Below are 144,179 nucleotides of genomic sequence, written 5' to 3'. Positions count from 1 at the left end.
TGGATAGGGGTCCGATTTGTAAATGGGGGACTTTTGAGAAATGGGAGTCGCCACTTAATTTAGGTCTAGTAACCATAAATAACTCCAAATGGATATGGATCGATCCACGGATCAAAGATATGGGTAAGGGGTCAGATTACGGGTTTTGGAAGGTGTTAGGCACCGAACCCGCCCGATCAAGATGATCGGTCTCTACTACGATCCAAAATCATCCTATGGCCAACATACAAAGACTACTGTCAAGGTCACAGTCTGATCATCATCATCAATTTATGTTGGATTTGCCAAACAAATCCTATGGCTAAAATAGTCCCAATTATTACATGATCATTCTTTGAATTCCATAAAATATGGAAGTGTTTGAAAAAGCCCTAATTAGTTCCATGACATAAAATCAATTAAGAAATTCCACCTGCAAGTATTTCCCAAGCTGTCCAAAATAGAAACTCATGAGAATATTCTAAATGGAAAAATTACAAATAGAAACCTGCTAAATTGGGACTTATAATATTTCCAAATTAGGAATGTGAAATTTCCTAAATTAGAATTCAAGAGATATATGCTGAATTCCCAAATTAGAAATTTCAAAAGATACATTTTCCAAAATAAAAGATTTTCGAAAAAGATCAAATTTTCGAATTAAAAATTTTCAAATCTGTGAACATGAACTTTTGAATAGAAAAATATAAAATCTTCTAAATTAGGAAATTGTTAGAATGTGAAATTTCTAACATAGAAACTTAGAAATATGTGTTTTCCTAAAATAGAAGATCATGCAATTCTCAGATTAGAACATTCCGAATATTGATTTTTCAAAATAAAATCATGAATAAAAATTTCTGAATTAGAAAATTATGAGGTAATGACGAATCACCAAATTAGAAAGTAACACGATAACAATGAAAGAGTCCATATCATTGTACTTGCCAAATTGGAGATTAATCAATACCAATGCATACAAAATCTCAAAATTTGAGAAAAATTCACATTTAACCAATTCTCAAAATAATAGATGAGCTTGAATATCATCACAAATCATGTAAATCCAATTCGAGCATAGCGATCATGATATATAAAAAAAAACATCCCCTAATCCTACTAACATGCAAAAATAAATGTAAAGAAACTCCTAATCCTATCAATATACAAAAATGAATAAAACACTTAGAAACTTACATAAAATAAACTAAAGGATAAAAACGTTATCCAAGCCCTATCGACATGCAAAAAGAAAATAAAAAATATATATAAAAAAAAACACTATATAAATATTTTCCCACCTATTGATATGCAAAAACAAAGGAAAATATGAAGAACACCTAATCATTCTTTTAATCCTAAAACATACCGAAAACAAATAAAATAAAAATGGAAAACTATAGAAAAAGATATAAAACACCTATCAACATGCAAAACAGATTATAAAAAAAAAACGTAAAAACTCCCTTTTAAGCTCATCGATATGCCACAATATACAAATACGAAAAAAAATCATCTTGACTCTACCCATACACTAAAAAGCATGCCATGAAAAATGAGAAGAAAGCTCGAATGCAAATAAAAACGAACCCAAGATAAACTCACCTATAGGAAAAATAAAAAAAATGACGAGAGTCAATTCCTTCAGATATGCGAGGACTTGCGTGCACTGTGGCAGTGGAGATGTGAGTGCTGGAGAGAGGAGTTGTTGCGGCTTTCTACGGAAAGAAAAGGTGCTGGAAAATAAGACTCGGAGCTGTCGCTGTAAGAGCTGCTGGGGCTGGGCTGTTGAATGCTGTTGCAGCAGTGAATTTAGGATGATTGGTTGATGTAGAAAACGTGACAAAGAGGACTGGGACGTTGTGCTACTAATCCAAGAGTGAGTTGGGCAGAGACATGGACTGAGAATAATGTGGGATGGCTGCAACAAGGTTGGAGGCTGGTAAATGTTACTATCTTGGATGGGTCACGTTGGCTGCAATGGAATGAGGGAGATAGAGTGGGCAACAAGATGCCTTTCGTCTCTCTTATCTTTCTCCCTCTTCTTTTGTTGCTGTCCAAAATAGAGAGAGGAGAAATAGGAGAGAAAAATTGCAGAAAGACGTTGGAGAGAGGGTTGGTTGAAGGGAGTTGAAGATTGAGAAAGGGCTGGGAGATGCAAAGGTTGTTAGAGTAATGAGTTGAAGAGGGCAGCAGGGACGTGAGTGACAGATTTAATAAGGAAGAATAAGTGAAAAAAAGCCACGTTTTTTAAGAGAGGAAGCCCCTTCTCACGTTTGAGTAACAAGGGTTGGCTGTTTTGCAGAACGTGAGGGGTGAGGGTTGGGGCATTAATGGAGTGGGCAGTGTTACAAGTAAGTGGAGAGGATGAAGTGCAGTGCAGCAAAGAGAGAGGCTGTGAGGAGAAGACGTGGAGACTTCACAAGGAGGAGAGGGATCAACCTGTAGAGGAGAGAGCCATTGGAGAAGAAGATCGAGCAAGGAGAGAGACGTGCACAGAGCCAAAGGACGTTCGAGAGCCGGAAGAAGAAGGAGACGTCCTTTTTTATATAAAAAAACTTTCTAAATTTTTTTCTTCTTTTACACGTCTTTCCCTTTTTTTTTTTTATTATTTCCTTTTGGAGAATGATGGTGAGATGATTCTACGCTACTCGCACACGATGGTGGTCTCTTGTTGTCGAGTTACGGTTGGTCGATTTAATTTTCATTTTATCGATTGGTTAATTTTTGTTTTAAGTTTTTATTTGTTGATTAATTTTTTAATTTTAAGTTTTATTAATTGATTAGTTTTTATTTTGAGTTTGGCTAAAAAATTTAATTTGATTTTTACTTGGCCATTTGATTTATGTTTTATTTGGTTGATCGATTGAATTTGACATTTTTTTTATTGGTTGATTAATTAACTGAAATTTTTTTATTGGTCGATCGATTTTTAAAACTTTTTTTATTGTATTTAATTTGTTGATTACGTTTTAATTTTAATTTGATCGGTTGTTTGATTTTAATTTTAATTGTTTAATTATTTAATTTTAATTGTTTAATTATTTAATTTTGAATTTGATTTTAATTGTTTAATTTTTAATTTGATTTTAAGTTTTAATCGTTTAATTGTTTAATTTGATTTTAATTTTTATTAAATTGGATTTTAAATTTGATTTTGATTTTTATTACATTTTTCTAAGGATCAAGATCTCTAAGTTGAGTTTGGAGGTCGATGGGCATTTCGATCATTTTTATGACTTTTCCTAAATTTATCTGTTTTCGTCAGTTTGGGTCCCGTTAGACTCAAAATCATGTTCTTAGTGCAATGGAGGTACTTTCGAAGTCTTTCGGGGGTCCGAAATTTATGAGGGGTATTTTCGTCATTTCATCAATTTTTACAAATTTTTGTAGATTTTTACGAATTTTAACGTGAAGTTTCTTTCAGTCCCGACGTGATTATTTCTATGTTTCAAAGTCGTATTTTCCTAACGTGGCGAGGACTCTAGATTATCGAACTGTGTAGCGAACCTAAGCGTGCGTGCTTGCTAAATTGGGTGTAACGTGCGGCGATCCTAAGCGTGTGTAAATTTCTATGTCGAGTCGTAACGAGTAGGGGAGATGAAAAGATTGGAAACAGAAGGAATCAAGGACAATACTCACAAGCTTTCGAGTTCTTCGCTATCATCATTAGGAATTCACGGTAATCAGGTGACGAATTGTCGAATTAGGTAGATGCAAAAATGGGGTGTCTACAGATGCCCCTCTTTGGCAGAGGGTGGGAGCAAACTAGATGGCCAATCTATTGTGATAGATAGTACGACATCCGAATGCCAAAGCTAGTGACAGCTCATTTTGTAGTCTGATTCGGCAATTTTTCAATGCGTCTAGATCCTTAAGGGTAACCTCTCCTTGGACTAAAAATGTCAGATCCTTGAATTTTGGAAATTCTCCTTGACTGATGCAAGTGCATGTGTGTGCAATAGTGTAGTGATGATTTTAAAAAAATGCATCTCCATTCAACGCATTCATGATGAGAGGATAACAAACTTATTGATGGAAAACTGGGTAATAAAATCTGAACAAAACCTGAGGAAATTATGAATTAAAAATTGAGTAAAATATGAGCATATACTGAGCATAACTGAGCATAAGGTCTGAGCATAATTTGAGCATAATCTGAGCAAAAGTTGAATGTCTTACTCTACCTACCCTGGGTGAAAGAGTAACAGACTTATTTTTTGAGAGTTTTACTCTACCTACTCGGGGTGAAAGTGTAACAGACTTATTTTTTGAGAGTTTTACTCTACCTACTCGGGGTGAAAGAGTAATAAACTTTTTTTTTTCTAGGAGTTCTACTCTACCTACTCGGGGTGAGAGAGTAATGAACTATTTTTTTGAGAGTTCTACTCTACCTACTCAGGGTGAAAGAGTAATGAACCTTTTGTCTAAGAGTCCTACTCTACCTACTCGGGGTGGAAGAGTAATGAACTGTTGTCTGGGAGTTCTACTCTACCTACTCGGGGTGGAAGAGTAATGAACGATTTTCTGGGAGTTCTATTCTACCTACTCGGGGTGAAAGAGTAATGAACTATTTATCTGGGAGTCCTACTCTACTTATTCAGGGTGGAAGAGTAATGAACATTTTTCTGAGAAGTTTTACTCTACCTACTCGCGGTGAAAGAGTAATGAATTGTTGTCTGAGAGTCCTACTCTACCTTCTCGGGGTGAAAGAGTAATGAACTATTTTTTTGAGAGTTCTACTCTACCTACTCAGGGTGAAAGAGTAATGAACCTTTTGTCTAAGAGTCCTACTCTACCTACTCGGGGTGGAAGAGTAATGAACTGTTGTCTGGGAGTTCTACTCTACCTACTCGGGGTGGAAGAGTAATGAACGATTTTCTGGGAGTTCTATTCTACCTACTCGGGGTGAAAGAGTAATGAACTATTTATCTGGGAGTCCTACTCTACTTATTCAGGGTGGAAGAGTAATGAACATTTTTCTGAGAAGTTCTACTCTACCTACTCGCGGTGAAAGAGTAATGAATTGTTGTCTGAGAGTCCTACTCTACCTTCTCGGGGTGAAAGAGTAATGAACTATTTTCTAAGAGTTCTACTCTACCTACTCGGGGTAGAAGAGTAATGAATGATTTTCTGAGAGTTCTACTCTACCTACTCAGGGTGAAAGAGTAATGAACTGTTTGTCTGAGAGTTCTACTCTACCTACTCAGGGTGGAAGAGTAATAAACGATTGTCTAGGAGTCCTGCTCTACCTACTTGGGGTGGAAGAGTAATGAACGATTTTCTAAGAGTTCTACTCTACCTACTCGGGGTGGAAGAGTAATGAAGTGCTTATCTGGGCAAAGCAATTAGGAGATTAAGAATACTTTTTGAAAAAGTTGGATTTTATGAAGGTTCGGTCAACATTTTAATTTTCTTTGAACCTCGGGGATTTTCAAAAATTGCTATCTAGAGGGTAACTTTCAATTCAAAGTCAACGTTATCCTTCGGAATCGAAATTGATCAGGCTTTAGAATAGAATGCCCTTATTTTGATGGGGAGTGTGGCATTGGGGATAATCGAACAGGTTTGAAAAAAATGCCCCTTGTGTAAATGGGGAATTGTATTCTTTAGAAAAGGAAAATGCCCCTGTTACGAAAGTTTGAAATCTTTAATTACCACAAGTGCAATAAAGGTTTAACATTTAATTTTGACTTTTTATATTGAAGATTTTGAGTGAGGCTCGAAGAAATTGGAACAAAATATTTCTTTTTGAAATTCATCACAGAATCTGTTCTCTCTCCCCATCGGTTCACTTAGGGATGTGAAACTCTTCAGATCAATCGTAGACGAGACACTTGTATCCATTAAGTTTACATTTGGTTCAAACTGGGTATTGATTGTACGATGATTAATTATTCGCCTAAAAGTCGATGTAGTTGTCCTTCTAGACTTTCAAGATTTTATCTCGGATAATTTTTTAGATTCTCAACTTAAGTGAGACTTTCCCTTGATTGCTCTGATTTTTGCCTAGATCGCCTTTTTAGGTTTTCAATTTAGCGAGCGTGCTATAGCTTTTGCCTAGATCGTTTTTTTAGGTTTTCAATCTAGCGAGCTTATCTTTTTTCTTCTGTTTCTTTTCTTTTTGCTCTAATTGTTGCCTAGGTCATCTTTTCAGATTTTCAACCTTGCGAGCTTGCCTTGATTTTTGTCTAAGTCACTCTTTCGGGTTTTCAACTTAGCAGGCTTTATTTTCCCTTTTATTCCTTTTTGAACTTCTGGAGTTACTGTCTGATCACGCTTTATTTCTTTCCTTGACTTTTTCGCACGGTACTTAGGAGGAATTTCATAGGTAAGCTTAGGACTGGGCATAAAAGAAAGGAATTTTGAGGCTCAAAACCCAAATGCCCCTTATATGACATTTCTTTTAAATTTTTGTTATTTTTCTTTGAATTTTCTTCCCCATTTTGACAATATTCTTTTTTGATTTTTTTTTCTTTTTGGATTTTTTTCTTTATGGGGGAATCTATATATATTTTTTATTTTGATGTGGTCGGGCCTGAAGTAACTTTTCAGGTTGCCTACGTACCCCAATTATTTTTGGGAGACCAAAACGTAGTTCGAAGACATTCCCTCTCCTAGGTTAAGTGATCGGGTTGAGAAAGAAAAATGTAATATTTTTTTTTGAAATGCTACAAAAGGGCTAAAAAAGGAAATATTGTGTTGGGTAACATAAAAATTAGTTCGGCCAAAGATGGCCTCCTTAGATATAGTACCGATCGATCTGGCCAAGATTGATTGATTTAAACATTTTGGTGTCATGATGATCTTTGAAGTCTGACAGCTTTTTCAAATAGTCTTGTCTTGGTGACGGGATGACCTTCCTTGTTGGATTTGCAATTTTTTTAAAAGGCTCAATCTTCAAGTTGCATGTCCCGCATTTTCGCTTTCGTATTAAATTCACTTTTAACGATAGGTATTTTATTCACACTTTAAGAAACAAACTTTCCATTTCAAACTTCCTTTCGTGCCACATAACATAAAATCCTGAAGTAGTCCGTATAGAAAATTGAGTCCAAGTTTGACATATTGAAGGTGTTAACTATGATTTCTCTTGTCAATCTCAATGTGTTTAACACATTTGTGATAGAAGTTTCAAGATTCTTATTAGTTGCCTTAATAGTGCTCCACTTTGGATTCCTTTCCATTTTTGAGAAATTTAGCAATGATGTGACTCGTCCTCTGATTATGTGATTCCCCTCTAGTTCATAGGACAGGTACCCATTTCTTGTTGGTTAACACCCAAGCTTACCCAACATATCCTCATAGGACCACGTGAACAAGTTTTTTGAGTTTTCTGAATAAATTCATCATCTTCTCGTGTTCCTCTGGGGATAAGTCAGTTTCGATCTGAATTTTTTTGAGAATTTTTTTTTTTGAGGTCAATGACCTTTGCTTCCTCGATTAGAGGTTGACCTTGACATTTGTCTTCTTGTTCAAATAATTCGATTGATTCGGGAGGGGATTCCTTGTTAGAGGATTCTCTCCTAAAGCAAGATTATTAGTTAACTCGTTAATACGCTCGAGGTATTCAGAAATTCCTTTTATTCAATTAAATTCAGATGGGACGACAGAACCATTGCAGATTTAACAAACTGACTTGACTCAGCAGAAATAAAAAGGCTAGACTTGATCTAACAAGAATAAGACATTGCGAAATAAATAATGAAAAAAACAAGACCCAAACTAAATCACATGACTCATGAAAAATTAAAGATAAGTACCCACAATGGGTTTGATTACAGACTGAGAACTCAGGACATCGCTTTCAACCGGTATAACTGAAACATGGTAATCTTCAAGGAACAACTGGGCAATGTTGAGAGACTCTGTGGTAATTTGCCAGTCTTGAGCTTCTTCTTCAGATTTTTTGTCCTTTTCTGACATTTTCTTATTCAGACTTGATTCTTCTTTATTGACCATGGTCGTATCGAGTTCAGATATTTTGAAAGTTCTTTCTTCTCGAGTCACATCTTCACGTTCATTGCGATAGAGGGAGAAGTGTTCATATTCTTGGTCCAATAAGTAAGGATTTTTATCTTTTAAGAAACTAGATTCTTCCAAGTCCGTTTGAGTAATAAGAGTAGAGATGTCACGATGAGGTGGGGATAACCAATAGATTTCATCTGAAATTAGATTGAACGGTTCACAGCTAGTGGTGAGAACTTCCTTGGGGACTATCATTCCAATAAAAGGTAGGCTGGGTGGTTTAGGATTGACTGGGTGGATGAGGAGAACTGGGTCAAATGGGAGATGGGTATTGGATACCATGTTCAAGGTCTAGGGAGGTTGGTACGTAGGTAAAAGATTGGTGGTAACATTCGGTTGCGCATGGGTAGGGATGGTAACTTTTTTGGCATCGATAAGGTCTTGAACAGTATGACGAAGGACAACACAATGGTCAGTAAGGTGACCAGGATTTTGGTGAAACTCACAAAATGAGTTGGGATTGTGAGAAACGGGGAGTGGACTCGGTAGAGGTCGAGGTTGGAAAGGTGTAATGAGCCTTTTATTTAATAGTTTCTGAAAAACAACGCTCAAAGACATCCCAAGATTAGTAAATTTCCTGCGCGGCCGAGGTTGATTAGAATTAGCCTGGTTAATAGGTGAGATAGTAGAATGGATGGGTGTAGCAGATGTATTGGCTACATAGGCATGATTAGTACTAGGTTTGGAATTGGGGAATGGCTTTTTGAGCTTATTGTCTAAAGGGTTGGAAAGGACCCCAGAAGCGAAGGCATCCTCTATTTGGCTACTGGCTTGTAACAAGGACTCGAATGTGGGGAGGTACTAGGCGATCAAGTGCTGAGCATACCCTTATGTGAGGTTTTTCAGTATGATTGTTACTTATTCCTTTTCTGATGGTCTGTCCCACATTTGTGCAGCTTTGACCCTCCAACGACCAATGAAATCAGTGAACGTTTCCCCATTCTTTTGTTTGGTTGATTCCAAATCCCTTCGAGAGGTTTTTATCTCGGTACTGTACTTATATTGGTGCCAGAATGACTTTGACATACTTTCCCATGTCCCTATTACAGACGGATCCTTAGACATCAACCATCGTAGTGCTGATCCCGATAGAGTATGTTGGAATAATAATGTCATATATTCATCACTTAAACCCAGAGTGCGCATATTGGTGACGTATACCTTGAGATGCGTTTTTGCACAACCCACTCCACTGAATTTTTTCATTTCTAGCATTACGAACTTTTCAGGCAGATGGATTCTAGGAATTTGATTTAGGGTCTCGATGCCTGCTGTGATTTCATCAATCCCTTTGATGTTTTTCAAAGCCGTTTCCAACTGAGTCATTCTATTAGCTAGCATTGGATTTTCGTTAAAGTGTTCTTCATTCCCATCAAGCTCATAGACATCTTCTAGATTTCTAACTGTGTTTCCTTCCGGTCCTTTGTCCCTTTGATCATCATGGGAATTTCTTGTTGACTCGGAGATCTGTTCTAACACTTCTACCTTGCTCTTGATGTTGTTTATGTCCATTGCAAAGACGGTCAAGATCTTACTAATTTCTGCGAGTTCAGATTCAGAAGCCATTTCTGATGGTTCACTTGGTGCTAATGTTCGTCCCAAATGACCTGACTCTCGACTCCAACTAGGTGGTGGATGTTTAAGCTTAGGAGCAATGATATCCTGAAACCCCATTAATAGTGGATTATTTGTTGAAGACCCGAGGGTAGGTTTTAACAATTAGAATTAAAGATCCCTCTTGATAGCGTTTATTAAATTAATCCCTTAGATTCAAAGTCTCTAACCGATGAAACATTCCGAGCAAGGGATTACATGAAGATGATTTACTGATTGCTTAAGAATCTTAGAAAATTTTTGAATCATAATTAAGGATTGCACGACTTTCAAAAAATGAGATCCAGATTGTTCCAGTCGATACATCCCTTAATATGACTTTTTATTAATCTCGATCTTGTTGATTGTCAAATATTCAATCCATTGAATTAAATTGGCCAATAAAAAGTGATTGGGACTATGTACCCATTAGAGTTTGGGCCGGTTCGACCCAATGGATCTAAATATTCTACTTGAATCGTTTCATGTACTATTTTTAAGTCAATTAGTCCAACCGGTCCACGTCTTGATCCATAAGATCCGTTTACCAATTGGGCTAACTGGTCGGTATGTCTCATCAATTACATTTATTGGGTTGGTCCGGTATTGCGGGTTCAATTTGAGCGGTGTGGACCGGTCCACCCTCTTACGTTTTGGTTAAATTAAGTAAAGCAACCTGGGAGCACTATTGATTGATTCGAGTCGTGGCCTAATGGGACCGCACTTAAGTTCAAGATTCTAAGCTCACTATATGATTGAGGCTAGGTTAGGACAAAGCTTAGGTCACTTTAGCCCGAAACACCGATATACTATCCCAGTTTTACTTGGTCAAGCAGTACGTAATGCTCTAGTTTGATATACTCGAAGGTACTGTACTGAAGTTGTAGTGTTCACTGTCATCCCCTGTGTCCTGAAGGACCAGGTTAACTTGAATCCGGCTACGGGGGTTTATAAGGACATGTCATGATGCAAATATGTATATGCATGCTCGTGAGTGTGTGTAAAGGGACAAAGTGCGCCTGGGGCGTTTTCGTGAATACAATAATTGATTACATCCAATCACAACCCAATGAAAAAAAGGACAAAATCTAACCTAATCTGAGAATCTCATTGAGTCAATTGGGTTGACTCGAGCCAAAGGTCAACCTAAGAATAGTCTTGGATCGGGTCAAGTTTGACCCTAAAATCCCCAGTGGAGTCGCCATTGAAATTGCCTCGACCCTTCTTCACTAAATAGTGGATAAGGGTCCGATTTGTAAATGGGGGACTTTTGAGAAATGGGAGTCGCCACTTAATTTAGGTCTAGGAACCATAAATAACTCCAAATGGATATGGATCGGTCCACGGATCAAAGATATGGGTAAGGGGTCAGATTACGGGTTTCGGAAGATGTTAGGCACCGAACCCGCTCAATCAAGATGATCGGTCTCTACTACGATCCAAAATCATCCTATGGTCAATATACAAAGACTACTGTCAAGGTCACAGTCCGATCATCATCATCAATTTATGTTGGATTTGCCAAACAAATCCTATGACTAAAATTGTCCCAATTATTACATGATAATTATTTGAATTTCATAAAATATGAAAGGGTTTGAAAAAGCCCTAATTAGCTCCATGACCTGAAATCAATTAAGAAATTTCACCTGCATGTATTTCCCAAGCTGTCCAAAATAGAAACTCATTAGAATATTCTAAATGGGAAGATTACAAATAGAAACCTGTCAAATTGGGACTTATAATATTTCCAAATTAGGAACGTGAAATTTCCTAAATTAGAATTCAAGAGATATATGCTGAATTCCCAAATTAGAAATTTCAAAAGATACATTTTCCAAAATAAAAGATTTTTGAAAAAGATCAAATTTTCGAATTAAAAATTTCCAAATCTGTGAACATGAACTTTTGAATAGAAAAATATAAAATCTTCTAAATTAAGAAATTGTTAGAACGTGAAATTTCTAAAATAGAAACTTAGAAATATGTGTTTTCTTAAAATAGAAGATCATGCAATTATCAGATTAGAACATTCCGAATATCGATTTTTCAAAATAAAATCATGAATAAAAATTTCTGAATTGGAAAATTATGAAGTAATGACGAATCACCAAATTAGAAAGTAACACGATAATAATGAAAGATTCCATATCATCGTACTTACCAAATTGGAGATTAACCAATACCAATGCATACAAAATCTCAAAATTTGAGAAAAATTCACATTTAACCAATTCTCAAAATAATAGATGAGCTTGAATATCATCACAAATCATGTAAATCCAATTCGAGCATAGCGATCATGATATATAAAAAAAAACATCCCCTAATCCTACTAACATGCAAAAATAAATGTAAAGAAACTCCTAATCCTATCAATATACAAAAATGAATAAAACACCTAGAAACTTACATAAAATAAACTAAAGGATAAAAACGTTCTCCTAGCCCTATCGGCATGCAAAAAGAAAATAAAAAATATATATAAAAAAAAACACAATATAAATATTTTCCCACCTTATTGATATGCAAAAACAAAGGAAAACATGAAGAACACCTAACCATTCTTTTAATCCTAAAATATACCGAAAATAAATAAAATAAAAATGGAAAAATTATAGAAAAAGATATAAAACACCTATCAACATGCAAAACAGATTATAAAAAAAAATGTAAAGACTCCCTTCTAAGCTCATCGATATGTCACAATATTCAAATATGAAAAAAATCATCTTGACTCTACCCATACACTAAAAAACATGCCATGAAAAATGAGAAGAAAACGCAAACGCAAATAAAAATGAACCCAAGATAAACTCACTTATAGGAAAAAAAAAATGATGAGAGTCGATTCCTTCAGATATGCGAGGACTTGCGTGCATTGTGGCAGTGGAGATGTGAGTGCTGGAGAGAGGAGTTGTTGCGGCTTTCTATGGAGAGAAAAGGTGCTGGAAAATAAGACTCGGAGCTGTCGCTGTAAGAACTGCTGGGGCTGGGCTGTTGAAGGTAGTTGCAGCAGTGAATTTAGGATGATTGGTTGATGTAGAAAACGTGACAGAGAGGGCTCGGACGTTGTGTTACTGATCCAAGAGTGAGTTGGGCAGAGACGTGGGCTGAGAATAATGTGGGATGGCTGCAGCAAGGTTGGAGGCTGGTAGAGGTTACTGTCTTGGATGGGTCATGTTGGCTGCAATGGAATGGGGGAGATAGAGTGGGCAGCAAGATGTCTTTCTTCTCTCTTCTCTTTCTCCCTCTTCTTTTGTTGCTGTCCAAAACTGAGATAGGAGAAATAGGAGAGAAAAATTGCAGAAAGACGTTGGGGAGAGGGCTGGTTGAAGGGAGGTGAAGATTTAGAAAGGGTTGGGAGATGCAAAGGTTGTTAGAATAATGAATTGAAGAGGGCAACAGGGACGTGAGTGGTAGATTTAATAAGGAAGAAGAAGTGGAAAAAAACCATGTTTTTTAAGAGAGGAAGCCCCTTCTCATGTTTGAGTAACAAGGGTTGGCTATTTTGCAGAACGTGAGGGGTGAGGGTTGGGGCATTAATGGAGTGGGCAGTGTTACAAGTAAGTGGAGAGGATGAAGTGCAGTGGAGAGGATGGAGTGCAGCAAAGAGAGAGGCTGTGAGGAGAAAACGTGGAGACTTCACAAGGAGGAGAGGGATCAATCTGTAGAGGAGAGAGCTATTGGAGAAGAAGATGTAGCAAGGAGAGAGACGTGCACAGAGCCAAAGGACGTTCGAGAGCCGGAAGAAGAAGGAGATGTCATTCTTTATATAAAAAAACTTTCTAATTTTTTTACTTTTACACGTCTTTCCCTTTTTTTTATTATTATTTCTTTTTGGAGAATGATGGTGAGATGATTCTACGCTTCTCGCACCACGATGGTGGTCTCTTGTTGTCGAGTTACGGTTGGTCGATTTAATTTTCATTTTATCGATTGGTTAATTTTTGTTTTAAGATTTTGTTTGTTGATTAATTTTTTAATTTTAAGTTTTATTATTGATTAGTTTTTATTTTGTGTTTGGCTAAAAAATCTAATTTGATTTTTAATTGGCCATTTGATTTATGTTTTATTTGGTTGATTGATTGAATTTGACATTTTTTTTTATTGGTTGATTAATTAACTGAAATTTTTTTATTGGTTGATAGATTTTTAAAACTTTTTTTTATTGTATTTAATTTGTTGATTACGTTTTAATTTTAATTTGATCGGTTGTTTGATTTTAATTTTAATTGTTTAATTATTTAATTATTTAATTTTAATTATTTAATTTTGAATTTGATTTTAAGTTTTAATTGTTTAATTGTTTAATTTGATTTTAATTTTTATTAAATTAGATTTTTATTACATTTTTCTAAGGATCGAGATCTCTAAGTTGAGTTTGGAGGTCGAGGGGTATTTCGATCATTTTTATGATTTTTCCTAAATTTGTCTGTTTTCGTTAGTTTGGGTTCCGTTACACTTGAAATCATGTTCTGAGTGCAATGGAGGTACTTTCGAAGTCTTTCGGGGGTCCAAAATTTATGAGGGGTATTTTCGTCATTTAATCAATTTTTGTAGATTTTTACGAATTTTAGCGTGAAGTTTCTTTCAGTCCCGACGTGATTATTTTTATGTTTCAAAGTCGTATTTTCCTAGCGTAGCGAGGTCTCTAGATTATTGTGTAGCCAACCTAAGCGTGCGTGCTTGCTAAATTGGGTGTAACGTGCGGCGATTATAAGCGTGCGTAAATTTCTATGTCGAGTCGTAACGAGTAGGGGAGATGAAAAAATTGGAAACAGAAGGAATCAGGGACAGTACTCACAAGCCTTCGAGTTCTTCACGATCATCATTAGGAATTCACAATAATCAGATGACGAATTGTCGAATTAGGTAGATGCAAAAATTGGGTGTCTACAGTAGGGATTCTCAATTTCTATTGGTAAACTGTAGATTGTGAAAATTCCATTTAGGATTTTAATGAAAATTTGTAATGTGTTTCAAAAAATAAAATTCTTTTCATTATTTCAAATTCACGTAAAGACCTTCATATTTGATATGTTTAATTGTATTTTATAAAAAATTATACGTAGGTAAGACATTTTACCAGGTTATTTTCGCTAGTTGGGTTATGTGTATTGCTTGGATCCCGTTTTGATTTAAATTTTATAAAATTTTAATTTAAATGATTAAAATGAATTTCAAAGTTTGAAAAATGATTTAATATTCAATGAATTCATATTGAGTGAATGAATATCGAAAAATGAATGGTGTGTTTGAAAAAGTAAAAAGTACAAAAATCGAAAAAAAGAAAAATGGGATGAAATAGTAAAATGTAAGAATCACATCCGAGGGGTGATGTTTGCATTTTACATTGTAATGTTATGTGTGGGTTGATGAACGGATATCTAGGGTTAATTTACTTTTTGTTGTTACGAGGTGACATGCATGTTTATTTACTTTTTTGTACTGTTATTTATTTTAGGTTGCATGGTAGGAAACTGGATATTCATTATCAACTCTGTAATATTAGTTTCTTATTTGTTTTCAAAGAACATTTCTTATTTATTTTAAAAGAAATATATATATATATATATATATATATCAAACTATTTTGTGAATACCTGAAGGGATAGTCTGTCATATCATCCGAAATGATATATTATCTCGGGATGTACGGTAGGGATAACCAAACTTATATGTTGTATGGGGTACGTATGAGAGTGGAGTCACAATCGAAATTTGGATTTATTCCTTTCTATTTTTTTCAATGAACTTGTATTACAAAGGTTGTAAAACCCCGAGTTTTTGATTCGTATCTCGAGAAAAATAAAATAATGAAATTTTGACAAAATCTTGAAAGTGGGACTTCAAAGTAAAACTTTAAGATATTTTTGATCATTTTTAATGGAATATGACCTCACCATTGGATTCAAAATGATCCAAAAACATACTTTACCCTGTAAGCACGCTCAAATGCGAGTCCGAATAGAAAAGTTACAAAATCCTCAATTATTGAGTCGGATCAGGCTAAAATTGTGACTTTTTGTTAGAGTAAGTATTATTAAGATTCGATCATATCATTAAGTTCGTAACAAAAAATTATTAAACATGGACTATTTATTTGTCATTTTTGGATCACGAAAAGTCGAATTATCGTTAAAAACGAAAATGACGTCAATTTTAGGGGTCACCTCAAGTCAAAAATATAAATTTTTGTTAGAGATAAAATTTATAGAAATTGACTATACCATTAGACCCGGAACGAAAAATTAGATAAAATAGAGTATTCATTTGTCAGTTTTGGAGTCCGGATGGTCAAGTTATTGTCGAATGAAACAATAAATAAAATACCAATTTCGTCCCAAAATTTATATAAATAAATTAAAATTTTTTTTATTTATATTCATCGTTTTCCCCAACCAAACCCATGACTTTTAAACAAAATATTTTTATTTTTTACTGATCTTCAACCTCAGATTCACGACAAACGGCTCGCCGTCTAAAACCGACGTAGAAGGGAGAAACATCCACAACCTCATTCTCTACAAAAACTACCCAAATTCCTTCCATTTTTTCATATTTTTCATTCCGTATCGTCAAAAATCAGCCGTATTCGTACGGGGATTTCGAAACTTTGACCTTGGATTTTATCCGTTTCGGGATCAAACCGTTCTCCGCCGCAGAAGGGAGAAAAGTTGACGGCGTCGAGATCTTCGAAACTATCGAGTCAAACTAAAAAATTATCCACCTCGAAGTTCTAACTACCTCGATTTTTATGCCGATCGCCTCGATTTTCGTGCACGTGTTTCAATCCTTTTGCATAGAGATTGTAAGGAACTCTTAATTTCTATTAGTAATCGTAGATTGTGAAAATTGCAATTAGAATTTTATTAAAAATTTATGATGTGTTTCCAAAAATTTAGAGTTTAATTGGTTATTTCAAATTCACGCCAGAACTTGTATATTTGATATGTTTTATTATTTTTTATAACAAATTATACGTGGGTAGGATATTTCACCGGGTTATTTCTGTCAGTTGGGTCCTATGTACTGCTCGGACCCCGTTTTGATCTAAATTTTGTATTTTTTTCAATGTTATTAATAAAAATAAATTTCATAGTTGAAATAATGATTTAATATTCAATGAACTCAAATTGAGTTGATGAATATCAGGAAGTAGATATTTTGTTTGAAAGATTGAAAAAGATAAAAATAGAAAAAAAAGGTATGAAACGGTAAAATGTTAAAGTCACATCCGAGGGGTGATGTCTGCATTTTACATGTTGTATTGTATGTAGGTTGGTGAACGGATATCTAGGATAATGTTACGGTTGCATGTTTATTTACTTTCTGTTAACACGAGACGTTGTTTACTTTTCCGTTCAGTTATTTATTTTAGGCCGGGTGGCCATAGTTGCATGGTAGGAAACTGGATATCCATTTTCAACTTTGTATTGTTAATTTCTCTTTTATTTTCAAATGAAAATTATATATATATGTAGTTATTTTGTGAGTTGTTAAAGAGTGTGAATGCCTAAAGGGATAGTGCAACATATCATTCGGAGTGGTATACTATCTCGTGATGTACGGTAGGGACCACCAAGCTCATACGTAGTATGAGACGCGTATAAGAGTGGAGTCACAACTGGAATCCAGGTTATTCCTTTCTATCTTTACTAGTGAACTTGCAATGTAAAGGTGGTCGTATACGAATGGTTTGTATATTTGGGAATCACATGCACGCCTGATAGGCATAGATGAAGATGATTAGTCAGTGATCACTAACAATCTATAGTAGTTAAACGTTTTGACACATCGAAAAGAGACTCATTACTTACGGTTAAGTTAAACGACCAGCCTAAGCCAGATAAATGGTCAACTAAGTGTGGTAAGTGCAGCGACTGCCCACAAAATCAGGAACTAAAAGTCAGAGAAGAATTGTAACATCATGTCCCGACTGGGAGTGATTCAATCGTGAATCCCAACTCTTTAATTCCAATACTCCACCATAGCGTATTTTGTATTTGTTGCTTTACTTTTATATATAAAATGAAATGCATGTTTAATGTTTCTATTTGGTCAATTAGATTTGTATATAAAGAAAATGCTATAGTGAGTACTGTTGATTGATGTAATGTCAATTTTAAAATGTTTAGTTGCTCATCCCTGACTATATGTACCAGTTAATCGTAGTTTATTCTGTAAAATTTTGCATATGTTAAAATGATTTAGTATGCTTATTCGTTCATACTAGAAGAGGTTATTGGCAGAAATTGTTTATTTCTTTATTGGGTAACCATTGTTACTCACCCGTTCCTTCTTATTTTTTTTAGTTTCAGAGCCTACAGTTGGCGAGACGGGCATAGAACTAGCGAGTGGGGACCATCTGGTGGGTTAGATAGACGATCAGAGTCTATTACCTGGTGAGTACTAGGGTCATTACCCTTAGTGGTGTCGATTTGTCTAAGAGTAATATAGATTTTGGTTTTGAGCGTTATGAATTTTGTTAGAGTGAGGAATTTCTGTATAATCGTGTATATAAACATCTTCTTCCGCATTCTAATTTCGGTACGTTATTAGATGTATATAGGCTTCCGCTAGTATTCTATTTTGTATATATATATGCATGATTGTATGTTGTTTATCAGGTGCAGATTGATCACCTTGGAATGCTAACATAAACAGAGGAGACCATGTCGAAATTTTGAGATGCCACCTAGTGCCTCGAGATTTGACATGGGGCCTTGTGTTAGCGTTTGGCGGGGCGCCACAAGGTGGTCATACACGAATGATGATGTATAATGGGAATCACATGTATGCCTAATAGGCATAGACGAAGATGATTAGTCAGTGATCACTAACAATCTACAATAGTTGAATGTTTTGACACATAAAAAAGAGACCCATTTCTTACGGTTATGTTAAATGGCCAACCTGAGTCGGATAAATGGTCCTGTAAGTGTTGTAAACAACGACCAGCCACAAAATCAAAAACTAATATTTTATTATAGAACATCATGTCTCGACTATAAGCGATCCAATCGTAGAATCCCAACTCTCTAATTTCATTACTTCACCATTGTGTATTATGTAGTTGTTGCCTTATTTTGATATATAGAATGAAATGCTAAAATATTTAGTTGCTCATCCCTAGCTATATGTACCAGTTAATCGTAGCTTATTCTGTAAAACTTTACATATGTTATAATGATTTAATATATTATTCGTTCATGTTAAGAGAGGTTATTGGCATAAATTAATTGCTTCCCTACTAGGTAAATATTGTTACTCATCATTTTCTTCTCCATTTTTTAAGTTTCAGGTCCAGAGCTTGGCGAGATAGGTGTAGAGCACGAGTGAGGTTTATCTGGTAGGTCAGATAGACGACCATAGTCCTTTTCATGATGAACATTGGGCTATACCCTAACGGCGTTAGTTCATTCAGGTAGTATATAGATTTTAGGTTGAGTGTTAGGACTTTTGTTAGAGTGAGGAGTTTCTGTATAAATCTGTATATTAATTTCTTTTTCCGCACTTTATTCTATCATACGCTATTAGATATAGTTTTTCGTTATTATTCTATTTTGTATATATATATATATATATATATATATATATGTATATGTATATTGTTTATTAGGTGAAGTAGGTATTTAGTGCCTTGGAATGCTAACATAAATAGAGGAAACCATGTCGAAATTTCGAGGCGCCATTTAGTACCTCGAGATTTGTCATGGGCTTTGTGTTAGTGTTTCGGGGGCGCCACAAAAACACTAAGCTAATAAAACCTTTCACCAAGATTGGTTTATTCTAAAAAATCTTAGAGTTACAGGCTAACCAAATGCTTCAGATTACTAACCAAGGCATCCAATTCACCAAAACTAAGAATTGATCCTTTTTAGTTGAATACGAAGAGCAAATCATCTTCTGATATAGGTGCATCATTCCTTACTCAAGGAGTGACACTATGAAAATTTTTTTCAAGTTCTCTTTGCACACACATAATTAAAGAACAAGTGAGAAGTCATTTCTTCGACTAATTCACAGCATGTACAACGTGATGCAATAATAAGGTCTCTTCTCCTTCAAATTGAATCTATAGGGTAAGATTAATGGAGGAATTGCCAAGCAAACATTTAATTTTTGTAGGGATCACAATATTCCAAAAGGCCTTCCAATTTTTACTTAGATTGCTTTTAAATCGGAAGAAATTTCAAGCTTGTTTAGAGGAGAAAACACCCATAGTTGGGTCTGACCAGATTAATATGTTTACTAAACTGCAAGGAAGATCCATGCTTAAGATTTTTTGGACTGCATCCTCAACAAAGATCACATATCTGATTTTTCTTTTATCCCATGTTCCAAAACTCCACACATTGGCCATCTTTAGAGTAAGACCTTATTTAAGAAATAGGTTAAACAAAGGACCCTCCCCACTCTAATTATCCAAGAAAAATCGAGTGCTTAGACCATCTTTTACCAACGTCTTAAAATTTAAAATTATATGCTTCAAATGGTTCTTTAAGCTTTCCCAAATCTTGCATTTTCCTAAAGATGAGCTAGCTAGCCACTAATTCCCCTCTTTTGCATATTTTGATTTGAAAAATTCCACCTAAAGACCAGTCCTTGTGATAACTCTGAAACTCATCTTAGACCTTCTGATTTTATGAACATCCACAAGAGGCTTTAGACCTAAATCCCTCTTTTTTTTATTTGCAAATTTTATTCAAATCCACATGTTAGAAAGAACCTCCAGATCTGAAATATAAATCAACAAGAACACAAATAATCTCACAAGATACAAGATATATGTGGTTTAGTCAAAGTATTAACATACGTCCACAAGTGAAAACGACGGTTCACTATGATAACCAAAGATGAATAGGGTTACAACTTCTCTGCCTCTTGTATATCTCTTTAATCTTTTTAGGATATCATCTTTTACCCTTTATATACTTAGGGTTAAAAAAAGGTAAATGGGTTGGATCCAAGTCCAAACCAAATGGGTCAAATATTTTGGCCGAGGGCTTTGCCCTCGAACGAATTCATGACAATTCTTCATATATCAAGAATAGAAGACATAACCCAACAAATCTCTACCTTGGCTGCAATTCCAAATGAAAAATTACTTCCGTCGTACCTCACTAGGGTTTCAAGAACTACAAACACCTATCAAGTTCAGACTGCCACTAAACTTAATACTTGGGATGACCTTAGTCATGAAATATGTTGGATTCTTTACTGTATCAATCTTTTTCACTACAATAGCACCTGAGCAATCACATTTCAGATGAGGTGCAATCTAACATCAATATGCTTGGTCCTCTCGTGATACATCTGATTTTTTGTTAGATGTATGGCACTCTGACTGTCACAAAATACTATAGTAACATCTTGTTCCAAACCCAAATTAGTAACAAAACCCTACAACTGAATTGCCTCATTCACTGCCTTTGTAATTGTCATATACTCAACCTTTGTGGTAAACTTTTTCCCTATCGCATTTGGGCACCACAATCTATAACCTTTCACTCCAGTCTGATATCCAAGAAATATGCATTTATTTGCCCTTGGTTTAAGCTTACCATTATTTACATGAGCATATGCTGGACACCCAAATATCCTCAAGCCATAATATATGGTAGGAGACCCTGACCACACGTCCTTTGGAGTTTTGAACTCAATAGCACTATTAGGAGACCTGTTCACTAAATAATAGGTTGTCTTAATAGTTTTAACCCAAAAATACTATGACAAACCAGAATTGGATTGCATACACCATGTCCTTTCCAATAGAATTTTGTTTATTTGTTTTGCAATCCCATTTTGTTGTGGTGTCTTCCGTATAGTGTGATGCCGCACAATACCCTCATTTTTATAGAACTCATTGAACTCATTAAAGCAAAATTCTAAACCATTATCAATCCCCAATTTCTTAATCTATTTTCCAGTTTATTTTTCTATCAGTGTTTTTCTTTGCTTGAATTTGACAAAAACTTCATTTTTACTCTTCAAAATAAATATCCAAACTTTCCTCGAAAAATCATCGATGAATGTCAACATGTATCTACCTCCACCATGTGATACAATCGGAGATGAATCCTATAAATCAGAAGAAATGTAATCCACAGTACCATTGGTTCTATGAATTCTCGCACTGAACTTTACTCTACATTGTTTCCCTAAAACACAATGCTCATAGAAGTCCAATTTTTCAATTTTCTCCCTGTCAAGCAAACCTTGTTTGCTTAAGACTGTCATCCATCTCTCGCTCATATGCCGGAGGTGCATATGTCAGAATTTAGGGGTGTCTAAATCTGTTGCTGATACTGACGTCGTACATGTAATTGTCTATCCTTACAATGCGTACAACTCATTCTTCTTCAACCCTTTCATTATCACAAGAGTACCCTTAGAGACCTGAATAACTCCACTTCTTACCTTGTAACAACAACCATTTGAGTCCAGCATACCCAAGGAAAATATATTTTTCTTCAATTCTAGAACATGCTTAACATCTGATAATGTCCTCACAATACCATCAAACATCTTCACCCAAACTATGCTTATCCCAACTACCATACAATCAACATTGTTTCCCATAAAAACTTCAATCCCATCAATAGGTAGATAGGTTGTGAACCAGTCCTTATTGGGACATATATGATGGGTGTACGCTAAATCAAGAATCCACTTCTCATCGGATAGATTAGTAGAAATTGAGAATACATCACCGTTATCACTATTTCCATCTACCATTGTTGCATTACCAACATCATGGTCATTATGATTATGTTTTCCCTTCCCTTTACACTTTAGAGTAACTCTTTTAAAATGTCCTTCTTGATGACAATTGAAACATTTTAACTTTTTAGTCTTCGATTTTGATATAAATCGTCTTCTTCCATTATGATTCCCTTTATGATTTGATCCCCTCCTAACAAACAAACATTCACTTGTGCTTTCTATAATTTCATCAACCTTCTTATTTAATTTCTTAGAATTTAAAGTAGATTTAATTTCCTCAATCAAAATAGTAATTTTATCACACATTAAGGTGGCAATGAAATTCTCATACGAGGGTGATAGAGAACAAACCAAAAGTATGGCTTGATCTTCTTTATCAATTTTAACACCAACATTATTTAAATCTAAAAAAATACTATTATATTTATCAATATGATCAAGAATAGAAGTACCTTCTCGCATCCGTAGGGTGTAAAACTATTTTTTTAGATACCATCGATTTGTGAGAGATTTTGTCATGTATTGAGTTTCCAACTTTTTTCCATAATAGATTTACCGTGTCTGAATCACCGACCTCTCGCATGACCTCATTTCCCAAAGACAATAGAATCATATTGTGTGGCTTCTCCATGATATCTTCTTTCTGTTATGGTTTTAATGATTTAGGAAAATTATTGCTTCCCAACAACTCCTTTGATAAACCTTCTTGAATAAGCAAAGTTTTCATCCGAACCCGTTATAAATTAAAATCGTTCATTCCATCGAATTTTTCGATAACATACTTTACAGCCATAGCTTTGATACCAATTTGTTTGAAAGAACCCTCATATCTAAAGTATAAATCAACAATAATACAAATAATCTCTCATGACACAAGATATACATGGTTTGGTCAAAGCATCGACCTACGTCCACGAACGAAAATGACAATTTCATTATGATGACCAAAGAAGAACATGGATACAATTTCTCTACCTCTCGTATATCTCTCTAAACTTTTTAGGGTATCATTTCTTACCTTTATATACTTAGGGTTAAAGAGGGTAAATGGGTCGGATACAAATCCAAATCAAATGGGTTTAATATTTTGGATGGGGACTTTGCCCCTAGACCCCCAGTGATGGTGAGGAAACCCCACACATTATCAATTAAACGGGTCATACAGGTCATTAGCGAATCCTCAAAAGATCCAGGTTGACTTCATGATAATTCTTCATATATCAATAATAAAAGACATAACCCAACAAATCTCCACATTGGCTTCACTTCCAAAAACAAAAAAAAAAAAAAAAAAAAGCCACTTCCGCCACGCCCATTAGTGCTTCAATTTGGTTTGGATTTGGATTCGACCTGTTTACCTATTTGTAACCTTTGACTAGATTAAAGAAAACTTCATAAAACCCTACCCTTTTTAGAACAACAAAGAGGAAAAGCCATTCGAGCCTATTGTAGGCCTTTTTCATGTCAATCTTTAACGTGATATAATTTCCTTTGATTTTTCTGTTAAGATCATCTAGGTTCATTAGAACTTAAAACCCAATGGCACCCTTAGTCTCGATTGATGATCTTGAATAAATAATTTTTTATTATTGTATTGACTTTTACATGATTGCATCTAATCTATTCAATTCTTTTCCTCTTACTCTATCTAGGGAGATGATTCTTATTAAAAAAACATCAATCCATACTTTTGTTTATAGTTTTATAAAAATTAGGTTATGAGTTGAAAATAATTAAGGATCATCTATTCACTTGAAAGAATTTGAAAGACAATGATTTTCATCGATGATCTTCGTAGGGAGACTATTGTTGTTACCAAAAATAAGATTTTGCCATCCTCATCACAAAAAGTAAGATTGACTCATCTTGAAATGGCCCATAAACTTTCACTTATATAATTAGTCCAACCAATCAAATTTGCATTTCCAATAATATTTACATTATTAGAATACCTCGACACAAACAAGTATGATCTCAAGAATCTTTAGCCTTTTTTGAACCAATTTTAGCAAAATTTGGATATAAAACATAAAAAAGAATATCTCAAGTACAAGTAAACTAATCTCTAAATTAACATAAGATAATAGATATAAGAATTTATCTTGGAGACTTTTATATTTTTTCTAACCATACACAATTTATCTAGTAATCCTTACAATCCAAAAGATTGATTATAATCACAATCAATTATGCTAATGCGAGAGAGATATTTCAAAATTCTCAAAATAAAATAAAATAATCCTTCGACGGTTATGCATTATGAAGAACGAGGATTCTTAATTCACATAAAAAAAATGGATGTTTACCAATCTTGTTTGCTGTCAAGGATGGATAACCATTAATTTACAATAACATTATTGCTATATCTCTAGAGACTCAATATAAATTAATGAAATTCAACAACAAACTTTTTCCCAAATACAACTTATAGTAGTGTATTTCAGTTGTACAAATAATTGTATTCATTTGATCTTTTAAAAGAACTTGGGAGCAATTTTGATGGGCATTCCACAAGAAGGGAAGGGGAGGGGATCAACTGTTATTGGTTCATCTGGATAAACTAGGGACCATTCATACCTTGTTACCATGAAATGCAAGAAAATGAGGATGTTTAACTTAGCTAGTTGGTACCCCGCACATACCCTTGGTCCTCCTCCAAAAGGAAGATAAACATATGGTGGCATGGGTTCCTCGAATCGAATTGGATTAAAAGTCATAGGGTCAGAAAAATATTGTGTGTTGTAATGGCTTCCATATGTTGTCCATAGCACCTAAATAGAAACCACACAAAAAAAAAAAAGAAAAAAAAAAAAGAAAAGAAAAGAAAAAGAAAAGAGAATGGTTAGACCATAGTGCATTAGAAAATATTTTTGTAATAAAGTTGGACTTGTTCGAGGAAAATTGTTGATTTTTAACGAATTGAGAGATCTGTTGGATTTTGTAAACCCTTATAAAATACAAAATTTTGGAATTTCTCCTTTCAAGATGAGATGTTGGGAAAGAAAATATAATTTCATTATTAACTCTTTAGGCACACCTTAATATCAAATATTTTGTAAAAAGAACAATGATACCATTAGTAAAATCATAGAATTTTAAAATATTATAAATATAATCATTCCAACCAAATTGAACTACGATCTGTGCACGATTTTTCCAATTTGACAAGTTTTTTGTCTAATTATTGGTTTACATCTTAAAACATTGATCTGGATAATTGAAATGGTGCTCACAATTTAATGGGTAGTGAACCTATACAATGCATGCATGAGCAAATCATATGTACATAAATGAGCGCTTGTGTGTATATATATTGGATAAGGATCAGATGACTCATGGAAAAATAACATAATCCTACGTTAAAACACAAAATCCAAAAGTCGAGTTTTATTATAAAGGTATGTATTATCAGGATATATATGTACATCCCAACCACTAGATTTCATGCTTTAACTATCATGTGTTATATCTACATGTTGGGTTAGGATTCTTAACTCATAAATGGACTCATATGTTCACACACAATCTCGATTGTGTAAATATGGAATCCCACTGTTGGAATTTATCTTAGAGGACATGATGTATTCTCAAGCTACATATTCTTTTTCCTGCGTATTAGATTCTATATTTACACAGTCGGGATAATGTATAAACATATGAGTTCCTTCTCCACAAGTCTAGATTTCCCCAATGTTTCATGGGAATGTTTGTGTGTTTCACAACTTTGGTTTTTTGAAAGTTTTAATGATGATACATTTATTATGTAATATTTTAGTGCTCAAATATGAGTATTTTAGTTATGGTGCAATAAGTTGTCTCAGAGTTGTGGACTAGGGGCGTTTTCCCCTTGTAAATTTTTCTTCCTTTTTTACAATTTTGCCTGTTTATATATGGGTTGGGATCCGTTGACTCCTAAGAATGACTCATGAAAAAAACACATGATCATAATCCTTTAAACACAAAATCAAATGGTTGAGATTTATGAGTATCTTGATAACACAAATCTTGGAGACTTATCCCAAGGATAAATCTCAACCATTGGATTTAGCATTTGAAGGGTTGGGATCATGTATATTTTCATGAGTCATTCTTATGAGTCAAGGGATCCTGACCCCATATATATGTATGGGAAAAGGTTGCATGGACCGAAGGACCAAATAGAGCTTGGACCACGTCAATAAGAAAATGCCACGTGGCCTCCATTAATTTTGAAACTAACCCTAATTAATTTATACTTTTGTTAACAACTCGTGAGAAACAAGAAATCCTAATCAATCTATGATTCTCAACAACCTCTAGCTCTTCGTGCATAACACATTGAAGGAAATTATCTCAAGAGATTTGTGGAGATCAAAGAAAATGTAATTAATCTATAATCCTCTCTCTCTCTCTCTCTCTTCTCTTCTGTGACAAACATATTGAATAAAATTATCTCAAGAGATTTGTGAAAAACACATTGAATAAAGAAATAGTAGATCATTGAATTCCAGCTTCAACAATTATTACCCTTGTAGGTTGCAAGTCACCAATTTTTAATGATTTTGTATTGTAATATTCTTGTTCTTGCATTACTATCTAAATGAATAATTGCAATCTGATGAGATTCCCTAACAATTTAATAAGGAGAACACAAGCCTCAAATTAATTTTGAAAATTCCTTTAGTGAAATTGGTTTGCTTGTTTTTTAAAGAAATTGGGTCTTCAAGTTCATTCCAAAGAGTTACAGAGATTCCTTGTTGTTTTTCCAGACTAGGGTTTAGAAAACTTCTTTGATCTTGAAGGAAAATCCTAGAATTAAAGTGGAGAGTGCGGAGGAATAAATTCTTTGACCTATCAATAATGACACGTGTCATTAAGGAACAATAGAATTCACTAAGAACATTCTTCCGACCATAGGTAAGTAATTGCTCGGTAGTTCACTGAGAATGAAGGGCTCTAATCCCTAGGAGTTCGGGATTTGGGCAAATGAATTAGAAGGGACTCTTGGTAAGAGGATCCCACACTATTCTTATATCAAAATAGGAGATAAGATTGGAAACATGCAAAATAGAAATTCTTATTTTATAAATAGAGGAGGATCCCCACATCTAACGTACGTAATTTTTCTACAATTGAAATTCTGTTGCAATTTCATTAGGATAAACTTAGGCATCAGAGGTTTTGTGGAATAAGGAACATGGATGATCTCGAGGAGTGTAGGTTATCTGATCAAAAGAAAGAAGATCTCGAGGTAATCACAAAACTTACCTCTACAATTGACACCGTTCGTGGGAACCGACAAAAAATATGAGGTACACATGACAAACACAATGAACAATAGTCAAAGGGTTGAAACAGAAGCTGAAGTAAAGGGGGCAACAGAAGTTGTAGGAGTCACAACAATGGGTGGTGCGACAACATGAGCAGTCGTGGAGGGTAACAAGAACCCCATTGAGGATGTCCAAACCTTGTTGGTAAAAGTGTGGACAAAATTGCAACAAAGTATAGAGTGACAATCAGAAGAGATTAGAGCCCTTATGATAGAGAACAAACAACTGCGATAATAGAGAGTAGAGGGATCAAATAACAAAGGGGCAATGATGATGATCTTGGGTGCCAAACTGTAATCATGACCTCGAGGTTTGATCAGAAGGGAATCAAGTTAACCAAGGGCATAATGTACCACCCAACCCACTGACATTGGGGGAAGTGGAGGACTTATTGAGACAAAGGGGGACAAGTAAGACATCTCGTTCGCTCGGTGGTCAGGGATTTGAGAATGTTGCCATTCACAGAGGCGATCTAGAGTTCTGAGCCATTGAGGAAGTTCCACATGCCCAAGTTCAATTCTTTCCATAGAACTGAGGACCTTGTAGAGAACCTCACGTACTACAATAACCTGATGATTCTTTATCAGGAGAAGGACATGCTCACGTGCAAGATGTTCCCATTCACTTTGAGGTCAAGAGCTATCACCTAATTCCAAGAACTACCACAAGGGGAAATTGAAAACTTTTAGTAATTGGAGGATTTCTTCGTGGCTCAATATATTCACAATATACGTAAGAAGGTCAAGGTCAATGTGTTTTTTTACTTAAGGTAGGAAGAGAAGGAGAACATCCATACTTTCACGGCCTGATTCCACACTCAATTGTTTTTGGTCGAGAACCCTGATGATGACATGGTTATCTAGGCTTATGTCAATGCGATCGTACTAGGAACAAGGTTGCATAAGAAGCTTATCACCAACTCGCCAAAAAGGTTGGAGGATCTGTACATTCTGACCGAAAAGTACATCATTTTGAAAGAAACACTGAAGAGTAGGGCTCGGAAGGCAAGTCCAACGATGCATACTATTACTCCGGCCAAAATAGAACTAGAAAGTAAAGGGAAAGAGAAAGAAAAGGGGGGGGGGAGGGACAGGAAGAAAATAAGGGATCTTACAGGTCAAAGTTCATGAAACTCAAGAAGGGTCCTAACACTTTTGACGGAGAAACCCTAAGAAATATTGAAGTATATAAAGAATGACCCGAGTTTCGTACCACCATCCTTGAATTATCAAGGAAGGTCAAGAAAGCTATATTATGAGTACCATTAGGTGGAAAATCATTCGATCGATGATTGCTAGATATTACAACATGTCATTCAGAACATGATAGACCAAGGAAAGCTCAGACTATATGTAGTGGTGGCAACAGAGGAGTCTAGGAGACGAGATCTTCCACCTCCACCTATAAGGGGATTGCCAGCACAGGAGGATAAAGGTCAACACAATCATCGAAGAATTTTGATCTGATAAGGTAGTCGAAATCTCACATCACACTAAGGTTAAGAAGACACAACACGAAATGGAGGTTTACCAAGTTATAAAGAGGGAAACCATAGCTCGAGTACTTGATTAAATTTGGGAAAGCAAAACAATAATATTTACTCAAGAGACCTTGAAAAGGGTAACCAATCCACACAACGATGCCTTGGTCATTACATTGGTAGTAGGGACATTTGATTTAAAGAGGATCCTTGTCAACTTTGGAAGTACGATAAATATCCTATTTCTCTCGATAGCCAAGTGGATGAGAGTGGTTGGAGGATTAGAATAGGCGAAAGTTAGTGTGTACGGGTTCAACGAAAACTCGATAATACTAGATAGGGAAATCACCGTACCCATAGCGGTAGGGCTAGAAGTGGTAATAACCAAGTTCATGGTAGTAGATGCCATTTTAGCTTATAACACCATACTGGGTAGGAGATGGATACATTCGATGAAGGTTGTGCCTTCAAATTATCATCATGTCGCATGCTTCTCAACCAGTGAGGATCTTATGGAGATCAATGGAGACCAAGTGGTAACTCAAAACTATTTCTCCAATGCAATAAAGGAGGATAGGAAAAATGAATACCGAAATCGAATTGAAGATGTGAAACCCGACCCACCCAAGGGTGATGATCAATAGTTATTACAAAAGGAACCATTAATAAAATGAGTGTCAGCAGTAGAATAAGTGGAAGAGGTCGACTTAGGAGAAGAAAGTATACATCAGACCTTTGTAGGGTCAAGTACAGAAAAGGAAGAAAAAGAAGATGGTGGATTTCTTGAGAAGAAATAAGAATGTCTTCGCATGATCATTGGGAGAAATGCCTAGTATACATCCGTAAATCATGAGTCATCACTTGCACGTAGACCATGGATTTTGACCCGTGCAATAGAAGCCTTAGAGGTTAGTACCAAAGCTGAGGTAATCGATTAATGGGAAGGTGGCAAAGTTATTGGAGGCTCGATTCATTCGAAAAATGCAATATCCAACCTGGTTCACAAACATTGTGGTAGTACCAAAGAAGGATGGTTAGGTGAGGGTTTGTATCGACTTCATTAATCTCAACAAGACGTGCCCAAAATATGAATTACTTCTTCCAAGGATAAATTAGTAGGTGGATGTCATAGTTGGTAATGAAAAACTTTCTTTCATGGATGGGTATTCAAGATACAACCAGATTCAGCTAGCTCTCGAGGATCAAGAGAAAATTACTTTTATCATAGAGTAAGGGCTCTTCTGTTGCAAGGTTATGCCATTCGATTTGAAGAATGTAAGGGTCACGTGTTAGAAAATGATCACCAAGATGTTGAAGATAAGCTCTTGGACATTATGGAAGTATACATAGATGATATGCTCGTAAAAATTAAGTTGTTAGAGGACCATATGGATCATCTAGGGGAGATGTTTACTTGATTAAGGGAGTATGGGATGCGTCCCAATTCGAAGAAGTGCATGTTTGGGGTTTCGTTAGGAAAATTCCTTGGATGCATGGTGACGAAAAGAGGAATAGAAGTGAATCTAGATCAAATAAGGGCAATGTCTGAGATGCCTTCTCCTACCAATTTGAAGCAAGTATAAAATTTAGTAGGTCCAGTGGTTATGCTCAATAGATTTATTTGAAGGTCTTCAAACAAGTGTCTACCCCTCTTTATGTTATTCAAAAAAGGGATGGGGTTCAAATGGAGGGAAGAATGTGAGAAGGCTTTTTTAGATTTGAAGGTCTACCCCAATAACGACAAGCTCGGCCTTGTTCAGAGTAGAGGTTAAAAGAGAGATGCTGGTCTACTTTATAAGTAAAAAGTTGGGAGAATCTGAAGTTAAGTACAGTTTAATTGAGAAGATTGGACTCGTATTGGTGTATGCAGCTCAGAAGTTGAGGCCGTACTTCCAAGCTCACAATGTCAAGGTTATCACAGACTATCCACTCAAGGAATTCATGTGCGGATCAGAGAAGTCTAAAAGAATTTCCATATGGGCGATTGCATTGGGGGAATTCAATCGAGGAACGCTCAACAAGGATAGATGGTGGCAGATTTCCTAGTTGATTTCCCAATAGAAGACCCGTACTAGGAAGAAGAAGAAGAGGTATAACCATTAGAAGAAAATTTACCTGACCCCATGAGTTCGAAAACATAATAGGTTTGGGATCAAGCGCAAGGATGGTTTTGGTTACCCTAAGCAATGATAGGTTAGAAAAGGTGGTGAAATTGGGGTTCCGAGCCTCTAACAATGAAACATAATATAAAGCCATGCTTGGAGGGCTAAAGATGGCTCGTGATCTAAAGATCCAAGAACTTTAAGTTTATACAGACTCCCAGTTAGTGGTTGAGCATTGTAGAAGGGAATATCAGGCGAAGGACGGGAGAATGGCCAAGTACGTGCGGCTCGTCTAGGAGCAAATGACATAATTCAAAAGGGTAAAGATAATAAGGATATCTAGAGATGACAACTGACATGTAGATTCATTGGCATATGTGACATCAATACTCAGGGATACGAAAGCCTGAACTATCCTGGTCAAATTTGAAGGTAAATTGAATACGGAGCTTGAAAAGGTGAAGGATTGCATGCCGATAGATGAGAGGCTTAGTTAGAAGGACGAAATAATGAATTATTTAAGATCAGGGGTACTACCAAAAGACAAAAAAGAGACATTGAAACTAAAGAGGAAAGCGAGTCAGTATCTCATGGTGAATGGAGTACTCTACCGAATGTCTTACGGGGACCTACACTTGAGATGTCTAGACTCAGAAGATGCACGATTGGTTTTGGGAGATATACATGAAGGGGTTTGTGAAAACCATTCTGGAAGAAGTTCCTTGACCCATAAATAATAACCCAAGGGTACTATTGGCCATACATGCAAGATGATGTGAATAAATATATTTAGAAGTGCGACAAGTGCCAAAAACATGCTCAGATGATTTATCAGCCAATGGAGGAACTCCATCCAATCGTCAGTTCCTGGCCATTTGCTATATAGGGGTTGGACATAATGAGACCATTCCCTTGAACTATCGAAAAAAGGGAGTTCTTGCTCATCGGGACAACTTACTTTACCAAATGGATAGAGGCCATACTATTGGCTCGAATTAGAGAATAAGATGTGGTCAAGTTCTTATGGGAACAAATCATAATAAGTTTTGAAATACCCTATGTCATGGTACCTAATAATTGGAATCAATTCAAAGAGAATCATGCCATGGCTTATTATTAGGAATACGAAATTCAAGGTTGAACTCCAAACCAAGATATCCACTGGGGAACGAGCAAGTTGAGGCATCGAACAAGATAATACTAGGTAACTTGAAGAAGAAGCTGGATGAGCAGAAATGAAGGTGGGTGGATGCATAATGTGTTATGAGCCTATCAAACCACTGCATGAAGGGGTATGTGTATATCTCTGTTTGCTTTGACGTATGGGATAAAAATGATATTTCCAACAAAGGTACAAGTACCAACAGGCTGAACAAGGATAGCTAGGGATATTGTCAACGAAGAATTCATAGCTTAAAACCTGATTGGATGGATGAAACAAGGGAAATGATGTTGGAAAGGCTTAGACGATATCATTAGGAGTTGAAAGATCTTATGATTGGAAGATGCACACAAGGATATTTAAGCCAAGAGACTTGGTTCTGGAGAAGGTCTTCCAGAACACACAAGCACCTAACGGTGGAAAGCTCAGAAAAAAACTGTGGTGGCCCTTACATTATGGACAAACTCGAGAAGGTAGGAGAGAAGACAATGGTTGGGGATTCAATCGAATCACCGTGGAATGATTTTAATTTAAGAAGGTACTATCAATAAGGATTAGTAATTTAGTAGTAGGGATTTCTTTAATTTTCAAATGGAATTTACTTTCTAGTGTAGTAGAGTTTATTTGACCCTTGATTTATTTTAATTACTTTATAAAAATGTTTATTTTCAGAGCGATTCGATTATGTATAAAAATGTAGCATTTGAATGAGTATTTTAGTGAAATGATAAGGTCGTTTCAATGAGAACTGAGGTTTACTCTATGAAATGAGTGAAACAAAAATTTATCTAAGGTAAAATGATCAGTACAATGGGTACCAAGTTTTACTTTATGAGGTGAGTGAAGTAAAAATTTATCTATGCCAATAGGATCGGTTCGATGGAAAACGAACTTCATTCTATAAGGAGAGTGAAGTAAAAATTTATCTAAGACAATAGGGTCGATTTGATGAAAATCGAGCTTTACTCTATTTGGTGAGTAAAGAAAACATTTATCTAAGGCATATGATCAGTTTGATGGGAACAGCGCTTCACTCTATGAGGTGAGTGAAGTAAAAATTTATCTAAGGCAATAGGGTCTGTTTGATGAGAATCGAGTTCCAATCTATGAGGTGAGTGAAGTAAAAATTTATCTAAGGCAATAGGGTCGGTTCGATGGGAACCAAGTTTCACTTTATGAAGTGAGTGAAACAAAAATTTATCTAGGACAATAAGGTTGGCTCGAAGGGAACCAAGCTTCACTCTATGTGGTGAGTGAAACAAACATTTATCTAAGGCAAAAGGGTCGGTTTAATGGGAATCGAGTTTTACTCTATGAGGCGAGTGAAGCAAAAGTTTATCTAAGGCAAAATGGTCGATTCAATTGGAATAAAGTTTCACTCTATGAGGTGAGTGAAGTAAATTTTTTTTCTAAGGTAATAAGGTTGGTTCAATGGGAAGTAAGCTTGAGTAAGGCAAAATTTTATCCGAGACAATAAGGTCGGTTAGATAGGAACCAAGTTTTATAAGGCAAGAGAAACTAAAGTCATCAAAAGCAAAGAAGATTGGTTCACTAGGGAACTAACCCTTTCACATAAAAATGAGAAAATAAAGGAAACAAAAATGATCTAAGTGTACAAGGTTAGAAAAAGAGAGAGATGATGGGAGATTGGCGAAAGGAAATGTTCATTGATATAAGAAAAAACACATAAGAAAAAAAATTACAAAAGCCTAGACCTACATCGGGTCGATAAGCGGATTAGCCCCAGTAGAGGATATTACATTAATAGGGCAGAGGAGGTGGAGGCAACAACGGTCGGATTAGAAGCGGCCAAAGGTTAGGACCGGAGTGAGGGCCTTACTTGCCCAAGCTCCAACAAGACAACCTCCAGTTGGGCCATGAGAGCACGTTCTTCATTCGAAATGTCCTCCTACTCCTTAATATTGGTGTTGAGCTCCTACTGGAGGCTAGCCTTCTGTCTCTCTATTTTTTTTTCTTCTTCTACTCATTTTCCTCCTCTAGCCTCTCAAATCGACTTTTGAAAGCCAGGGCCGCCTAAGCCAGTTGATCGTTACTGTTCTCCAGCTGGGTCTTGAGATTTTTACTTGATCCTAAAGGTCAGATACCTCATTTCTCTTTGCTTCAAGGAAGGAATGCGAGAAGCAAGCCCCAAGCCAGGGAAAAGACATTGCACTATACCTACAAAGCAGAAAGATACCAAATTGGAAAAGAACAGAAATGAAAACATCAAAATGAAAAAAAGACAGGAGAGAAAAATACCTGTCAGGCGGCTAAAGAGCTTGTTGATAAATGACACAGTCATTTTTCATGAGCCTTATCGAAGGGAAGGATGCTTTCCTCTATGAGTCCCTGAGCCACTTTGGGATCGGCTAGTGTTGAAACCCCCATGGGGATCCTCAGAATGAGGACCTTTCCCTTTGATTGGACTTACTAAACAAGAGGTCCCTCGGCCTCGTGGGCCACATCAGAAGGGATTAGGGTGATGTCTTGATCCTTTAAGGCAGAAGTCCTCTTCTGTCTCTTGCTCTATTGGTCATAGTTAACGTGGATGACTTGATCACCACTCTCTAAGTGGAAGATAATTTGGCAAGGGGTAGGATTATAGGAATGATCGGTTGGAGGTAAGATGGTAAGAGGGGTGGGGGTAGACTCAAGAAGACAATGGGGTGCTTCTGAGTAGAAGGCTTCAGAGTAACAAGTGGAGAGCTCATCTCTCCCTTAGATTCAATGTCGAAAGAAGACCCGAGGTTTATAGAAGAAGAAGGGGTGGAAGAAAGAATAGTAGTTTGACGGGGTGGAGATGAACCTTCCTTAGGGTGAGGGGCGGTGCTAATTGGAAGAGAAGGAGAAAGGGAGGTTAATTGCTTTTGGAACTCTTTGTCTTTGAGAATTAACTCAAGAATGGGAGTTTTGAGCAGATTGTTGCCCTTAATATATGCAAAAGTCCAAACAAAACGACTAGCTCAGGTCATTCTCAGGTCAAGAATGACAAGGAAAGAAAGCCCGGTTAAAAATTTGAGGAGGAACCTTACCCATCCAATTGAAACAACAATTTTTTAGGACAATGGTAGACTGCTCCTTGGCGTACTCCCATGAGCTTGAGACTCTTACAGGATAAAGGAACCACTCCTTGTTAGTCTTAGGAGGAACCTTACCCGTCTAATTGAAACAACAATTTTTTAGGACAATGGTAGACTTCTCCTCGGCGTACACCCATGAGCCTGAGACTTTGATAGGATAGAGGAACCACTCCTTGTTAGTCTTAAGGGGTTGGAACAACACCTCCCGACCCTGCCTCTTTAGTAGGTAGTAAAACCCACTAGGCACAATACAACAGTACAAGTTGTGGAGGGATAAATTGTTCGACCTATCAAGTAAAGCCTCGTGTCATTAGGGAATAATAAAATTCACTAAGAACATTCTTCTGACCATAAGTAAGCAGTCACTTGGTAGTTCACCGAGAATGAGGGGCTTAGATAAAGGTCAGAAGAGCGGAATTTCGTAAAAGGAAAGGTCTCTAATCCTTGGGATTTGGGCAAATGAATTAGAAGGAACTCTTGAAAAGAGGAACCCACATGATTCTTATCCCAAAATAGAGTGAGATAAGGTTGGAAATGTGTAAAATAGAAATTCTTATTTTATAAATAGAGGAGGATCCCTACATCTAAGGTATGCAATTCTTCTACAATTGAAACTTTGTCTCAATTTCATTGAGACTAACTTGGGCATTTGAGGTTCTATGGAACAGGGAATAAGGACGATCTTGAGAAGTTCCAAGTCATTCGATCAGGAGAAGAAAGATCTCGAGGAAATCACAAAAATCACATCTATAGAGAACAACCTTGATCTTGAAGCAAATCCCTCGATTTTTGATAATGAAAAGGCGATTGAGAATTGAGATGATAGTTGCGATGAACGTGTTGAATTAGAGAAAAGGTTGGAAGAAGGATTTTATTCTTCTCCAGTTATAGAAAATCGAGTAAATGAAGTTTTTAACCATGGTTTCACCAACCCTAGTTAGATTACTAAATAACTAAATCCACATGTCAACTATCCATTAGTGTGGTTTTGGTTCTAATTGATCCCTTGGTCCAGGTAACTGCACCTCTCTCTATATATGTGGGAAATGTTTGGCATCTTACTATTTGTCGTTCATAGGTTATAAGTTTTGGAAAAGACTAATTTTTTGTGAGGACGATCTCTATGGTTAAGAGATCATCCTCACCAAAAATAGCCCATTTTGTAACTTCTAATCCCATATTTACAAGTTGAAGAATCGTGGACCATCCATTTTTTGTAAACCACTTTTGATGGGGTTAGAAGCTTGGGAATGAGCTGATTTTTGGTGAGGATGATCTCCTCACCAGAGAGATGATTCTCACCAAAAATCAGCCCATTCCAAAACTTTCAACCTATGATCCTATATATATATGGGCATGTTCGGCACCCTATTATTTACCCTACGTTTTGCCCAACGTGTTTTGTCCTACATGAATTAGAAGTTTTGGAATGGGCTAATTTTTGGTGAGGATGATTTCTATGGTGAGAATATCACCCTCACCAAAAATCAGCCCATTTCGAAACTTCTAACCCCATCAAAAATGGTTTAAAAAAATGGACGGTCCATGATTCTTCAACTTGTAAACATGGGGCTAGAAGTTTTGGAATGAGCTGAGTTTTGGTTAGGGTGATCTTCTCACCATAGAGATCATCCTCACAAAAAACCAGCTCATTCCAAAACTTCTAACCCATGTAGGATGAAACACGTAGGGTAAATAGGAGAGGCTGAACATTTTCCATATAAATATATATATATATATATATATATATATATATATATATATATAGGGTCCCGTTCAGCACCCTAAGCTTTACCACACATTTTAACAACGTGTTTTGTCTTACATGGGTTAGAAGTTTTGGAATGGGCTGATTTTTGGTGAGGATGATCTCTATGGTGAGGAGATCATCCTCACCAAAAATCAGCTCATTCCAAAACTTCTAACCCCATCAAAAATGGTTTACAAAAAATGGACGGTCCACGATTTTTCAACGTGTAAACATGGGGCTAAACATTTCAGAATGGGCTGATTTTTGGGGAGGATAATCTTCTAATCATAGAGATCATCTTCACCAAAAATCAGCCCATTCCAAAACTTCTAACCCATGTAGGACAAAAAACGTTTGTTAAAGTGTGTGGTAAAACTTAGGGTGCTGAACATTTCCCATATATATATATATATATATATATATATATATAGGGTCGCGTTATTACGACCCCCTTTGCGACCCCCTTTGCGACACACCTTTTTGTCTTATATGGGCAAAAATGTTTGGAATGGGCTGATTTTTTGTGAGGATGATCTCTATGGTGAGGGGATCATCCTGGCAAAAAATCATCTCATTCCAAAACTTCTAGCCCCATCAAAATTGATTTACAAAAATTGGACGGTCTATAATTTTTCAACAAAAATCGGACGGTCTAGAAGTTTTGGAATGGGATGATTTTTTGCCAGGATGATCTCCTCACCATAGAGATCATCCGCACAAAAAATCAGCCCATTCCAAACATTTTTGCCCATATAAGACAAAAAGGTGTGTCGCAAAGGGGGTTGTAATAACGTGACCCATATATATATATATATATATACACGTAGGGTAAATAGGAGGGTGCTGAACATTTTCCATATATATATATAAATGTGTGTGTGTGTGTGCATGCGCACATGTGTTTGAGTGAGAGAGAGAGAGAGAGTACCTTCCATCCTCTAGGTATGGTAAATCCTTTATAATCAATGTCGACAATCGCTTTCCTGAAAGATCCGAAAATGGGTGGGAACAGCCGCATGCTTTCTCGAGCAACTTGCCATGTATAATTCATCTTCTTTGTATCTTCTAGGGTTAGAGTTTGCCCCTTTCTTTTAGTATCCATTATCTCCAAGTGTTCTATAAGAGTATAATGGATTGAAAATTGTGAATTTTAATGATTTTACGAAATAATATATGGGAAAAAGAAAAAAAAAATCATTTATTATGAATGGGGTTAATGGATATCCATTTGGAAATGGTAACAAAATTCATCAAATTGATTGGCTGGAGTACCAATGAATCCATATTTCATCTTCCTCCCACAAGGAAGGAAATTCGTTATCATAGTTTCATCCAAAAAGTTTAAGATCAGCTGAATCAATTCTTTTTCATTGATTAATTATGTTAAAAAGTCATGTATTTTCTTAAAATCTTTATGATAAGGAAAATTTGTTAAAGAATCATTTGATTAGTAGGTTAAGTTGGGATTGAAAATAAAAGTGAAAAAAGAAAAAAAGGCCCTATTTCAAAATTTGATTTTTTCGTTCACCTTAGAGTTTTATTAACTGGCAAATGACATATCCACTACATTTCCATTGGATAGTTGTTGACATGTTATGTAGAGAATCATGCACATCAAGATTGTGGGTCACATGTACATGTAGATCAAATGAAATTGAAAATACAATTAACTAATTCCCACTACTCTTTCCTTTTATGTATTGTAACTGACGATTTTTTATCTTTCTTTTTGTTAAGTATTGTAACTTTTAGAAGAATATCTCTGTTAGTTACGGTAACATTTATCGATATACATTGAACAGTTCTCTTCATTCTTAACTCAGTGAGAGATGGAAGATTCTGTATCTGGTTATCTTTTAAGGTATAAGAGCCATACATGAAGCAGTTCATGTAAAGCCCCTTTTTTCTGTCATCTTCTTTTTCGCATTTTCTAATAGAAAAGTTTAATCCATGGCCAACACAAGTTCTTCATACCCATATCTCTTTACCTAAAATGTTAGGAATTTTGTCTCGATTAAACTCACTCAAAACATTTATCTCATGTGGAGGACATAAATGCTTGGTTTGATAGAAAGCCAAGACATGATAGGCTTCATCAATGGAGTAATCTCAGCTCAGCACCACCTGAGATGATTATTGCACCGAAATGGTACATCTACCATTGGCCAGAGGGAGATCATAAATCAGACTTTCAAGCCTGGAGACATTCAGATAGGTTGCTGCATTGGTGGATCTTGACACCCTCAATGAAGATGTCCTTAGTCTTGTGGTTGGATTGGATAATTCCAGGGTCATTTGGGCAACACTCAATGATGCATTGGCACAAGATCCATAAGAGCATGATTTCATTTACAACAGAAGATCCATCATGTAAGCAATGGTACGTCACCTCTTTCTGATTATCTTAGGGAATTTAAAACCATATGTGACGATCTAGTTGTTATTGATGATCATAGGAAGGTATTGTGGCTACTCAATGGGTCAGGCCATGAACAATAATCTTTTGTGAATACTATACTTAAGCCCCCAACCCTGTTTCATAACTAAATTATCCCTCTACTTCAGAGTCATTAAGCGTCACTAAGAATCAGAAAGATTAACTCAATCTGTTGCTTTCATAGGCTAACATAATCATAACATAGGGAAATTATTTAATAAAAAAGGGAGGTAAGAAGAAAATAATAAAGATAATGGTTTCTTATAATATGGTCAGAATAATAAAGATAATGGTCAGAAAGAAGAAATTAGAAGTCACAAGAAAATAATGATAATAACAGTCAATCTACAAAAACTACTAGCGCTCTAGATATTAATGTATCTTGTCAAATCTGTGGGAAATGAGGACATTGATCTAAAATGTTGGCACATGTTCAATCAAGTTTACACTCCAGATGACATAACCAATGCACTAGCTTCCATTACAACAAGACATAATCAAGATTTTGGTTAGTTCCGGATATTGGGGTATCCGCACACATGACAAGCAACCAATGTAAACTACTCAACCTTGAAACTTATCATGGAAATGACATTATTATGATTGGAGATGGACATACTTTAAAGATAACTCATACTGTTGATACTATCCTAGACAACAAAAATGGGAAATTCAAACTACCGTGATGTGCTTCTAGTTCCTGAACTTAAAAAGAATCTCCTTTCAGTCAATCAATTTACGAGTGATTATCCTTATATATTTGAATTTTCTGCTGGTGGTTTTGCGATAAAGGATAGGAACACTTGGGAAATTGTAATGGTGGGAACTCGGAAGCGTGGTCTCTATGCCTTGGATGCATCAAAGCTAAGTGTTTTCTTCTCCAACTCGAGTGAAGTCAGCAACTCACGAGTTGATTCAGATGAGTAAAAAATATATATATTAGATTTATAAATATTTAAGAAATCAGTTTTAATATTTTAAAATAATAAATACTTTTTTTGTTCTCCACAGAAAGCATATATAACACAATAACTCGGTTGAGGGTCTAACTCGACTCAGTACATTTTCAGGTTGACTTTGCTGAGTTGATGAATGATTTGCCAACTTGACTTGGCGAGTTGGTTCCATCGACGGGATAATGAGTCACCTCAAAATCCAATTGAATCAACTTGCTGAGTTTCGAGTCGACCCAGCTCGAGTTCTATGATCATGGTTAAGATGAGAAACATATAAAAAGAAGAATAGGTTACCTTGGAGAAGTTGAGCATAACAGTTGGGGTGGTGAGCCAACATCCTACACACCATGGCAATGGCGAACGAGGTTGTGTCGTGAGCAGCAAACACTAACAACACCACATTATCGACAACCTCCTCCTCTTGAATCTCCCCACCTATCAAAACTTCAACCAAACGGGATAACAACATCCCATCCTCTTCTCCTTTCAAATTTCCTTCCATTTCTTCCCTTTTCTTTCTAACGATATTTACCATCATTTTCCCAATCTCCATTCTTGCCCTCTTCGCTCGCCAAAACTTAGACCCTGGAAACTCGATAGGCGGTGCAAACACCCCTTCCAAAACCCTCTCAAACATCTCCAACATCCCATGTTCCACTTTGATCCCTAACAAACACTCAAAAACAATCGAAAATGTTACCATCTTTGCTGACCGAAATAGGCTTATTGTGTCTTGGCCTCGCCAATGTTCATCGAGGTGGGCTGTGACCGAGCTACATATCTTCGGGACTAGAGCTTCGAGGCTGGTCGAACTGAGAGTAGCTGCGATAACCCCACGAAGGCATCGATGTTGATCACCTTGCTTTTCCATAATAGAATTCGTACCCATAAGTTGCACCGATGCAGATGGCCACGAACTCACAACTAGCTTGAATTCGTTGGAGAGGAAGAACTTATTAGCTTCGGCACCGCTAACCATCACTGTTGGTGATCCCATCAGCCTTGTCTTGAAGATGTTTCCATGTTTTGTTGTCCGAGGCTCAATGAACTCTTCGAATAATCGATTGTTGCGTTGGGCTTTGTAGAAATCAAATGTTTCACCGATCCAAGGAAGACCCATCTCTCCAGGGGGTAATTTCTTCTTGATATTGTTGTTGGTGTTCTTCTTGTGCATAATAAAAATGATAGATAACAGTATAGCTAAGAGAGAAGTCACCATTGAAAGACCAAAAACTATATCTGAAGCCATGGAATGAGAGATGGATATTGATGATGGCTTTGCTATGGGAAGAGTCAATGTTGATTTATATAAAGGGAATACATTGTGATCAATAATAAGCAAATTATCATGAAACATGGACGCACATGGAGGACGGCACCGATCTTCTTAGATAGTCTTTCAATGCTTATGGATTCTCTTAGAAATAAAGTCAACGAGATTCAATGATGAATGGCATCTAATCTATATTATATTTTTTTGAACCATTAATTAAAGACTATACAATGGACTTTGGGATTATCCTATTTAAGTTGACTTTTGATGCGTGAGATTCATTTAAAGGGTTATAAATTCTTCTCATTTATCATAAGTCAAAATTTTTTAATACTTTTAATTGCATCGTATCCCGGATGATACTGCGCATCTAATACTATAATAGAAAATTGGCACACTAAACCGACTCTCCTGACTTGATAAGTTCGGGAACAGTAGATCGTATGCCTAAAGATACACAGTTCTCTCGTGATACACATTATAATGGGAAAGTATAATTTTGTATCCCAAAACATACAGATCTATGGTTCTTGAATTTTTCATGACACGAGAGTCGATTGAGTGTGCCAAGTGGCATTGTCAGATTATCGCGTTTCTAGAAAATTATATGGTATTATCCTTTTGATTGTCACCCATTATTGGAATCCCTAAGTTTAGACTTTAAGCCGATGGATGCTCTTTGAGATTGTCTGAAGAATCTTGGGGTATCATCGAGTGGTTTGGACAGAAGGAATGACTACTAACTAAGGATGATGCCAACACTTCTAATTAAATGAAGGGAACCCATTGATCCATTAATCCCATCACTGTTGGATCACTATCAAATCGTATAAATGTTACATAATAAGTCTAGCTTGCTTGATCGAGTTGCTGGTCAAGGTTTATAAAGAAGACGCTGCAATGTTATATGATGAGTGGTGATAATATGACTCCCCCACGTGGCATACTCAATAAACTCCCCTGATGTGGGTAGGGGTGTCAATGGGTCGGTTCCTAAAGAACTTAGAATCATAACTATTATATTAGTTTGATTTCGGGTCCGATTCCAAAATAAATGAAATCGGAATCGGAACCGCTAAAACCAAAAATCACGGGTATACCCATCGGTTCCGGCTCTGAAGAATCGAATGAGAAAAAAATATTTCAAATCATTATAACAAAAATTTTCCTTTTAAAAATTAACATATTATTTACAAAATTATTAACTTAATTATAATTTGTTATACTAAAGATACAACTTAATGATTTTTTTCAAAAGTAAAAATTTTATCTTTGTTAAAAGTAATAAATTTTTAGAAGAATAACTCATTTTAAGTTTCAATCGATAATTTATACAAAACATTGAAGAATTGTATATGACATGCATTTATTTTGAAATAAAAATACCTTAAATCATTTATAGTATGGAAATAAATGACAAAATACATCGATTCCGACTACCCGTAGATATCCATTGGATAGAACTTAACGGTTCCGATTTCTATCGGTTCGGTTTCATTTTAGACCTAGCTCTAATCGGTTCCAATAAAAAGGGATCCGGAATTGGGGTTTTTGGTTCTGGTTCCGATTCGATTTTGGTTAAAATGGGTACCCATTGACACCCTTAGAAGTGGAGTGTGCCAGAACCATAGACTTTATGCCTCGGGATACACAACCACACATCCCATAAATTTGTGTAGTTGTGTATCCCAATGAAAGGTAATCTATGGTTCTTGCACACCTTATGTCAGGGGAGTCGATTGAGTATGCCATGTGGGGAAGTCAACTTATCTCATTCTTATATGATACATGAGAAACATCAAATCATCTTGTACCATGGTTTCCTGTCTTATTCACTAACAATATTGGGGTCATCCTGATATTGTTCATGAGCATGATGACTAGGAAGATTGAGATACCATTTTTCCATCATTTCTTCTTCTTATTCTTCTACATGGAACCTCAAAACAACGGTTTCATCCAAGCCAAAGCCAAGTCTTATGTCAATGAGATTGAATTCATATCTATTTTTGGTTTTCCATTCACATTCTTTTATGTATTTCCCTCGCCTTTTAGGACTTTCGATTGTATTGACACCTGTCCTACTATGTGAAAATTGGAAAATTCGACTAGTCAAGGCCTATGAATTTTAGAAATCAAAATTCGATGGCTTAGGGCCATGTAATTTATGATGTTCCCTAAATTCAATGGCCTAGAGTTGTTGAATTTCTCTCATCCTCCATTAATTTGATTGTTTTTACCCATTGGAAAGAAAAAAATTTGACAACGAAAAATTTGTCGCCATAGTCCATCAAATTTTATGAAATTCATCAACCTTGGGTTGTCGAATCTGAGCTTTTTGCATGTTGTGTCCTCCCTGACATCTGGAATTAAATCATTGACTTTGGTTGAAAATTATTCTTTTATTCTTACTTGAACATTGATGGCCTACAAAAGAAACGTTAGGATCAATTGGGCAATCATCATAGTTATAGCTTTGTAATCGCGACTCAAAACTTACAACCAGGGCTGTTATCTAATAGGGCTATCCCTCTTCACGGTTACCCATACCATCAATTTCATGCTTATCCTCATCTGTTACATAAGTCTCATTCTTAGTGATTTGTGCCACATATGTAATCTGAGTTTATCATTTTCATATATGTAATCTGTTGGTTATGTCTTCTATTCTTATATGTGGAGGGTTGTCGTGGATTCAACCTTGATCTTTTGAGATCCGTTAACGACCCGTTTAACCTCTTTGTAACCCTAAGTATATAAAGGGTAAGAGATGAAACCCTAGAGGGTGTGAGAAACATACGAGAGACAGAGAGAAATTGTAACAGTGTTCTTCTTTGGATAATATAGTGAAATTGTCGTTTTTCGCCCGTGGACGTAGGTCGATTATTTAACCGAACCACGTATATTTTGTGTCGTGTGAGATTCTTGTGTTATTGCTTGATTTATACTTCAGATCATAGGGTTTAGTTTAACAAACTGGTATCAGAGCTATGGCTGCGAAGTATGATGTTGAGAAGTTCAATGGAAGGAACATTTTAATCTATGGCGGGTTCGGATGAAAGCTTTGCTTGTTCAGCAAGGTTTATCGAAGGCGCTGTTGGGAAGCGATAATTTTCCTGAATCGTTGAAACCAGAACAGAAAGAAGAGATCATGGAGAAGGCACACAGTATGATTCTATTATCTTTGGGGAATGAGGTCCTGCGAGAGGTCGATGATTCAGACACAATAGATCTGCTATGGACAAAGTTGGAAACTCGGTACATGAACAAAATCTCTCACAAATCGGTGGTATTTAAAGAAACGGTTTTACACCTTGCGGATGCGAGAAGGTATTTCTATCCCTGATCATCTTGATGAATATAATAGTATTCTTATGGATTTAAAGAATGTTGGTGTTAAAATTGATGAAGAAGATCAGGCTATACTTTTGGTTTGTTTTCTACCACCCTCATATGAAAACTTTGTTGATACCCTAATGTATGGAAAAACTACTGTTTCGGTTGAGGAGATTAAATCTGCTTTAAATTCTAAAGAATTGAAGAAGAAAGTAGATGGAATTACAGAAAGCTCAGGCAAAGGTTTGTTTGGTAGGGGGAGATCAAATCATAAAGGGAACCATAATGGAAAATGACGGTTTATATCAAAATCAAAGACTAGAAAGTTAAAGTATTTCAATTATCATCAAGAAGGACACTTTAAAAAAGATTGTCCGGATAGTAAAGGGAAGGAAAAACAAAATTATAATAATCATGATGCTGGTGATGCAGCAGTGGCAGATGGAAATAGTGATAACGGTGATGTACTTTCAGTTTCTACCAATTTCTCTAGTGAGGAGTGGATGGATTCTTGATTCGGCGTGCACTTATCATATATGTTCCAATAAGGACTGGTTCACAACCTATCGACCTTTTGATGGGGGTGAAGTTCTTATGGGAAATAATACTGCTTGTAAGGTAGTGGGGATAGGCACAGTTCGGGTGAAGATGTTTGACGGTATTGTGAGGACATTATCAGATGTCAGGCACGTTCAGATTTGAAGAAAAATTTGATTTCCTTGGGTATGCTAGACTCAAATGGTTGTTGTTACAAGGTAGGGGATGGAGTAATTCGGGTTTCTAAAGGTGCTCTTGTGGTAATGAAAGGGTTGAAGAAGAATGGGTTGTATGCACTGTAAGGACAGACAATTACAAGTACGACATCGGTATCAGCAGCAGATTTAGACACCACCAGATTGTGACATATACACCTCGGGCATATGAGTGAGAGGGGGATGACAGTATTGAGCAAACAGGGTTTGCTTGATGGAAAAAAAATTGAAAAATTGGACTTTTGTGAGCATTGTATTTTTGGGAAGCAGTGCAGAGTAAAGTTCAGTACGGGTATTCACAGAACTAGGGATATTGTGGATTATATCCATTCTGATTTATGGGGTCCATCTCCGGTTGCATCACATGGTGGAAGTAGATACATGTTGAAGTTCATAGATGATTTTTCGAGAAAATTCTGGATATTTATTTTGAAGAGCAAAGATGAAGTTTTTGTCAAATTCAAGCAGTGGAAGACATTGATAGAAAAACAAATAGGAAAACATATCAAGAGATTGAGGACTGATAACGGTTTGAAATTTTACTTTGGAGAGTTCGATGAGTTCTGTAAAAATGAGGGTATTGTGCGGCATCACACAGTACGGAAGACACCACAACAGAATGGGGTTGCAGAACGAATGAACAGGACTTTATTGGAAAGGGCGCGGTGCATGCAATCAAATTCTGATTTGCCAAAGCAGTTTTGGGCTGAAGCTGTTAACACAGCTTGTTATTTGGTGAACAGGTCTCCTAACAGTGCTATTGAGTTCAAAATTCCAGAGGAGGTGTGGTCGGGGTCTCCTGCTACATATTCTGGATTGAGGATATTTGGGTGTCCAGTATATGCTCACGTAAACGATGGTAAGCTTGAACCGAGGGCAAAGAAATGCATTTTTCTTGGATATCAAGTTGGAGTGAAAGGTTACAGATTGTGGTGTCTAGATGCGATAGGGAAAAAGTTTCTTATCAGTAGAGATGTGACATTCGATGAGTCTATCATGTTCAGTGTGAAGGAGATATTCGATACTGAGAGACCTCGTGGTGTCATTGAATAGGTGGAGCTAGAGGCTTCTATTTTGAAAAATAATGGTACAGATGATTTAGATCAAGAGGATGAAGAACCACGACAGGATCCAATTATTGAGGATGAGGTTCAGTTACAATAGTACAGCTTGGCTAGAGACAGACAAAGGAGGTAGGTTAGACCACCTCAAAGATTTGCTCATACAGATTTGGTGGCTTATGCACTTAGTGTGGCAGAAACTATGGATGATGAGGAGCCATGTACCTATCAGGAGGCCATTACATGTGAGGAGTCAACACAGTGGTGTGTTGCCATGGGTGAGGAGATCGAGTCTCTTTACAAGAACCAAACATGGGAGATTGTTGAGAAGCCAAAGGGTCAGAAGATTGTGGGGTGCAAATGGGTCTTCAAGAAAAAAGAAGGAATTCCAGGTATTGAAGATGCTAGGTTCAAAGCAAGATTGGTGGCAAAGGGGTATACGCAGCGGGAAGGTGTGGATTTCACCGAGGTTTTCTCGCCTGTGGTAAAACATACTTCTATCAGGGTGCTCCTTGCCATGGTTGCCTTATACAATTTAGAGCTTGAACAACTTGATGTAAAGACTGCTTTTCTACATGGTGAGTTAGAAGAACATATTTATATGCATCAACCAGAGGGATTCATTATTCAGGGGAAGGAAGATCGTGTGTGTTTGCTGAAAAAATCTTTATATGGCCTGAAGCAGTCTCCTAGACAGTGGTATAAGAGGTTTGATACTTTTATGGTAGGAAACAACTATACCAGGAATAAGTATGACAGTTGTGTTTATCATCGGAGGCTCACAGATGGTTCGTTTATGTACTTACTATAATATGTAGATGATATGTTGATTGCATGCAGAGATACATCTGAGATTAGGAGGCTGAAAGCTCAATTCAGTAGTGAGTTTGAGATGAAAGACTTAGGGGCTGCAAAGAAGATTTTGGGTATGGAGATTCATAGGGATAAAAGAGCAGGTAGATTGTATGTATCACAAAGGAAATACATTAAGAAGGTGTTGGATCACTTTGGGATGCAAGAATCTAAATCTGTGAGTACTCCTCTAGCAGCTCACTTTAGACTCTCAGCTCAAATGTCCCCGTAGACAGAGGAGGAGGTGGAGCACATGTCTCATATTCCTTATGCTAGTGCTGTTGGCAGTTTTATGTATGCCATGGTTTGCACTAGGCCTGACATTTCACATGCAGTTAGTGTAGTCAGCAGATACATGGATAAACTTGGGAAGATCCATTGGCAAGCAGTTAAATGGATATTGAGGTACTTAAAGGGTACTGCAGGAGTTGGTTTGTTATATGATAAAAGCAGTGACACTTTTGATAGTGTTGTTGGGTATGTTGATTCGGATTATGCTGGTGATTTAGATAGGAGGAGATCTTTGACAGGTTATGTTTTTACACTTTGTGGTACTACTATTAGTTGGAAGGCAACTTTGCAGTCAACAGTCGCATTGTCTACCACAGAGGCAGAGTATATGGCAGCTACAGAGGCAGTGAAGGAGGAGCAATATGGTTGCAGGGCTTAGTTACTGATTTGGTTTGGAACAAGGTGTTACTACAGTATTTTGTGATAGCCAAAGTGCCATACATCTAACCAAAAATCAGATGTATCACGAGAGGACCAAGCATATTGATGTTAGACTGCACTTCATTCGAGATGTTGTTGCTCAAGGTGCTATTGTAGTGAAAAAGATTGATACAACAAAGAATCCAGCAGATTTAATGACTAAGGTCATCCCAAGTATCAAGTTTAGGGGCAGCCTGAACTTGATAGGTGTTTGCAGTTCTTGAGGCTCTAGTAGGGCAAGGCGAAAGCGGTTTCTTTGTTTAGAATTGAAGCCAAGGTGGATATTTGTTAGTTATGTCTTCTATTCTTGTATTTGGAGGGTTGTCGTGGATTCAACCTGGATCTTTTGAGATCCGTTAACGACCCGCATGACCCGTTTAATTGGTAATGTGTGGGGTTTCCCCACCATTACCTGGGGTGAATCGCCTCGACCCATTTTCACTAAATAGTGGATAGGGGTCCGATTTATTAATGGGGGACTTTTGAGAAATGGGAGTCGCCACCTAGTTTAGGTTTATGAACCAAAATTAATTCCAAATGGATATGGGTCGATCCACGGATTAGAGAGATGGGTAAGGGGTCAGATTACATGTTTCGGAAGGTATTAGGCACCGAACCCGCCCGATCAACATGATCGGTCTCTACTACGATCCAAATCATCCTATGGTCAACATACAAAGACTACAGTCAAGGTCACAGTCCAATCATCATCATCAATTTATATTAGGTTTGCCAAGCGAGTCCTATGGCTAAAATTGTCCCAATTATTACATGATCATTCTTTGAATTCCATAAAATATAGAAGGGTTTGAAAAAGTCCTGATTAGCTCCATGATCTAAAAATCAATTAAGAAATTTCACCTGCAAGTATTTCCCAAACTGTCCAAAATAGAAACTGTCAAATTAGAACTTAGGATCTCCAAATTGGAATCTGAACTTTCCTAAATTAGAATTCAAAAATATATGTGTTGAATTCCCAAATTAGAAATTTCAAAAAATACATTTTTCAAAATAGAAAGTTTCAAAAAATGTAAAATTTTGAATTAAAAACTCTCAACTTTCCATGAATGTAAACCTTCTAAATATAAGGATGTAGAATATTTTAAATTGGGAAATTGATAGAATATGAAATTCCTAGAATGAAAATTTACAAGTATGTGTCTTTCCCAAAATAGAAAATTATGCAACCTCATATTAGAAGGTTTCCAAACATGAATTTCCCAATAACCTGCAAATAATTTCTAAAAGGAGAATAGTATGAAAATGAATGCCCAAATTGGAAGGTTATGGATTTGTCAAGAATCACCAAATTGAAAATTTGTCAAAAACAAAGAAATCCAGGATATCGTATTTACCAAATTAGAGATTGACAAATATCATTGCATAAAATTTTCAAATTTGAAAGAAAATCCATAAGAGAATTTTCATGTTCATCGAATCCTTAAATTAACCCAAAACAAGCATGCATATATGATTTTTGATTTTGTTCAAATAACTGTCATTCGACAACACGCATATTTGTCAAGTCAATGGGTATACCAATCACATGGAAAAACTCTAAACTCATCACCAATTCATCACAAATCTATTGCAAAAATCATATGGAACCATCATGCTTAAATGCAAAGATCGTATCATCACAAACTAATGAAAAAGATGTATAAAAAAATAAAAAATAAAATAAAGAATAAAAAAAAACAAAGAGAAGAACAAATACTCTCCTAACCCTATCAATGTGCAAAGACAAAATAAGACATACAAAAAAAAAATAATAAAAAAAATCCTAATCTTATCAATATACAAATAAATAATGAATAAATAAATAACCTAAAAACCTACATCACACAAAACTAAAAAAAAATAAAATATTCCCCTAACCATAACAATGTGCAAAGACAAAAAAATAGAAAATACCTAATTTTTTTTTTTCTAATCCTATCAATATGCGAAGATAAAAAAAATAGAAACAACATAGAAAGTGATCGAATTTCTCCTAATCCTATCGACATAAAATAAAAATTAATAAAAAAAAATTATATAATAAAAAAAATTCCTCCTAACCCTATTGAGATACAAAAAATAAAATAAAAACATAGAATAAAATGCATAAAAAATATATCCTATTAATCCTATCAATATGTAAAAAGAAATAAAAAATAAAAATAAAAAATAAAAAAAATGCATAAGAAAAAATATTCTATTAATCCTATTGCTATGCAAAAATAAGAAAAATATATAAAAAATTCGTAAAAAAATCCTTCTAATCCTATCGATGTGTAAAAGTAAATAAAAATAAATACATAAAAACAAACTAAAAAAAAGACTTATCTATAGGATAAAATAATGCCGAGTCGATTCTTTCAAGTCTGATCCAATGACTTGCGAGTATTCGCTGCCGTGAGGAGAGACGAGGGCAGCGAGAGAGTTGTTGGGGGTGGATACTGAGAAAGAGCGCAGGCAGAGAGAGATGTATTCTCGTAAGCGTTGTAGCAGTAAGCCAAAGAGCGACGTTGTAGCAATAGCATGTAGAGACTGGGCAAAACGTGGGTACAGAATTAATGGCTGGGCAGCAAGTCTGGAGCGTTTTGGGATCGCAGCAGCAATGTTATGTTGCAGGTTTGATGGTGAATAAAAAGGAGGCAGCAGAGGGTGTTGATGGGGCTGTGTTGGAGCAAGTAGAACGTGAGAAAGAGAAAGAGGTGATATGGGGGCTGCTATGGAGGGCTATTACAATGGCCGTGTTGAGGACGTGGAGAAGGGAGTCTGGGTTGCAGGCTTATGGAGATAATGGAGAGGGCAGCAAGAGGTCGTGAGAGTGTGGTGAGAGAGATGACAGGGACTGTGCTGCTGTCCTCTCTAAAACGTGGCTGGATTGCAGAGATGTGGGCTGAGAATGAAGAAGAAGGTGTTGGAGATGATGAAGGTGAACAGGGAGAGAGACGTGTGTGAGCCAGCCCAAGGACGTTCCAGCCTCAAAGACGTTGAGAGAGATTGAGTAGGAAGGGAGTTGCAGGTTCTGCCCAAGGACATTGACAGAGAGAGAACTGAGAGTCCTCAGCCAAAACGGAGAGAAGAAGAAGATCACAGCCCAAGGACGTTCAGCCTTTTTTTCTCTTAGAGAGAGACGTCTGTGAGTGAGAGTCCAAGGAGGAGGAGATGTGAAGGAATCCAGCCTTTTGACGTTGGAGAAGAAGATGAAGCCGTCCCCCTTGCAAGAGAGAAGACGTTCTCCCATTATAAAAAGCAGTTTCTAATTTTATTTTTAATTTCTTTATTTTTTTTTTTTTTAATCAATTGACACGTATTTCTTTTTTGGGAGAATGGTGGTGGGGCAATCCCTCGCTACTCGCGTTACAATAATTATCCGCTACCGGGTGGTGATTGGTTGAGTATAAATTCATTTTGCATTGGGTTAATTGAATTTTAAATTTGTTGATTAGCTTTTGAATTTAATTTTCATGGTTGGTTAATTAGAATTTTTGCCGATTGATTTTATAATTTTTTTTTTGTTGGTTTTAATTTCTTGATTGCGTTTTGATTTTAATCTTATCGGTTGTTTGATTTTTAATTATTCGATTGTTTGGGTTTTGAATTAGATTTTAATTGTTTAATTATGAATTAAATTTTAAGTTTTAATTGTTTAATTAGGTTTTAATTGAATAATTTTGAATTAAATTTTAAGTTTTAATTGTTTAATTTTGAATTAGGTTTTAATTGTTTAATTTTGAATTAAATTTGAATTGTTTGTAATTATTTTATTTGAATTGTTTAATTTTTTTAATTTGAATTTTATTTTTTAGTTTAAATTGGATTTTTAATTAAGTTTGATTCTTGTTACATTTTCCTAAAGATTGGAATCTCTAAATTGAATTTGGAGGTAGAGGGGCATTTCGGTCATTTTAATGATTTTTCTTAAATTTCTCTGTTTTCGCTGGTTTGGGTCCCGTTAGACTCGAAATCATGTTCTGAGTGCAATGGAGGCATTTTCAAGGTCTTTCGGAGGTTCAAAATTCATGAAGGGTATTTTCGTCATTTTGTCGATTTTTACAGATTTTTACGAATTCTTTCGTGAGGTTTCTTTCAGTCCCAACGTGATTATTTCTATGTTTCAAAGTCGTATTTTTCTAGTGTGGCGAGATCTCTAGGTTATTGAACTGTGTAGCGAACCTAAGCGTACATGCTTGCTAAATCGGGAGTCGTAACAAGTAGAGGAGATGAAAAGAGTGGAAACAGAGGGAATCAGTAATAGTATTCACAAGCCTTTGAATTTTTTGTGATTATCATTAGGAATTCACGGTATCCGAGTGATAAATTGTCTAATTGGGAAGATGCAAAAATGAGGTGTTTATAGGGGGTCCGGGGGCGAAGGCCCTGGGCAAAATATTGGGCCCATTTGGTTTGGTTTTGGATCCGACCCGTTTAACCTCTTTGTAACCCTAAGTATATAAAGGGTAAGAGATGAAACCCTAGAGGGTGTGAGAAACATACGAGAGACAGAGAGAAATTGTAACCGTGTTCTTCTTTGGATAATATAGTGAAATTGTCGATTTTCGCCCGTGGACGTAGGTCAATTCTTTGACCGAATCATGTATATTTTGTGTCGTGTCAGATTCTTGTGTTATTACTTGATTTATACTTCGGATCATAGGGTGTAGTCTAACATAATCCTTATAAGGTAGAGAATTTAGTTGTGCTGAATCTTTTATATTTAAAGGCAAAGTAATCTTGAGCATCTAAAACTTAAACCTTTATGCTATTAGAGCATTGAGTCTCACGACACTCGACTATATTTTTTTCTTTCATTGTGGGGTCAAATTCATCTTTCCTAAATATTTCTCATCTAATTTCTATAGAACTTGATTGTACCAATATCTTTCTAACATCCCAGATTTTGTGTATCTCAAGAAAATTCATAGGCCAAATAAATAAAAGATTTTTCTAGAAGTTGGAATTTGACAAATTTAATTGTATCATTAGATTCACACTGAAATAGATAATAAAATCGCGAAAATCGAAGTTCAAGACATAGATTTTTAATAAAAATAAAATAAATCTAATAATGATCGTTAAGTCCTTTTAACATTATAAATATTAAAACCCATGAAAATTTCCACATTACTTTATCTAATTCTCAAGCTCTTTTCTTCTAAAAAAAAATCCTAGAGAAATCCTAGTCTCTCTCGATCTTCAAACTAGGTTTTCATTTATTTATAGGGTATATTGGACGTTGGCGTAGAAGAGAAAATCGATTGGATCGTTGCAACCTTTGAGGTAAAACGAAAAAAAATAAGATTTTCGACAACATACTATGTGGAACCTTCAACCCAACTTGATTTCCCGCGTTATTCGTGAATTCTTAACTTTCGATCTAAGGTAGGGAAAATTTTGAACCTTTCTAATAGTTTAGTTTTTTGTGTATTATAGGTTTTTAATTCAAAGATAATTTATATTGTTAAAGTTAGGAAAAACTATATTATTTTCGTAAAACTCATGATCAATCTTGTTGTGCGATGATTTCGGGATAAATCAAATTTTAAAAAGATTTAATTTTTCATGTTTAATCAAAGAAAAACCAAAGTTTGAGTTTCAAAAATCGCTACTAGGAGAAACCTATGTTCTATAGAGGTTTCTGTTAGTGCCACCAACAACCTCATCGATGCCATCGATAAAAATAGATTTTCGATACTTTACTATAAGTTATTTAATGAAAATAAGGGAATATCTCCAATTTGAAAATAATAGGAATGATTTAAAATTCAAATATCAATAAATTAAAACCTAATTTTTGGGTTTAAGAACAAAATACAGCTTTCAACATTTTTATCAGATTTTCAACTTCCATCTTCTTGGACTTTTCTTTCAAACTAAACTTTAAAAATTACATGACGTCAAATTTATTAATTAAAATTTTATATCAAAAAACTCGTTTTCAATTTGAAGAATTTTGAAAATCACTTTTCAGTAGAATATTCATCCACAAGATGCATGTAATTTCCTCATTACTTTGCTCTTCTTCTTTTTAAGCTTTGACTTTCCTACCAACCTTTGCTTGTTGTGGCTTGAGTGTTTCTTTTCTTATTCTTCTTGGGAGCTTTCGCCTCCACAGTTTCCCTTATCTCAGTATTTTCTATGTTTAGTTCATTTTGTTGTTTTCTTAGCTCTCTTTCTTGAGCTTTACTTTCTTCTGCTACAAAATCAATTTCTTCCATATCTATTGGTTCTCGAAATATCTGTCTCCCTTGCTTTGCCTGCAACCATTACATCGGTCCCCAGCCCCATAATCATCTATGTGTCTAAGAATCGGCCCTCTGATAGCCATTTCTCCATTTTTTTGAATCGGCAAGCAACTGAGACTAAGGTGCACATATCCTTTTCACGTGTTCCAAATAGTATCACTTACATTCCTCCATTTTTTTTCCACTGCCTTTCCTTTCCTACGAACCACATTTTCCTCTTTATCTTAAGGGGGTCAAAGAATTGCGCTTTGGTGGCTGTAGTCTGGGCGTAATCGCACTTGGGCTATGAATAAGGGACTTATTGATCGTAACCCAATTTCCTGGACACTCTATGTGGATTGTAAATCACTTTTGTTGCAGAGTCGTCCATTTCGCACATCTTCAACTTCAGCGTGTATGCGGGCATCCCTATCAGGTAGCCGGGAGCTGTGAACCTATAGATATATAACCACTCTGAGCGTTTACCCCTCAATTTGTTCCCCAACTCGAAGAGTGGCTCCTCTCTGTACACGTTCTCTGTATACGACCTCCATGTTAGATGGGACTTCTTACAAAACACGTCGTAATAATCCCCCGTGCTTTTTTACTTTTGGCTTCTCGATCCCATAGCAGTAGGCTCTGTATATGGTGGATGGTGTAACATTATGGGCCAGTGCTGGGTCAATGGACTTGAATGGTTGATACACACAAAGTTGTAGCGCCCAGAACGGTGCATATACACTCTCAGTGCACCATTTGCTTCCACCTTCTAGCGCTTGGTACAATTGAGTGACCAGTAGACTCGTCAAGCACACGTCTTTCCTAAACAATATATGAGCCACTATCATGAAGACTGTGTTGCTGACACATTGTTCCAGGACACATGAGTAGATAAACACACTGAGAAAAGTACACCAAGAATGCAGCAAAGTGTATCTCCTGGTAATAGCAATGGCTGTATTTCTCCCGCAAGCTCTTCAGAGATACCTTGCCATGGTTGGCTGTTGTGACCAACATATACTTCATCCCTCGAAGCCTCTTCATCTTACCCTCTTCTATCATATTCAATTTTGGAGCGGGCACATAAGCTCGTTCCGTCCCGACGGTGATGTGAATTCATTTCCGACAGTGATGAACGTGTGCGTGCCCAGGTTCCAGATTTCAGATTAGGCAAACAATAGAGGGTTGTTCTGATACACATTGGTCATCCTGATTTCCATTGCTGCCAATAGATCCACTTGTACCAACCTCTTGTTTGTCTTTTTGTTGCTGATTACTCTCTTCGCCCAATCAACCTATTGAGACGACTCCCAGATACAAAGGCATTCGAACTCTAGGGTCACATTTTTGTCCTTTACAGCTCAATTGTACATGATCTGCTTTTGGATGATTTGTTCACCCTTGGCCCCCCTCGCCTGAGTTTGGTAGGCTGAAGACAGTATTCCTCCCCGGTCATATGCAGGATAGGTGACTCCCAATCACTGTTCCTTGTAATTTCTTCTACATGCTCTTTTAGGTCCTTCGGCCATACCTCTGGCATGGTAAAACTTGTGGGATTTGTTGGGCAGATGATTGTGGTTCTTGGTTGGATGGTTGTTGAGTTGTTGAGGTACTTGTTGTGGGCACTGTGCTTTCCAAGGGTTATTGGGATGTTGATGCTGTCTCTTCAGGCCTGTCCATCTTTGTCTTTGCCATTACTCCATATGCAGTATGACACAGTTAGATTGGGGACATAACATAAGATTATCATGTAGATAGAATGTGAGTTCATGTGCATTTGGCTTTGGCTAAAGCACCTAAGTGTACTAAGGGTGAAGCCCACTGATTTCGAAGGGTGATGGGATCTGAATTCTATATCTACTAAGAGGCCTCAAGGTCCCATGTGGCTACAATGTTTGCATATTTTTGTGGTTCAGATTGGTTTCAGGGTACAACAATAATCAGTGGTCAGAGGGTACATCAGTTTCAGAGTTTGAATGAGTTAAGTCTGTTGAGAGCAATCCGTGAACACTCTCCAAGCGAGCAGCATTTCAGCCAAGTCCAGGATAAGCTATCGCAATCACTTTAAAAAGAGCAACCACATTCGCTCTTTTAAAGCGATCACAATTGCTTTAAGAAGATCGATCACATTTTGCTCTACTGAAGTGAATGCGATTGTTTTATGGGTATGTCATCAAACACTCTCAGAGTGATCGCTCTGGTTCACCTTCACTGAACCCACGATTTTCGAGTTTTACCCCCCATCCCTCTTTTTCTCCCTTTTTTTTTTAATACTCAAACCTTGTCGTTTTTCCTTTCTAAATGCATTTCAACCCCCATTTTGCCCTGTGGTAAATCCTAATGGCACCACCCACAAAACAAATCCACTCTCGGTTTTCCTCTTCTTCCAACCTCTACACATCCTACAAATCATTTCTCGTCGTTTTTCCTCTTTTCCTTACCACAAAGCTCCCATATCCTACCTTTTACAAAGCCTTGTACCTTACAAAAACTCTTTCACTAGTGGTTTGTTTCCACAAGGGTGCACTGTTGACAGTACCATGCCGACGACACACTTTTTTAGCAAACGAGAATGGTTTGAGAGTCTTCTTACTAAAAAATGGCCATTGAGATGCTAGGGTACCAAATATCTTAGAATACAGAAGATGCCTGAGAGGTTCTGTCAAGAGAGTTTGCAAGTGAAACGTTTACGTTTCACTTTTCTGTCTCTTTCAAACAATCCTCGAGATACCCACAGGCATGATGACGCATGCCTTGCATGCCTTTTCAATTACAACTCGTTGGTTCCCACTTTGGACATGGGCTTGTGCCCTGAATTGTTCTCCTTACTTGGCTTGGTCTTGTTTTCTCCCTTACACCTTGTATGGGCACCCTATCATGCCTCATTGAGCCTCAATTCTCTCGTGCCCCCACCTTTGATCTCAGGATCCATTATTTCCATCACAGTTTCTCCCTGTTCCACTAGAATATCTATGCCCACAGATATACTGTTTGAAAGAATTGGTATCAACTCTTCTATGTTTTACTTGGGTTTTTTGCAGAAGTTGAGCTTGGATTTGAGGTTGCCCTTGTTATCTTACAACTCTCTGAGGGATTGCCTTGATTTGCAGAACAAAGCACAACTTTTCTTGAGTCTTGGTCAACACATGCTACAAGCACATGTTCAAGGCACATGTTACATGCACTCGGACAATTTTGGTCTGACACTCACCCTTGAGGCTTCTTTCTAGTGGGTAAACATCAAAGGGATTTTATGTTGTACAATACAAATGGCCACCCCCTGTTTGTGTCTAATATAAAACACATTTTTGTCTATCAGTGGATGCCCGTGCAAACAAGGATAAGAATTGAAGAAATGGAAGGATATCAGAAAATAGAAGAAAGAGAAGAAAAACAAGAAAATAAACTTCCTTGATCGCTTTGAAGATAGAGTGATCACTCTAATAAAAAAGCAAGCAATCTAATTTTTGTAAGACAAAAACTCTACCAAAATCTCTAGAGAAATATGTTTGGAACTTAATTGGAACTCTACTTTTTTTCTTCACTGTTATCCCTTTGGTAAGTTTCTGTTTTAGTTTTATTTATTTAATTTAGTTAGCAGAAAATGGAATTAAAATCATGGAAGAATTGATCGACAAGTTCATCTTAAACTTAGAGGAAGGAAATAGGGAATCACCCCATTACTTGTGAGGTTGGATCCTTAATCCATGATCTTTGTAATGATAACAAGGGGAAGAACGTAGCTGCTGTCTCCCTTTTAACTGTCCTAACTTGTTGCCTAAGGTGATCCCAACAGAGAAGAAACCAATACCCCACATCTCTAATGGTCTTCAAAAAACCCATGGATCACAAAAGAGGGAGAACAACCGCCGAACCACATAAATCCTTGATTATGTGTGATTTTTTCCTTGATGTTGTTTCGATATTTCACACATATTATATGGGATCTCATCATTTCTCTAACTAGCTTTGAGTTCATGGACCATTTTCACAGGATCAGTGGCGTTCCACCAACTGTCCAAATCGTTGAGTTGAGAACCATCTAGTAATCTTAGAAGTAATTAAATTTGAACAAAAAAAAAAAAAATCTCATCCATTGAAATGATATGCATATTCCCTTTGTAATGTCTTAAAAATCCATTACGTATCTCGAAGAATCTTAATTAATGATTAAGCTTGGTCACTTAGAAATAAATATTGTTTTAGAAAATGATACTTGAAAATACGAGAATACCATTAAGTTCGTATTGAAAAATTATCTAAAATATACTATAAGTTTGGGGAAAAAAATGGAACCTGAGACATAGATTGGTTTAACAAATAAAATAAATTTGAAAATGACCTTTACGTCCTTAGGTCGTTATAAATATTAAACTTAGAGAAAATTTATAGAATTTTTAATCTCTTCTCCTATTAAAACCCTAACCTTAGCCTCATAGAACTAGAAGCTTTGATTCGAAGACTGTTGAGTGATATTCAAGGCTCGACGAAAGAGAATACAAGTTTCGTCTCGTCGATACATTGATCCAAGAAAAAATGCATTTTGCTTACAAAAGAATTTATCAAGTAGATTTATAGAAAATAGTTTTATAACAACTAAGAACTCAATTAAGATTTCAATCTAGGGGTGTTTCTTTAAAAAACCATGCATGATTAGTTGATTAAACTCATACATCTTGTTTTGATAGATCGAAATAAAGTAGTATTCATATTTCTTATAACAATATTGTGTTTGGAAGGCCTTAGAAAAGTTTTGGACGAATTTGGGGCAAAATCGGAGAAATTATAGAAGAAAAATATCAAAATTGGTTTGTCTAGGTACTGGCACCCATTGTCGGTGGCATCAACCTTACCACCAAAAAATGCTCTCTTTTGCTGGCACCGACACTTACCATTGGTGGCACCAACAGCCACTGACAGAACCAATTTTTTTAGCACTATTTCAATATTTTTTCCCAACGGCACATACATTTTTAGCATTTTATTTTTATTAATAAAAATAAGGGAATACTTCTCACTTAGAACCAATAAAAATAGTTTAAAAATTCAAATCTCTAAGAATCAAAATTTAATATTTGGGTTCTAGAACAAAATACGTATTTCAACGTTTTATCAGATTTTTAATCCCCATTTTCTTTGACTTTTCCTTTAAATTAAGTTTCACAAATGATATGATTTCAAAAATCGTGATTAAAAATTTCACAAAAAACTTTATGTTTGAAGTACTTTGAAATATCTCATTTTTGACATTTAGCCAAATTTTCACAGTTTTTCTCAACTTTAACTACTTTCTATTTAATCTTTTTCCAGATCTTTCTACTCAATTAAGGCCATCATATGAAATTGGTTGATACCTTAGGATTATGAATAATTTAAAAAAGAAATGTATCTTGATAGTTACTTAAAAATGATAGATATTTTATCGATGAATGTATAAATGGATAAAAAGAACTTATGTTCTCGATTGATTGATGTGATAATGCCTCTAACCTTATGCAATGAATATGCCACATTATGCATAATATATAGATAGATAGATGGATATTTCACGTTCCCACAATCACATGAGATATGATTGATGGATGGTTGGTTTGACTAATAGATATATTAGTGGCACTACCATACCTTTGTTTGTATTTTTGATATATATGTATATATATATATATACAAATACAAATAAAACTATTTTTATTTACCAGAAAAGGGTTGTAGAAAACCTATAAAGAGTGATGCATTGCTATATTTTTGAAAGTGGAAGGTCAATCTAGGATAACACTTGATGTCCTACTTTCTTTGGTAGTATGAGATACCTTAGAATGTAGTATAGCTCGTGAGATCTGAGAATTTCTCATTTTCTTTCCTGAGAAATATCTGTGTGTAAAGATGGTCTTTGAATAATGTAGATATAATTGAGGTTTATATGCATTGCCTTTTGATAAGCTTAGACGTGATGAGTTTTCTCATGGGCTAGTTAGTGATCACTGAGAGTTTGTAGTTTTTAAATGAATGACCAACGTAATTGTTCAAGTATTTGAACCTTGGTCAACGACCAGTCTAATATGGATAAATAGTCACCAAAATGTGGTAACACTGGCTTATCACAAAATCAGATGAAAATGGTAGGATACAACATCGAGAGTAGTTTGGAATATAATAGCTATGTCGAGGCTGTTGTACAACATGTTCCACAACACTTTTATGCTGATAGATGGATGTTTATGTTTTGAAAGAATGTTAAAATTGACAATGATTTATTTAATAGAACTGATAGATTGATATTTATCTAAATTATTTTACTATTTTCTTTAGTCCTTATTCGAATGTTATACTATATCAAAACCTACATTATTTAAATTACAGTATGTTTATTCTTTGCATGCTATAACTAGTTGTTAGAACGGTAGACTTCTTACTGAGTAACTCCCGTTACTCACCTTATCATTCACATTTTAATATCATACATCTTTAGAGGAGTTAGTCGTTTAGGATGAGATTTACGAGGAGGTTTCGGAGTTTGAGTATGTGGATGAGCAGCTACCTCTGTTAATTTGAGTAGTCTTAGAGTTTAGTAGTTATTTCTTTTTTCTATTTCGATTTGAGAAACTTATGTCAAGGCACTGTGTGCCGATTTATATTCAATATTGATACGTAGTTATGTCTTTTGTTTCAGTTAGTAAGACCTCTTAATTTGAGATTTGATGATTTTCAATCATGATTTGAATGTTATTAGCATCCGCACTCTGTTAGTTTATTGGTAGTATATAAATTTCCATTGTGATAAATTTGTGAATCATGATTTATCTTTTATTATTATATATTATCATGGGAAGTTAATCATGCCTTGAGATCTAGTAGATGAATCATTGGGATTCGTCTTGGATTTGTGGGCATAACACCCTTTCACTTTCTACATCTTCAAAAATAATATTCTCCAGGCCATTGACATAAGGTTGTTTGCCTTATTAAACCATCAAAGTGGACTTGTGAGTCATGAAGTTGTCTTTACCAAGTGGACGTTGGAATCTTGTAAAGATTCCTAGCTTTAAATCATGTTTCTTAAATTGAAAACTCGAGTGACTCAATAACTTTAGTCAAATGAAAAACTAGTGAGTTGAATTGGATGTGTTAAGTAAAAATCTATAAAATTAATTGAATAAAAATATTTATTTCTCGATCTCTACAAAAGTATTATATATAACCGAATAACTTGGTTGCATAGTTGAATTCCTGTGGTGACTTGATGGAGTTGACAAGTTGACATGGTTGAATTCATGTGGTTGACTCAACAAGATAGTTCCACTGATTTTTGGGGCTGAGTTATCTTGAAATTTTCATTTGAAATCCAATAGAGTCGAGTTGACTCATTTGAATTTTGAGTAAAGTCGATAAATTTTATAAATTATGATTTTAGAAATGTGTAAAAAATTGTCCATGAATGGAATGTCAAATAAGGAACAACATAAAATAAACAATATTGTATGGAAAATGAAAAAAAGATAATTTTGAAGACAAAATCTTTAATAGGTCTAGAATATATAGTAAAAGTTATTTTAAGTGAGGAGAAATAAAAAAGTCAACAAATTTAATAGGGCCAAGATAAGAAGATTACAATTAACAAGTTAAAAAATTAACCTAATGGTACTTAAGTCTTTTTACATGTTATAGAAGATAAAACCCTAATATTTAATAGATCAAATATGAAACGATTATTTACAATTTCGAGGTGGGAATAATATTAAAACGCTCAAACCCTAACCCTAGAGGATGCATTTGAAAATTTTGATTAGAGAAAGCAATGGAGGTCTTAGGGAGGAGTTGGAGGCCTCTAACTACTAGCCTAAGCTCTATCATTCTACTTGAAAGTTTATTGATGATGGACCTGTGGTTCTTTGCTTTATATTTCATCAGGTGATCTTTCGTTATAGTTTATATTTTTTTAGCTCACTCTTCTCTTGTTTCACTTGAATATGTGGAATTTTCATGGAATATCTTTGATCAAGACATGCTTTTATGTGTAAATAATAGATTTCTAACTCATTTTGATTTGCTCTTTTGTTTCATTTACTTGTTGAAATGTTTAATGAAGTGCTCTTTTTTAATGGGTTTGTCAATTTTTTCTAATGCTCCCATTGATTTATGTACATTTCTTTTAGCAGTTCTTTCTTTGGTAACTTACCTATAAACAATACTCTAAAAATTTGTAATATAAAACATTGATCTTTTCCAAAATAAATGTTGATTCATTGAAAACCCATCTCTTGAATTTTACGATTGCTCGGATTCTCTCCCAATAAGTTATTATAATCCTATTTAGTAACAAAAATAAAATTTGTAATTCTTAATTAGAAGATTTATCAAAATATATATTACATAGTATAATCGGGTTGTATTTGATTACGATTCATTAATATTTAATTGAGGACTTTATTGACTTACTTTGTAATTGTATCTTTAGAAAGTGGGCTATAAGGGTTTAGGGATATAACCAATAAAAAAATGGTTTAGAGATTAGGTTGAAAAGAGGGATGGAAAGAACAAGTATTTGGGAGAAATTTTTTTGGAGTGTTTGTCACCCCTTTAAGAGGCCATATCAATAAAATATATTACTATTTATTTTATATATTTTATATACTTATTTTCTTGTTTGCAATAGAATCCATGTTATTCGTTGAGGGTTTTTATTTTTAGTTATCTTTCTCTTCTCCTTCGATATTCCTTTCCAGAAAATATTAGGTTCCTTTTGACCACTCTTCTCTTGTTTAACTTGAATTTCACTCTATATGTCATTCTTTTATTATCCTTGATATTTGTTGAAAGATAAAGATATATTAGGATACCCTTTCTATGTAAAATCTAGATTTCAAAATTATTTTGATCTGTCTTTTTATTTATTCGATTCCTTAAGATGTTTTATGAAGTCTTTTTTTAATGAATACTTCAAATTTTCTTCTTCAGTACTCCCATTGCTTTATTGTTATTTTTTGATCATTGTTGTCTTTTTTTTTGTTTTGTTTTATGTTCTTCTTTGTTTGGGCACTTTGCTCCAACAATTCTCTAAAAAATTATCTTATGGTTAACATTGATCTTTTCTGAAAGAAATGTCAATTGATTGAAAATCCATCTCTTAAATTTTAAATTTCTTGAATTAGTTTTGTCTCTAGCACATGACATAAGGCCCTTATTTAGCACCTAAAACAAATTAGTATTTATTATAAGATTTATAGTAAAATACATATTATATAATGATGTGGTTCTATTTGATTTTTATTCTTAAAATTTCATTGAAGATGTGACTGGTTTACACTTTAATCATATCTTTGGGAAGTAAGCTATAAGGGTCTAGGGATATATACGTTGAAAAGAAAAAAGAAAAAAAATAAATGTTTGGGATAAATCCTTTTGAAAGTTTTATGACCCCTCCAAGAGGCCAGATGTATGGAGGCTAGCCCCTCGAAGTGGTCATATATAACGATAAAATATATTAGTAACTTTTTATATCTTTATTTTTAATTTAAGGTTCTTAAAACTCATTACAGTACATTATTAAGGGTTTCTAATTTTCTTGATGTGTCTTTGTTTCCCTCTTTGTCTAGACAACCAATAACTAAATAAATTAAAAAAGTTAAAAAAAATTAGAACATGTAATCTTTTCAACGAAACAACTCTATAAGTATTTTTTTTAGAGACAAAAATAATCCCCAATTAGATCTTATTAAATAGTGAGTGTCATTATTATCATTAGAAAAGTCCTGTCATACAAATTAGGGGTTAGTCACATTCCTTTATTTACATCTGTTTATAACAATAGTGTTTTCGGTGGATAAAAGTATTTGTTCTCACTACTTAAAAAATAGCATTAAACATATATTCCACTTTTTAAATGGTCCTTTGTTATAAATTTCTTTAATGAATAAACATAAAAAGAAGCTAAACTAAGAATTAGAGTGAACTAGTTAGACTTCTTGAATAACTAAAATATGATTTCACAAAATGATAAGTTTCTATGAACACATCTAATTTTTGTATTTGGCTTGATTGATGTGATGTGATTTGTTTTTCTCATTTCTTTTTTATTTTGATATGTAGGAACAATTTACTATAATGATCTACTCCCTCCGTATTTTGGTTTTTGCAAGAGAGCTTTCAAATGAGGTGAATACAATTTTCTTTTCTATCATCTATCTTATTCTTATTTTTATTATATTTTCTACTTGCCATCACTTGTTTGTCTTTCACTGACTTTAGCTTTAAATTTTTATATTTGTCTATCAAGAGTTCCTTCCAAATGATTCGAGTAAAATTTTCTTTTCTGTGCTTTTTGAAATCTATGGCTTGCTCTAACGACTTATTCTTTTCCCCAAGAATGAGTTGTCTTCAATCCTTCCTTAATCCTGCAATGTCATATGGGGTGTACTTGTTTTCTTCCCATTAATTTAGAAATAAAATAAAATGGAGTAGCTACTAACACTTTTAAGGAAACACAAGCAACAATCGTATTGCCCAAACACAATATTGAAGAAGGGAATTGGGAGTTGGTAAAGAAATGAGTGCTCTTAGCAAGAGTTGAAGATTAGGGTATTTTAGTCATTTTTGGTAGTCTATAACAGAAGACCATGCTCTTATTAGGTTTGTCATTAGTTTGAAAACAAAAGGGCGAATCTGAATCATTTAACTGAATATGTGGAGGTTTGTCATCAATTTCACAACACGAAGGGGCAAGGATGAATAAGGAGGAAGTAAAGAGATGTGAGGAGTAAAGGGCTAAGAGGAAGTGTTCGCCTCGATTCTCTTGTGTTTTATGACATTGAATGAATTCATGTTGAGATGTAAGGTTACTTTGAACAAATAAATTAAAAACCATTTTCTTTGTTTGTCAAAGATCAAAAACAAAATTTAAAATGCTTATAATTTAAATGGGAGAGTTAAAATAAGATAGAAAAATTTATTGGAGACATGGATTCACCTAGAGTAGAAACAAATATGATTGACTTAATTGCAAACCTCTTTTGAAAACTTAACCTAAGAACATGCTAATGTCACCTAGGTTGGAAGATTTAACTTTAAAATCAAGAAAGGGATATTTAAAACTAGGATTCCGTCACTCATAACTAAGAATCCCTACTACTCATTACCTGATTTAGCCATAAACCTTCTTGATTCTTATATAAGTACAGTCTATCTAAGTCGAGCATTAAGGGTGAAAGGGTTTATCTAAGAATTTGATCCATAGGAGTTGGATGAACCTTGATGTGAATCCATTAAACATTAACATAGAAACAAGCGGAAAACAATTAAATAAATAAAAATAAAACTTGATCTAGGCTTCTCCACCTCCCCAATGGATGGAGAACTATTCTAACATCATTGCGAGACAAATAGAAAGAGTAAAGGAGAATAGGATTCCTTCCATTGACAAATTAATTATTACACACTCTTTCTCTCTCAAATTTTTTAGAAATTACAAAGAAATTAAACATAATTTAATTGATGAAGAAAACCTAAAGAAAAACTAAGGTGGAAGGAACAACTTACAATGGACTTTGGGTTCTATTTATAGGCAATTCTTAGTTTCTAAAGGATCTGGTACATGTAATCTTGAGGAACCAAAGCATGGTAATGTAATTTTATCCTGATTAATGACCCTTCCACCGTGGTACAGTTGGGGGTCCACTATTGGACGATGAAGGTGTGTTGGAAATGATTGTTTTTTGGTCCACTTCTCTCTTATTTTCTCTAGATTGCTTTGATGTGTTTGAATTGCTCTAGTGTGTTCATAATTGATCTTCTAATTTCAAGCCTGCACAATCAAACACACAATCATTAAATTTTTTTAGATTTTTCAATTATTTATGTTATTTATGCAATTATGCTTATTTAATATGATAAAACATGTAAAGTGATGTCATAAGGCATATTCAAGATTATTTTTTAATTATAGTACGAAAGTGGTTAGGAGTAAAACAAATGCCCTAATAAAACATATTAAAATCAGTGTTTTAATACACTCATCACACCCCAAATCTAAACTTTACTAGTCCCTAAAAAAAATAAGAACAGACAAGTAAAGAAAAAGCTGCCACTTTCATAAGCCTCTCAACTACATTTAGGAAATGAAGCAAGCCCTTAAACTCCTAGTGGATGAGTTTGACTTGTGAGGTTTTGTAGTGGATGCCCTTGATCAGTGGGTTGTGGATCCATTTTTTGGAGTTTGGGAGTCGCCACCTAGTTTTATAGTCTAGGAATCGAAATATGACTCAAAATTGAAAAAATGTACTAATCTATGAAAAGAAAGGGTCCGGGGATAACGTTACGGAATAGGAAGGTGTTAAGCACCGATCCCGCCTAGCAAATGCTGGTCTTTACTTTTCCCAAAAATTATTACATTGCTAAAAACGACCGAAAAATAAAATAAAAAACCTAACTTACTCGCGTGATTGTGACAATTAGTTCTCTCAGAGCTGACAGAGAGCATCCTCGTGTGAGTTTTCTTTCTTTTTCTCCATTATTAGATCCGCTTTTGATCACCAAGATGAGGTACTTTCCTCCTAGATCTGAGTATTTTCTAAATGTTCTAGGTGTTTTGAAGGTTTCTAAGTATTTTTTGAGGAATTCTGAGTGTTTTTTTTAGTACAAAACAGGATTTGGGTGTTAGGTAGGGAGTTGGGACTTCAGATTTAGGGTTTTGGGAAGGTTGGGGAGAGTTTTTGACCTATCTTTCCTAGGATTTTTCTTGACCTGTGAGATTGGATTGTGGAAGCTCCTATTTATAGAGTTTTTTGGGAGCCTTTTAGTTTGACTAGGTTTCTTTTAGATAAGGTGAATTAGGGTTTAATTAGAATTTTAAATTAGGGTTTCCATTCATACGTACAATGAAAGAATATTTTTTTAGTATTTTTGGAGAATCACCCTGATTATATTTTAATTCTTTAGGACCCCAAATGGAGGGGCCTTCTAATATATATCAAGTGGGTCCCACTTGAATAAATGGGCCCCACTTGAATAAATGGGCCACCACTTAAAATTTGGCTCATGGGCTTAATTAAATAATTTTATTTGTTTAAAATTTTAAATTTAATTTATTAAGATTTCAATTTACGTTTATTAATGTTTTAATTATTAATTTTAAAATTTTAAAATTTTAAATTTTTAGAATTGAAAAATTATTGTTTCGTCCTCAAAAAGGGTATCTGCGTTTTGAAGTCATTTTTTGATTTTTTGGGATGTTTTGAAATCACTTTTTCATAAGGAATTCAATGGGAGTAACAGTTTGTGTCAGTTATTGGTTTTCAGCTTGAAATGGTCGTGGACCCTATGAGGGGTATTTTCATAATTTTGTCAAATTTGGTGAAAATTGGCGAAACAGTTTATTTGATTTTAATTTGTTGTTTTATGTGTTCGAAAATGTTTTCCTAAGTGTAACGTAGGCTCTAGGGATGTTTTGATGTTAGGGATATTTTAGTAATTTAATCAATTTATAGTGATTTTTTTCGTAAAACTTCTTTTTGTCTCAAAATGATTTTTGGGTCATATTTTTCTAACGTAGCGTAGTTTCTAAATTTTTGTTCGCTTGAGATATCTTATTTGAATTTCTGAAATATATCTAGTAACAAATAAAAAATATTGGAATATACATCTATCATTGGGAATCGTCACAATCGGGTTGACGAGTTGATTAATCAGACGAGTACGAAAATGGGGTGTCTACAACAATGCACTAGCTATTTTTCAATGATGTATGGTGAGTATATTTTCAGACATGATAAAAATATATTTCGAAGTGTTCATGGATGATTTTTTAGTATTCAGATTAAGTTTTGAAAAATGTCTCCATCACTTGACTTCGGTCATCTTACGCTGTAAAGAAGTCAACCTAGTACTTAATTGGGAAAAATGCTATTTTATGGTAATATTTGAAATTGTGCTAGGGCATTGTGTCTGCAAAAGGGATTGAAGTAGATACAATGATGGTAGGTTTAATTGAAAAGTTACTACCTCTTAAGATTGTCAAAGAAATTATGTAATTCCTAGGTCATGCAGGTTTCTACCATAGATCTGTTAAAATATTTTAAAAAGATCTCGAAGTTTATATGTGAACTCTTAAGAAATGATGTTCCTTTCAACTTCTTAGAGTCATATCTTTTTGCGTTTAAGAAGCTTAAGTCCGATTTAACCTTGGCACCCATAATTTAACCTCTAAATTAGAATATTCCATTTGAGGTTATGTGTGATACTTCGAATTATACGATAGGCATTATTTTGGGTCAGTGAATCAATAAACATCCTCACATTATCCAATACGCCAGTAAATCCTTGGTGATACCTAGTTTAACTACTCTACAACAGAGAAGGAAATACTAGTAGTGGTTTATATTATTGATAAATTTCACCCTTACCTAATAGGATCGAAAATCATGGTCTGCACAGACCATGCTGCTTTGAAATAACTTCTGTTTAAGAAGGATGTTAAAGCAAGGTTAATCCATTAGATTTTGTTCTTGTAAGAGTTTAATCTCGAAATTCGAGACAAAAAAAGATGCAGAAAATGTCGTAGTTGATCACTTATCTAGGATTGTTATTGAGTCGTTTGAGGGATTTTTATCCATTTCTAAATCCTTTCCTAATGAGCAACTTATGCAAATCTCCAATTTTAACATTCTATGGTATGCTAATATTATCAACTACCTAGTTATAGGTCAATTGCCAGTCTCAATGACTAGTCAAGAGAAACTCTGTTTCCTTTCGAAAGCCAAATGATTTTTCTAGGATGAATCATACTTATTTAAATATTGTCTCGACCAAATTATTAGACATTGTGTTCCAACCTATGAGTAAGCCAATGTCTTAGAGTTTTATCATAATCATGCCTATGGTGGTCACTTTATTGGAAAGAAACTGCTACAAAAATTTTGCAGTGTGATTTTTTCTGGCTGACTATTTTTCGAGATGCCCATGATTTTAGAAAATTATGTAGTCGATGTCAAAAACTTAGAAACCTTTTCAAGAGAAATGAAATGCTATAGATTTTATAGGGTCCTTTCCTATCTCTCACGGTAACTAGTATATTCTCGTTGTAGTTGATTACCTATTCAAATGGGTAGAAGCTGTGGCATGTAAAATGAACGATCACAAGGTGGTGATCAACTTTGTCAAGGAGACCATTTTAGTAATATTTGGTACTCCGCGAGCTGTCATAAGTGAGCGTAGCCTACATTTCTACAATAAAATCGTTGCATCATTGATGAGGAAATACCTCATAACTCATAAAATTTCAATATCTTACCATCCACAAACATGTGGACAGGTAGACATTTCTAACAGGAAAATCAATACCATTCTAGAGAAAATAATCAATCTTTCACGTAAAGATTGGTCTTTGAGATTAAATGACGTATTATGGATTTATCAAACTACTTTCAAAACACCAATAGGGTTGTCTCCCTATCGATTAGTTTTTAGCAATGTCATTCATCTCCTTGTAGAACTTGAGCATCGAGCATATTGGACGATCAAGCGCCCCAACTTTGATCTTGATAAAGCCGGTGAATATCGCAAGTTACAACTTGATGAATTAGAAGAGATCAGAACTGAATGTTATGATTGTGCTAAACGCTATAAAGAGCATACAAAATTATATCACGATGAACACATTCATCGATGAAATTTCGAACCTGATCAAAGAGTTTTGTTCTACAACAACAAACTCCACCTTTATTCAGGAAAGCTCAAATCTCGTTGGACTGGTCCTTTTATCATCTAAATAATTTACCACCATGGTGTTGTTGGAGTCCTTAATCCTAAGGACGGATCCACTTTCAAAGTGAATGGTCAATGCCTCAAACCGTATCTCGAGCGTATACCCCTAGAAGAAGTTCTTCTTTTCGATGAACAGATTTATTAGGATTAATATGGTTTTCATCTAGTTGAAGACGTTAAACTTAGCACTTTTAGGAGGTAACCCATTCTTTATTATTTTTGTTTTAAATAGATTTAGAAGTTTTTGGATGACTACTACATTTTTTCGCTACAATTAAGCCTAGAACTTGGCTATTTCTCTCATCGAGAATAGTTATCGGTTTAGAACCAAAGTGGTAGGTTCTAAAACAAAAACCATACTTGGTCTCTTATGTTTAGGGTCGCACAAAACTTAACAGAAAGGAATGGTCTACTTGTCAATAGGTTTCCCTCTTGCTGGCCCTCTTCAAATGATCATCGACAAATCAGAATGGCATATCCTATGCACCCAAGCTTTACGTGCTAAAAATTGACGAGTTAATCCCTTATCATGTTAAGCGATATTCTCAACTATCTTCCCATCCAAAACTTGTAGGAACTAGTAATTTTTTTTAACTTAGATTCTTTTTTAGTAGGTAATTAGTGTTTATTTCATTTTAGGATTAGTTTTAGTTTAATGATATTCCTTAGATTCAATGGTACTTTTGGAATTTCCCATCAACCCTAGCATCAAATAACAAGTCCTAATCTCTAACTCATCTTCTCCATCTTCCATTTACAAATTTGTCCAAATCAGCATCTATCAAAGATCCAATTTACAGATCTCCCTTCTTAGTTGTGTTCGTGTAAATCTAAAGTAACCAACGCAGTCAACATCAAGTTGCGATTAGATCGTAGTTATTGGGTTTGCAAATTCATCACCTTCACTACGTCGTAGTCATCCTATCACTAATCATCATCAGATTTCAGACAGTCAATCATTTTTCCCTCTTGATTGTAGTAGTACTTATGGTTTCATCCAAACAAACTATTTTTGATGAGTTTATTTTATGTCCTTACTTTCAGGATAACAATGGATCGTGGTTTCGCGAGACCATCACTGAGTAAGGGTGAAGCAATTTGTTTTACATCGATTCTAAAGTTTAGTGCAAGGAATTGGTGAGAGAAATTTACGTTTTCGTATTTTCGGGCAATCCAGTCATTCCATTGTTTGCAATTGAGTTCCATGGCATCACACTCGCTATTGGTTTTGAAGATATCAGTGTGATATTAGGAATTGGAGAGGTCGATGATGGAACTTGCTAGACGTGTTATCCATCTTGAGTCACGACGTATCAACGAGAGGAGTGGAGGATTACTATCAAAAAGCTTTCAAGCTAATTAATATCTTTGTTGGTGATGGGCGACATCTAACATCTTGGGGATGCAGAACAATATTTTGCTTTTTCACAAAGCACATGTACATCATGCACGCGATCCAGACCAATGATCCAACTTCTAACGTGTCCCGTCTTATGTTAGAAACTCTAATTGATGCCTGCGTCAAGTCGAAGAAGGATCATTCGCTAGACTTCCCACAATTAGTCTACCAAATTCTTGAGAAACGGACGGGAATGCCAGTGGTAGTGCTAGCACCCCAAGACGAGATAGTCCAACTTTACGAATTCAAAGGTGCATTGTCTTTTGTAGAATGTGCCCTAGGTTTATGGTGATCGATACCAGAACACTTTGAGGAGCATGGAAGCCCTCATAGTTATAAATGCTTAGGATAAGAATTTGATGAGGCTGAAGCGAGCAAAGCTAGATCATCTAGTCCAGATTTTGAGGACACATCCTTTTTGGATGAGGTCAAACCACACCCCCTGCAAAAGGCATTTACAAAATTTTTCAAGGGGATGGGTAAGATGTAAAGAGGATAGAAGACTTTAGAGCGATGACTTGATGTAGCTGAACAACGCGAGAGAGTGAGAGAATTCGAGACAGTCATTGCTAGAGGCATATCTCGAAAGGATTAGATGCTTGATTAGATGTTTTCATTCGGAGTTTTTATTAGTTTTTTATGCTATTAGGTTTACTTTACCTTGTTTAGTAGTTGTGTTATTTGAATGCTGTACTATCCATATTTTGTTCTAAAAATAGTTTTTGATTAAAGTATTTTTTAGAAATTTTTTTTCATAATTATTTTATTTTGTGTTAGTTTATATTGTGTAGGTTGAAAATACTGGTGTGTGTTTTTCCAAAATAGTTTAGGAACCAATTACTTAGACTATGATCATAGAATTTTTCGTGGTGCTTTTGGCATCATACAACATGATCACGATTAATATGACAAATGTAATCGATTATGCGATAATGGTGAGTGGTATGTTGTCTCATTTCAGAGGACATTTGTGTTAATATCAGAAGACTGTAGGATCATTTTTTAGGTGTTATCCAACTTGCTTCATTTCCTATTGTCCCTTTTAGTTTTGTATTTGCATGTGCATATTAAAATATTGAAGACAATATTATGTTTAAGTTTGGGGGTGTTTCCACCTAGTTTTTTCTATTGAAAAATCATAAAAATTAAAAAATTAAATTTTTTTTTGATAACTTTGTTGTATTTTGTTCAAGATTTTATAGCTTGTATCTTTAAGTACTTAGTTAAAAATACTAAATCAATCTTTGATTGGAAGCTTTGATTTGAAGTCTCCATTCATATTTCTCTTAGGCAAGAGTTAGAAAAAAATTACCTTTCGTTTATAGTTACTACTAATAAAGTTACCAAGAGTCTAGGTTGAATTGAGTGAACTTGTTACTTTCTCTCTACCTAGAGTATAAGAAAAAATTGGGATTTGATGAACTTTGACTTCTCTATTCATTTGGTTGCGGATTAAAAGAAAAATATAACTGGGTTGAATATGTCTTGAACAACAACTATTGAATTAGACTGGGTACTTTGAAAAGAGCTACCTACTTTTTTTAGAAAAAAAAAAAAAAAAAAAAAGAAAAAGATCCCTTGAAACAAAAAATAAATATTCAAAAGAATCAAAGTTAAAAAGTTTAGAGCTTTAGTAGGGTGAAAGCCATCAAGTGTAAAAATGTGACTATAATGGAACATCATAGATATTAAAGTGAGCATTCACACTTCTCACTATCCTAGATAAGATGCTAAGTTTAGAATTATACCAAAGTATTTCAGATTACTTAGAAGGTTAAAATTTACTCAAGGAAATCGAATCTCTAGAGTTTATAAGTTAGAATCACTATATCTTAGAGGTCAACTTCAGTTTAAGTTTTGTCATAAAGAAATAAGAGTTCAAACTCTATATCAGATATTACTTTCAAATGACTGACAAATCTTAGAATAACTTATGCTTTTAGATATAAGTGTTGATTTTGACCATTATTACTTCAAAAGTTATTTCAAATTTTGTTGGTACATTCTCTGCAAATCCCCATGAATCAAACTAGTCCACTAGGGGTAACCTAATAGCTTAAGGACTTATTGCATTCATTAAATGCGGTCGAGATACCTGTGACAGTGATAATTTTATTGTTTAAAGGACTAGAAAAAGATAAGTTTGAAGGTGTAATCAATGTCTTAAAACACTAATTTATCCATACTTTTCCCAATTATTTATCACGATTTTCGTCCTTATTTCATTAGATTAGGTAAATAAGTATGTTAAGCCTCAAATTATCACATTTCATGTTATACCATGTAAATTAGGCTTAATTACACAAAATAATTATAAATATCGAAAAACTAATCGCATGTGTTCACTTAAACAAGAGTGCACTGCAATCAGGAAGTCAAATCAAGCAACTAGTCAAAAAATGAGATCTGAAGGTGTCTAGAGCAATGTAACGTAGTCCACCTCAATTGGATCGCCCAAGAATTTCTCTTATTTGCTTCGCATGTGAGATTATATGCAATAGGGATGACGACTATATTTGGATCATTCAAGAACACCTCAAGTCTATAAATAGATCATTTTCCCAATTAGGAAAAAATCCTTGGGCTCTTGTCCCTTCTCTTCTTCTCCCCAATGTCCTTGGCATTTTCTCTGTAATTTTCATTTTTTAGTTAAGTTTTATTTTAGTAACTTTTGTAATTCATCAAAGAGATAATGTATCTTGGTTATCATGAATACAAGTGTTATTTCTTTTACTTTCTTTTATATCCTTGCCATGAAAATAAGTTAGATTCCTTCTATTAGTGAGAGGAGGAAGCCTAGGAACAAACTTTAATTTTGTATTATTTCTTTATCCTTCTATATTCTTTATAATGTTTATATGATTTACTTCAAGGTTTTATCCAACTCTTGTGGGTCAAAGCTTTAATTGAATCTCTACACCTTATATGCTTAACTTAGGTGTTTTATGCTTAAATAAAATCAAGATAGAATATGCTTAAATTAGATATTTGGTCGTAGGGACTTCAAACATTAGTGAGTGAATGAGTTCTAACTACAGTATTTCTCAAAAAGCTTTATGCCATATCTTCCAACTCAAGGAGCTCACACCAAGCCTTTGTAGTTGAGCGCAAAAAAAGATAAAGTCAAATACAGTTTTATGTGCTAATCCTAGGTTACTTTAATCACTAATAGATGTTTTATTTTTTATGTACTGAGTATAATTTCTTCTATCATTTTAATTTCTAGCAATATTTTATTCCCTATTTTGTCTCATAAAAATATAAAAACAAGTTTGAATTACAACTTAGATTAACGTCATTTCTTGCTAACTTGGTAACATCTCCCCTTTCTTTTGGGTTCGATCCCTCACTTGACCACAAGTTAAGGAGAGTATAACTATTAATTTCTGATGAGATGATAACGACGACATCAGACCTGATAGTCGTTGATATTTCAATTTACATTGCTTACAAGTAAAGCACCTACTCACATAATCTACATGATCTCTCTTCATCCCTAGCCACAAGAAGTATCTCTAAAGATCCTTATACATCTTTGTACCTCTTGGAGGAATTGAGTAGCTTGATTTGTGTGCCTCACTAAATATATCTACCCCCAACTGATCATCTAGAGGTATCTATAATCTTTGTCGAAATCTGAGACTCTTACTAGTATCTATATTCTAGTCTTAGTTTTCTTTGTTGTCCAATCCCAGTTAATATTCTGTTGAATATGCATCCAATATCTGAAGTTCCCTAATGCTTGTAACTAATGAATTCTAAATCCTCATTGTGGCCAAGTAATTATGTTGTCCCCTGACATCATCTGGTGTATCAAACACAAACTCCACCACTATTTATAACATCTACCACTCCTGCATCATCATATGTGTTAACACGTTCCCATCTTTTAAGTATGTCTGCTACTACATTCGTCTTGTTCGGGTGATAGTCTAATGCAAAATCTTAGTCCTTTAAATACTCCATCCAGTATCTTTGTCTCGTGTTAATATGTACTTAAGGCTCTTGTGATAAGAAAATATTTCGAATGTTTCGCCGTAAATGTAGTATCTCTAAATCTTTAGGGCAAAAACAATATATGTCAGTTCTAAGTTGTGGGTTGGGTAATTCTTCTCGTATATCTTCAACTTCCTACATGCCTAGGATACGACTTTCCTGTTTTGTATCAACACACATACCAAACCTATCCCAGATGCATTTGTGTAAATAATCAACTACTTTCCAACAGTTGGTGATATCAAACTTGACGTTCTTTTGAGTCAACTATGTTAAAGGTGTTGCAAGGGTGGAAAAAACCATAATGAATCTTTTGTAATATCTGGTCATTTAAAAAGGTTTTTGATCTTTGTAATCGTCTTCAATTGCTTCCAGTTTAATACTGCTTCTACCTTAGTAGGGTTTACTAAAATTCCTTCTTTTGATACCATGTGCTCGAAAAATTTCACCTCAGGTAGTCAGAATTCACATTTGCTAAATTTTCCATTCAACTCAAGCTCCCTTAAAGTCTGAAGCGTGGTACTCAAATGCCCTTCCCTCGACTAAGAGTAGATCAAGAGGCATCATTAGATACTCCATAAATGCTTTGTGCATGAAATCCATTATTCGGTGTAGATTATGAATCAAAATAAAAAAAATAAAAGTTTACCTTGGCAAGCAATGATCGATCCACAGAGACAACATTGATTCGATAATTCTTTTATTTCAAACCCGTTTAAGATTTACGTAAACAAATTAAAAATAAATTTTGAAAATAAAACTATCTAGAAAGAAAATAAAATAAAATATTTAAACCACTATGGAGGAGTTTAGATTGATCTAATCTACCATTTTCAAGTTCTCCTAATATCTTAACTATCATCTATTTGTCTCGAGCCACTAAACAAAAGTAATGTTTGTAGATCAGAAAATTAATCAGTTATATTAAAAAGGGATTTCAATTTATGTGATAAACTTATTAAGTCAAAATTATAAGATAAATATAAAATGTTTAATGTGAAGTATGGTTCATATTGAACTAATCAAAGTATAGACCATCAAAATTATAGAACAGTTAATATTATTTTCGATAATTTTTACTTAAGAGTTCTGACAATAGAACAATGAAACATTATTATAAAAGCAATAAAGATAGATTAAAATAAAATTTCTTAGGCTTCCTCATTAGATTTAACGGAGGTTTAGCTTATAGTTATCATGAGAACAGTAAAATAAAGATAAAAGAAAGAGAGCATTGAGATGAGAGAATAGAAAAAGGTTTTTTTTTTATTGATCTTGCTTCTGAAACAGGTAGAATTCGCCCTGAGTACAAAACTTCTACTTTAAACAAAAATTAAAAGAAAAATAAGTGAAAGAGAATTCCTAATTTTCTAGATATCCTTAAGCTCTGGTCTGGTCTCCTATCTATAGAGACAAAATTAGGGTTTTTAGGGTTTGGAATCTTTTTGTAAACACAACTTCCAAACCCTAATTCAATATGAATTTTCTTCAGTCGCTAAAGTTCTACACAAATTTTGAGGTATTTTTCATCGATGTTACCACTCCGCTCATGTTGACCAAGGCACCGTGATCTATATGGGCCTAATTGATCTAGGTCTTGGTTAGCTTGTTTTATTTGGATCTTGGATCACTGTGAATTCTTCGGATTTTCTGATATATTTATGAAATTTTGTGACTTTTTCCTGTTATAGGAAAATAATAATAATTAGTTCCCAGAATATATCATTTTATTGAAATCAACTATTATTTGGGACTAATAATGAATTATATCTAATAACGGGATTTATTATATAGTTTACCCGTAAAGTTTATGTAATTAGGATTCTAGAAACCACTTTCTAGATCTTGATCACACCCCCAAACTTAGATTTTGCAAGTCTTGAGTAAAAGTAAAGTAAAAATTTAAAGTACAAATCATTTTCGTAGGTTACACGACTGCATTTAACGAATGCAACAAACTCTTAAACCCCTAGTAAATAAGTTTGATTCATAAGGATTTGTAGTGAATATACCCACAAAATTCCAACACTTTAGGCAAATATCAAAATCAAAATCAAAACATGTAAGGTGAAATAATGACATTTCACAAATTAGTCATAGGTCTTTTACATTTGAGCAAAATTTTAATTTTGCATTCTCCACTTTAGAAAATTTCAAGAATAACTTGGGTGCATGTACAGAATTTTTTAATTTTTTTAAAAGTTAATTCTTTTTGAAGAACAAGATTTTACCTCCTAATTGCTAAGAATGATTGGTTCTACCTAAGTTCTAACTCAATATTAAGCATTCTTTCTGGGATTGTGAGAGGTCTAGATGCTCACTTTAATACCTTTAAGACGTTTTATCTGTGATATTCCAAGTTACTAACTTTTTTTTTTTATCATAGATGACTTTCACCCTACTGAAAATATTTTATTTGGCCTCATTGGACTCTTTTCTTTTTACAATTTTTTTCTTTAGTTCTAGTCTTTTTGTTTTACTTTGATCTTTTTCACATCTTCAACTTTTTATTTTTCAAATTTTTTGTCACATCACCGTTTTTTTTGGTATTCTATTTCAAAATGCAAGTAGTCATTTTCAAGGTATCTAGTCTAATTCTATGGTTGCTGTACAAGTCATACTAACCCCAGTTCTATTTTTCTTCTAACCAGTCAGCCAAATGACAAATAAGTCATATTTCATTAGACTAAGTTTCTCCTAACACTTTAGATAAAGATGGAGGTCAACTTTTATTCCATAAAGTCTTTATTCTTTTGGTGACTCAATCAAAAGTGTCATGAACTTTTCAAAGTAACCTTTTAATTTTCTTAATGAGAAATAAAAAAGAATGCATGATCAAACAAATTTAGGACATGAGCCTGAAATGTGAAATTCGTATGTAATCAATACATAAGTTTGAAGACAATATTTCAAAAGTGTTAAATTGTTTTCTAATATTTTCATGAAAATAACTAGCAATACAATTGTGTTGAAAAATATGCAATGCAATTGTGAGCTAATCCTACCCCCAAATCTAAACGAAATATTATCCCCAATATGAATAAAAATCAATAAAGAAAGAGAGAAAATGTTAGATCACACCTAAAATGATTTTGGTATTAATTAGCATTGATGATACAAGTTATCTATAAAGATTTGAACAGTTATAACATAGATAAGATCGATAGAAAATTGAAGAAAAAGAAATCCTACCTACGAAGGAGAAATCACCCAACTAGAAAATTAAAAATATCCTAATCTAAGAAAATACATCTTAATCGAAATCTGAACTTGTAACAGCTTGTGCACTAACACGTGCCTTTTGTTCCTCAATATAAGTCATTATCTGTCTCTACTGTTCAATCAACAATTGCTGACCGGTTTGCAAATCCTTGTAACATTGGTTGACATTCTTGAGTCCCTTAAAAACTTATCCAAAGGCAATACGGTGCCCTTTCTAGGGTATCTGATCAAACCATGAAATGTCTTCAAACTCCAGAGTTGGTGATAGTTCGTCCTCAGGTTGTTGTTCCTCAAATTCTTCTCCTAGGTCCTATAGGCAAGGGGGCATCCGTGTGGCACCCTGCCAAACGCTAACACAAAACCCCATGTCAAATCTCGAGGCACTAGGTGGCTCCTCAAAATTTTGGCAGGGTCTCATCTGTTTATGTTAGCATTCCAAGGCAATCAATTTACACCTGATAAACGACATATAATCCTGTATATATACGTACAAAATATAATACTAGCGGAAACCTATATACATCTAATAATATACGAAAGATCAGAGTGTGGAAGAATAACCAGAATACAGGATTATACAAATTTTCCTCACTCTAACAAAAGTCCTAACGTTCAGAACAAAATCTATAATACTTTTGGACAAATCGACATCACTAGGGGCTATAACCCCAATACTCACCAAGTGACGAACTCTGGCTGTCTATTTGACCCACCAGATGATTCTCACTCGTGCTCTATACCTGCCTCGTCAAACTCTGAATTTGAAACTAAAAAAAATGGAGAAGGAAATGGTGAGTAACAATGGTTACCCAGTAAGGAAGAACACAATTTTTGCCAATAACTTCTTCTAACATGAATAAATAAGCATACTAAATCATTTTAAAATCTGCAAAATTTTACAAAAGAAACTACGATTAACTGGTACATATAGCTAGGGATGAGCAACTAAACATTTTAAAACTCACATTACATCGATCAGCAGTACTCACTATAACATTCTTTTTTTTTTATACAAATCTAATTGATCAAATGAAAACATTAAACATATATTTCATTTTATATATCAAAATAAGACAACAGATACATAATACACAATGGTGGAGTAGTAGAATTATAGAGTTGGGATTTACGATAGGATCACTCCCAATCGGGACATGATGTTTCATAATAAAGTATTAGTTCCTGATTTTGTGGCTGGTCGCTGTTTATCACACTTGCGGGACCATTTATCCGGCTCAAGCTGGACGTTTGACGTGACAATAAGCAATGGGTCTCTTTTTGATGTGTCAGAACGTTTAACTACTATAGATTATTAGTGATCACTAACTAATCATTTTTGTCTATGCCTATCATGCGTGCATGTGATTCCCAAATATATAAACCATTCGTATATGACCACCTTTACATTACAAGTTCACTGGTAAAGATAGAAAGGAATAAACCCGGATTTCAATTGTGACTCCACTCTCATATGCGTCCCATACCACGTATGAGCTTGGTGGTCCTTATCGTACATCCCAGGATAGAACACCACTCCGGATGATATGATGCACTATCCCTTCAGACATTCACAGACTCTTTAACAGCTCACAAAATAGCTATATATATATATAACTTTCATTTGAAAATAAAAGAAAAATTAACAATACAAGATTGAGAATGGATATCAAGTTTCCTACCATGCAAGTGTGGCCACCAGGCCTAAAATAAATAATAGAACAGAAAAGTAAATAGCGCATCGCGCTAATAGAAAGTAAATAAACATGTAACCAGTAATATTCTCCCTGGATATCCGTTCACCAACCTACATACAACATAACAATGTAAAATGCAGACATCACCCCTCAGGTGTGACTCTAACATTTTATCGTTTTCTACCCTTTTTCCTTTTTTTTTGATTTTTACCGTTTTCAATCTTTCAAACAAAATATCCATTTTCTAATATTCATCAACTAAATTTGAGTTCATTGAATATTAAATATTTTTTTTCCAATTATGAAATTTATTTTCATTAATAATATTGAAAAGTACAACACTTAGATCAAAACGGGGTCTGAGCGGTGCACAGGACCCAACTGACAGAAATAACCCATTGAAATATCCTACCCACGTATAATTTGTAAAAAAATACAATTAAACATATTAAATATGCAAGTTCTGGCGTGAATTTGAAATAACCGATTGAATTCTATATTTTTGGAAACTCACCACAAATTTTTAATAAAATTCTAAATGCAATTCTCACAATCTACGATTATTAATAGAAATTGAGAGTTCCTTACAAGTTCTATGCGAAATGATCGAAGCGCGTGCAAGAAAATCGAGATGGGCTAAAATTTAAGGTGGTTGATTTTTGAATTTGGCCCTTGTGGTTTCGAAGATCTCGATGTCGTTGTCCTTTTTCCCTTCTGCGATAGAGGACGGTTTGATCACGAAACGGATGAAATTCGAGGTCGAAGTTTCGAAACCCCCGTATATAAATACGACTGCTTTTTGACGATACGGGGTGAAAGCGAAGATGAAACGAAGAGATCTTGGGTGAGTTTTGTAGATGTCGAGGCTCCGAACCTTTCTCCCTTCTGCGTCGGAAGTCGACGACGAGCGGTTTACGACAAATTCAAGGTTGAAAATCGAAGAAAAAAATGAATTTATTTATTTTTAAATGGGTTGGCTGGTTTTGGGTCATTTAAAATGAATGTGAATAGTGAAAAAAGTAAAAAAAATTATTTTTATATATCTTGGGACGAAATCGATATTTTACCTATTGTTTCGATAAACGATAACTTGACCGTCTGGACTCCTAAAATAACGAATGAATATTCTATTTCGTCTAATTTTTCATTATGGATCTAATGGTGTAGTCAATTTCTATAAATTATATCTCTAACAAAAATTTATATTTTTAGCCTGAGGTGACACCTAAAATTGACGTCATTTTCGTTTTTGACGATAATTCGACTTTCTGTGCTCCAAAAATGACAAATAAATAGTCCATGTTCAATAATTTTTCGTTACGAACCCAATGGTATGATTGAATCTTAAAAATTCTTGTTCTAGCAAAAATTCATTATTTTAGACTGGTCCAACTCGATAATCGAGGATTTTGTAACTTTTCTGTTCGAATTCGCATTTGAGCATGCTTATCGGTTAAAGTATATTTTTCGATCATTTTAAATCCAATGGTGAGGTCAAATTTCTTAAAAAATGATCAGAAATCTCTTAAAGTTTTACCCCTAAGTCCCACTTTCAAGATTTTCTCAAAATTCTACTATTTATTTTTCCTCGAGATACAAATTGAAAGCTTGGGGTTTTACAATCCGTGCTCATCCTCATTGATGCCTAGGGCTCAAAAGCCATGTACACAGGTTTTTAAAGCCTTTTTTCCTCTTAAAGGGTGGAATTCGCTCTAAGCCACCTTATGTGATCAATCTAGACATTAGGACACCCATCCGTCGTTGGAGAATGTGACAGACGAGATGAGGCAACTCAAATGTTTGACTCTGATTAGTCATTATGTCGAATAGTGTCTCCATAAGCAATCAGACCAGACAAAATATTGGGTCACGTATTTGAATGACGTACAAGATGTAGAGATGCTTGGTATACATCTCTGTCAAGTATTGTGTATCGAGCATATTGATTGTGATCTAGCGTCAACATAGGTATTCATTTTCATAAAGGCATTTGGATTTCAAACCACCATATTTGATGTGATTATCTTGATTAGAGAGACCGAGGCGTGTGATATAGTAATAAAAACAAAAATTGGGCTCACAAACGCCATTTTCCACCGATTCGATTCCTAAGATTGCGTGAATATTGGAAGTATTGATTGTGAATAAAATGCCATGAAAATTGATGGTGATCGAAGGAACAGAGGAGTTGGTGGAGACATACGAACCATAAAATCCTTGGACTAGTTCAGTGCTAAATTTCTCATTCGGCTCATAAAATAATTGACTCCAACTACGTAGGAGTAGTTCATCGTGAAACCACGTGCCTTGGGGAGTGTCAAATGCATCATAATATACCTCTTCAGAAAAGATTGATTAGATTTTTGGGACCATGGCTTGAAAGAGGTAGAAAAAGAGAAGTTTTGCCAAAAAATGGAGTCAGTTCGCCTTAAGTGAACCACAACACTGTGAATGGGTAGGACGGTGTGATGGGACTGTGGATGATGTTGTTGCGGAGACTGGAGATAGATCATTTTGAACAAATAATCCGATTGAGCTGATCGGATTTGATTTTTAATGGTCGAATTTGGTTCGTCAAATCGTTGAGAATGGAATGAAAATGGAGGTGGAGGCTTGAAGAAAATAAAAGAATAAGAAAGTGGTTAGGTTTAGGGTTCTTTTAAAAGGGGTGCTCTATTTTCCAAGAAAATAAATTTTTAGACTTGAAAAATCCTTTGAAAATAAATTTTCCAAGAAAATTTCAAAATGGAAAATAAATTTTCTAAGGAAATTTACTTATTAAATTTTGCAAAAAATTTACTATTTTTAACCCTTTTTGGTGATTTCAAATTGAGGGAAGGAGATGAAAATTTGGTCATACATGGCAGCAAATACAATTTGCAAGCCTTCTACATCAAGCGTTGTCTTTCAAAAAGCGTTAAATTTATTGTCTTCAACCAGACAATAATGTGAGGCTAATCCTAGTACACAAAATCACTCATAAATGAATATTTTTCTTGGGATGTTGGGAGGCTTGAGCCTTTGACCGTTAAATTGAAAAATACTACCATCAACAGGATTAAGAATCTCAATGTTGCCATGTGGGTAAATGTTATGGACCACAAAGGGTCCTGTCTATCGAGATTTTAATTTCCTAGGGAAGAGATGGAGTTGATAATTGTAAAGTAACACCTTTTTTCTTGAATGGAAGGATTTCCTTTGAATATGTTTGTCAAGTAAGGCTTTCGTATGATCCTTTTAGAATTTAGCACTATCATATGTATCGTTACATAATTCTTCTAACTCGTAGAGTTGAAGTTTTTTGTGCTCCCTAGCCTTGGTAAAATCAAAGTTTAGATGTTTAACAACCCAATAGGCTCGGTGTTTGAGTTTGGCCAGAAGGTGATAAGCTTCCCTGAAGATGAGACGATAGAGGGAGATATCGATTTGAGTTTTGAAAGTCATTTTGTAGGCCCATAAGGCATCAATTAAACGTAAAGACCAATATTTTCGAGAAGGGTTGACTATTTTTTCAAGATTTGAACTTGACAATTAGATATTTCAACTTCCTTCCTCGTTTGTGGGTGATACGGGGTAGCGATCTTGTGAGTAATGGCACATTTACGCATTAGGCTTTCAAAGACTCGATTGCAAAAATGCTTACATTCGTCACTAATGATGGCATGAGGAATATCAAAATAGGCAAACATGATATTCTTAAGGAACTGAATAATGACCTTATATTCGTTGGTTCGACATGTTGTTGCCTCAACCAATTTAGACACATAGTTGACTATGACTCGGATATATTGGTATCAGTGTGAAATGGGAAGGGTTTCATAAAGTCAATGCCCTAAGCATTGAAGATTTCGATAATCAAAATTGGTTGTTGCGGTATTTTGCTTATTTGGCTAATCTTACCTAAACGTTGGCATTGTTAACAAGATTTAGTAAAAAGATGGGCGTCATGAAAAGCGTTGGCCAGTAGAAACCACATTGTAGGACTTTTCTTGTTGTTTCCTTACCTCCAAAGTGATCACCACAAACATAGTTATGGCAAAATTCGAGAATACTTTTCTGATCGTTGTTTGAAATACACCGACGAATTATTTGATCTAGGTAGTAATTAAATAAGTATGGGTCATCCTAGAAAAGCCATTTAATTTGGGCAAAAAATCTCATCCTTTCTTTTTTATTCTATGAAGTAGGTATTTGCCTTGTCACCAGGTAGATGACGATGTCAACATACCATGGTGTGTCCAGATTAGAGATTGTCATGATGTGTTCATCTAGAAAATTCTTGGAGATGGGAAGGAAGTCAGAACTTGTTTTAACTACTAATCTGGATAGTTGGTTTACAACTATATTCTCGCATCTTTTCTATCTCAAATTTAGAGATCAAATTCTTGAAGCAGGAGGATTTAATGGATTAACCTTGTTTTTGCATCCTTTTTGGTAAGAAGGTATTTCAATACTGCATAGTTAGAGAAGATTACTACTTTGGATCCTATCAAATAGGAGTGGAATTTATCCAGAGCAAAAACTACTGCTAGTAGTTCTTTTTGAGTGGTGGAGTAGTAGAGTTTGGTATCATTTAGCGTCTTAGTTGCATACTAAATGACATGGGGGAGTTGGTCAACTCACTGCCCAAGAACAACTCTTATTACAAAGTCCAATGCACCGCACATCACCTCAGAGGGAAGATCACAGTTGACTGGCTGGATGATAGGTGTTAGAGTCAACTCAGTTTTGAGCTTGTCAAATGCATTTAAATATGATGCTGAGAGTTCAAAGGTGGCGTCTTTAGTGAGTAATGTTTGATGTAGATTATCAGTTAAAACAAAGAACAAAGTTAACTTGGCAAACAAGGATCGATCCATAGAGACAACGTTAATTTAGAATCTTTTTACTTCAAATCCAACTCAAGTTTACGTAATCGATTAAAAATAGTTTTCAAGAATAGATTATCTTAAAACAAAATACTAAAAGAAAGTATTTAAAACACTATGAAGAAGTGTAGATCGGTCTGATCCACCATTACAAGTACTGTTAACAATTTTTAGATGTCCTCCATTTATCTCAATTACTAAACAAAGCTAATGTTTGTGGATCGGAATATCAATTAGTTATATTACAAATGAATTAAAAAATATGTGATAATGATTAAGTCAAAATTATAAGAAAAATATTGAAGGTTCTTTGTAAAGCATGGTTTAACTTGAACTGATCAAAATATAAACCATCAAAACAGTTAGAACAATCAACATTCTAACCAATAATTTTTACTTAAAAAATTTCACAATAAACAATAGAGCATAATCATGAGAATAGTAAAAAATAGTTAACAGAATCTTGTTCATGTTTTTTCGACCGATCTAACGGGGAGTGTAACTGATTATCATTGCAAGAACAATAAAGGAAAAAATAAAAGAAAGAAAACATAAAAGTGAGAGAGTAGAGATGAGAGAAAAGGGAATACTGTTTATTACTTCTTGACTTTGAAATCGACAAAGTTTCTTCGATTACAACTTCTTCTTTTAAAGAAAGATTAAAAGAAAAACACTAAAATAAATCTACTAAAAATTCTACGATATTTTCAACTCTAGTCTGGTATCTTATTTATAGAGACTAGATTAGGGTTTCTAGGGTAATGAAACTTTTCTAAATTATAATAATTTAAAAACCCTAATTCATTATAAATGAGTTGCAGCCTCCAATATTCTGCACAAACATTGAAGCTTGATTCATTGACTTGACTGTGCTCATCTAGTCAACCTGGGCGTCACAATCAATGTGAACCCAATGGACTTGGGTCTTGATTAGTTGACTTCTCCCGTGTCTTTGATCACTGTGACTTCATCTAATTTTCTGAATTGTTTTCGAAGTTTTACAATCTTTTCCTATTCCACAAAAATCACAGTAATTGATTCCAATAAACATTATTTAATGAAAATCAATGATACATAAGGATTAACAATGTATTAGGTTTAATAAAGAGATTTAGTGTGCAATTTTCTCGTAAAGTTTATGAGAGAAGGGCTCTAGGAACCATTTTCTAGATCCTAATCACATCTCAAACCTAGATTTTGCTAGTCCAGAGCAAAATTTTAAGTAAAAATCAAATTATAAACTACTTTCGTAGGTTACACAACTGCAATAAGCTAATGCAACAAGTCCCCTAAGTAACCCTTAGTGGACGAGTTTGACTTGTGAGGGGTTGCAGTGAATATACCCACAAAATTCCAATACTCTACAAAAATATCCAAATCAAACTCAACGTATGTAAGGAAAATATAATGACATTTCACAAATCAATAATAGGTCTTTTACGTTTGAGCAAAGTTCTAGTTTCCTATTTTTAATTTAGAAAATTTCAAGAGTAACTTGAGTGCTCATGCAATTATTTCTAGTTTTTCTTTGAAAACATCTTTAGTAGGAACAAGACTTTATTTTTTAATTGTTAAGAATGAACGGTTCTACTTAAGTTCTAACTCAAAACTAAACATCTTGTCTTGGATTGTGAAATGTGTGGATATTCACTTTAATACCTCTGAGGGCCTTTATCTGTGATGTTCCAACTTACTCACGTTTTTACCATGGATGACTTTGACCCTACTTGAAACTATTTTATTTGGTTTCATTGTATTCTTTTCATTTTTTGTACTTTATCAATTCAAGTATTTTTTCTTTGATTTGATATTTTCACATTTTTTTACTTTTTATTTTTCATCTTTTTCACACATCACCATTTTTCTTGTATTCTTTTTAAAAATGATAGGCCTTTCAAGGTATCTAGTCTAATTCTACGGTCACTGTCCAAGTCATACTAACCCTAGTTCTATTTTTCTTCTAACCAGTCAACTAAAGGACAAGGAAGTCATAGTTCACTATATTTGATTTCCCCTAATACTCTAGACAGAGAAGAGGGTCGACTCTTGTTTCCTAAAATCTTATTTTTACTTAATCAGAAGTGTCGTAAATTTTCAAAGTATTCTTTTGATTTTCTTGATAAGGAATAAAAAGAACGCATGCTCAAATTTTTTTGGACATGAGTCTGAGATTTGAAATTCATATGTGAACTCTACATACAAGGAGTTTGGAGAAAATATTTTGCAAGTGTTAGATATTTTTGATTTTTTTTAAATTTTTTCTAAAAAAATAAACTAGCGATAAAAAGAAAATAAATTAGAAATGAAATGCAATTGTGAACTAACCCTACCTCAAACCTAAACGAAATATTTTCCTTAATATGAAGAAATAAAGAAAGAGAGAAGATGATAGATCATACCTAAATCGATTTTGGCATTAATAGCATTGATGTTATACTGATCTGCAAAGATTGACCATACATGTATTTAACAGGATATTGCAGAAAAAGAAATATTACCTACGAAAAGGAAAACATCCTAACTAGAATTTAAAAACATCCTAAGAAAGGGCATCCTACTTATAATCTAAACTCTCGGCTACTTGTACATTAGCACGTGCTTTCTATTCCTCGATATAGGCCATTATTTTTCTCTGCTACTCAATCAATAAATGTTGACCAGTTTGCAGGTCTTTGTAGCATTAGTTGACCTTCTTGTGTCCCTTGAAGACTTTCCCAAAGGTAGTATGGTACCCTTTTTTGGGTATCTGATCGAGCCATGAAATGCCCTCGAAGTTTGGACTCGGAGTTCGGACCTCCTCAGGTCAAAATTTTCTCTTGAGGGCCCATAGCCATGAGGGCTGCCATGCTCCTCCTCGTTAATGCCCAAGGCCCAAATGCCTTGCACATAATTTTTTAAGGCCCTTTTCCCTTTAAAGGGTGGAAGTCACTCTAGACCACCTTGTGTGATCAAATCAGCCATCAGGACACCCATCCGTAGTTGGAGAATGCAACAGACGAGATAAGGCAACACAAAAGATTGGCTCTGATGGGTCATCACATCGACCAATGTATCCATAAGAAACTAGACTAGAGAAAATGTCGGATCACTTGTTTGAATGGCGGACAGGATGTAGAGATGCTTGGTGTACATCTCCATTAAATGTTGAGTCCCGAACACATTGGTTGCAATCCAATGCCAACAAAGGTATTAATTTTCGTAGAGGCACTTGGACATCAACCCGCCATCCTTGATCTAAATGTCTTTCTTGGAGAGGCCGAGGCGTGTGATGTAGTAATTGAACCCAAAATCAAGCACACATACGCCAATCTCCACTAGTTTGATTCCCAAGATCGTCGTCATATCAAATGCATCGATCATAAACAAAATGCCACAAAAAGTGATTGTAAACGAGGTAGTGGAAGAATTGATGAAGACATATGCACCATAAAATCCCTAGATTAATTCATTGCTAAATTTCTCATCCCCTTCATACAATAAACGACTCCACCCACGTGCAAGTAATTCCTCGTGAAACTACGATCCTTGGGGGGTGTCAAATGTATCGTAGTACACTTCTTAGAAAAATATGGAATGTATTTTTGGGGACATAGATCGATGAAGGAAATTGAGGAGAAGCTTCTGTCAAAAAATGGAGTCCATGGGCTCTACTTTCATCGTGGCATTGTGAATGGGTAGGGCGGCATGGTAGGACTGTAGCTAATGGTGATGTGGAGATTAGAAATGGGTCGTAGCGAGGTGAGAAGTAAGATGAACCGATCAGATTTGCTTTTGCATAGGTTAAATCATTGGGAATTGATGAAAATGGAGGTGGAGGCTTGAAAGGGAAGAATAAATGAGATAAGGATTTGGTAAGGATATTTTAAAAGAAGGTGCTCAATTTTCTAGGAAAATAAATTTTTTGCCTTGAAAAATTAATTTTATAAGAAAATTCCAAGATGGAAAATTAATTTTTCAAGAAAATTTATTAATGAAAATTTTCAAAAATTATACCCTTATTAACCCTCAATGGTGAGTTCAAATTGAGAAAAGAATAAGAAAATTGGTCCTACGTGACTACAAAAACATTTTGCAAGCCTTTTAATCAAGGGCTACCTCCCGACAAACACTAAGTTTATTGTCTTCAGCCAGACAACTGCATGGAACTAATCCTGGTACATAGAATTTGTAAAAAATGAATCTTTTTCTTGTAATGGGAGATGGAGAAAAGGTTTGAGCTTTTGATAGTTGACTTGAAAGATACTACCATTCGTGAGATTGAGAATCTCAATGTTGCCATGTGGATGAATGTTATGGAGCACAAAGGGTCTTGTCTATCGAGATTTTAATTTGTTGAGAAAGAGATGGAGCCGAGAACTATAGAGTAACACCTTTTGACATAAATAGAAGGATTTTTGTTGAATGTGTTGGTCATGCTAAGCTTTTGTATGATCCTTGTATAGTTTAGCACAATCATATGCGTCATTATACAATTCTTTTAACTCGGAGAGTTGAAGTTTTCTATGTTCCCCTGCTTTGATAAGATCAATGTTTAAATTTTTTTACAACCTAATAGGCTTGGAGCTTGAATTCGGCCGGGAGGTGATAGGCTTTCCCAAAGACGAGGGGATAGTACATACCGATCGTAGTTTTGTAAGCCCACAAGATGTCAATTAACTACAAAGACCAATCCTTTTGAGAAGGGTTTACTATTTTTTCAAGAATGGTTTTAACTTTTTGATTGAATATTTCGACTTACCTACTCATTTGTGGATGATAAGGGGTGGCGACCTTATAAGTAATGGTGTATTTATGCATGAGGCTTTTAAAGACTCAATTGCAAAAATGCTTACCTCCGTTACTAATAATAGTCCTAGGAATACCAAAACGGGTAAATACGGTGTTCTTAAGGAAGTTCATAACGACTTTGTGGTAGTTGGTACAACATTCTATTGCCTCGACCCATTTAGACACGTAGTCGACCGCGACTAAGATGTATCGGAATTCGCGTGAATGGGGAAGGATCCCATGAAGTCAATGCCCCAAACATCAAAGATTTTGATGATCAAAATTGGTTGTTGGGGCATTTTGTTCCTTCAATTAATCTTACCTAAATGTTGGCATCAATCACATGATTTAGCGAAGAGGTGAGTGTCTTAAAAGATGTTGGCCAGTAAAAATCGCATTGTAGTATTTTTGCTATTGTTTTCTTGCCTCCGAAGTGACCACCACAAGCGTGGTTGTGGCAGAACTCGAGAATACTTTTCTAATCATTGTCAAAAATGCATCGGTGAATTATTTGATTTGGGTAGTACTTAAATAAGTACGGATTGTTTGCCCTATCACCAGGTAGTTGACAATGTTAGCATACCATGGTGTATCCAGATGAGAGTTTGGCATAAGTTGTTAATCTAAAAAATTATCGGAGATGGGGAGGGATTCAGAACTTTTTTAAACTACTAGTCTAGATAAGTGGTTGGTAACCACATTCTCACATCCCTTCTTATCTTAAATTTCGAGATCAAATTTTTGAAATAAGATGATTCATCGGATTAACCTTACTTTTGCATCCTTCTTGGAGAGAAGGTATTTAAACGCTGCATGGTTTGTGCAGATTACTACCTTTGATACTATCAAGTAGGAGTAGAATTTATCCAAAGAAAAACCTCAGCTAGTAGTTCTTTCTTAGTGGTAGAGTAGTTCTGTTGGGCATCGATGAGCATTTTGCTTGTCTACTGAACGACATGGGGGAGTTTGTTAACTCATTGTCCCATAATTGCACCTATTGCATAGTCTGAAGAATCACACATCACCTCAAAGGAAAGATCCCAGTTGGGTGACTGGATGATAGGTGTTGAAGTCAACTCAATTTTTAGTTTATCAAACACGTTTACACAGGTTGTGGAGAATTCAAAATTGGCATCTTTAGATAGTAAGTTGCATAGGGGTTTGGAAATCTTGACAAAATTCTTGCATCGTATTATCCCTTTGTATGATTTATCATCTTAAATATGCATTATTACATAAAGTAATACATTTGTCAACAATTGATTATGCGTGTGTTCAATTGTGTATGTTAAAGATCAGAAGTACCAAATTGAAAATCAGTACATCAAAATACTTTACTTTGCTAATAATAGACCAATAGAATAAACTCAGGCAAGACCTAGCCATTTCTAAGTTAGCTTTACCACGGGGTGACATCCCAACACATAGTGCGATAAAAGCAAAAGTGATTACCATAAATTTGTGTTGATCATTTACGCATGCATGAGGCCATCAAAATGCAGGGTGACTCGAAAAGGATCCTTCTAGAATTCTAAATTTGGCTATAAATAAGACCCTTGCCTTTTATGGAAAGTGTCTCTTGGGTCCCTGTTTTTTAATCTTTTGCCTAGAGCAAGTTCTCTTGTATTTTCTACTTTTAAGTTTTTAGCTTTATAAATAGCGAAAGGAAAGAGTGTAATATTCTTTTACTTAATGAATATAATTGTTCATTTTCTCTATCTATCTTTTGTTCTTGTTATGAACTTAGGCTAGTTTCCCTCCATTAGTGAGTAGAGAAGTGTAGGCAAGTTTATTTATATTGTAACTTAGTTCTTTACCCTTTATGCTTTATTTTAATGGTTATGGGTTCACTTCAAGGCCTTGTCCAACTCCAATGGATCAAAACCATAGTTAAACCCTTACACCCTTTATACTAGAGTTGGATTGTTCATACTTAGATAAGACCAAGATGAATCATGCTTGTTTAAGATATTGAATAGCAAGGGCTTCACACATTAGTGAGTGAAAGAGCCTTAGTTTTGATTCTCAACTTAATTTTACTTGCTAAATATTCCGATCAAAGGAGCAACATCAAGCTCTTGGGATTGAGTTATAGAAGAGGATACAACGAGATTAGGCTAGATAGATGGCTCTAGGTGGATCCTTCTTTCTAATGGATTTATTTCTATTATTTTAGTTTAAGTTTCAACAACTTTCAATTCTGTTTTTTTGACTTACAATAATCTGAAACTACTTTAAAGTTTGGTTTTGATCCATTTTCCTTTCGCCTTGATTAAACACCATTTTCCTCTGGTTTGACCCTTCGCTTGCTTACCAAGTTAAGATATATTTAAATTCTAAATTCATAATCATCATTTATGAGAGGAAAACAACATGCCCCCATAAGTATTCCCTATTACAATGGAGATTATAGGAAAATTAGAGTCCGTAAAATGTTGTAAAATTATTGGATGGATGAGACACGAAATTTCATTTCCCTTATCAATTTCCAAAGAGGTTTCCCACTCAACTGAGATCAAGTTTGAGGATTCGATGTAACTAGAAGTTCAAAATTGTTCCTTGTTTCCTTTTGAAGAACATTTTCCTTGGATGTGAAAATTTTCATTGGGGCATCATGAAGAATTGGTGGGGAATTTTCCATTGATAGTGGGTCATCAATCATAAACTTGCTAATGAGAGTGGAGTTGGTCACTAAAGATATTTTGAAGTAAGGCTTGACTTTCTAGAATTGAAGTTGATTGAACTCCCCTTCTTCTAAGGATATAATTAGGTGACCAACTCTAATTTCTATGATGACTAAGGTTTGAGTAGTCTCCTGATTTATCTGAGATTGAGAATGATTGGTCTCTTGTTGTTACTAAATGAGTTGTTGTTGTTTCTTTAATAACTTAGTAATCATGGACTCTAATGTGGAAGATTGTTGAAAATACGGGGAATATGGTATATTTCTTTAATAACTTAGTAATCATGGATTCAACAGAGTGTCTTGCCCAAGAAAGTTCATATGGATTCCTGAATAAATTCATTCTGCTTCTATGAGACATTTGGAAGGAACCAATTACTAAACGATATGCCTGATTGAACGAATTGGGTGTTAGTGTCCAATAAGAACTATACTCTTGGAAAGTTTTGGTTTGTTCAGCTTTGGGCATGGGCAAATTTGGACAGCACTCAACTGAATGATCATAGTTATTGCATAAGACACAAAAGGTCCATGATTCTCTCTATACTCCTGTGACATAATCTGATTTTTGGAAGGGTTTGTGATTTGTTGTCTTTTGGAAAACATTTATCTTTTTGAGATTCTAAGATTTATACATTAAGTGCCCAAACCACGGGCTTGAAGAAATGCAGTTGGTGTACTCCTTTTACAAGGGTTTGCCGGCAACAATGAAAATCTTAATCGAGTCCATGCACATAGGAAAATTCCTATACCAAACTCCTAATCGGGCTTATGGCCTTTTAGTCGAGTTAGCTGAGAGTGCTCAAAACTGAAGTAGTAAAGGTGGAGAATATGATAGAGAAGACTTTGGAACTCAAAAACGAGTATTTATGAGGTTAAGTTTGACCCTGAATTGAAAAATGTCATAGCTAGTCTCGTCAGTTGAATCTGTGCCATCTCCCCCCAAATTTCAGTTCCAAGAGCCCAACCCCACTATAAACGTAGGGAGTAAACACCAAACCATGTGCCTTCTATGTAAAAGTACTGAACACATAATCGAGTATTGTCCAAGCTTTTTCCTAATTAAGGCTGAGCAGGCCAATGCCATAAATTCATACAATACCTTTCAAAAACCCACGTTAAACACTTATAGTTAGATGTACCACCTTGATATTTGGTATTATTCCCAACTTCTTCTATCGATAGAATGATCTTAAATCTCAAGGTGGGACTCATGGATTTTATAAGACATTCTCCTAAAGTCACCAGGTCCCAATTCCTTAACATCAGTTTCAATAGTCCAATCAGTGTAAATTTCTCCGCCCAAATAGTATGCCTAATTATTCTGCCCCCCAACACACATTGTCAATGGAAGCAATGATGGGTAACATGATGAAGATGATGCAAGACCAATAGATAAAGATGATACAAGATTAGCAGCATCATAATCAGGTCATTGCCAAGCTTGAAGTTCAAATGAGGTAGTTAATTGGCTAGACTATAGGGGGAGAGAAATAAAGAGGGATCATTTTGTTTTAGCCAAATGGTACTCAACTCGAGAGGCAATGAAAATAAGTAAATAGTACCTTACGACTTGTATAAGGTAGCTAGTAATTCTGGCATCGGCCACGAGGCTGTCCAGGCCATTCACAACTTAAGGTCTGGAAAACAAGTAGATAATCATATTTATCTTCTTAAAGAAAACAAAGAAAACAATGAATAAGTTAATGATCCCACTGATCTACAGGGGCCCAAGCCCCTTGAATTAGGAAATCAAAAGAAAGGTAAGGAACCACTATGTGTGCCATCAATGCTTATATATGTACCCAAGGCACCATTCCCATAACGCCTTCAGAATAATAGGAATGGTAAACAATTTGGGGAAATCTTAGAGGTTTTAAGAATGTCCAAATCAATATTCCCATGCTAGATGCAATAAAGCAAATAAAATCCTACACTAAGCTTTTAAAGGATCTGACCACCATCAAGAAGAAGATGTCTGTCCCTCGACAAGTTGCTATGGCAACACAAGCTTCAGGTCTCATTTAATAAACTATCAAACCCAAATATAAAGACCTGGGCTACCCCACAATACCAATCACCAATGGTGACATTGTGGTGGGAAATGTCTGTAAATCTAGGGGAAAGAGTGAATATCTTACCATACCCAATTTACAAGCAACTAGATTTGAGGGAAGTGAAACCCACAAACATTACCCTTAGTCTAGCAAACCAATCAGTGAAAATCACAAGGTCGATGAGTTCTATTTCCTAGTTGATTTCGTTGTTTTAAACACAGAACCTATTGTTGATCTAGACCATCATGTCCCCGTTGTTAATCTAGACCATCATATTAGCCTTCAAAAATATGGAGGTCAATTTGAACTTTTTCACAATAATTTGCATACTCATGACCTAAATGATGTTGATGATGTTAACATGATCGACACACTCATAACCTAGTCCTTTGAATATTCATTTCCTTCCAATTCCTTAGAAAATTGTTTTACTCATTTTTGCATGGGTTTCGACATTGATAAGTCTATTGAAGAGGTAAATGAACTCCTAGAATCTTACCTCTTCTAGATTTCAATTAGTGAAAACCTAAGGTTGAACCTCTCCATGTTTCCACTAGCATACCCGTCCCATCAATTATTAAGCCACCCAAGTTAGAGCTCAAACCACTACCAGACACATTTAGATATTGTTACCTTAGCAATTCAAACACCTTGCCTATAATCAAAGGATCTGATCTATATTCTGAACAAGAGGGTAAACTTCTAACAATACTACGAAAGTATCGTGGGGCTATTGGTTGGACCATAGTCGACATTAAATGGATTAGTCCCTTTATAGTCATACACTAGATTCATTTGGAAGACAACACTAAATCATCAAGAGAATCACATAGGAGACTGAACCCTATTTTGAAAGAAACTATAAGATCCGAAGTGATAAAATTGCTAGATACAAGTATCATATACCCCATCTCAGATAGTCGGTAGGTTAGCCCAATTCAGGTTGTACCCAAGAAATCTAGAGTCATGATTTTAACCAATAAGGACAGTGAGTTTGTCCCTATTTCCAAATATGATGGCGAATATACATTGATTAAAGAAGCCTCAATGCCATGATTTGAAAAGATAATTTTCCACTTCCATTTATAGACCAAATGTTGAAGCACCTAGCTTGCCATTCTCATTACTACTTCTTACATGGCTACTCTGGCTATAATCAAATCCCAATCACTCTTGAAGATTCAGAGAAGAATACCTTTACATGCCCATTCTCGCATGCCTTTTAGGTTATGCAATGCACCTACTACCTTTCAGCAATGCATGTCATGCATCTTTTCAAATATGATTGAACGGTTCCTAGAAGTCCTCATGGATGACTTTTCCATATTTGAGTCTAGTTTTGATGGATATTTTCATCATCTGACACTCATGCTTGAACGTTGGATGGAAAATAACTTAGTTCTGAACTAAGAAAACGTCATTTTCATCATATGGTGAAGTCAGGGATTGTCTTAGGCCACATAATTTCCAATAAGGAAATAAAGGTCAACATGACCAAGATTGAACCAATTGCCAATCTTTCACCTCTTAAAACTATTAGAGAGTATGATCTTTTCTAACACATATGGGCTTTTATCGAAGATTCATCAAAGGTTTTAGCAAAATCTCAAAGCCTATGTGTGATCTTTTGGCAAAGGATATTCCTTAGGATTTGACTCCAACTACCCTGAAGCTTTCAATAAGCTTAAGACTTGCTTGACCTTAGCACCCATTATTCGACCTTTGGATTGGATTACCCCTTTTGAGGTGATGTGCAATACTTCTAATTATACTATAACAATCATTCTAGGACAACGAGTGGACAAACTTTCACATGTCATTCACTATGCTAGCAAAAAATTAAATGAAGTCCAACTCAATTACACCACCATGAAGAAGGAGTTGCTAGATGTAATGTTGACACTTGACAAATTCATATCTTACTTGATAGGATCCAAAGTGTTAGTCTATACTGATCATGCAACCCTCAAGTACTTTCTTTCCAAAAAAGAAGCTGAGGTCTGCCTTATCTATTGGGTCCTTTTATAAGAATTCGATCTCGAAATTTGAAATAAAAAAGAAATCTCAAAATGTGGTTATTAACTATTTGTCAAGATTAGTCATCAAGTCACTGCTAGATTCTTTCATGACAGATGGATAGATAAATAGATAGAGAGAACTTATGTTTTGGATTGATTGATGGGATAGTGCCTCCAACCTTATGCAATGGATATGCCACATTATACATAATACATAGATAGATAGATGGCTATCTTACGTTCCCATGATCACTTGAGATATGATTGATGGATGGTTTGACTACTTGATATATTAGAGGCACTATCATACCTTTGTATTTTTTATAAAAAGAAATTACATATATGTATACAAATAAAATTATTTTCTTTTACCAAAAAAGGGTCATAGAAAACTCATAAAGAGTGATGCGTTGCTATATTTTTGGAAGCGGCAAGTCAATCTAGGATAACACTTGATGTCCTACCCTCTTTGGTAGTATGAGATACCTTAGAGAGTAGTATAACTCATGAGATCCAAGAATTTTTCTTTTTTTTCCCTAGAAAATATTTGTGAGTAAAGATGATCTTTGTATAATGTAGAGATAATTGAGATTCAAATGCATTGCCTCTTGATATGCTTTAGACGTGATGAGTTTTCTCCTAGGTTATTTAGTGATCACTAAGAAGCTATAGTCTTCAAATGAATGATTAACATCATTACTTAAAGTATTTGAACCTTAGTCAATAGCCAGTCTAAGATGGACAAATGGTCACCCAAATGTGGTAACAACGTCCTGCCACAAAATTAGATGAAAATGGTAAGATTCCACATTGAGAGTAGTTTGGAATATCAATGGCCATGCCGAGGCTGTTGTACATGTTTCACAATACTTTTATGCTGATAGATGGATGTTCATATTAAGAAAGAACGTCAAAATTTATAACGATTTATTTGATAGAACTGATAGATTGATGTTTATCTAAATTATTTTATTATTTTCTTCAGTCCTTATGTGATTTGTATATTATATCAAAACTTACATGGTTTAAATTAAAGTATGTTTATTTTTTGCATGCTATAACTAGTTGTTAGGATGGTAGACTTTATGCTAAGTAATTCCTGTTACTCACCCTATCATTCACATTTTAATATCATACAACTTTAGAGGAGCTAGTCGTTCAGGATGAGATTTATGAGGAGGTACTGGAGTTTGAGTATGTGGATGGGCAGCTACTTCCGTCAGTTTGAGTCGTCTTAGAGCATAGTAGTTATCTCTATTTAATGTTTCAGTTTGAGAGACTTATGTCAGAGCACTGTGTGCCGATTTATATTCAATATTGATATGTAGTTATGTCTTTTTTTTAGTCAGTAAGACTTTTTAATTTGAGATTTGATGATTCTCGATCATGATTTGAATGTTATTAGCATTTGTACTTTGTTAGTTTATTGGTAGTATATAAATTTCCACTGTGATAAATATGTGAATCGTGATCTATCTTTTATTATATGTTATCATGGGAAGTTAATCATGCCTTAAAATCTTGTAGATGAATCATCAAGATATGTGTTCGATTTGTGGGTGTGACACCCTTTCACTTTCTACATCTTCAAAATACTATTCTTCATGCCATTGAAATAAGGTCATTTACCTTATTAAACCATCTAAGTGGACTTGTGAGTCATGAAGTTGTCTTTACCAAGTGGACATTGGAATCTTGTAAAGATTCCTAGCTTTAAACCATGTTTTCTAAATTGAAAACTCGAGTGACTTAGTGGGTGTTTGTTTCCGCTTCAAAACGCAGTGTTTCGCACTTTTGCGTTAATAATCTGCGTTTTTTAGAGTGTTTATCGTTTGATACAAAAAAGTTGCAAAAAATTGCGTCATGCTTTTGCATTTTTAAACACAAATATTAAAAGCGGATATTAGCCGCTTTTCCAAACTACGTTTGTAGGATAAATTTTTACCGAAAAACAGCTCATGCGAATTTACCGAAATATCCCTCATACTTCGATCAATTTACAAATCATATCCATTACATATTTTCACCCCTTTCTTCTCGACAGAGCCTCGCACATCCTAACCCTCACCCTCACAGTAGCTATTACCGTTCGTTGGTAGCTCCGATCGACGACAACCGTTCATTTGCGACTCTTCTGCTTCCTTTCTTCACCATTGTGTTTTCTTTTTGAGAGAGAGAGAGATCTGCAACTCTAATGGCGTCAACTGCACCCTCACAATCTTCATGCTTCTTCACCCATAGTTTCTCCACCCAATTTCACTTCAATCCAATAGCATCAATTAAGAGAAAATCCATCTCCATTAACCCATCCAAAGCTCAAAAGAACCTTATCCACAGATTGGAATCTCTCCAACTCTTCTTCTTCTCCTTGGATTCCCACATTGGATGAGCTCGATACCTTCAACATGTTACTACGACAGAGAATCGTTTTTCTGGGTTCTCAAGTTTAAAAACATTTTTCCCATCTCTTTCTTATCTTTTCTTTGATGGTTTAAAATTGAGTATTTGGGATGGATTTGCGGATTATAGATTTTAATTTTATATTTAGCTTTAAAGATGTTGAAGGGTGGGTCTGGATTTCCTCAATATTATCCTAAATAAAGTTGTTTTTTTAAAATTGAAAATTTGAATATCTGGGATGGGTTTTGCTGATTTCAGATATTTTATTCTGTATGTATTTAGTTCTAATCATTAAAAGGGTTTGGTTCAATTTCCTTCTCTTTTATCCTCAAGTTTTTTTTTTAATTGAAAATTTGAAAATTTGAAGTGGGTTTTGCTGATTAAAGCTTTTTAATTATGTGTTTAGCTCTAAATATGTACAAGGGTTGGTTAAGTTTCCCTCTTTTTTATCTTACAAGAAAAAAGTAGTATTTCGGGTTGAAAGATTATATCTGAGGTGGCTTTTGTTGATTACAGCTTTTTTAGTTATGTATTTAGCTCTAAATATATTCAAGGATTTAATTAGTATTCCTCTCTTTTATCCTCAAAAAGTTTTTTTAAAAAAAATTGAAGGATGGATATCTGAGATCGATTTAGTTGATTATAGTTTTTTTTTTAAATTTTGTATTTAACTTATCAAAACAAAATGTATTTAACACTAAAGCTATTGGGGGTTGGTTCAATTTCTATCTCTTTTATGCTGAATTAAAAAAATGAAAAATAAAATTAAAAGATGAAATATCTGGGGTGGATTTTTGCTAATTCTTTGTTATTTACATTTTTTTTAAATGTCGGAAGATTGGTTTTTTAATGAATCGATGATCACCTTTCTTTTTTCGGTTATGGATTCATTGAAAAGGAAAAACTAGTGAAATGTTTCGTAGTTTTTTTTATTTTTTTCGTAAGCCCTGTCATTCATTTATAATAGTAGATCACAAGTAAGATTGATCTGGTTTATACATATTCCAACTATGCATAGATTGACTCATTTAATCTAGGTCTTATTTGTGGTATCACTAAGGAATGAACTTCATTCATGCTTATTTGTTTTAGGAAATTTGTCCACTTACATAGAAATTTTAGCCCAAGAAATTTTGTGTGATCTGCATATTGACCACTACTACTAGGAATCATGACGATAAATTGAGATGTGAGTTAGGTCATTACTTTGATCAACTTACATTTTTGTGCTTTGGAGGCACAATGTCACACTCCAAAATTCTAACACAAATCCCCATGACTTTGTGTTAGTTTTCGAGACATGAGACACACATCCCAATACATAAAATCCAATACACAATACCCTATTTGACACAACATACATCAATCCTTGCCAGGCTGGTTTCTTGATGCACAACCAAAGTGCCACTTGTTGGACCAAGTTTTGAGCCACTTAACTACATTGTAACAACTTTTAACCCAGACAAACTCTTCCACAAGAGAAAAAGAGGGTAGGTTTCTTTCTTTTTCTATTAAATAATTTAACAATTAAAAGGTCAATATTCATTGGTGAAAGTGCTATTTTTGGTTGGTTATAGAAAAAAGATTGGATAATCCACATTACCATTTCCATGTTATTGGGTATTTGATTATCTAATTTAGAAATTTATATATAAAAAAAACTATAAATCGAATTGAATGCTATCATTTAGGTATCCTCTCAACATTATAAATCGAAACTATATTTGATTATCTAATTTGGGTGCATTATGTTGGATTGCTTATTATGCAGATATTTTGTTTATCAAGAAAATTTCATGTCCATTTTGAACAGGATAGGCTGTCAAAATTTTTATAGAATTATAAAAATTTTATAATTTTTTAAAGAATTATAAATATTTTAAAATTAAAATAATTATTTTTATAAAATTTTAATATAAAATTATTATATTTATATATATTTAATGTAATTATATATTTCTGATGCATTTTGAGTGCACTATCAACCTTAAGGGCATTCTGGTCATTTTATCCTAATACAACAGATTCTAGAAGCTGTATCAAACAATAACTACTAGATTCTAGTAAACAGTACAGCACTTTTGCAAAGTTTTATCAAACAAGCTTTTCAGTGTTTTAGCTTCTGATAGCAGATTCAGGCAACTGAATCAAACGGGGCCTTAGTAACTTTAGTCAAATGAAAAACTCGTCAGCTGAATTGGATGTGTCAAGTAAAAATCTATAAAATTAACTAAATAAAAATATTTATTTCTTGATCTCTACAAAAGTATTATATATAACCGAATAACTTGGTTGCACAATTGAATTCCTGTGGTGACATGATGGAGTTGACAAGTTGACATGGTTGAATTCATCTGGTGACTCAACAACATAGTTCCACTGATTTTTGGGGCTGAGTTATCTTGAAATCTTCATTCGAAATCCAATTGAGTTGAGTTGACTCATTTGAATTTTGAGTAAAGTTGATAAAGTTTATAAACTATGATTTTAGAAATGCGTAAAAAATTGTCCATGAATGGAATGTCAAATAGGGAGCAACATAAGATAAATAATATAGTACGGACAATGAAAAATATAATTTTGAAGATAAAGTCTTTAATAATTCTAGGATATATAGTAAAAGTTATTTTAAGTGAGGAGAAATAAAAAAGTCAACAAATTTAATAGGGCCAAGATAAGAAGATTACAACTAACAAGTTAAAAAATTAACCTAAGGGTACTTAAGTCTTTTTACATGTTATAGAAGGTAAAACTGTAATATTCAATAGATCAAATATGAAACGATTATGGACAATTTTGAGGTGGGAATAATATTAAAAAGCCCAAACCCTAACCCTAGAGGATGCATTTTAAAATTTTGATTAGAGATAGCGATGGAGGTCTTGGAGAGGAGTTAGAGGCCTCAAACTACTTGTAGCGCCCCGCCAAACGCTAACACAAATCCCAATACCGCCTCGAGGCATTAGGTGGCACCTTGAAATTTCGGCATGGTCTCCTCTGTTTATGTTAGCGTTTCACGGAACTCAAACCTGATAAACAATACCAAACAATCCTATATAAAGCAACGAATCCCCAATGACTAAAGAACGTAAGACAATAGACTTTATAAACAACAAAATAAGCAAGATCAGAGTTGCGCAAAAAGGTATAAAGTTATGCAGGATTACAAAGTCTATCCTCACTCTAACATAGACCTAGCACTCGGTCCCAAAACACCATGTACACCCCCTAGGATGAACAGACTCCTAGTAGAAGTAGTCGTGTTGCTCACCGGGCAACGGACTCTGGTCGTCGATCTGACCGACCAGGTGTTCCTCGGCTAATAGCTCAGCACTCGCTGCGCCAACTGAAGGCTTTGCAACTAAAAAAAATGGAAGGAAAGGGTGAGTAACAATGGTTACCCAGTAGGTCCACAAACAATTCCTACTAATAACCTCACCTAACGTGATCGAATAATCATACTGCGTTATTTCAAAACATGCAAGTTTTATAATAGAACCTACGATTTAACTGGTACATATAGCCAGGGATGAGCAATTAAATAATTTAAGAGTAACACATAGCATCAATCATCCATACTCATTATACAAATTCCATTTTATGCAAATACAGTTGACAACATTAAAATAATAAACATGCTTTTCAGTTTATAGTTCGAAGTATAACAGCATATACATAATACAAGTGGTGGAGTAATGGAATTTGAGCGTTGGGATTCACGACTGGGTCGCTCCCAGTCGGGACATGATGTTACAACATAAATCTGGCTTTTAGTTCCTGATTTTGTAACCGGTTGCTGCACTTACCACATGGGTGACCATTTATCCAGCTCAGACTGGCCGTTTGACGTGACCGTAAGCAATGGGTCTCTTTTCGATGTGTCAGAACGTTCGACTACTACTAGATTGTTAGTGATCACTGACTAATCATCTTCGTCTATGCCTATCAGGCGTGCATGTGATTCCCAAAATGACACTCCACTCGTATACGACTACCTTTACAATACACGTTCACTGGTAAAGATAAGTAAGGAAGGAACCCGGATTCCAGTTGTGACTCCACTCTCATACGCGTCCCATACCACGTATGCGTTTGGTGGTCCCTACCGTACATCCCAGGATAGTGCACCCCTCCGGATGATGTGACACACAATCCCTTCAGGCATTCACAAGCTCTTTAACAGCTCACAAAATAGTTACGCATATATATAGTTTTTCATTTAAAACAAAAGAGAAACTAACAAAACAGGGTTGAGAACGGATATCCAGTTCCTACCATGCAACTGTGGCCACCCGGCCTAAAATAAATAACAGTACTCAGCGCACGCGCTAAAATAATCGGAAATAAACATGCAACCCTATCATTAATAACCTGGATATCCTTTCATTAACCTACACACAACATACAATGTAAAATGTAGACATCACCCCTCGGGTGTGATTCTGACATTTTACCGTCCATTCCCTTTTCTCATTCTCTCGACATTCTCACTTTTCATCTTTTCACATCGATCATCCATTTTAAATATTTCAAAGTCATTCTTTTGGTCTTTCCATTAAAAACCATCAAAGTTTATAAAAATAAAGTCCCAGCGATGCTCGGGACCAAGGCTGTTAAAAATAGAGAAAGCTGGTGAAAATTTGGCTAAGTGTCAGAAACTCAAATTTTCAAAGTTCTCGAAATTAAAAACGGATTTTTCGAAATGAAAGTCTTGATCATGAGATTCGACACCATATAGTTTTTGTAATCTAATTCAAAGGAACGCGAAAGTTATTTCATTTTGAAAACTTGCCGAAAACGTCGAAAATTACGTTTTGTTGTTGAAACCAAAATTTGGATTTTGATCCTTTGAGATTTGGATCTTAAAACCATTCCCATTGTTCCGAAATGGGGGGTAAAACCTTAATTTCATTAAAGAACTTAAAGTAATACTTAAATGTTTTTAATGAAATAAAGGGTGAGAAATAGTGTATAAGGTGTGAGGAGGTCAAGCCAAGAGTCAGAACACTGTTCTGATCAAAATTGTGTCTGTCGGTGGCAGAATCAATATGCTGTCGGTGGGACCGACATAATACACATCGACAGGTGTCGGTGGGACCAACGGTCTTGCCGACAGAACAAAATTTTCGACGGTTTCTTGATCTCGTCGGTGGCAGAAGAAACATTCTGTCGGTGGGACCGACAGAATGCCTTCGGTAGGTGCCGGTGGCACCGACTTTTCCCACATACAGCCTGAACCTTACTCGAACCTTCGAGTTTTCGATCCATGTTTCGGATTCTTCTTCCGTTATTCGAATCATTCAACCCACCCACGATTTTGTTATCAAAATTCGATAAAACATAAATAAAAAACCTACTTCTACCATGAATTTGGAATCAAACACCAATTTCTACGATTTAAATGCAACAATAAGTTTTGTTTCAAAACCCTAAATTCACATTGAGAAATCTAAAGTTACCAATAGGAATTGAAAGTCCCCTACTTGTTTGTGGACGCCGAAAGCAATGAACTCGTATAAGGATCAAAGGTTGTGGTGAAGGAGTTGGTGTTGAGTTGAGTTTGATGCAAAGTGAGCTAGGGTTTGCAATCCCCTTTGACGACGGCACTCCTTTGCTTCTACAATGAATGGTGGGCCTAACTCTCACTCGATGGAACCCTCGATGAAGACGTGTTAGGATTCACTCGAACCACACAGTTGGATTTTGATGGAGGATGGGGAAAACAAATGAGAATGGGTTAACAAGGAGGGTGAGGTTGTAGCTATCGTTGTAGCCGACAACTTTGTCTTCTTCGTCGAAGTTCAACGGTCATTCATTCTTAACGGATCTTGAGGAGAAGAGAGGAGAACCCTAGGTTTTTGGGAAAATCTGAGCTTTGGATGCTTTGGAGAAGAAAGAAAGTGATTTAAAAGAAAATAAATTTTCTTTTATAACAAGGGCGAGGGCATACTTGTAATTTCCTTATTATTTCTAGTTTCGACCGTAACTTGACTATCCGGACTCGAAAAATGACAAACGAGTATTCCATTTTGAATAATTTTTCGCTACGAATCTAATGGAAATGTCGAATTATCCTGATTTTCTCTCTAACGAAAATTTTCTGTATGGGTCCCACTCGACGCGAAATTCGAGGATTTGTTAACTTTTTCACCCGAACTTGATTTTAAACTTGCTTATAGGCTAAAGTATATATTTCGATCATTTTGAAGCTAATGGCGAAGTCGATCTTCAATAAAAACGAACATAGCATTATCCGGGTACTTGACTATAAGTTTCTTTTCTAAAATATTCTTCAAATAAATACTATCTGATTTTCTCGAGATACGAGTAAAAAATACGTGGTGTTACACTACCAGCCTAAGCTCTATCATTCTACTTGAAAGTTTATTGATGATGGACCTGTGGTTCTTTGCTTTATAGTTCATCAGTTGATCTTCTGTTACCATTCTCTTTTTCGTCGATATGGTTTTAAAGAAGGTGGTTTTGTTATATTTATATTTTTCAGCTCACTCTTCTCTTGGATCACTTGAAATTTAATATGTGGAATTTTAATAACTTTGATATATCTTGATAGATAAAGGTATGATCAAGACATCCTTTTATATGTAAATGGTAGATTTCTAACTCATTTTGATCCGCTCTTTTGTTTCGTTTACTTGTTGAAATGTTTAATGAAGCCCTCTTTTTTAATGGGTTAGTTAATTTTTTCTAATGCTCCCATTGATTTATATTTTATTTTTCAGCAGTTTTTTCTTTGGTAACTTACCTATAAACAATACTCCAAATTTTTTTTAATATAAAACATTGATCCTTTCCAAAATAAATGTTGATTCATTGAAAACCCATCTTTTGAATTTTACTATTGCTTGGATTCTCTCTCAAGAAGTTATTACAATCCTATTTTGTAGCAAAAGTAAAATTAGTAATTCTTAATTAGAAGATTTATTAAAATGTATTTTACACAGTATGATCAGGTTATATTTGTTTACAATTCATTAAGATTTAACTAAGGATGTTATTGATTAGCTTGTAAGAAAGTGGGCTATACGGGTTTCCGGATATAACCAATAAAAAAATGGTTTAGAGATTAGGTGGAAAATAGGGATGGAAAGAACAATTATCTGGGAGAAATTTGTTTGGAGTGTTTGTCCCCTTTAAGAGGCCGTAACAATAAAATATATTACTATTTATTTGATATATTTGATATATTTATTTTCTTGCTTGCAATAGAATCCATGTTATTCATTGAGAGTTTTTATTTTTGGTCATCTTTCTCTTCTCCTTCGATATTCCTTTTGAGAAGGTAATTTGCTCTTTGAGACCACTCATCTCTTGTTTAACTTGAATTTCACTCGATATGTCATTCTTTTATTATCCTTGATATTTGTTGATAGATAAAGATATAATTACGATACCCTTTCTAGGTAAAATCTAGATTTCTAACTTATTTAAATCAGTCTTTTCATTTCTTCGATTTCTTAAGATGTTTTATGAAGTCTTTTTCCTTAATGAATACTTCAAATTTTCTTCTTTAGTACTCCAATTGCTTTATTGTTATTTTTTGATCACTTTTCTTTTTCAAGTTGTTCTTTGTCTGGGCACTTCGCTCCAACAAATACTCTAAAAAGTTATCTTATGGTTAACATTAATCTTCCTTGAAAGAAATGTCAATTCATTGAAAATCCATCTCTTAAATCTTAAATTTCTTGAATTAATTCTCCCCTAGCACATGGCATAAGACCCTTATTTAGCACCTAAAACAAATTTGTATTTATTATAAGATTTATGGTAAAATACATATTATATAATATGATGTTGTTCTATTTCATTTTTATTCTTAAAATTTGATTGAAGATCTGAGTAGTTTACACTTTAATCAAATCTTTGGGAAGTAGGCTATAAGGGTTTAGGGATATATAGGTTGAAAAGGAGAAATAAAAAAATAAATGTTTAGGATAAATCCTTTTGGAAGTTTTATGACCTCTCCAAGAGGCCAGATGCATGGAAGCTAGCCCCTCGATGTGGTCATATATAACACTTAAATATCTTAGTAACTTTTTATATCTTTATTTTTATTTCAAAGTTCATAAAACTCATTGCAATACATTATTAAGGGTTTCTAATTTTCTTTATATCTCTTTTTTCCCTCTTTGTCTAGACAACTACTAACCAAATAAATTAAAAAAGTTAAAAAAAAAAGAACATGTAATCTTTACAAAGAAACAACTCTATAAGTATCCTTTTAGAGATAAAAAAAATCTCCAATTAGAGCTTATTAAATAGTGAGTGTCATCATTATCATTATAAAACTTCTATCAAACAAATTAGGGGTTAGTTATGTTCCTTTATTTACATCTATTTATAACAATAGGGTTTTCGGTTAATAAAAGTATTTGTTCTCACTACCTAAATAATAACATTAAACATATATTTCACTTTTTAAAGGGTTTTTTATGATAAATTTCTTTAATTAATAAACATAAAAATAAACTAAACTAAGAATTAGAGTGAACTAGTTGGACTTCTTGAATAACTAAAATATGATTTCATAAAATGATAAATTTCTATGGACACATCTAATTTTGGTTTTTGGCTTGATTGGTGTGATGTGATTTGTTTTTCTCATTTTCTTTTTATTTTCATAGGTTGGAACAATTTACTATAATGATCTACTCCCTCAATATTTTTGTTTTTGCAAGAGAGCTTTCAAATGAGGTGGATAAAATTTTCTTTTCTATCATTTATCTTATTCTTATTTTTATTATTTTTTCTACTTGCCATCACTTGTCAGTCTTTCACTGACTTTAGCTTTAAATTTATATATTTGTCTATCAAGAGTTGCTTCCAAATGATTTGAATACAATTTTCTTTTCTATGCTTTTTGAAATCTATGGCTTTCTCTAACGACTTATTCTTTTCCCCAAGAATGCGTCGTCTTCAATCCTTCCTTAATTCTGCAATGTCATATGGGTTGTACCTTTTTTCTTCCCATTGATTTAGTGTTTTCTTCCCATTGATTTAGAAATAAAATAAAATAGAGTAGGTACTAACACTTTTAAGGAAAACAAGCAACAATTGTATTGCCCAAACACAATATTGAAGAAGGGAATCGGAGTTGGTAAGGAAATGAGTGCTCTTAGCAAGAGTTGAAGATTAGGGTATTTTAGTCATTTTTGGTATTCTATAATAGAAGACCATGCTATTAGTAGGTCTGTCATTATTTTGAAAACAAAAGGGCGAATTTGAATTATTTACCTGAATTTGTAGAGGTTTGTCATCAATTTCACAACACAAGGGGCAATGATGAATAAGGAGGAGATAAAGAGATGTGAGGAGTATAAGGCTAAGAGGAAGTGTTTGCCTCTATTCTCTTGTGCTTTATGATGTTGAATGAATGCATGTTGAGATGTAAGGTTTCTTCGAACAAATAGATTTACCTTACTTAAAAGGCAGGTAAGGGTTGAATCACAAGGATAAAGGTAGAACATTAAGTCAAATTAAAAATGAATCGAAGCAATATTAAAAACCATTTTGTTTGTTTGTCAAAGATCAAAAACAAAAATTAAGATGCTTATGATTGAAATAGGAGAATTAAAATAAGATAAAAAAATCTATTGGAAACACGGATCCACCTAGAGTAGAAACAAATATGATTGATTTAATTGCAAACCTCTTTTCAAAACTTAACCGAAGAATATGATAATGTCTCTTAGGTTGGAAGATTTAACTTTAAAATCAAGAAAGAGATATTTAAAACTAGGATTCCTTCACTCATAAGATATGAATCCCTACTACTCATTATGTAATTTATGCATAAACCATCTTGATTCTTATCTAAGTACAGTCGATCTAAGTCTAGCATTAAGGGTGAAGGGGTTCATCTAAGAATTTGATCCATAGGAGTTAGATGAACTTTGACGTGATTCCATTAAATATTAAGCATAGAAACAAGAGGAAAATAAAAATAGTACTTGATCTAAGCTTCTCCACCTCCCCAATGGATGGGGAACTATTCTAACATCACTGCGAGACACATAGAAAGAGTAAAAGAGAAGAGGATTCCTTCCATTGACAAATTAATTATTATACTCTCTCTCTCTTTCACAAAAAATCTAGAAATTACAAAGAAATTAAACATAATCTAATTGGGGAAGAATCTAAAGAAAACTAAGGTGGAAGGAACAATTCACAATGGACTTTGGGTTCTATTTATAGCCAATTCTCAGGTTCTGAAGGATCTGGTATATGTGATCTTGAGCAATCAGATCGCCCTTATGTGTGAAGCATGGTAATGTAATTTTATCCTGATTGATAACCTTTCTGCCATGGTGCAATTGGGGTCCACCATGGGATGGTGAAGGTGTGTTGGAAATGATTGTTTTTTGGCCCACTTTTCTCTTATTTTCTCTTGATTGCTTTGGTGTGCTTGAATTGCTCTGGTGTGTTCATGTTTGATTTTCTAATTTCAAGCCTGCATAATTGAACACACGATCATAAGATTTTTTCAGATTATTGAATTCTTTATGCAATTATGCTTATTTAATATGACAAAACATGTAAATTGATGTTATAAAGCATATGCGAGGTTATTTTTTAATTATAGTACTAAAGTGGTTAGGAGTATGATAAATGGCTCGATAAATATATTAAAATCAGTGGTTTAAGACATTGGTCACCCCCCAAATCTAAACTTTACTAGTCCCTAGAAAAAGTAAGAAAAGACAAGTAAAGAAAAAGTTGTCACTTTCACAGGCCTCTCAACTACATTTATCGAATAAAGCCCTTAAACTCCTAGTGGACGAGGTTGACTTGTGAGGTTTTGCAGTGAAAGTACCCACAAAATTTGGGAAATTTTGAAGTATAATAAACAAAGTCAAAACATATATTTGAAAGTATTGGTCAATGTAGATTTATCAGTCGTTTGGGTGTAATATTTTGTATAGACACTCAATCATTATTTCTCTTAGCAAATCTTAGACTTCAATTAACCTTGTCTATAACTGTAATTTTGACTTAAACACTCTTGAGATTTTGTTTCCTAGAGTGATAACTAACCTCCAATTTTACCAAGAATGATTGGGTTGGCTTAAGGTATAACTCCAAAGTAAGCATCATATCTAAAATAGTGAGAAGTATTGAAATTTACTTTAATACCTCTAAGGGGATTTATCTGTGACATTTTAGTTTACTCACAATTTTATTCTGATGATTTTCACCCTACTGAAACATTCTACATTTTCCATTTTCTTTTCTTTGGGATTTTTCTTTCTTAAGTACTTTTCTTTTTCTTTTATTTTCTTATCAAATTTTTCAAATTTTTTTTTTATGCATTTTTTGAAGAGAAACAAGTAACCCTTTTCAAGACACCTAGTCTAATTCATTGGTTGTTGTCCAAGACATACTAAACCCACTTATGTTTTTCTTTTAACCAGCCACCTGAATTAACAAGGAAGTCAAATTTCATCAGACTCGATCTTTCTTAACACTGTAGGCAAAAAGGAAGTAGAGCTAACTCAATTCAACCTAGACTCTTAGTAACTGTGTCAAAAGTAACTTACAAACTTAAGATAACACTGCTCTATTATTTTTTGAAGAGAAATACTAACTAAGACTCAAGATCAAAGTTTCCAACTGAGGACTGATTGAAGATTTTAAGCAAATGCTTAAAAAGATAGGCTAAGACCTTGAAAATAATACAAGTTGTCAAAAATATTTTTGAGTAATTTAAAGTTTTCTGAATATTTTAAAATAAGAAATAATATTTTAAAATCCAACCCCACACCCTCAAACCTAAATTATATATTTTCCTCAATGTATCAATTCTAAGTAGGCATTTAGAGAACAATGAACTCTATAAACTATTAAGGCAAAGAAGTGGGTTGGATAATATCTTAGACAAATTATTACCGATATAATGTCCCCTAAAATTATACAACATACCACTCACCACTATCGTAACATCGATTGTGTTTGTGGTATCAATGGATGGATATGCCCACAAAGAAAATGGAAGCAATGGGTTGATTAGATGAGTCTAATATACGAACCCATATGGAAGAATGCCAACATTAACAATGTGATGGGTTACGTGTCTTGAGACTAATATGTTCGTATTTCTGTGGGAAGAAGTAACAAGGAGACTGAAAGATATGTTGATTCTTGGAGGCTTTTCAGTTATCATCATTTTCACAAAAAAAAATATTTTTTCCTAGTATTTAACAACATAATTACTTTTGGATTTAAAACTACGATGCATGAAAAACTATAACCATCAATATGGCTAAGAAATTTCCTACATAATTTTGATGCTAAGAACCCGAGAAGAACAGAGAAAATCTAAGTTGAATCCTAAGAAATTTTTTTTTTCTGGGGAAATTGTAAGTCCTATCTTTTTGGTTCCTATTGAAACTCATAACAAGCCAAAAGATTTCTTCTCTTTCGACGAATCCTAAGAACCCTCTAAGGAAAAGAGTAGAAAATCTACAAATTTTTTTATTAGGCTTGGTATTTATTGAGTTAAAAGGATGTAATTGAAATCGCCTCGACTCTTTTTCACTAAATAGTGGATAGGGGTTTGATTCATAAATGGGGGACTTTTGAGAAATGGGAGTTGCCACCTAGTTTAGGTTTAGGAACCAAAATTAACTCCAAATGGATATGGGTCGATCAACGGATCATAGAGATGGGTAAGAGGTCAGATTACGGGTTTCGGAAGGTGTTAGGCACCGAACCCGCCCAATCAACATGATCGGTCTCTACTACTATCCAAAATCATCCTATGGTCAACATACGAAGACTACAGTTAAGGTCACAGTCCAATCATCATCATCAAACTATGTTGGGTTTGCCAAACAAATCCTAAGGCTAAAATTGTCCCAATTATTACATGATCATTCTTTGAATTCCATAAAATATGGAAGGGTTTGAAAAAGCCTTAATTAGCTCCATGATCTAAAATCAATTAAGAAATTTCACCTGCAAGTATTTTCCAAACTGTCCAAAATAGAAACTGTCAAATTAGAACTTAGAGAATTTCCAAATTGAGAATCTGAAGTTCCCCAAATTAATATTCAAAAATATATGCTGAATTTCAAATTAGAATTTTTAAAAATTGAACTTTCCCAAAATAGAAGTTTTCCAAAGATATCACAGTTTTGAATTAGAAACTTCTAAATCCATAAACTTTCTAAATATGAAATTGCAAAATCATCTAAATTAGAAATTGCTAAAATGTGAAATTCCTAAAATAGAAATTTGTAAATATATTATTTCCTCAAATAGAAAATTGTACAATTTCCCTATTAGAAAATTCCAAATACCAATTTTCAAAACGAAATTATGAATGGGAATTTCCGAATTAAAAAATGTGGATTTACCAAGGATCACCAATTTGGAAATTTATAAAATAACAAGAAAAAAGTTCACAATACCATGCTTACCAAATTGTAGATCAACAAACACCAATGCATACAAAATATTAGAGATCGACTCACACCAATGCATACAAAATTTCCAAACTCAAATAATTCTCAAATCGACTCAAACGGGCAAGCATCTAAGACCATCAATTTTTCCAAAACAACTATCATGCTTGAATACAAGGATCATGTCATCACAAATTCATAAAAAATAAAAATAAAATAAAGACAAAAGCAAAACAACATTTTCCTAATCCTATTAATATGCAAAAAAACACAAAAAATATATATAAATAAAATATCATCCTAATCCTACTAACATGCAAAGAATACAAATAAAAACAAAAAAATAAGAACAAAACATTAAAATAAAAAAAAAAAATGAACAAAAAAAGAAGCATAAAACCTAAATATTCTTCTCTCCCTAATAATATGAAAATAAATAAATAAATATAGAGAAACCCTTAACCCTATTAACATACAAAAATGAATAAAACCTAAAAATATATATATATGTATTGTCCTCATCAATATGCCAAGACGACGAATAAAAAAATTATAGACAAGTATATATAAAAATATATATAGATATATTTTCCTAATCCTATTGAGACACAAAAAAAATAAAAACATAGAGAAATTAAAAAAAAAAAAAGAAAACTCTTCTAATCTTACCAATATGCAAAAATATTGAATAAAAAAAACGTAAACTAAATATCCTCCTAACCCTATCGGCATATAGAAAAAAAGAAGAAAATAGCAAAATGCATAAAAAATCTACTAATCCTGTTGATATAAAAATAAAAGTACAAATTAAAAAACAAATAAAGAAAATAAAACTTACCTATAGAGAGATGATAGGATCCGATTCCTTCAGATACGACCTCCAAAGCTTGTGAGTATCCGCTGCCAAGAGACGAGGACAGAGAGATGGATGTTCTGATATACGATGTAGCGAGGCTGTAGCAGCAGTAGACGTGGTGGCTGTGGAGGTGTGCCTTGCAGTGAAGGTATTGTAATGGAGTGTTGATGCTGAAGATGGTGGCTGTTGTAATTGCCAAGAAGAGTGGAGAACGATGGGAGTATTGATGTTGTGAAAAGGTGAAACATCTAGGAGAGAAAGACAGAGGATAGGAAGGTTGGCTGTTGCATCAAGATGTAGGGACGTGATCTTGCTGTTGGGAAGGTTGTTGAATAAATGGTTGGGCAGCAATGTTTGTCCAACAGTCGCTAATCCACCAAAAAGATACTTTTCCGCCTCAAACTCGACTCGACTCAGGCGTTTTTTCGTTTGACTCAACTCAGATCGTTATTATTGACTCAAACTCAACTCACACACTCGATTTTATCGATCGACTCTCTTTGTCTCTCTCTCTTTCTCGACTCTCTCTATCTCTCTCTTTCACTCACTGGTTTTTCTTCGATCGAATCTCTCTCTCTCTCACTCACCGATTTTTCTTCGATCGAATCTCTCTATCTCTCACTCACCAATTTTGTTCGATCGAATCTCTCTCTTCCACTCACACTTGTTTTCGTTCGATCGATTCTCTCTTGTTCACTCACACTAGATTTCGTTCGATCGACTCTCTTTCACTCACAGAATCGATCTGATTTTGAACATTAATTCTTCGCTTGATCTCTCACTCACAGGATCTCGACTTTTGAAGAAAAATAACTAGGGTTTCCAGACGCAATCAGATTTCAAAATCATTGATCTAGGGCTTCGATCTCTCACTCGATTCTCTCAAATTACCAGCGTCATCTTTAGCAGATTTGAAGAAGAAAGAGGTACAGATTCGCCCATCGCAAATTATTTCTTACGTTTGAAGGCATTTAGGTTTTTAATTGATATTATGTTGAAAATAACCTTATTTGAATCGCTTATTCCTAATTTATAATTGTAGCAATTCATATCATGTTCACAGAACTAAGATCCACCAACAAATCCCTAGCCACGATTGAGTTTTTTAACACTATTGTGACTAAACAACTAGAAGTTAATTTAAAACTAATATTTGAAAGAATTTAGTAGTTCAAATGTGTTCATTTCTGGGGGAATGTTTTGGAAAACTTGTAAAATGAGACTAGCTAGGGAAGTATCCAATTTAATCAGTAGGTAGATGATCTACTCTTGTTGAAATTATTTGTCTAAATTATTTGTTTAATCTAGTATGTCCACATTGCCAAATTATTTGTTGAAATTGGGAAATCTACTCTTGTTAAGATTGGTGTTTCACATCTTAATAAAATTATAATATACGAACTCCCTCCATTTTAACAATCAAATTCTGGTTCTATGGGCAACATCTTCCCCAATCTCTAAATCCTTTTTGTATAATAATCTTACAGCTAATAGTAAAGATATATGAAAGCAAAAAATGTGACTTGCACGGAGCGTTAGGGTATAGAGTAAGAGTACCCCATAAGGGATGTCATAATGGATCACCAGACTTAAAGAAATAGAAAAATGAGGTACATATTGTGAAGAGCGTGACGGAGGGTCCAAACTTCAAACAGGTCCTCCTTTACGTCGTTACATTACGTGAAGAATGCGAAGACTTAAGATGAACTAAAATCCCACAAGAATACTATTCCTAGCTATCTATCCTTTCATATTGTGGATATGTTCCATTAATTCCTTCTTATAACATTACTTGGCTATCATCAATCTGGACCGTCAACAAGTGGTGGACCCATCTGATTGGGTTGATTGCAAATATAGTTATAGCCACATTAGCGGTTACAACAGCTTTACTCTATTGTGGCCCCACATAATTTTGGTCTGTGGTCTGTGGTCTGTATGGGCTGAATATGTATCACTTTCTGGTTCATATATTTCCAATTTAGTTAGTTCACATGTGTTAGCTATTAGATCACATGAGGTACATTTCAAATGGATCCAGACCTTAATAATGAACCTTATTCGTTCCACTTCGATTTCAATCTAAGCCACATCTACGACTGTAACTGGATTGGATCAAATCTATTGATCCGATAATAATTTCGAATCAGGATCAATGATATGGTATTAGTATACCATTTACAAACTTGCTTGTATTACAAAAATTAGGATTTATGTAAGATTAAAATACATGTGAAATTGAACAAGCGTGTTGTACACAACTTTCTCTCTACACGTGCATTTCACGTGCCATTTGCTTGTATGTTAAAAACGAAAGATCCACAAACATCGGCATAAGCCACTCCATTTTAGTCAACTTTTCTTCTGGAATTTTCTCACTCACCGATCACTTTTACTCATTTAATACACATGGTGTCATGCCATTGGTTCATCAGCTTAGCCCATAACTTTCAAAACAGCAAATCTCTGTTCAAAATAGTAGGTTCGTCACCCAGCATCACATGTCATACTTTGGCCCACCATCATACCCATCCTAACCATTGAAATAGTGGACCCTACCCAGAAAATCATATATATCAAACCATTCTTACTGTCCATGTTTCCCACACCAAAGAAAAAAGATAGTGCCCATGTTAAGCTCATCTGCTGAGCCAAGATTCAAGATTTGGATGTCACATATAAACAGTGGTGTCTAAAGGGTTGAAAATGAAGATCCTTGTTCATTGCAGACTCAATTATTTTCCCTTCCTCTATATATAATTCACTAAATTATAAATATTCTTAGAATAATTTCATACATAGTTAGCTAACTCCTTAAAATCCCACGAATTACGGACAAATCTAGCCTTAGTTTCAAGGAAAAAAAGGTGACAAATTGTGGACAATACACGTGAAATCACATCTATGACTTGAGAATTGCAGATTTGAAACAAAATGTGGGATCAAATCTGGTTCATGACCATGGGATTAATGGAAGTTGGTTCAATCTCACCCACTTATGAACCTAGTTAAATGCTAACCTAGTTAAAGGCTAGTAAAATTATATGTTTTACATTGCCGGTCCCAAGCCCGGATAAAGGAGGAGGGAAAAGGATGGTCCCAAGTCCGGATGACTGTTAGAGGATTCTCTTGCGAATAAGCTCAGATGCAAGAATCATCAAGTAAAGAGATCCCTCTGAAGATGAATGTGGTGCCTGATTTTGGAAGGTGACAATATCTGGAATAGTTTTTTCATCTTTTACTTTACTTAAATAATAGTTTGATAGATGTGTCTAATCATTTGTATTTTTATATAGTTTTTCAATTTTAGTTTTGAAGGTGACAATATCTGGAAGGTAAAATGGCTGCTTTGATCTCTACAACAAGTTTTTCATGTTCTTGCTGTTGTGGTTGTACAGAAAGTGGTTTCTTCTCCAAAGCCTGCTGCAAAATCAATAATTAAGGATGAAATCACCAAGACAAAATCCAAGAGGAAGCTTACTCCAGGGAAGGAAGAGGTGTGAATCCCGAGTTACTCTTTAATAGCAATCAATTTTCTGCTAGTCATTCTTCTAATTCCACTCGTTTTGTTTTGTTCTTATAATTTTTTTGACATTTTCACTCCATTGCGTATACAGTTATTTCTTGGTTTAAGTAGTTTGTAACATAGGATGTACTTTAAATCATTCTATTGATTAGCAGACTTCTGGAACACCAGATTCTGTGGAAGATTTAGGTGAGAACCTTGTTGGTTCCAAGATGAAAGTTTGGTGGCCAAGAGATCAGACGTAAGTACTGATCCTGTATTCTTGCATGAGAATGTAATTCTTACACTTTGTAGTCATGGGTGCTGATACTTATGATGTTTTGCAGGTTTTATGAAGGCATTGTCGATTCTTTTGATCCTGTTAGAATGAAGCATAAGGTTGATTTTGCCCCTCATGGGTTCTATACACCAAATATTTTGTTTCTCTCTCCTCTAATTTTTTTATGTGCATTGTTTGATGATTGTTTCTTATATGCCAGATTTTATACACTGATGGTGATGTAGAGATACTGATACTTAAAATAGAAAGATGGGAACTTGTGAAAGAAACAATGGAAGATGTGGTGGGTACACGTTCAGGGTTTCTAATTTTTTTTTCTGTGGTTGATATACTGCCTTTATGCTGATATATTTTTCTAACAGGAACAAGTAACTGATCATCCTAGTCCTGATGTTGCTACCTCTGATATGTAAGTGTCACCATTATACTTGTTTTGGTTTTTTACAATCTTGTTTTTTCCCTCAACAAGATAGTTGAAAAAAGTGGTGGAATGAATTATAGAAAAGCATTTTAATTTTGTTTAGCAAGAACATGAATTATGGTAGCCAATTTTAGTTTGGAAGGTGAGAATATCTGGAATAGTTTTTTCATCTTTTACTTTACTTAAATAATAGTTTGATAGATGTGTCTAATCGTTTGTATTTTTATATAGTTTTTCAATTTTAGTTTCGAACGTGACAATATCTGGAAGGTAAAATGGCTGCTTTGATCTCTACAACCAAATTAGACTGTTCATATTGAATCCTGCATTGCAGCTTATGTGTAGCTTTCAAGTTGAACTTATTTATTTTTGTGTTTCATGGTGTACCTATCAGAATTGGACTACCGTAGCATAGTGTGTTCATGACATTCTTAAAGACTAATCATGTCTGCGATTAATTCATGGGCGGAAGGTATTTTACTTAACGACTTGAAGATTGTCTTCTACTTCATCTTATTTCCCCCCTTCATTTGGCAATACTGTGGTTGTCAATTTTGTTCTTGGTTTGGATATTAAGCTTTGTTTTCTCTGTTGAAAGGTTTTAGAGGTCCGACCTGTTATTAACTAGGACATGGGGAAAGCTGTGGAATTTCTTCTTGAGTCACTTGGTGGGGTAACTCTGGCTCTTGTTGTCCTTTTCGAGTTTTCAATGTAAGCAGACTTGGAACTGTGTATGTAATGTTTTACCTTAAAATGGTGCAGGACTAAGTGAATGTGATGATGTGCTCCCCATATATGATACATTTAAATAAATAAATAAATTTCCATAATACATGAGAATTTGCTATCAGGGAGACCACGCTTGCAAATTACTAAATAACTACTCTCATTTGTGTTTGTAATGTTTATTAAGGAAGGTGACACAAGGCAAGAATAAAATTCAAATTCAAACTCAACAAGAAATCCAGAATCAATCTGCAGCAAAAATCAAGCCGAGAATCATGCCTTGTAATTGATGCAATTGTTGTATTTTAGCAAATAAAATCTGTAACTGATGTATATGTTATTTTCTTAGCTGTATAATTCCTTAAATAGATTTGTAAAGTTTGTATAAAATCAATCCTAAGTATCAATACAATGTGTGCTGAAATTTCCATTGGGAGCTCCAGAAAGATTTACTTTCCTACATGGTATCAGAGCAAATCTCCAATGAGAATTTGATCCTCATGTCTTCCGCAAATCAGCCTACCTCTCCCTCAGAAATTCCTCTTGTTGTTTTTAACATCACAGCTCAGATCAATGAGAAACTCACACCCTCATCTTTTCCCCAATGGCGAGCTCAATTTGAGGCTCTCCTAATTGGCTATGATCTAATGGATTACGTTAATGGCGAATTGCATTGCCCCTCCTCAGATGGAACCCCACCATCTATAGTCAAGAAACACCACTGGGTTAGACAAGATAAGCTAATTCTTAGTGCTATCCTTGCTTCTACTTCCCCAAAAATCACGCCTCTTATTGCCACAGCCAAAACCTCCTATGAAGCCTGGAAAAAATTATCAACCATGTACGCAAGTAAATCGCATACAAGGGCAATGCAACTCAAGGAAGAACTGACCTTGATTCAGTGTGGGAACCGCCCAATCTTAGAGTATCTTCATGCGGTTAAAGGCTTGGCTGATGAGATAGCCCTCATTGATCACCCAATCTCCGACGACGACATCACCCTCTATGTCCTCAACGGGTTAGGGTCCGAATTTCGTGAGATTGCCACACCTATTCGGGCTAGAGAAAAATCTCTTGCCTTTGAAGAGCTCCATGATCTACTTGTTGGGCATGAGAGTTACTTGGGAAGGATAGAGGCTGCTACCCAGCAGCTTGTGGCTGCTGCGAATTTCACAAGTCATCGTCCTGGCTTCTTTGCAACTTAGCAACCAAAAGGAAATAACAAGGGTCAAGGGTCTTCGCGTCAACAAGGCCAGAATCGTTTCTCAAATGGCCCATATCGTGATCAACGGCGTACCAATAATTCGGCCCGCTTCAATTCAAACCAAAGACAATACCAACCAAAATGCCAGTATTGCGATCAAGTGGGCCACACAGCCAAGGCCTGCCCCTAATTACATCCTTCTGAAATGATTGTTAATTGTGCAAAAACATCTGACGGTCAAGAACATAAATGGTTAATTGACTCTGCAGCTTCCCACAATATCACGGGTGATATACAAAATTTATCAATTCATTCTGAGTATGATGGCACTGATGAAGTCATTCTTGGTGATGGTGCAGGTTTGACAGTTACACATATTGGTTCTTTAGCCTTACCCACACCTAAAAAAACCTTTCATTTACATGATACATTATGCATTCCAAATATTCACAAGAATCTCATTTCCGTTCATCACTTCAACAAACAAAATAATGTTTTTCATGAATTTCACCCACTTAATTTTCTTGTGAAGGAACGATCCACGGGGGCGATACTACTAAGAGGAGCGTGTGAGAATGGCGTCTACATGTTCCCAAACTCAATGGTGGCTTCTTCCACTCCCAAAATGGTTGCTTATGTGCATGAACGGACTTCAATCGATGGGTGGTACAAGCGTCTTGGACATCTTTCGATTAAAGTTGTTCAAAATCTTGTCAATCTTTTTTCCCTTCCTCTTACCACAAATAAGTTACCATCTTCATGTACTTCTTGTTCAATAAATAAAGCACATCAACAACCATTTGGCACCACAAGTTTTCAAAGTCATTCTCCGCTTGAAATTATATACAATAATGTTTGGGGTCCCGCTCACATTACCGGGTCTAATGGCGCACGATATTATCTCATTTTTGTGGACCATTATACCAAATACATGTGGTTTTACCCTATGTCTACAAAATCTCTTGTTTCTAGTATTTTTCCACAATTTAAAATACTTGTTGAAACAAGGTTTAAGTCCAACATCAAAAGTTTGTACTCGGACAATGGTGGAGAATTTCAACGTTTAAAATTTTTTTTGTCGGATCATGGTATAAGCCACTACACCACCGTTCCCTATACCCCCCAACAAAATGGTGTTTCCGAAAGGCGTCATCGTTATCTTGTAGAGACGGGTCTTACTTTGCTTCATGATGCTTCCTTACCTCTAACTTATTGGCCTCATGCATTCCAAACCACTACCTATCTCATAAATCGACAACCAACTCCCATTCTCCAAAACAAGTCTCCGTTTGGGGTTCTTTTTGGTCAATGACCAAATTATCTCAAGCTGCGAAAATTTGAATGTTTATGCTACCCTCTCACAAGGCCATACAATAACCATAAATTACAACCAAAATCAATTCCATGTATTTTCATTGGGTATTCACAAACACAGAATGCATATAAATGCATGGATCCATTAATGGATCGGATATATGTTTCCAGGCATGTGACATTCGATGAATTGCATAGCCCAATTTCTCCAAACCTCACGCACGACCTAAGCTCCAGAGAAATCCCACCTGTTGATCTCCATTTCTTTCTTACACAAAACCCATCTACTTCTTCAATTCCTACGCCTTCACGAAGTCTTGCTCACCCCTCACAGCCACCGTCGAGCTCAGAACATGTTGCCGCCATATCTGCGCAACCTCTAGGCATATCTTCCTCTATCTCTACTCCTATTCCTTGTGAATTGCATGAAAATCGAAGTGATGTGAATCTAAATTCAAACCTAGATGTTGGTTTAAATGTTATTGCACAGCATGTTTCATCCTCACATCAACTTGCATCTACTTCTGTCTCTGATTCACAATGTTCTACGTCAAATGAAGCGCCCTCAAATCGAACACATTCCATGACTACTAGATCCATGAACAACATTTTCAAACCCAAGCAATTACACACTATCACTAAGCACTCTCTTCCATTACCTCTAGAACCAACATGTGTGAGGCAAGCCGTATCTCACCCTGAATGGTGTGCAGCCATGTCTAGTGAATTAATCGCTCTCATGTGGCATGGTACTTGGGATTTAATTCCCCCACCCAACAATTGTAATCTAGTTGGTTGTAAGTGGGTGTTTAGGGTTAAACGGAAAGTTGATGGCTCAATTAATAAATTCAAAGCACTACTTGTTGCAAAGGGTTATAATCAACGTCCTGGAGTTGATTATAAAGAAACTTTTAACCCAGTGGTCAAACCAGCCACAATTAAGGACTGTGTTGAGCATTGCAGTCATGAATGGGTGGCCCCTAAGACAAATGGATGTAAACAATGCCTTTTTACATGGAAATTTGCAAGAAATTGTTTACATGATTCAACCTCCGGGTTTTAAAGATTTGTCTAGACCTGATTATGTGTGCAAGCTAAGGAAAGCAATTTATGGTCTCAAACAAGCCCCAAGGGCATGGTATTCAGCTTTAAAAAATGCTTTCATAGCACTCGGGTTCCACAACTCTAAAGCTGATTCCTCCCTATTTGTTTATCGTCGTGATTCCGTTATATGCTATTTCCTTGTTTATGTCGATGATTTGGTCATTACGGGCAATGACAAAAAATTTGTAGCATATGTTATTAACAAACTTGGTGATCAATTTTCCTTGAAAGATATGGGTTCACTTTATTACTTCCTAGGTGTGGAAGTTATCCCAACTAATGCAGGTATATTTCTCTCACAACATAAGTATGTTCGTGACATCTTGGAGAAAACAAACATGGCTGGTGCAAAGGATGTTTCTACACCATTGTCACCTACTCAATCTCTTCACTTGGTGGATAGGATAGCTGCAGTGGATAGTACAGAATATAGGCGTGTCATTGGCAGCATACAATATCTTTCCTTAACCCGTCCCGACATTTCCTTTGCTGTCAATAAGCTTTCTCAATTTATGCACAAGCCAACGGTCACCCATTGGACAACTACTAAGAGGTTTCTTCGGTATCTCAAGAAGATGATTTTTCATGGCATTCACATCAAGAAATCTGTAGCACCATGCTTAAAAACCTACAGTGATGCTGACTGGGCTGGAAACATTGATGATAGAACCTCTACATCGGCTTACATTACATTTTTGGGCTGCAATCCAATCTCATGGAGTTCGAAAAAACAACGAGCTATTGCTCGGTCTACTACGGAAGCAGAATATCGAGCCCTTGCAAATGGGGCATCAGAAACAATGTGGTTACTTGCACTCCTTCAAGAACTTGGATTTCCATTAAAGATGCCACCATCTCTTCTATGTGATATTCTTGGAGCAACTCATCTCAGCTTTAATCCTGTCCAACATTCAAGAATGAAACATATTCAAATTGATCTTCATTTTGTGCGTGATCAAGTTCAGAAAGGTATACTTAAAGTGAGTCATGTCCACACTCAAGATCAATTAGCTGATTTACTAACCAAGCCATTGTCTCGGGAACGCACATAAATTTTACGGTCCAAAATTGGTCTTGCCCATGGAAGCTCAATTTTGTGGGGGCGTATTAAGGAAGGTGACACAAGGCAAGAATAAAATTCAAATTCAAACTCAACAAGAAATCTAGAATCAATCTGCAGCAAAAATCAAGCCGAGAATCATGCCTTGTAACTGATGCAATTGTTGTATTTTAGCAAATAAAATCTGTAACTGATGTATATGTTATTTTCTTAGCTGTATTATTCCTTAAATAGATTTGTAAGGTCTGTATAAAATCAATCCTAAGTATCAATACAATGTGTGCTGAAATTTCCATTGGGAGCTCCAGAAAGATTTACTTTCCTACAGTTTGATCAAAGGTTTTTGGAATCCATCTTTCATCCATTTTACATTTTCTTTCTTTTCCACTTTTTTCTGCAAATACTTCTCAGATCACCTATTACCAGAAAATGTTGTTGCTACAACTGATGCAAAGACTGCATTGCTGGGTGCTGATTTTTGCCTACATGCAGCCCCTGTGCAGGTATTCAAGAAATTTAATTATGTTAACCTAGTTTCTCTTGATGCAGTTCAGTTCATCATTTCTTGAAGGCCCTTTCAGAATACATTGACTCAAACTTGCCATTCATATATCTTAGTAAGGATTTAGAACAAAATAAATTGAGGAACCCTCGTCAATCTTTTATTGCATTATCAGGGCCTTCTGTTGCATTGGAGTTGATGTAGAAATTACCAACAGGTTACTTATAAACGTTTCGTTTATGTTACTCATTTCATTTTTAAAGTAGTGTCTTTCTAAGAGGCTTAAATATGTTTTTGCAAGTGGGACTGTGGAAGTCCATAAGTTAGAATCTAGCTTACATTGTTACTTTACTCACAGATCTGATAAGCTGTGTCACAGGTTTTCCTCTATTCTCACAAAAAACCAAATGCCTTGATTGTGAATATGGTTTCACTTCACATAATATGTATATTCTTGAATCTCAGGCCAACTATGGCCAATATGAAGATCTAAGGCCTTCCACCACTAATATTGTATTTGCACCACATTTCGTTGTTGAATGTTCCTCAGTAAGCATCCTGAGACCATTGTTCTTCCTCTTCTCTTGATCGATCCATCCTCGGTCGAGTTTAATTGATGTTCTACTTTATATATCTATTGATAAATTTTATTGAACCTTGCAGAATTATTGAGTATTAGATCTTTTGGAGTTACATGACTTAAATATCTGCTATGTTTTTTATGTGGCCATCAGATGTATGATACAGGCAGGTCAGGATGCATCACCAAGGAAGAAGTAGCATCCATGCTTCAAATCATGGAAACATTGAACTTGCAGAAATAACAGCTAAGAATGTGTATGAGCTCGAGCTTGAGAGTGCAGGGAGCTGCTTGTTGTTGTCGAACTTATATGCGGATAATGGTGATTAGGGCTACATTGAAAGGTTGAAGAAGATGATGAAGAGGAGGTTGAGAAGAAATAATGGGTGCAGTTGGATAGAGATTAGATAACAAGTGCAGAGAGCATTATCTCCCAAATTTCTTCCTTAGGAATCTGAACTCAACCTATTATGGAACCATTTTCATTAAGTGATACCCAAACTATTACAATCGAGGGGATCTCACATTCTTTTTAATAAAAAAATTATTACATTGAAATGGATAATAGAAATGATGATACAGCCTCAATTTGCACTTTTTAGATATTGAATAATTTTTTAATTTATAAAAAAAAATAAAAAAATTTAATTTATTTAAAAAAAAAAAAAAAACTCGTATTGTAAATAAACAACTGTTAAAGACCGTCGTTTTTCCTGACTGTCAAAGACAATTTTTTTGACCGTCGTTTTTGCCGACTGTCAAAAACAGTCATTTTGACTGTTGTTTTTACCGACTGTCACTAACAGTCGTTTTGACCGTCATTTTTTTCGACTGTCACGGACAGTCGTTTTGACCGTCGTTTTTTTCGACTCTCAAGGATAGTTGTTTTTTAAAAACCACTCCTTTTTAAACGACTTTTTTTCGACTGCAGGGACAGTCGGTTTTGACGCATTATGACGTAGTGTGAAATGGAGATGGGGTAGCAATGGACGTTGGAGATAGTGAAGGCTGAAGGAGATGTCGTTTTAGAGGTTGAGAGGGTGTTGAAGATGGCTGTGGAAGGGTTGTTGCAGCAATTAGAACGTGAGAGAAAGAGGTGATAAGGGGGCTGTTACCGTTGGGGCTGCTGTGATGGATACGAAGAAAGTATTGGGGCGTTGCTGTTGTGGCTGCTGTGATGGAGAGGAAGAGAGTGTTGGGACGTTGTTGATTGCACAGCAGCAGGCTGTGCTGCAAAGAGAACACAGAGAAGAGAGAGTTGAGAGAGAGGCGTGCAGTGAGAAGAAACCGTTTGTCAGTCCAATGGAGAAGAAGAGATCAAGCCTGTAGAGGAGAAAGCCATTGGAGAAGAAGATGAAGCCGTTCAACCCCAAGGACGTTGAGAGAGGAAGCCTTTTTGCCAGAAGAAGAAGTCCTTAAAGGAGAGAGAAACGTCTCTCTTTAATAGAAGTCCAACTTCTATTTTCAATTTTTTTCTCTTACTAATTCTTTTTATTTTTCTTTCTTTTCTTTTTTTTTTAGTCAACACGTTTCACTCACTTTCCTTCTTTCTTTTGGGAGAATAGGAGTTATGATCTTGCGCTACTCGCACTACATTAGTAGTCCCTTATTGGCCAATAGTGATTGGTTGATTTTAACTTTAAAATTTTATTTTGAATTTTATTGATTGATCGATTTTTAATTTGTTTAATTTTGGTTTTATTCGTTGACGGATATATTATTATTTTTGGTTGATTAATGAAAAGTTTTCTTTTGGTTTTATTGGTTGATCGATTTTTAATTTGAAATTTTTTTTAATTGGATTTTAATTGTTTGGATTTTTTCGTTTGAATTGTTTAACTTCAATTGTTTAAATCGTTTAGTTTTAATTGTTTGGATTTTTTTGTTTGAATTGTTTAACTTTTAATTTAAGTTTTATTTTTAGTTAGATTGGATTTTTAATTGGATTTCAATTTTATTACATTTTCCTAAAGATCGGGATCTCTAAGTTGAATTTGGGTGTTGAGGGGCGTTCCGGTCATTTTTATGATTTTCTTAAACTTCTCTGTTTTCGTTGGTTTGGGTCCCGTTAGACTCGAAATCATGTTCTGAGTGCAATGGAGGTACTTTCGAAGTCTTTCGGAGGTCCAAAATTTATGAGGGGTATTTTCGTCATTTTGTCGATTTTTGCGGATTTTTACGAATTCTAGGGTGAGGTTTCTTTTAGTCCTAACGTGATTATTTCTATGTTTCAAAGTCGTATTTTCCTAGCATGGCGAGGTCTCTAGGTTATCGAACTGTGTAGTGAATCTAAGCGTACGTGCTTGCCAAATCGGGTGTAACGTGTGGCGATCCTAAGTGTGCGTGAATTTTTATGTCGAGTCGTAACGAGTAGGGGAGATGAAAAGAGGGGAAACGGAGGGAATCAGGGATAGTACTCACAAGCCTTCGAGTTCTTTACGATCATCATTAGGAATCCACGGTAATCGAGTGACGAATTGTCGAATTAGGCAGATGCAAAAATGGGGTGTCTACAGTAACAATCATTTATCAGTTTATATTAAGAACCTGTCCCATGCTACGATTTTAGCAATTTTATAATTTATTAATTTAGTTAATTTTTTTATGTTGAACTAATGGTGTAATCGGATTTATCAAATTCCAAAGTCAAGAAATAATTTTTATTGATTGACCTACGAATTTTCCCTAGATATGCATTAAAAAATATGGGGTATTACATCCTCCCCCCTTAATAAAGATTTTGTCCTCAAAATTTAGAGTCGCACATTAATCCATGAATAGGACAAGATATCACAATTGCATGTTTGACTCCTTTTCCCATTTCTTTTCCTCGATGTTGTAGTGCCTCCAAAACCTTGACTAAGGGAATGATGCAAGATCTCAACTTCTTCTATTGTTTGTCTAAAATCTGAGCGGGTCCTTCCTCATATGATATATTCTCGTCAACTTCTAATGATTGGGCTAAGAATAGGTACATCACTTATGGTTGGTTATAGCTATCTACACCCATGATTGGGTTATCGTCCTTGATGCACTTGTCATTCAATTCTTAAAATAATCTTCTTTTGTTAAGATCTGCAGATTAGACAAGTTTCCCTAGATGCATTGGTTGATTTGGAACCGATCAAATTAGTTTATTCTTATCAATGACAAGTATTAAGTTAAAAATGTAACACTTTGTTGTTTAATTTAGATGAACTTCTTAACAAACAATATGGGTGACTTAATACTTTGGGGGTTTATATATCATATTTATGACAGAAAATGTGTTTCATTTCCATTTATATGTATATGCTCTCAAATTTTATTTTGTATTCAAAAGGGTGTGCAAACGAGAAAATCGAGCCTAAGATAAAAATAATGACTGCAGTGGAAAACATTTCATTTTTCTCTTTCTTTTGTCTCTTTTATTATTTTAATCTCTCAAATGTTTTTGGCTCTGATCTGGTTATGTTTATATATCTTAAACGTGTACGAAACAGGGTGGGTGATTTGGGCAACTGTAGACACCCCATTTTTGCACTCGCCTGATTAATCAACTCGTCAACCCGATTGCAATGATTCCCAATGATGGATGTGTATTCCATTGCTTTATTTTGTTACCAGATGTGTTTCAGAAATTCGGATGAGGTATCTCGAACTGACAAAACCTTAGAAACCACGCTACGCTAGGAAAATACGACCCTAGAAACATAGAAATCATCATCTTGCAGACCAAAAAGAAACTTCACGATAAAAATCACTAAAAAATTACCAAATTACCAAAATACCCCTAACCTCAAAACAACCCTAGAGCCTACGTTACGCTTAGGAAAACTCTCTCGAACACATAAAATAACAAATCGGAACCAAATAAATCATTTAACCAATTTTAACAGAATTTGACAAAATTACGAAAATGCCCCTCATAAAGTTCACAATCATTTCACATAAAAATTTTCATAAATGACACAAACCAACATTCTCATTGAATTCCTTACGAAAAACCGATTATAAAACATCCTAGAACATTAAAAACCGACTTGAAACGTGAAAAGTCCTCTCCGGGGGCAAAACGGTAATTTCAAAATTTTCATAATTAAAAAATTTGAAATTAATAAATAAAATATTAAATAATTAAAGTGAAACATTGATGAAATTAATTTAAAATTTTGAATTAAAAAATCGATCAATTGGACTTTCGGGTAAAATTGTTGAGGGTTCGTGGGATATTTCTTTAAGGACCCCTCCATTTGGGGGTCCAAAGAATTAAAGAATAATGGAAGGGGGTTCTCCAAAAATTTAAAGTCAATCAAGCAAGACTGTAGCCAAAGTATTAAAGTCAATCAAGTGAGACTAAAGTCAAAATTAAAGTCAATTAAGCAAGACTGAAGTCAAAATATTAAAAGTCAATCAATTAAGACTAAAGTCAAAACATTAAAAGTCAATCAAATAAGACCAAAAGTCATAATAGAATTCTAATTAAATAATAACTCTATCTAATAGAGTTCTAACTTAAAAACAATTCTACCTAAAACAATTCTAATTAAAACACAATTCTACCTAAAACAATTTTAACTAAAACACAACTCTAATTAAAAGATCTCTAATTAAATACTAACTCTATCCAAATCAACCTTAAAAAAATTCTATAAATAGAGGTGCTCACACCCTATTTTCGGATCAAATCATAAACCCTAAGAGAAGTAGGTCTAGAAGCCCCATAGCATCCCATAAACCCTAGTTTTGGAGCCCCAACTCCTTACCTAACATCCCTCCTTCAATTTTAGTCTAGAAAACACCTAAAATCCCTCCAAAAACACCCCCAAATCCGCAACAAACTTGAAGAGTTCAGATCCAAAAACAAGGACATACCTTGATATAGGAGATACGAAGTCAAATCCGGAGACAGAACGAAGCAAGGGAGTACAGTACAAGGAGCTCTTTTTGTCAGATCTGAGGGAACAAAATCCTTGCTATCGGAAAGGTATGTAATTTTTTTATTTTTATCTAGGTTTTTAGCAATGTGATATATTTGGGAAGTTAGTAGAGACCGGCTTTGACCGGGAGGGGTTGGTGCCTAACACCTTCCAACCCCGTAACATGATCCCCGAATTTAGATTTTTTGTGGTAGATTAGTTCTTTTTATCCATGTTAGAGTCAGTTTGGTTCCTAGACCATAATAACTAGGTGGCGACTCCCAAACCTCAAGAGTCAAAAGCGGATCCGCGCACCCCGCGGATCGAGGGCGCTTTCAGCAACCATGTCACATTACTGGCTGCAAACTTGGTATGGATAGACAACTACGTTGTCCTTTTATTTATGAAATTTATATTTTATTAATGATTGTGAGATCGCAGTTGCGAACTTGCAAGTCTTAATCATGATCACTTGATTCTTTATTGTTTTAAAGCTTACACTTAGTCCAAGCCTAAGCCAAAACACCTTGCCTTCATTTTCACTTTCTTGTTTAGAAGTAGAAGAAAAGGATATTTAGGTCATTTTCAATTAGACTTACATCTTGTACATTCAATCTAATTGAGGATATTACAGTTCTTCATTATACATGATCAAAACATCTCAATCAACTTCCCTCAGTTTATGTCATCTATTGGAGCCACTAACTTTCTAATAACATTCGAGATAAGACACATCTAAAAACTAGTTTTTTTTACAAGTAAAACTAGAAAAATTACTAGAGTTTCCTATACTGTTTGTTGATATATATGAACCTGTTGGGCTTTGTGGAGCCTAGTTATATTTTGATCCGGTTGACGATCCGACCCGACCCGAATAATGTTTGCGTGGTATTTTGATGGGATATTTTCTGAGGCTTAATCCATGGTATTTTGTAACCCATTGTGTATCTTGTGCACAGTATATAAAAGCCGTTTTTGGTGATTAGGGTTTTTTTAAGGTTTTGGTTGTCGTCTTTGAGACTAGAGCCGCACTTTTGTAATTCTTTTCGACGTGTGTGTTTTTCCTCTATTTCTTGTTTCTCACAGGTTTGGAATTTCGGGTTGAATTCCTTACAGAACCTACATAAATTAGTATTGCAATCCCTGGAATCATCCTATTGAGCTAATCACATCTCTTTAATATGTCGTTCTTTGGAGTCTTCAAGTGATCTTGACAATTAATAATTAGATATTTCGAACATATGAACAATTGTAGCATGTTCCCCTCTCTGAGTTATAATTAAACTTCAATTTTCGTTCTTTTCATATTTATGAGTCATTCCAATAAGTTAATTTTGCCTTTTAGTTTTAACTTTTGTTTTTACTCCATAGTCTTTATTTTGAGTATAACATTTATATCTTCTAACATACTTTTCATTTAAAATTTACCTCCAGCAACGTAAAAGAAGCCATAAGATGGTTGCACAAGGCTTTTCTGTGGATTTGGATAAGCTTCTTGTCTTCCAGGTTAGAAGGACTACTTTTATCTTTATTTTTTTACTTCTTTTAAGAATATTCTGTTTGACCCTCTAATGGAAAGTCTTAGGTGTCTTATTACACTTGGCATTTTTTGACGATGGTGATTAAACATTTTCATTTCTCATGTTTGTGTATCTTTCCTGTGGGGTTGCCATTCATCTCTGAATCTTGGATTGATGTTCAAGATTGTTGGAATCGGTGAAGTCTAAATGTGTTGAGAACAAGAGTGGGAAGAAACGACTGAGGAACGTTAGTAGCTGATGATCTATCTGGCTCTACTCCATTTCTTACCAGTAGAGAAGCTGCCCGTATTGGCTCATTCTCCATCAGGTAAATATAATCATATTTGGTCTCTCTCTCGTTTTTTTTTACTTTTTTTATTCTTGTCTCATAGACATACCTCCCCCATCTGTTGTGGTCTCTCCTATTGCGTAGTTCAGGCAGGGCAATGTAGTTGCCACTTTCCATGTCCCATATAGTAGTCAGGTTTGAGATAATTTTGAAAACAGTGGTCATAGATGAACTTGTGGTGATAATTGAAATTACATTTGCTTGGAAGGGCATAGACTTCAATTTTTTTATATAATTTAAACTCAGTGGTGATAGTTTTAGTTTAATTTTTAGTGATGTTGAATATTCATTGCATTTGGGGCTTCTTATTTGGCTCAGATGGGAGTTTTGTGTGCAGTGCCTATGACAGTTGTGTATGTCAAATGGTAAGTTTTGTTAAAAATGTCTCTCTGTTGGTATGTTAATATGCTAGAACATCTGTTTATTTTGCTTTGTGAGAACCCATGATCCATTACCCAGAACCCAGAACCAAACCTTTTAGACATGCAGATTAGGTGGCTCAGGGTGTTGATGGTTTACCATGTTTGTCTACGTGTCCTATTGTTCAAAGGCTGAGGGAGCCCTTGATTTTATGTCTCAAGGACCAATATTTTTAATATTTTTTTGGATTATAATCTGATAGGTTTCACTTTAACCTAAACAAATCCTCGTCTGATTAAGTTCCATTTGAATTTGAGCCCCAACAGTGCAGTAAATCATATTCTTATAAGATTAGAATTTTAAGTTTAAAATTAAATTAAATTTGTCATGTATAGTTTGCTTTTTATTTAGGAGTGTTTTATACATTTTCTATATACATCTTCTCCAGCATGTGTTTTTGTTCAACTTGTTTTCGACAGACAAGTTGGTTTCTAGGGCCAAGTATCAACCAATATGCAAAGGCTCTAGAAACCAACTTGTCTGTCAAAAACAAGTTGAAAACAAAAACATGCTGGAGAAGATGTGTATAGAAAATGCTATAGAACACTCCTAAATAAAAAAGCAAACTCTACATAACAAACTTAATTTAGTTATAATCTTAAATTCTAATCCTATAAGAATATGATTTAGCATAACGATGAGGCTTAAACTCAAATGAGCCTTAATCAGACCATGATTTGTTTAGGTTAAAATGAAACTTATCAGATTACAATCCAAAAAAATATTGAAAGTATTGTCCTTGTGACATAAAATAAAGGGCTCCCTCAGCATTCAAACAGTAGGACACCTAGACAGACATGGTAAACCCATCAACACCCTGAGCCATCTAATCGGTATGTCTAAAAGGTTGGGTTCTGGGTTATGGGTTATGGATCATGGGTTCTCACAAACCAAAATAAACAGATGTTCGGGTATATTAACATAGCAGCCAAGAGACAATTTTAACAAAACTTACCATTTCACATACACAGCTGTCATAGGCACTGCACACAAGACTCCCATTTGAGCCAAATAAGAAGCCCCAAATGCAATGAAAATTCAACAACACCACAAATTAAACTAAAACTATCACCATTGAGTTTTAAATTATATAAAAAAAACTGAAGTCTACGCCCTTCCAAGCGAACGTAATTTCAACTATCACCACAAGTTCATCTATGACGACTGTTTTTAAAATTTGCCCAAACCTGACTATTACACGGGACATGGCAAGTAGCAACTACATTGCCCTGCCTGAACTATGCCATAGGAGAAACAACAACAGACGGGGGAGGTATACCTATGAGACAATAACAGAAAAAGGAAAAAAAAAAAAAAAAGGAGAGAGAGACCAAATATGATTATATTCACCTGACAGAAAATGAGCCAATACAAGCAGCTTCTCTACTGGTAAGAAATGAGTAGAGCTAGATAGATTATCAGCCACTAACCTTCCTCAGTCATTTCTTCCCACTCTTGTTCTCAACACCTTTAGATTTCGCTGATTCCAACAATCTTGAACATCAATCAAAGATTCAGAGATGAATGACAAACGGACAGGAAAGATACACAAACATGAGAAATGAAAAAGTTTAATCACCATCGTCGAAGCATGCCAAGTGTAATAAGACACCTAAGACTTTCTTTAGAGGATCAAACAGAATATTCTTGAAAGAAGTAAAAAATAATGACAAAAGTAATCCATCTAACCTGGAAGATATGAATGACAAGTGCATCAAGGATGATCACCCAATCATGGATGTTGATAGCTATAACCAACCATAGGTGATGTACCTATGCTTAACCCAATCAAGGATAGCTATAAATTCTCTATATTATCATTGAGAACAGTAATTCTGCCAATTCAGCAAGCATGCCTACACTTATGTACATGCACGTGGGTTTAATTAAATATGTTTATTTTAAATATAAATTGTTGCATTTTAGGTTTAGGTTGTTGAACTTTGTATATTGTAATGGAGAACTCTAATGGGCACAACTGAATGAAACTAGTCAGTAACAACTAGTATGAAGTCAGTTGGAAATGGCATCACATTACTACACTGAGTGGAATAGGAGGCGCTCATGTTTTAATCATTAATGTCAAATTTCAAGTAAAACAATGTTATGAAGATTTAATTTTGGCGGAAAGTTGCGTGAAAATTTTATAAAGGTATAGACCATCGGTTTTATGCAAAATCGACGTTACAAAACTTGTTCTTTTCACAGTTTTTCATGCGAACTCCAAAAACTTTTATAAAGACAGTTTTTACTCAAACTGATGTTATAAAAATATAAATTATAATATATATATATATATATATATAGCTTTTTCTCTTTTTTCTATCTCATGATGAGCAAGTTGTTTTTTTTACCTATGCTCCGAATCTATATGAAAAAAAACTTTATAGTTGGCATGGAAGGGTTTAGAAATAGTTGAAAACTTCAACTTGATAAGTTGAAGAAGGAAGGGAAGCAACAATTAATGACAACAGAAGCAATCACTGTGCGTTACATATAGATCAAGGAAGAAATTATGTGTTGGGGGAAACCCACAAATTGATAACAATCCCAGTGAGCGATAACAACAGATCGAAGCAATCATTGTGAGTATATTTATGAATTAATTAATATCATCACCAAGTACCAAAAAAAAAAAATGTACATTATGGTTTATAACTTTGGTTTTATAAAAAAAACTGATGATATAAACTCTATATTTTGCAATGGTATTTTTCATTATTTTTTATTTCAATTATAACGTCAATTTTACAAAAAAAAAAATTGACGCTATAAAGTAATGGCATTTTTGTAATATTGTATCTTGAGTTATAACATTGATTTTCAGAGAAACTGGCGTTATATAGTGATGGTCTTTTAGTAATATTGAATTTTAATTATAAAATTTAATTTTTAAATATAAAGTCAATTTTAAGAAAACTCGACGTTATATAGTTGATGACATTTTCGTAATAATTTTTGTTTTTAAATATAACGTCAGTATTTAGTGAAACCGACGTTATAAAATTGATCGCATTTTTGTAATATTTAAAAAAAAAATATAACATTGGTATTTAGTGAAACCAACGTTACATTAAACTTTTTGTATTACATTATAACGTCAGTTTTTAGTAAAATCGACGTTATATAAATCGATGGCATTTTTCGTAATTATGTCATTTAGTTATACCGACGGTTTTACTTAAAACCAATGTTATACACTTTTTAAAAATTATGGCTTTTCACCTCATTCTTTCACTTTCATGTTTATGTTCTATTGCTGTAAAACTCTTCGCTCCCTCTTAAGCTTACTCTCTCAATCTCTCAAGCTCGATTTACATACGCTCTCAAGCTCTCAACTTTCTTCTCTCTCAATCTCTGATCAACCTTCTTTTCTCTCAATCCTTTAAGCTCCACTGAACTTGAATGACTCATACATCAATATCTATGTCGCTTTCTACATCTTGGTTGATCAGTGAAATAGGTAAGACATTTACAACTCAATCAATTAGTTTATTGTTCATTACTAACTTGACCTCATCAAAAAAAAAAATAGGTTTGAGTCATAAAAAAGAAAACAAGTTCACAAATGATTCAAGTAATCACTCAATTATCTTTTCTTGTTGACTTTGCTTTAGCTTTCCAAGGTATTTTCTTCACTTTATTAGTCTCCTATGGACATGCAACTCAAGTCACACAAAGTATGCCACCAATCTGAAACTTAGCGAGAAAATATATTTTTGTTTGAAATTTATTATAAATATGCCAATAGCTTAGTCAATCATTTGTATATTGTTGTTCTCATTTTTTTCATCGTTCTTTTTTTTCCTTTGTTTATTTTATCTTTTTTTTTTTTTTTTGTTGAGAAAAAAGGTTGGTGGATTTTTATGGGATTTGATATTCTAGAAGCATATAGAAAATCACATTATTTTGAAGACACCTTTCAGGATGCCAAATATATATATATTTTTTTCATATTTGGGATGCATTTGTTAAGTCCAGAGTGACAGAAGAGTTCCAAGAACTCAGAATGAATCAGACAAAAAGACAGTTTCATAATCTTTAGCCCCCCACCACCTTGGAAAAGGCTATTCTGACTTGATAGAGGAGATGGTAATTTTCTTTCAATCCCTCACATTTAATTTTTGATTGTAAGTAATTTAATTCAATTATATTTAACAAGCAAAAAGCTAGTGGCGAGCTTTTATTGAAGAATCAATTGAGCGAGGAAAACTTTGGAAGAAAACTCGCCAAAATTCAAATGGTGAATATATCAATGAACTAACGAGGATAAAGGGAAATAAAATTGTGAGTTGTTTTATGTAATATTATCTACTTGTTTAAATTTAAAACATTTATATCATTATTGAATATATTGACGTTTTTTTTTTGTACGATGCGTTATTAAAAGAAGTTAAGGTGGATAGCTTAAGCACCCAAGGATCCAACGATGTTTTGTCAATGATACTAGAGACTCCTAAGCATCCCAGATGGATCAGGAAGATGGGACGATATGTGACACCAACCCAATACTTCCAGACTCCTCGGAAATGATCGCATGCATATATGAAAGAACTGGAGACAAGTAATTGCACAAGTAAAAATAATTACTTATTATAAAGAATATAATGAGAGGCAGTGGGAAAATATGGAAGCTAGAATACAACGTATCTTTATTGAAAAACATCGAGGAATTCATGTACCACATGTTGCATCAATTGGTTCGAACACATTAATTCTAAAACAAAACAATTATATATATATGTTAATGTTACTTTAAGTATAACATTTAATGAATTTTTTTATTTTTATTTAGATTCAAAGTGATAAAGGGAAGGGAATCGATCTGACACCATTGTTTGAGAGCAACCAGCTTATGACATGTCTCATAAGAATCTTGGATTAGGAAAGAAATCTAAGATGGCATTAAATTAGTTGAAGACTATCATTGTTGTGAAGTAATCTATTTTGAGAGACTCGTAAATAAGTTTGTGCACAATGATGCATTGTAGGAAGGGTATCTAGTACTTTCCAATCCCCAATCTATATCCACGTTGACTTCAAGCCCTCGCGCCAAGCTATGTGGAGTCTCGCGTGTCATAGATCATCAATTGCTTGTAACGTGTTTCACCGTGTAATTTGCATATATATCAACAAAGTTGCTTTCGGACTTTGCCTCTTGTTGCCTCGTTCTCTTGCTTGCTAGGTACATATTGTGTGTATAGATATTATTTTTTAGGTATGCTTATGGATTAGCACTCCTTGTGCTACACGACCTCATTCCAAAAGAATAGGGTTGTGACTCTGGTGTAATTTGTTTGTATTTAAATTTTATATTCTTTCATTTATTGGCAAATATTTTTTTATTATATATAATGGTCGTAGTGGCATATGTGGTAGTGGTGGTGGTGGTGGTGGCATGGTGGTGGGGGCATAGTGGTGATGGTGGTGGTGGTCGTGGCATGGTAGTGGTCGTGGTATGGTGGTAGTAGTTGTCATGGCATGGGGTGATGGTGGTGGTTGTGGTCGTGGCATAGCAGTGGTGGTCGTAGGTGGCATGGAGAGATACCAGGGAGGTTACCCCCTAATACATGTGCATGTAAAGCATTATGAGCTAGACAGGGGTTGTAACCCAACTATTTTCTTGTAAAACTTAACTTAGGGCATGGGTAACCCATTTTGTACTCTTTATTTTGATATAGTGATTTGTTGTTGATTTGCCCCATGATTTTTTCCCTCCTCATTGGAGGATTTTTCCACATTAAAAATTTTCGATGCCTCTTGTTTATGGTTGTTACTTTAGATAAGTAGGTTATTTTTCCTTTACTTTTTTATTAATTAGTCTCTATGAAACATATATGCCTGCTTAGTGCTATATGAACATTACTGATATATCTTAGAAACTAATTGTCACTGTTTCTGGTGTTGGTGTGGCATATATGCAAATGTTTCTGTTTCTACAGGTTCCATATACATGCACACATACATACATACATACATACATACCATATACATACATACATACATATATATATATATATATATATATATATATATGTGTGTGTGTGTGTGTGTGTGTGTGTGTGTGGCATATATGCAAATGTTTCTGTTTCTACGGGTTCCATATACATACATACATACATACCATATACATACATACATACATACACACACACACACACACACACACACACACACACATATATATATATATATATATATATATCTGTGTGTGTGTGATCTTTTTTTGTTTCTGTTGCATGTGCATGTGCATATATATATATATATTTCTATTACTATTACACCAACATCAACAGGTTTCGTTTCTATTTAATTTGTAGGGCTATGCCTAGAGAAAAATAAAAAAATTATAAAAAAAAGGTATAGATATATCGTCGGTTTTAATAAACACCAATGTTATATTATTATAATTTTTTTACATTACTAACCTACCTTTGACGTCATAACATTATTTCAAAAATATAACATCGGTTTATAACTGACATTATAACCCTGCATTTAAGACATCAGCCAATTTAATTCTAACCGTCGTTATAGAGGATGTTAAAAGACAATAACGTCAGTTATAAACGGATGTTAAAGGCCTTATTTTTACTAGTGTCATCACCTTTGCTAATTAGAAACGAAAGTGTTGACGAAATATTCTTACCTAAGCTCATTGATATTTAACTTCAATTTTTATGACATCTATAAATATGAAATGCAAGCATTGGCTTTAAGGAGAATGTGATGATGCTCATGAGAAAAAGATTTTAGATCCAATGAGTAGAGAAAACCACCCCATGTAATGATCACTCTTCAACTATTATCCTCGTGAATTTTCACCATTTGTGAAACAAAATTAATTGTTTTTCTTTGAATGTTCCCCACCCTGGTTAATAGGAATGCTTAAAACAACACGAGCTATTTCACTTGGGATTCTCAACTGGTTGTTGTTTGGTGTAGATTATCAATCAAAAATAAAGAACAAAGTTTACCCTGGCAAGCAGGGATCAATCAACAAAGATAACGTTGATTCAGTATTTCTTTTAACTCAAACAAATTTAGATTTACGTAACCAAATTAAAAATAGTTTTCGAGAATAAAATTTATCTAAAAAAACTATTTAAACTACTATGTAAGAGTTTAGATTGGTTTGATCTACCCTTGCAAGTTTTTTTAATATCTTAATTGTCTTCTATTTATCTCGATCTACTAAACAAAACTAATATTTGTGGATTGGAATATTGAGCAATTATATTAGAAAGGGATTCAATTTATGTGATTAATTTATTTATTCGAAATTATGAGAAAAATATTAAATGTTCTTTGTGAAGTATGATTTATTTGAACTAATCGTAGTATAAACCATGAAAATGGTAGAACAATAAATATTATTTCTGATAATTTCTACTTAAGAAGTTTCACACTAAAACAATAGAGCATTCTTATAGGAATAGTAAAAATAGATTCACAGAAACTTGCTCATGCTTCCTTGACCGATCTAATGGAGAGTTTAGTTGATAGTCATTGCAAGAACAGTAAATAAAATAAACACAAAAGAAAGAGAGAATAGAGATCAGAGAACAGAAAGGTCTTCTTTATTGATCTTGATTCTAAAACTGTCAGAATTCTCCTTAATTACAAAGCTTCTACTTTAAACAAAAACTAAAATAAAACAAGAGAAGTCAAATTCCTAAATTTCTAAATATTTCTCAACTCTCTAGTCTCTTATTTATAGAGACCAAATTAGGATTTCTAGGGTTTGGAATCTTTTTGTCAAAATCGATGCTAGTGGACACACTCATAAACTAGTCCTTTGAAAATTGATTTCCTTTAATTCCTTAGAAAATTGTCTGGCCCATTTTCGCATCCATTTTGACATCGATAAGTTTATCGAAGAGGTAAATGAACTCCTAGAATCTTACCTTTTTTAGATTTCAATAAGTGGAAACCCAAGGTCGAACCTCGCCATGTTTCCATTAGCATGCCCATCCCATCAATTATTAAGCCACCCAAGTTGGAGCTCAAACCACTACCAAACACACTTAGATATTATTACCTTAGCAATTTTGACACCTTGCCTATAATCATAGGATCTGATCTAGATTTTTAATAGGAGGGTAAACTTATAACAATGCAACGACAATAACATGGAGCTATTGGTTGGACCATAGTTGACATAAAAGGGATTAGTCCCTCTATGGTCACACACTAGATTCATTTGTAAGACAACACTAAATTATCAAGAGAATCACATAGGAGGCTGAATCCTATTTTGAAAGAAACAGTGACATCTGAAGTGATCAAACTACTAGATGCAAGTATTGATCAAGGTCTAGAAAGTGCTTTCTAGAGCCCTAATTACATAGACTTTATCAATAAATTATACATTAAACCTTCAATTAGATATAGTTCATTGTTGGTCCATAATAATTATTGATTTTAATAAAATGTTGTATTTTGGAATTAATTATTACTATTTACGTGTAATAGGAACAAGTGATAAATTTCTAGGAACAAATTAGAAAAATTGCAGATACTACTATGATCCAAGATCCGAAACAAAACCAAGGACCAAAATTTAGGCCTATTGGGCCAAATTTTACCACACTGCCTTAGTCAATGAGCGTACCACAATAATGCCGATAAGTCAAATCTTGAGATTCGCACAGGAGCTTGGCAGCTACAAATGCTTCGTATTGAAGTAGGATTTTGGAGTTGTTTTGATTATGAAAGGTTTTCGAACCCTAGAAACCCTAAAAAATCCAAATCTGATCTCTATAAATAAGAGACCAGACTAGAGACAAAGGGCATCTCATCTCCTTTTAGATCAACTTTTGTTATTCTATCCTTTTAGTTTTAGGTTTTTATATTTTTTCTTTCTTTGTTAGTTTGAAGATTGTAAGGAGATTCTGTCGGTTTTAGAATCAAGAATAATAGAGAAAAATTATATTTTCTCATGTCTAATTTCTCTTTCTCTTTTATGTTTCCTTTATTTACTGTTCTTACGATGACCATCGGCTAAACTCCCCGTTAGATCGATCGAGGAAGTAGGAACAAGCTTCTATTAATTTCTTTTTACTATTCTTATAGTTATGATTTATTGTTTATTGTGAAATTTACTAAGTAAATATTATCAGTTAGAATGTTGATTGTTCTAACTATTATGATGGTTTATACTTAGATAAGTTCAAGATAAATCATGCATTGTAAAGAACCTTCAATATTTTTCTTATAATCTTGACTTAATCATTGATCACATAGTTTTGAATTCATCCATAATATAATTAATTGATTTTTCGATCTACAAACGTTAACTTTGTTTAGTAGATCGAGATAAATATAACACATGGAAAGATTGTTAATATGACTTGGAATGGTGGATCTAAATGATCTACACTTCTTCATAGTATTTTTAATCATTTACGTAAATTGAATTGGAATTAAAGTGAAAAGATTACCGAATTAACATTGTCTCTGTGGATCGATCCTTATTTGTCAAGGTAATTTGTTGTTTTATTTTAATCATAATTTATAGCTCGAACAAATTGGTGTCGCTGCCGGAGAAAACAGTATAATGCAATATCTTTTATCCGAAAATTCAATTCGATTTTCTGTCCATCAAAATTTTTGTTTCAGAAAAATCCAAAAAAAAAATCCGATGGATTCCTGAAGTCAGCACGAACAAAATCCTAAAATTTGAGTGAATTTCATTAGAATTTGTCCTTGACGCCTTAATCAACTAGGGCATCGTAGTCAAACTTTGAAATCTATGCTTAAAATTTTTATAGAATTTTTCTTCAGACTTCTAGATCTCAATGTCGATATAACTTTTCTAGAATTATAACTTTGATATTTCTTTTGTTTTAAGCTGAAGGATTCGACGAAGAGTAACGTGGTTGGAAGTTTTATTCCACCACCCGAATCCAATTCTTGGATGAAGAAATAAAGACTTTTTTCTTTTAGTTTATGCTTAGAATAGACTTGTAGTAGGATTTTCTTTTAGAAATTTTAAGATTTTTTTAATTAATTCGAGAAAGCTCGAATTGTAATAGAACTAGGGGAAGTCAATAGTGGGACGTAACTGTCTCGGTCCCTCAGATTCATACACCGAGATTGGTATAGGTGGCCAGAGTCAACTCAACTCGTTCATCTCCTGTCTAGAATGGGAGGTAAGATCCTAACCCCACCAAGTAATTCATGCAAGTGGATTTTTATATTGAATTTGAGTGAGTTAACTGTACACTTTCAATTGCACAATAGTAAAAAGGGCACTCTTACAAGGATGACACAAACAGCATAAGAATCAGATTTCATCACCAAATTCTTGCCCTAATAGGAAATTAATTCACACAAGCCAAATTTAATTAAAATTTGAGTAGACTCGACTATAGGTCCCATCAAACTCAATAGGCAAAACTTTCCTGAGTTGCACCAATTGTACTTCTTTATCGAAGTCAGTGCCTAAGCGAGATCTTGCCTCGTTGTACCTTACTATACTAGGGGGATAGACTATGTTTATTTTAGATGAAGAGGTGATTTAAGAGTGCCTTTATTCAGTATTGTGCACCACTTCTCATCTAGAGATTAAACTGGTTAATTTAGGTTTTAGAGAACTGGGATAGAGGCTCAAGTTATCCCTTTGAAATAGTTAGGAGCTATCTAGTCTAATAGAAATCCATAAAGTACTGTAGTGTATGTTAATAGATACAAAACCTGAAGCAGATTTTGCATTGCCATGGAGTTTATGAGAGAATCATGGATCCCATGCATACTATGTGATAATCATGGTCATTCGCTCGAGTGTTGTCCGAGCCTGCCCATGGTCCATATTAGACAGGTCAATATGCATAACTTTCAAAATTCTTATTGAATGTTGATACCTAGTTCATTTGACCAACCATACCACATAGATAAGTGATTTCTCTCTGATATCATACTTTGTTAAAACGAGTTCACTTAGGGTAGTTACTTTGGTGACCATGAAGATTTTTATATGCATGACACCTCAATGATAAATCCAATCATAATTTTCCAATAATTCTATGATGATCAACATTTTTCTGAATATAGAGCTGTAGAGTTAGATCAATATCAACTCACTTATATTTGTTCGTTCCTCCAACCTCGTCATTAAAATCCATAATGACTAAGTTGTTAAATCAACAACAACAGCTCCATCAACAACAATAGGACATGGTTCAAGTCTTAATCAACCTAGGAAAAATTAATTAATTAATCAACCTAGGAAAAATTGATCAATTCAAAATTGAGAATATCTCAATCTTAGAAAATCTACCATTCTTTCAAAATAACCTTAGTGACCAGTTCCTTTTCTTTGAGGATTTCGATGATTGCCTACCAACAATTGATAAAACCTTCTCAATTAAAGTTCAAACACAAACCAATGAGGTTATAGTTCCACCTTAAACAATAAGGGAAGTCCAACTAGGTCAATTCATTGTGTCCCTAGAAAAAAGAAAAAATGATCAGTTTTCAAATGAGATAATCCATGAGAGTCAAGTTGTATTTCAAATTTCCAATGAGCAAGATGATTGTACCAATTTGACTAAGAAAATTAATTCACCATCAGAGGAGAATGTTGTTTAGGAGAAATCAAGAATCAACTCTATTTGGTTAGTCACACCAATTCCAACTAATACCGATACAACATACCCATCCAATCTATCATTTTATAAGATTGTAAAGGCCCTTCCTATCTTACAACTTCGATTCTCTTAGGGAATACAATGGTTGAAAACTATTTTGAAAAGGTGATGGCGCTAAGAACTAAAGACAAACGAGGGATGTTGATCATTCTCATTTCCTAACGATGATCCAACTCTATTTGCTTACTTTTGGGGTAGGAAGTCGATCATTGTCCGTCAAATTAGATGATAGTAAAATACCTAGGAATCGAAACTTTTGATAGGTCCAGCTGAAGACGTTAAACTTAGCATTGTTTGGGAGGCAATCCATGTATTTTTTTTTTTTGAGTAGTGTAATTAGGATTCCTTTTCTTGTAATTTTAAGCTTCCACATAGACCTTAGTCACCATTCTTTCTCTCAATTTGAACTCACAAAAAAAAAAATAAAAAAAAAATAAGGATTGAAAATTTTCAAGAATTTTCTTAGAAAATTTATTTTCGTTTTGAAATTTTCCTAAAAAATTTATTTTCTTGGGATTTTCAGAAAATTTATCTTCCTATAAAAATTCTACTTAATAAAAAACTCAAACCCTAATCCCTTTCTCATTCTCTTCTTCTCCAAGCCAACTATCAACCAAATTAATCAATCAATACTACTAGGACTACAGACTAGTCAGCAATTGTTGAATGAGCAGCAATG

At 34.6% G+C, this 144,179-nt stretch overlaps 2 protein-coding genes across 3 annotated transcripts; one reads left to right on the top strand and one right to left on the bottom strand.

Annotated features, from left to right (window-relative positions):
• Window positions 1–24,806: 24,806 nt before the first annotated feature.
• On the bottom strand, window positions 24,807–41,952 carry CYP718 (cytochrome P450, family 718). The gene is made up of 3 exons (XM_086420240.1): window positions 40,903–41,952; window positions 38,144–38,331; window positions 24,807–25,103 (listed from the first exon to the last, which is right to left on the bottom strand). Exons 1-3 carry the CDS (start codon window positions 41,855–41,857, stop codon window positions 24,807–24,809), a joined length of 1,440 nt encoding a protein of 479 aa, XP_086276366.1. The 5' UTR covers window positions 41,858–41,952.
• Window positions 41,953–62,547: 20,595 nt separating this feature from the next.
• Window positions 62,548–118,776, top strand: LOC147387856 (sister chromatid cohesion protein PDS5 homolog C-like). 2 transcript variants are annotated; one of them, XM_086421239.1, is made up of 8 exons: window positions 62,548–62,716; window positions 64,895–64,960; window positions 117,344–117,442; window positions 117,627–117,712; window positions 117,798–117,849; window positions 117,951–118,034; window positions 118,114–118,160; window positions 118,404–118,468. In XM_086421239.1, the coding sequence occupies exons 2-8, from the start codon at window positions 64,910–64,912 to the stop codon at window positions 118,444–118,446; spliced, it is 462 nt and encodes a 153-aa protein (XP_086277365.1). In that variant the 5' UTR covers window positions 62,548–62,716; window positions 64,895–64,909; the 3' UTR covers window positions 118,447–118,468. The 2 variants fall into 2 exon arrangements, with proteins under 2 accessions (XP_086277365.1, XP_086277366.1); XM_086421240.1 differs by lacking the exon at window positions 118,404–118,468 and adding an exon at window positions 118,567–118,776 and having other exon boundaries at window positions 62,549–62,716.
• Window positions 118,777–144,179: the final 25,403 nt, after the last annotated feature.

This window comes from Akebia trifoliata, chromosome 13 (assembly GCF_017979445.1).
Source record: "Akebia trifoliata isolate Shusen 1 chromosome 13, ASM1797944v1, whole genome shotgun sequence".
NCBI lineage: Eukaryota > Viridiplantae > Streptophyta > Magnoliopsida > Ranunculales > Lardizabalaceae > Akebia > Akebia trifoliata.
The sequence above is the reverse complement of the archived record's forward strand: the minus strand, read 5'-3'. Positions and strand labels throughout refer to the sequence as shown.

What these genes read in the sequence shown, in the direction of transcription:
- CYP718 (XM_086420240.1), bottom strand. Translation starts at nt 41,857, where the DNA reads ATGGCTTCAGATATAGTTTTTGGTCTTTCAATGGTGACTTCTCTCTTA. An exon ending in TTATGCTCAACTTCTCCAAG is followed by an intron (nt 38,332 to 40,902) that starts GTAACCTATTCT and finishes ATACTCTTATAG; the next exon opens with AACACTTGGAGATAATGGAT. An exon ending in CCATACCTAGAGGATGGAAG is followed by an intron (nt 25,104 to 38,143) that starts GTACTCTCTCTC and finishes GTTTCTATTTAG; the next exon opens with GTGCTATGGACAACATATGG.
- LOC147387856 (XM_086421239.1), top strand. Translation starts at nt 64,910, where the DNA reads ATGATCTACTCCCTCCGTATTTTGGTTTTTGCAAGAGAGCTTTCAAAT. An exon ending in TTACTCCAGGGAAGGAAGAG is followed by an intron (nt 117,443 to 117,626) that starts GTGTGAATCCCG and finishes ATTGATTAGCAG; the next exon opens with ACTTCTGGAACACCAGATTC. An exon ending in TGGTGGCCAAGAGATCAGAC is followed by an intron (nt 117,713 to 117,797) that starts GTAAGTACTGAT and finishes GATGTTTTGCAG; the next exon opens with GTTTTATGAAGGCATTGTCG.